The sequence below is a fragment of the Pelophylax lessonae genome (assembly GCF_965119305.1).
Source record: "Pelophylax lessonae genome assembly, chromosome: 5".
In the NCBI taxonomy this organism is placed as follows: domain Eukaryota; kingdom Metazoa; phylum Chordata; class Amphibia; order Anura; family Ranidae; genus Pelophylax; species Pelophylax lessonae.
In genome coordinates this window covers 152039265-152183443 of record NC_138772.1, presented here as the reverse complement: position 1 = coordinate 152183443, position 144179 = coordinate 152039265, and the positions used below count along the sequence as shown (strand labels likewise).

Here is a 144179-nt window from a genome sequence, read left to right as displayed (position 1 = left end):
CTAGTTAAGTTTAGTTGCAAAAACTAACAAACAACTAATGACACAACAATAAGATGAATGGAGGAATCCCTCTGTGGAACATTGTATTCTGACAGCAGCACATGTAGCTGTCAGAATGCATTGATTAGCAGCTGCAGCCACTGATTGAGAAAAGTTTTCCAATATACATACATACTTTTTAACAGAAATCGATTAAACAATTTACTTCTGTGGAGCAGGGTAGCCACACACTCAAAATTTAGCTGGTCCCTACTGAACTGGCCACATTTCAATCCATCTATGGCCAGCTTCACTTAGGCAGTTTTTTTACTTATTCACTGAAGGAACCACATCTAATGGTCTCTTAGTATCCTTGGCATTAAATATAACCTTATTCTATATGCTGACCTTAGATATCCTTATACATAAAAAATTATTAGATTAAAGTGTAGCTTTTTTGTTTTTAATAGAGTAGTGAGGTGTTGAAACATCTATCACATTGCTTTTTCTATTTGCTATTTGTTGTGTCTCTTATCTTTGAGAAAAAAATCTCCCCAATTAGAGGGGAATTCTTTTCTTCGACAGTGTTCACCAACTGTCTAGATTGTACCGTTTCCCCTTACCTCTTGCTCTGATGATAATTCTAATATCTTTTACAGAGACAGTGGTTCTAAAGACAAAGAAACGGGTGAACCTCCTTGATATATTAGTAGAAGGTCCCTAAGTGTTACCTCCCGCATACACATTTGTAAATTCTTACACAATCATAAGTTTATCAGTCATTTTTTTAGGCATTGTTTTGAGTTCAATCAACTACCATCTTCTGTTTAGTGAGACAATACAAATAGACTTAAGCCTAGTACACACGGCCGAATGTCAGGTGATAGGGGGACGGCCCCCTACCAGAACACTCCGGTCAGCATTCTCAGCAATTGACTGAGAGCACTAATTGGGAGCTGACGGGCTGCTGGTTTTCCAGCATGCTCATCTGGCAGGCTTCTGTCAGACCAGCTGCCATACACATGGCCAAATGTCAGCCCCGTCTTTTTTTTTAACCTGCCGATGTCGCCTGACATTCAGTCCGTGTGTACTAGGCTTAAGAGTACCTTAGGGGGAGTGTGATTATATTGCTCAGCATGCAGCTAAGCAAGATACATTATTCTTGCAGCAACTGGCAAAGAGTAAGAGTATCTGCATTCTGCATCCAGAGTCCAGCATTTAAAGCTGGATATAATATATAATATATATATAAAGAAACTGCACAAAATTATGAACTGTTTGGTGCTTGTAGTCTATATCATGTAAAAATCTAGAGCTGTTTATTGCAAGGGTAGTTAACCACTTAAGCCCCGGAGGATTTGCCTGCTCAAAGACCAGGGCCTATTTTGCGATTCGGCACTGCGTGATTTTTAACAGTCAATTGCGCAGTCCTGCAGCGCTGTACCCAAATGAAATTAAGGTCATTTTTTCCCCACCAACAGAGCTTTCTTTTGGTAGTATTTGATCACCTGTGCGATTTTTACTTTTTGCGCTATAAACAAAAAAAAGCGACAATTTTGAAAAAATAACAATATTTTTCACATTTTTTTATATGAAATTCCCCAAGAAAAAGTAAAAATCAAAAAAACCAATTTGTTTTCTGCTACATATTTCTGGTAAAAAAATCGCAATAAGCGTATTTTGATTGGTTTGCGCAAAAGTTATTGGGTCTACTTACTACGGGAAAGATTTATGTCATTTTTATTGTTTTTTTTTTTTACTAGTAATGGCGGCGATCTGCGATTTTTTTTGCGGGACTGCGACATTGCGGTGGACAGATCGGACCCTTGACTGACATTTTTGACACTTTTGGAGTACCAGTGACATTACTACAGTAATCAGTGCTATAATATGCACTGTTACTGTAAAAATGACACTGGCAGGGAAGGGGTTAATTTTATTGGTGATCAGTGGGTTAAATGTATTCCTAGGGGCGTGATTCTAACTGTGGGGGTGCGTTGCTTGTGATGTAACCACAGAGACATACGATCCTACATAGCAGGATCGTATGATCTCTGCAGTTACACCAGGGAGAATGACAGGAGGCTTTGTTTACATTAGCCGCCTGCCTTTCTCCCTCTCTAGCAGGAGATCGCGAGTGACCGGCGGACATTGGAGCTGCCGGTCACTCGCGCGGGGATGTTAGTGAACGAGCGGTGGCGCGCTCGCCCCCTAGAGGCCCGTGGGTGAGCGACGTAGCCCTACGTCATTTTGCCTGTAGGGGGCTGACTGCCGAAGTAAATAGTCGTGCGGCGGTCGGCAAGTGGTTAAGTTGCAAACAATCAGCTATGCTGTGGTAATTTCTTTGACTGATTCCCCAGACATTATTATATAGGGTGTTCATTTTATGGATAACCCATGCCTCATGTATCCTCAGGTTTGCATTTTTGATAATATAATTAAGGGGTTTTGTAAGAAAACCAAAAGGCTTCAAGTGGCTGTGGGGTACAGCCCACTGCTTTTTAACATTACTAATTTAGAGACCACAACTGTGACTTGTAAAATTCCTAATAATCAAGCCAAATTTTAGATTTTACCTAAATATGAAACAATCGCTAAAAGAAGAAAAAGTCCTGATGAAGGCCAAAACACAGTGACAGTAGGAGTGGTAAATGCCATTTTACAGCTTGGTGATGGAAAATTGCCACAAATCAGAAATATATCCAAAATATCTATCTGCTTTTAATCATATATTGAACGGCTAAAGCTGTCAGTGCATCAAAATCAGCGGTGTATGCAGAAATCCTACAAATCTTTATGTTATGGTTTACATAATCTAGCCATCTGGGGTTTTAAGAGGAAATTTTATAAAACCGTAAATGTGACATTGACCAACCATTCACTGCAGTTGAGTCAATCACAGTCATTTAAAATGTGCACCCGAAAGATACCGCAGTGAATGCTTGGTGAATGTCAGATTCCCTATTTGATAAAGATACCCTTAATTGATTGAATATTTAGGATATTATACTACCAAACTTAGGAGATGCCTGTAGTCATATAAATCATATATGGCCCCCAGACCTACTCATCACTGCACAAGAACAACACAATATTTTAATATACCCATTATGCCTTTATAGTAATTTGCCTTAAACAGTACACCAAAAAAAAAAAAATCTATACAAAGTAAATATTCAGGTAACTTAAGTCAAACACCATAGCGTAATGCTTACAAAACACTATATCAAACTTATATCTATAGCTAGAAGCCATTATTATAATATATTGACAATCCTATGGATTCTAGTTTGAGCAGAGCATGTTGATACTAAGATGCTATATAGTCGATCTATATTTTATGAACATTCATGAATAACTCAGCGATATAAACCTTTTTGCTAGCTATTTAACTTATGGTATTCAACAAGTTTTATATGACATTGTACTATTGAGTTTAAAATCATTTGTTCTCAATCGCGGGAGATCCTAGATTTAGTTGATAATGTAAAAATGGTGAAGTGTTATACTTGTTGGCAAGGAGAATTCCTAAGTAAACAAGGTACCTTGTATAAACGTTGTCTCTGCATTGTTTTTTACAAAATGCGGGAAAAAGACGGTTCGGCAAGCTGCTGTTGGGTTGCCACCAGATATGAAATTCTAACTTTGCCTCATGGAAGGTATGGCTCTTTTGGTCAAATGCAGTTTGTTCTCAGATCTGTTTAACAAGGGATGAAACAGCTACAATTTTCAAATGACAAATTACCTATGTTTTTATTTGAAAAAAGAAGACCTACTACCATCTGGCTGTATTGCAAGTATATCGAAAAATGGGGCTATCCAGTGGCTTGTTGTGAGAATAATGATCATTCTTACTCAAAATGCACACTAATACAGTAAAAAAAATTCAGGAGTTTATTGCCAATAAATGAATTAAATCTTGAGCATATAAATCATAGAGGTGTTACCCATGGCAAGCCTATGTTAACTTTTTAAAAGATGAGTTACATTTGGATTCTAGCTGGTGGCTATAGATAACACCTCTGCTATACCTTTGCTCAAGTTTTGATAAAGGAATCCTATGTCCGTTAAAATACTGCTATTGGTTAAACAGTGTTACGTTACCATATCACCTAACGATTTCTTTCTGTGATGTATCAAAGCAACGGTAATATTGCATGTATTTTGTAAGTATGCACAAGTATGACTGAGAGGTAATAGCTGTGTGTCATGACCCTTCCTCTGTGGATGTTGTGATCACTTCCAAGTGCAAATCGATCCTTTGTTATTTCTTATGCTACAAGACTCTGGATATGTACATGTATACTGATCTCTACCTGCATGCATCACGGTTTTGAATGAGCTGAAAAAAAAACGTTCATATTTGTAAAGGCTAAACCTTTTTCAAGAACTAAAGTGAATGCTGCAAGACAACATTATGTGAATATATCCATGTGACAATACAGGGGGAACATCAATGCATTTGCTACAAAACCACAAATCCCAACAGAGCTGGTGCTTTGCCTGTTCATGATGGAATGCACATACTTCATACAGTCTTGCAGAATGACTATTTTGCCATGGCCCTGTTTATATTTTTATGGTATGTGCTAACGAACTGAACTCACTGGTGAAGAAAGTGTCTGCACAGAAATATATTGCACAAACAAATGTATTAGATTTAGCAGCAGAACTAATTATACATTTTAGTGCTATGCAAAAAGATGTTCTATTTCTTTCATTTGTTTTGTCCTAATGTGTTTTTGTGTCTTTGGTAATTGAGACAGGCCCGTGTGATGTATTGCACAAAAAGGAGAATTCTGTTTACCACTGCAAATGTAAAAGGAAATATAATTTCAGTTGATCTGCCATGTTTTTCGTATTACTGTCTGCCAACGTGTCTGATAGAACATTCAGATTGGAGATTGGGATGCTCTTCTTCAAAGTCTTGGTTTGAGTCCAGTTTGTGTGTACACTGCTTCTAATTGTAGAGATGAATAATCTGTATGGCGAGTCCCAGTTCAGTGCATAGCACAGCGCTTATCTTGCTGTAAATGCATTTGCAACAGCACTTTGCTATGTTGTGAACCCATGGAGGCCTCAAGAATCCATAATCTCTACAGTGTACCTTAGTGGACAGCATGCAAATGCAACTATAGACTGGTAGAATCAAAACTGTATCCAAATTGCCAGTCTGTACTATAAAATGGCCATCTCATTCTTTTTATAGAGGTAAGCGCATCATGTGATTGACACATGTGTAGACATTAGATAATCACCTCACCTGCTCAAACTCAGTCAACGCAGGAACCTGTGTAAATGATTGGTGTCCTTTATTAAAGGGAAGGACAGCCATTTGTACCTGGTTTCAGCCTATACTGGTCGCTTTGTAACTGAAGATCCAATAACAGAGTCAGACACCCAGGAGTTAAAGCCAATGTTCCTCCTTGGGTGAATATGTCAGTAATAATTCTCGAATTAGAAAAGCCTGGCAACTCGGATGCTCATAAATAAAAGTACTTTATTTGTTACATGGTTACATACTTACAGGCTATACGTTGACGCGTTTCGGCTATGGAGCCTTCATCAAAGCACCTTTGATGAAGGTTCCATAGCCGAAACATGTCAGCATATAGCCTGTACCTTCGTACCCATGTAACAAATAAAGTACTTTTATTTAAGAGCATCTGAGTTGCCAGACTTCCTGATTCAAGAATTTTACCTATGGGACCTGAACGCTCTGGCTAGAGCACTGGATTACAGTTCATTGACATCCACATTAGCAGTAGAGCTGGGGTAACAATTTGTTTTCTCTTATGTCAGGAATAAGGTCTCTGTGGCTCAGAATAAAGGACCACTAATCCTAAAACACAAGTTGCCTCACATAAATTAGGTACATAATGCATTGTAGTAGCATTTGATAAAACGCCTATTGTTTTATTTCCTCAGTTATTGTTGATCAAGGTGAGCTTGAAACAAGTCTTTTAAAAGGTGCCCATACATACTTAATAAGATGGGTAGATGTGCATTGAAAAAGACAGGACACATCTGCCTATCCTGGGATATGGGTTTCCCTACGTGACTTGTTAGAAGTTGTGTTGAGGCACACACAGTTTACATGTGCTTTTCCTTTCACCATACAAGAGTGAAGGATCTGCACCCTCCTGAACATTTAACTAACACAGTACCTCTAGAAGCAAACAGACATGACAGCCAGTCCTAGATTCCCCAAAGCACCATACTGTGTATGTTGTAGCCTAAACCTAGTTTAGTAGGTACACATCATAGGCCAGACCAATTGCTGGCTGGTAATATGCTTGAACTTGCCTACAATCTGAATTATGTTTGCACAGCATGTGATTATGCCTTTGTTTTATGCCCCCAAATCCACACTCAGACTTCAACATTTGGATAACAGTTTCTGGATTTTCATAAACAAAATTCTCAAAAACATAGTGGATGGCCATGGGCAACAGACATAGTTCTTATTTAACACATGTTGATACTCAGGCAAGGATCTCTACAGTTTTGGAAAACATTAGTTTGTCTTTTTTTTTTTTTGTTTAATGATACATTAAAGGCTTAGTCAACTTTTTGAAAAAAAAATAAAAATAACTGCACCAAAAATGATAAATTAGAAAATTTGCATTTGATTTTTGCATTAAGGCCTGAGCATTTCAAATCAGTGTCACGGGTGTAATGCACGGTCTCTTACATTGCTTACCCCAAGTAACCCAAGCAGCAGTGCAGACCTTCTGTTGTTGGGTTGCAGGATATGCTGAATGGACTACAATTGTGGTGATGTCCCCACCCTGCTGTCAGCATGCTCTATTAACTCACCCTGCTGCAATGACAGATGGAACTTATAGTATCTGCCACTGAATGGATAATGCTGCTGTGCAGGCAGAGCCAGGCTATGCCAAACTCAATTAAAATATCATCAACCACCTCCAGTATAAAGCACCCTGTGATTCAGGTAAGGGGTGCAGTTTGAATTTAGGGGCATGATGTATGCTCTACATATGAGTGTAACATGAACCACAGTCTACAAAATGTACTATGCCTATAGGTTTATCTTTTTGAACTAACTTGTATTTTAGGATTGCTCCTTTAAGCTACCTTCAACATTGAATTTGCAGTGTTGACTTGAATTGTTCTTGATTATGTTATAACAAGGCCACTAATAACATTAAATATATGACACTACACCATGTTACTTTTCAAGGGTAACTCCACTTTTGTGGAAAAAACATATAGCAAGAAAAAATAAATAATATAGCCAAGTCTGTGAGCGTGATGTCATCAGCCCACCCCTCCCACTCAGTCAATCAGAGGAAGCTTTGTATTCATTCACAGAATACAAACTGCCTATGACTGGCTGAGCTGGGCTCAGCCAGACTCTTTTTTTTGTTCCGGGTGTGAGACCAGAAGTCCAAGTCTCATAGCCGGAACCCAGCACTGTGCCTACACTGTTTAGGAACCCTGCAGCACTTAGTGAAGCAAATAATTAGTTTGAACCAAGCTGGTCCAAATAAACTATTTAACGTGACATGAAACATGGACATCAGGTTTAGGCTGGGTTCACACTTGATTTGCATGCGGCTGATAAAAAAGGCCTGGATTCTTTCCTAGGTGTACATAATATGAATGGGTACTAAAAAATTTTTTTAGGTAAAGTTGATCCAGGGAATATCCGATTGCATCTCGGGGGATCAGGAAGGATTTTTTTCCCCTGCTGTAGCAAATTAGATCATGCTTTGCTGGGGTTTATTTTTGCCTTCCTCTGGATCAACAGCGGGTATAGGATTGTGTATATGGGATTGTATGGTTGGGTTTTCAATACTGTTTTTTTTTTTGTTTTTTTTTTTGGTTAAACCGGATGGACTTGTGTCGTTTTTCAACCTGACTAACTATGTAACTATGATAGCAGGGTGAGTCCCTGTTCTCGTATTTGCTTGACTGCGGACCTGAAACAGAGCCAAAGATGCACAGGACCCCTGTGCAACTCGCTCCCCAGCCATCCTGGAGATGTATGAACCAGCTCCATTGAGAGCCGATCACAGTCTCCTGTCATGCGAATTGGAGGCGGTGAAACCCGCTTCCAATTTGCATAAGTGTGAACCCAGCCTTAGGGGATAGAGACAGTGCAGCTTTTCTCATCAGAGCAATCCAAGTGCCCCAGCTGATTAAAATTAATTAGATACTCCCATTCAGAATCAGGCTCCTAAAAACTTGGAAGTGCATGCAGCGTTTTCTTCAAAGCAGAAAGGTAGGAATCTGTAACAAAATGTGTTAAAATGTCTTCTTTTGTACATTAATCACATAGAGTTAATTGTTTTTTTTTTTTTTTCTCAACAAAAGTGGAGTTAATCTTCAAGTGAAACTGGCTTCAGTCATTTTCAGATTTTATAGCATTCCTGAGCCAAATTCTCAACAGCATCATAAATTATTATAGCCATAACAGTAAAATAAAGACACCCCCAATGTAAGAGTTTAGGAAGATAGAAATGTATATTTAGATTTCATACAGATAAAGAATTTATTATATTATAAAAAGATATTTATTTTCAGCAGAGTATCCCAAAATCCAAAATATGTTTTACAATACAAATGACAATAGAGATGGAATAGGAAAAAGGTTTTGCCTAAACCCCATTTATACAGATTTTTCAGGAATGTCTGAGTTAAAATACATGTTTATATTGCATATGTGCATGCCTTATAGTGTTGATGGAGTATCTCAGGTTGCAAAGTGAAATTTTACTACAGCAAATTATTTACTGAAAAAAATACAGTGTACATTTCTTAACATTGAGAAACTTAAGGAAGTTGCCTGGTGTGTTACGATTATATAAATATAAAAGTATGCTAAATTTAGATATATACCAATGTCAAACCAGAAATATAGGCTCTGACTCATTATTTAGACTGCCAATGAGTGGAAAATCAATTATTATTTTCGATCAAATCAGGAAAAGTATTACTCAAATGCCCCAAGAATATATAATACAAAATTTCAGAAGATCCGAAGTTGAGACAGGGCTGTCTTTTTGTTTTGTTTTGTTTTTTTTAATAGGGAATTGTTATCTATGCACATTAGTCTCCTGTTTGTAAGAAAGCAATTTGGTAATAAACAATTGTTCATAAGAAAGATAGAAACCTCTCTTTAGACAGGAAGAACTTGTGCATGCATGTGTGTGTGTGTATATATATATATATATGCACACAGGTGCATCTCCTAAAATTAGTATATCATCAAAAAGTTAATTTATTTCAGTAATTAAATTCAAAAAGTGAAACTCATATATTTTATATAGATGCATTACACACAGAGTGATATATTTCAAGAATTTCTTTATTTTAATTTTGATGATTATGGCTTATACCTAGTGAAACCCCAAAATTCAGTATCTCAGAAAATTAGAATATTATATAGGACCAATTAAAAAAAGGAATTTTAACAGAGAAATGTTGGCTTACTGAAATGTATGTCTATATGCAGTACAGTATGCACTCAATACATATTCGGGGCTCCTTTTGCATGAAATACTGAATCAATGCAGTGTGGCATGGAGGCGATCAACCTGTGGCACTGCGGAGGTGTTATGGAAGCTCAGGTTTGATAGTGGCCTTCAGCTTGTCCCCATTGTTGGATCTAGTGTCTCCCATCTTCCTCTTGACAATACCCCACAGATTCTCTGTGGGGTTTGGATCAGGCAAGTTTTCTGGCCAATCAAGCACCGTGATACCATGACGCGTAAATCAGACTCTGGGATCTTGATTTCCAAATTAAATGCAAATTTTTCCACAGCCCATGATGATTTGGGGAGTCATGTCATTTATTAGTGTTCCACTGTGTTTTATCAAGTCCAGAGTCAGTAAAGCCCTCTACCAGGAAATTCTAAAGCACTTCATGCTTCCCTCTGCTGACCAGCTTCATGAAGATGCTGTTTTTATTTTCCAACAGGGTTTGGCACCTGCCCATGCTGCCAAAAGTACCAATACCTGGTTTAATAAACATGGTATCGCTGTGCTTAATTAGTCACCAAACTCAGCTAACCTAAGCTCAATAGAGAACATGTGGGATATTGTCAAGAGGAAGATGAGAGACACCAGACCCAACAATGCAGACGAGATGAAGGCCGCTATCAAATAAACCTGAGCTTCCATAACTCCTCAGCAGTGCCACAGGCTGATTTCCTCCATGCCACGCCGCAGTGATGCAGTAAGTTATGCAAAAGGAACCCCGAACAGGTATTAAGTGCATACTGTACTGTACATGGACATACAGTCAGGTCCATAAATATTGGGACATCAACACAATTATAATCTTTTTGGCTCTATACACCATCACAATAGATTTGAAATGAAACAAGATGTGCTTTAACTGCAGACTTTCAGCTTTAATTTGAGGGTATTTACATCCAAATCAGGTGAATGGTGTAGGAATTACAACAGTTTATATATTTGCCTCCCACTTTTTAAGGGACCAAAAGTAATGGGACAGATTAACAATCGTAAATCAAACTTTCACTTTTTAATACTTGGTTGCAAATCCTTTGCAGTCAATTAAAGCCTGAAGTCTGGAATGCATAGACATCACCAGATGCTGGGTTTCATCCCTGGTGATGCTCTGCTAGGCCTCTACTGTAACTGTCTTCAGTTTCTGCGTGTTCTTGGGGCATTTTCCCTTCAGTTTTGTCTTCAGCAAGTGAAATGCATGCTCAATTGGATTCAGGTAAGGTGATTGACTTGGCCATTGCATAACATTCCACTTCTTTCCCTTAAAAAACTCTTTGGTTGCTTTCGCAGTATGCTTCGGGTCATTTTTCATCTGTACTGTGAAGCGCCGTCCAATGAGTTCTGAAGCATTTGGCTGAATATGAGCAGATAATATTGCCCGAAACACTTCAGAATTCATCCTGCTGCTTTTGTCAGCAGTCACATCATCAATAAAAACAAGAGAACCAGTTCCATTGGCAGCCATACATGCCCACGCCATGACACTACCACCACCATGCTTCACTGATGAGGTGGTATGCTTTGGATCATGAGCAGTTCCTTTCCTTCTCCATACTCTTCTCTTCCCATCACTCTGGTACAAGTTGATCTTGGTCTCATCTGTCCATAGGATGTTGTTCCAGAACTGTGAAGGCTTTTTTAGATGTTGTTTGGCAAACTCTAATCTGGCCTTCCTTTTGGTTTACATCTTGTGGTGAACCCTCTGTATTCACTTTGGTGAAGTCTTCTCTTGATTGTTGACTTTGACACACATACACCTACCTCCTGGAGATCTGGCCAACTGTTGTGAAGGGTGTTTTCTTCACCAGGGAAAGAATTTTTTGGTCATCTACCACAGTTGTTTTCCTTGGTCTTCCGGGTCTTTTGGTGTTGCTGAGCTCACCGGTGCATTCTTTCTTTTTAGGATCTTCCAAACAGTTGACTTGGCCACACCTAATGTTTTTGCTATCTCTCTGGTTTGTTTTGTTTTTTCAGCCTAATGATGGCTTGCTTCACTGATAGTGACAGCTCTTTGGATCTCATATTGAGAATTGACAGCAACAGATTCCAAATGCAAATGGCACACTTGAAATGAACTCTGGACCTTTTATATGCTCCATGTAAATGGGATAATGAGGGAATAACACACACCTGGCCATGGAACAGCTGAGCAGCCAATTGTCCCATTACTTTTGGTCCCTTAAAAAGTGGGAGGCACATATACAAACTGTTGTAATCCCTACACCTTTCACCTGATTTGGATGTAAATACCCTCAAATTAAAGCTGAAAGTCTGCAGTTAAAGCACATCTTGTTTGTTTCATTTCAAATCCATTGTGGTGATGTATAGAGCCAAAAAGATTAGAATTGTGTTGATGTCCCAATATTTATGGACCTGACTGTACTTTTCAGTAAGCCAACATTTCTGTATTAAAAATCCTTTTTTTCATTGGTCTTATGTAATACGCTTTTCTGAAATACTGAATTTTGGGGTTTCACTAGCTGTAAGCCATAATCATCAAAATGAAAAGAAATAAATGCTTGAAATATATCACTCTGTGTGTAATAAATCTATAAAAAATATATGTTTCACTTTTTGAATTGAATTACTGAAAAAAATTAGCTTTTTGATGATGTTCAAATTTTATGAGATGCAACTTATGTATATACAGTGCCTTGCGAAAGTATTCGGCCCCCTTGAACTTTGCAACCTTTTGCCATATTTTAGGCTTCAAACATAAAGATATAAAAAGTGTAGTTTAAAGTTTGCCACAAGCCACCTGGGAGACACACCAAACATGTGGAAGAAGGTGCTCTGGTCAGATGAAACCAAAATCAAACTTTTTGGCAACAATGCAAAATGTTATGTTTGGCGTAAAAGCAACACAACTCATCACCCTGAACACACCATCCCCACTGTCAAACATGGTGGTGGCAGCATCATGGTTTGGGCCTGCTCTTCTTCAGCAGGGACAGGGAAGATGGTTAAAATTGATGGGAAGATGGATGGAGCCAAATACAGGACCGTTCTGGAAGAAAATCTGATGGAGTCTGCAAAAGACCTGAGACTGGGACGGAGATTTGTCTTCCAACAAGACAATGATCCAAAACATAAAGTAAAATCTACAATGGAATGGTTCACAAATAAACATATCCAGGTGTTAGAATGGCCAAGTCAAAGTCCAGACCTGAATCCAATCGAGAATCTGTGAAAAGAACTGAAAACTGCTGTTCACAAACGCTCTCCATCCAACCTCCCTGAGCTTGAGCTGTTTTCCAAGGAGGAATGGGCAAAAATTTTGGTTTCTCGATGTGCAAAACTGATAGAGACATACCCCAAGCGACTTACAGCTGTAATCGCAGCAAAAGGTGGCGCTACAAAGTATTAACTTAAGGGGGCTGAATAATTTTGTACGCCCAATTTTTCAGTTTTTTATTTGTTAAAAAAAGTTTGAAATATCCAATAAATTTCGTTCCACCTCATGATTGTTGCCCACTTGTTGTTGATTCTTCACAAAAAATTACAGTTTTATATTTTTATGTTTGAAGCCTGAAATGTGGCAAAAAGTTGACAAGTTCAAGGGGGCCGAATACTTACGCAAAGCACTGTAGATATATATATATATATATATATATATATATATATATATATAAAATGAACACATACACATGTTGCACATCCTTGATTGTTTGATATTTTGTTTGATTATTTAAAGAGCTACAAAGGCAAGAAGGGGCCAAGTCTATTTGTGCCTCCAGCTTGGATTATGCTTGTGTTTAGTACATAGTTCCAGCAAGTTTAAGCAGCTTGAATTCCTCCATTAATTTTGGAGACAGGTGACATCAATGTTACATGTAAATTGCATAATGTATCGACCTAGATGCAGGTTTAACCATTTAATTTCTGCAAAAGACAATCATAGTCTCAGTAATTGTTATGACTGTAAACATGACCAGTTCATCTAAATAATTGAAAAATACATTTTGGACTGAGGCTGAATATTTTACTCCCTTCAATGTTTACTTCAATAACTCATGTTATTTTGTCACGTTTACACAAATTCAATAATCAGTGATCTGCATTGTTTTGTCTCCCAGATTTAAGTCACCACTATCAAGATTCAGGCCTGCCAGTATACTGCCTTATACAATATATGCCAAATATCAAGCCATGGCCTACACTATACATCTACACTATGTATTAATTGCAATGCCTAAAAGAAGCTTGTACTGAGAGAAGTACAAAGTCTGCCATTGCTGACCACCTGCTAAAAATACTAGTTGCCTGGCTGTCTCTATTGTTTTCTGAGATACTGATCTGAAAAGTGACTGAAGTAAGAGCCTCTGATCTGGAAGCCTGTTATAGGTTTTGATACATAAAGTGAAAGTGGAAGTAAACCCATCAATTTAACTGTTTAAAAAAAATTCACATTCCCAGCATACCGGGAATGCTAACTGTCACATTGGTTGTGCTCTCAACCAAACTGTCAAACCATCCAATGGCTGGAGTCATAACTGATCACATGTGCAGCATCATGGCAGTTGAAGATTAAACAGAGGCCAAGATGGCAGCTTCTTTGGCTGAAAACGATAGGGTTTACTTCCACATGAAGAGTCTGGATCAACCTGACAATCAGGCAAATAGTTTTAAACAGAAGAGGTCAACAACAACTGTTACTCTCAGGATGGGTTTTCTGCAATAAAAATAGTTTAACGATTCCTATAAAAACACCAAAGGATTTATAGAAAGGAGGCAGAAGTGAAAGCAGTGATGACTGACCAAGTGCAATGACATTGGGAAAAAAATTCATAACTGGCCTTGTGTGGTAAATACAAAATTAACCTGTGTCCAGACAATGCACAATATAGTATTTACAAAATATGGACCAACATTAAAAGCACTGTTAGACAAGCCTACACTCACCTCTGTAGCTATATACATTGTGGAGAAATTCATATTCATAATTTACAACAGAGATGCTGAAATTGTAGCATTTTTTTTTCTATTACTTTAAATTGTGACAGAACATTGGCAGCCTGCTAGACCAGTGTTTCTCAACCTTTTTTTCAGTCAAGGCAGCCTTTGAAATTCTGCACAATTTCAAGGCACCCTATTTTAAAGTATAAAAAATGGAAATGAATAGTTTAACATAAGAAAGCAACATTGAGGTCGGGATCAGTAGTTCGATATCAGTTTTTGCAGATGACACAAAATTGGCCAGAGCAATAACTGCACAGCATGAAGCAGATATCCTACAGAATGACCTGGACAAAATTACAGAGTGGGCACAGACATGGCAAATGAGGTTTAACGCGGAGAAGTGTAAGGTTTTGCACTTGGGGACTAAAAACATAAAAGCACAATACACGTTAGGAGGGGAACCCTTGGGGGAATCCAAAATGGAGAAGGATCTGGGAGTCTTGGTTGATGATAGATTAGGCAACAGCATGCAATGTCAAGCGGCAGCTGCCAAAGCCAGCAGAATATTGGCATGCATAAAGAAAGGGATGTATTCCAGAGATAAGACTATAATCCTTCCACTTTATAAAACTCTGGTCCGACCGCATCTGGAGTATTCTGTCCAGTTCTGGTCGCCAGTCCTCAGGAGGGATGTGTTGGAGCTGGAGAAAGTCCAGAGAAGGGCAACTAAACTAATTAGGGGATTGGAGGACCTTGACTATGAAGAGCGTCTACAATCGCTCGATTTATTCTCCCTGGAGAAGAGACGTCTGAGGGGGGACATGATAGCAATTTATAAATATCTTAATGGGGATCCCAGCTTAGAAAAAAAGCTGTTCAGTAGAAGGGATTGCATGAGGACTCGAGGGCATACAATGCGATTAGAGGAGAAGCGTTTTAACCTCAGGCAACGTGGGGGGTTCTTTACTGTTAGGGCTACAAGATTGTGGAATTCTCTACCACAAGAGGTGGTTTCTGCGGGTAGTATGGTGGCTTTCAAAAGACTCTTAGACTTACATCTCAAGGATCAGAACATTCAGGGGTATGTGAGATGATTACAGCCACACACACCTACACAGGTTGAACTGGATGGACTATTGTCTTTATTCAACCTCACCTACTATGTAATATGTAACATCCACGCACATAGGACACCCAACAGTACAAATTATTTATTCTTCCAAAGCAAATACACCTTTGTACACTGGAACTGACTAGTAGTCCAATTTTTGTCTTTTCCCTAAGTTTTTCCCCCTCACTGACAGAGAGGTACAAAGACGTACCAAACACAGATGCTGTCTAGGTGCCTGACCTCCTCCTTATCAACCAATTACATCATTGGTTGTTAGGACTAGCAACTGAATGGTTGTAATAGTGCACAATGAAAACCGGTGGCTTTGTGCAACTGAATGGCAGGCTTCACCCACCTGCTGGCTTATATACAATTTTTGGGCAATTTTTAGGTATTTTGCCAAGGCACCCCTGAAGCAACTTGAAGGCACCCCAGGGTTCCTGGGCACCCTGGTTGAAAAAAAGCTGTGCTAGACCTCTAATGTAAACCCACATCAGATGTTAGACATCAATTGTTAGAAACTGACTTGAAACCCCAATTGTTGTGATCTTTGAGAAAAATTAGGTTAATATACAAGCAGCTAGAGAGGTCAGAGATGGCTTGTGTTAAAGCTGTTTTAATGCTTGATCAGAATATGCAAATCAATTATTGTCTACAGCAACTTTTTGCGGAAAACTGGATTTTTAAAATTCCTTCTGACAGAAACAATTGAATACTGTCTGTGATACTTTTTTTTTTTTTGCACTATCATACAATTTTTCAGGACAAGCTTTCAGGGTGTACCCCCTTCTTTAATGTCCAAGCAGTGCTCACCTTGAAGAAGGGGGTACACCCTGGAAGTTTGTTGTGAAAAATTGTAAGTTAGTGCAAATAAAAAAAAATCAAGGACAGTATTGTTTTTGGTCGCAAGTGCATAAATACAGCTACAATCCCCTCAAGCTTGAATTCCGTCTTAACTATTTGACAAGCAACTGCAGATAGGTTTTGCATGGGGTATAAAACATTATCGCATCACACATGCTAGTAAAATGGTCTATTAATCACCATATGATTCTATAAGAGTACCTTTAGCCACAGACAGACATTAGAGTCACTCCTAGAAACCTTGAGGAACCATACTCTGTAGCATAAAACATTATTGAGTAGGTATATTATCGGGCCACGCTAGAAGTCAGACCAGCCAGCAATTTCTGTAAAAAGACACAGTGGGGCGCAAACGCCTAGTGCATTATGCTTATATATATATATATATATATATGTGTGTGTGTGTGTGTGTGTGTGTGTGGGTGTGTGTTTTTATAAAAAAACAAAAAACATGAGAAGATACAAGCTTGTCAAATCACAACTCCAGCACAGGTGATTTCCTATTGAAACCAATGTGTTTCAGGGGACAAGCCCCTTCTTCAGGGCTGATGTCTATCTGTGATTTGACTAGCTTGTATCGTCTCATGTTTGTACATTTTTTGTTTTTTTTTAATAAACATGGTGTTGGTGATAATACACTAGGCGTTTGCGCCCTCCTGTGCCTTTTTTCAGTGTTTGTTACATTTTCCCGCTTGAGTAGAACAGCATCGCTCTGGGCAGTACGTGTGCACCATTGGTTGTGGAAGACAATGTGAGCGCTGAGGCTTTGCTGTTCTTTGGTGATACAGCCTACAGTTTCTGCCCAGTACAAAAGGCTTCAGACTTGCCAAAGTACTGAAGTGTAATAGCACTGTGTGTGATCATGCTCCAATTTAAGGTAGGATGGTAAGATTTATATCATATCTAGCCAATACTAGCCAATCAATTTTTTATTTAATTGAAGATAGTTAAAGATAAAATCAAATTTGTTTTCTCTTAGTTCCTCTGAAAAGTTCTGCAAACACCTGTTGAGCCTGCCAGTAAGGTCCACCTAATGCAGCTTCCTGCAATGGTGCGGCAACAATGGTGCGCTGATTCGGGGTTTAAAGCAGAGTTGCCACTCCCATGTGGGCTGTGCATGCTTATTACAAGGGGGTGCAAAAATGTTGCAGAGGGTGTGGCTATCAGAATTGTCACTGCTTATTTGCAAGCCTGTAACTTGTCAGTCACCACCTGTTACTGAATCCCTCCCACTTTGAGCTGCAGTGACTGGAAGCCAAAGCATGTGAGATACAAATGAAGGTGGATTTGAATCACATAGTAACTGTATTTGGTACTTGTTCAGACTGTCATACAGGAACCTTTAGCTGCACTTTAAGTAATAAACTAAATAAATAAACGAATACAATTTTAAAACATGTGGGGCAACATAACAGAAGCCACATGTCACCTAAAGTGTTACTAAACCCACAACAGTAAAATCAGTCTGTATATGCAGTGAACATGGTTGTTTTACTCACTGTAGAACCTAATGGTTTAATCATGTGGAACCTTCTTCCACAGTCTCCAAGTCATCTCCTGATAGCACAGTGCCTTGGGGGCAAGCTGCACATGCTCAGTTTGGTGTGTATTGCTAGAGAGTTTTTTTTTTTTTTCTTGGGAGGGTGCATGTGATCAGCACAGGGCCAATCAGCACTGTCAGGGGTCCTGCAGGCTCATAGGACAATCAGGGGAGAATGAAAAACCCTTACAAGTTTTAACCAGACACCGATAGAAGTCACAAGACTGCTCTCTACCTGCTGATGAGAAAAGGTATCTAGCAGTTTATATTTACTAAAACTATTGCATTTCCATGTTCGGTGTACTGTGGGAAACCAGATATAGTGAATGCAGGCTCCTGAGTTTAGTAACATTTAAAAAAAAGGCAAAGTTGTGCTTTTAAGATTAAAAATAGCAGTAACACAGAATAGCCGATTCTGTAGTAAGAGATACTGTAAATGTTGTATATATTTTGTACACCTTAGGTCAGCACCATATATAGCAGTGGTCTCCAAACTGTGGCCCTTTGCTTGCCTCTATCCGGCACACTACTACTAATGATGGGGTGCTATTCCTCCCATTGACACCAATGATGGGGTGCTATTCCTTCCACTAAACCCAATGATGGGGCATTTTCTACTCCCACTGTCTAGCCCCCCTAAAGTCTGAAGGACAGTAAACTGGCCATTTGTTTAGAAAGTTTGACTACTACTGATATACAGTATTTTTTAAGCTGATTCCAAACATTTATATAGCTGCTCTCTTTATTTAGTTCACTTCCTCTTTAACATATTTTGCATGAACGTGTGTTGAATGGAAGTATGTACAATGGAACACAAACACGCAGTACAGACAGTACAGGAATCCAAAATGCAGAAAAGGTAAACTGATCAACAGCAGAAAACACAGCTTAACCAGTTCTGGACCGGAAGGATTTGCCCCCTTAATGACCAGGCCATTTTTTGTGATTCGGCACTGCGTTACTTTAACAGAAAAATTGCGCGGTCGATCAACACTGTACTGAAATAAAATTTATGTCCTCTTTTTCCCACAAATAGAGCTTTCTTTTGGTGGTATTTGATCACCTCTGCTAATTTATTTTTTTTTTTTACGCTTTGCGCTATAAACAAAAAAATCCGACAATTCTGAGAAAGAAAACTTTTTTCACATTCTGCTATATAACATTCCCAAAAGAAAAAATGTAAAAATCTAAATTGTTCATCCTTTTAGGCCAATTTGTATTCTGCTATATACTTTTGGTAAAATATATCGCAATGAGCGTATTTTGATTGGTTTGCGCAAAAGTTATCGCCTCTATAAACTAGGGGAAAGATTTATGTCATTTTTATTTATTTATTTATTATTTACTAGTAATGGCGGGGATCTGCTATTTTTAGCAGGACTGATACATTGCGGTGGACAGACAGCTAACTGACATTGTTGACACTTTTGGGGGGACCAGTGACATTACTACAGTAATCAGTGCTTAAAATATGCACTGTTACTGTAATAATGACATTGGCAGGGAAGGGGTTAACCTAGGGGTGATCAAAGGGTTACGTGTGAGCCTAGGGCAGTGTTACTAACTGTATGGGGGATGGGCTTGTGAAATGACCACAGAGACCTGTGATCCTATATAGAAGGATCACAGGCGCTCTGTGATCATTTCAGAAAGAACAGAGGTCAGCTGTGTTTACAACATCAGACCATCGTTCTCTCTCAGCGGAGAACGATCGTGGGTGCACAGCGTCAATCGCGGGCGCCGGTCCCGTGGATCGGCACCCCCGCTGTCTAGCGGGGGTGCTCGCCCCCCAGCACCATGCGCGTGATCGACACAGGGCTACGTCGTTTTGCGCAGCCGAGCCAGCATGCCACAGTAAAACTGCAGCGGGCGGTCGGCAAGTGGTTAAAAGGAAACTTGTTAGAAGCACTGCCCCCTATGATAGTTGTTCAGGAACTACAATTCCCATCATGCCTAGTAATGTATCAGGAATGTGAGAGTTTTACAATGCCTCATGGGACATGTAGTTCGGCAACAGCTGGAGGTCCATAGTTTGGAGATCCCTGCTCTAGGTCAAACACATCATTAATGGTGATGCTGCAGATGTATGATCTAAGTTGGCACTAGCACATATAATATTATGTATCAGTATTGAGTGGGAAATTCAGCTGTAACAGATAACAGGTTCTGAGCTGTAACAGATAACAGGTTCTGCAAGGTTCCATTTGAATCTGTAAAGATTCTGCATATCCAGAAATATCCATGCTGTAGATTAGATACAGGTTAGGGAGCATTTTCGACATAACTCCTGTGGTTAAGTCAGTAACATGAAGGTACTTCTTTTTATTAGTCACTGCTACCAATGGACATGTGGCATCCATGGGGAAGTTATTCCTGCAAATTACATATAGCTTGTATAAATGTTTACTGACTCTTTTTGACTAGACCTTCTGTATCTTCTGTATGAGGTCAACATTACAATTGTTCTATACTATGTTGTGCTGCCACTTTGCAATCAAGGCAACACTTGATGACAAGAGTTAGGATAGTATTGTGTGTTGCTGGAGTCTGCTGAGAATTAAGGCTGCCATACATGACTCGAAAGTCCACCGATTCCTACTGAATCAGCTGATTTGACAATAGTGGATTGTTCAGTCAACTTTTGTCAAAGGAGCCTGGTTGAAATTGTTGGGCAAACAGACTCTGTATCCAATCAGATGCAATCACTATTCAGGTATTCGGAGAGCTGCGATTGCCAGCTGTTAGAATACAACAGCTGGTAGGAGAGTTTGGTCCATCCACACTGTTTAGCGTGGATAGAGGAATCCATTGGATTTCTTTTGTGTAGCTCATGCAGTCTATGAATGTATGGCCAGTTTAAGCTCCATTTTGTTCTGATCCTAGGGATGTTTTCAGAAAAGAATTATGTTCAGCTTCATCTTCTTCATTATCTTTATAATACCAGGCTTTAGCTTTTGGCGTCAAATCAGTCAGAAATTTGTCTACTCAAATTGGACACAAGGCTCAATTTCCAAAGCTTAAACACTTTGATAAAGATCTTTATTTTAGCCATGTGACTGTAATTTTTAGATCTCATTGGCTGAAAATAACTGTCACTTTTTTAGAAACTAAACTAACTCAAGTACATTAAATCTGTGAATAAAACCTATGCAGTGTTCAAACCTGAGATCTTTCGCAATATTATTTTCAAGTCCAGCTGGGCTTAAAAATAAATATGTTTTGTTCAAATTTCCTCCAATTTTGATTGTGGTTTCTCAAAGACTTTTTGGGTGCTCTGGTACCTATGCTCCGTGGATTTCTAAGTTCAGCATTAACATTGTTTTTAAGTCAATTTGTAGAACCTGCATATAGACTTTGAAGTATTTTAAGAACATGTAGATTCTGGGATCAGCCAGGGCAAGAGGATACACTTGTATTTGATTATGTTTTACGGAAAGCTTTTTACAGGAACAGAACAACTAGGCATAAAATGGCACTTACTCCCATCAGATTTTAGCAGCACACAATGTTGCAACTACAAAATTAGAGCCCTTGAGGTGATTGTAAACCCTCTTATATACCCAGTGAAGTGAATAGCCTCAGGTCATACACAGAGATGAAACAAATCCTCCTATATATGTTCTACCTGTTTATCTGCAGTCTTCTCTTCCCTACACCCCTTTAAAATGGCAGAATCGTGTTAAAATCCTTCTCTATCTGTTAGTATCATGGGGGCAGAGAGCTGCAGTTACAGTGTGTAAGACCTGATTGGAGGAAAGGCACCCACCCCCCTCCACACAGGATTCAGAGCTGGGTGCTGAGCTCCCTCCCCAGTCACGGATTTTTCTCATGTGTTGAGAAAACTTCTCAGAAGTGAGACATACTGTTAACAGAGGAATGAAGCACCAGAGAGAAACTACGCTTTTGTGAGAGACACTACAGATACACTACAGATATGTGTGCTTTGTTTAGATTTCATGACTGAGGTTTACAACCACTTTAAGCTGCCTGAAGCTTAAAGTGGACAATACACCTGCCACATTATTGCACCATACATTACATTACCTGCCACCATAGCTAAGCTGCGAGTGGCAATCTGTGATACCAACCGGCTACCTCCCAACCTCTAGCACTAACACCAGGATGACTGAACCTACAAATATTCACATCATTTTTGAGAATTCTTTTGATTTAGTATTGACTTATCTAGAAGTATATTCAAAGACATGATGATGAGCCTTTTCTGTACTATATACTGTATCTATCTGACCTGTATTTTCTTATTTGATTCGAAGTCTGTAAGACAAGTGACAAATATTTTTTCATGGTCGCACTATGGTCTTGAAATAAAAACAAATGGAAAAACAAAATATTTGTTATTTTCCCTGCTCAAGACACACTGTATAAATCACATGCAATCCTTTAGATTCCTTGCAAACAGTGTTAAGTTATATTGCTAAGGTTGTCATTTTTGTAGCATTAAAAAATAAATATAAATATATACAATTAGTTGACATTCTTGCTATATTTGCCTGTACTTCTGGGTCATTTTTCTCCTAAAGTTCTTGTAGTTTTCTGCACCACTTTGGAATTCTAGTTCATGCATCATGTAGTTGATTTCCTGGCAAAGGACCAAATATTACCAATAATATTTGTTTACTGTTCTAACTTTTAAAGAATTTGGACACCGTTGGCCAGCTTACATGTCAATTACTGCTTCCTGCTGATTGCACAGCGGTGATGATGCTGATTCAGTGTCCAATGAAGAGGCGGAGAGGGAACATAGGAAGCTCAATATTTTTTTAACTAGTAAGGCCTCATTCGCACGAGGCATACTATACTGTGGAGTGCTGTGCTTATTTACGCAGGGTTGCTCAGGCGTTCCATGTGTCCCCATGCAGGCAGTTCCATTGATGTCAATTGAGACACAACCGCTGCTCCCAATCTGACATCCGTGTGATGTGGGTGCTTGTCTCTGTACTCACACTGTCTGCATCCGAGCACCCGCACAGATATATTGGGAGCAGTGACTGTATCCCAATTGATTTCAGTGGGACATCCTGCACTGGAATGCAAAGAAAATCTGTATGGGTAAACACGCCACTGCAAGGACATACGGTATAGTATGCCCCGTGTGAACAAGGTCTAAAATGGATTGCCTAAAGGCCAAGTTCACTTTTTCCAGAAAATAGCCTATGTGGTCAAGTAGCTCCACTAGGCATGAAAAAAGTGCAGCTTTGTTACATGTTTAATTATTTTATTGTCAAACCTTTAGGTCATTTTGCCCCCCCCTGAAAGCCTGGCCAAAAAAACTTCCAGTTAGAAATCCCCATGTTCTGAGTTGTTGCTAGGATGTGAGAACCATTGGGTTTTGCTCTTGTAATGCTGGGAGGTAGCATCTAACGGTATAGAAAACTTTTCTCATAGCCGTTGAAATGATTTTGGGGCGTAATTACCTTATAGGTACTCAAATCGTAAAACAGGTGTAATAGAAGTCAACCCCTTTATCCTTAGTAATTCCTTTACCAATCTCCAAAATGTATCTAATAATACTGTACTGATGCTGCCTCCTGAAACTCTTTTGTGGTTCAGAAGGTAAACTCTGTGAAAAGTGTGACATAGCAGTGCCTACTCACAGGGCAAAGTGATAAGTTTTACATAATTCCAGGGAGTAAATGTGTGAGGATCTTCACAAACTAAGTTTACAAACTTCAAGATTAATCAGATTACTATGAGTAAGCTATTGTAGCAGTACCCCAGCACGAGCTGCTGATAGTATTAGATCCATTGTTCATACCTTGACTCTGCTGAGGACCTCAGCCCCTTTGACACCTCAGGTTGTACCCCCTTTAACCAACGTGGGTTTGCAGTTTTGTAGGATATAAGGTGACCCTGAAATCCAACTGGAGACTATAAAATGGATAACAGTGTATATTATCTCTTGAGAAGCGTGTGCCAAAATTGCAGCAGTACAGTATTTGACATTCCAGGCAATACACTGGCAATGTGCACAAATAGGAATAACTGTACTTTGATTCTAACAGCATATACTCTAGCTTTCTCCACAAGCATACAACAACAGGCAAAAGAATGGCTGATGTAGCAAGAGTTTACAGCTAAGTCACCTGGGTTTACCTATGGTGGGTAGGCTAAGCTTAGGCTCTTATTGAGAAATAGAAACCGTTTGCAACTACTAAACCAGATGAATAAACTATGTGTAGTCCTTAAAGTGGTTGTAAACCCCATTCATGAAAGTTTAACTAAGCACATACTGTATATCTGTAGTGTTTACTCATCTCTTTCCAAAGCTTTAAGTGTAGTTTCTCTCTGGTGCTCTGTCAGGGTCAATCCACGGTCAAAAGGCAGGCAGAGTACAAAGAATAGTCGATATCCAATCCAAGGTCGTCAACGAGGGAATCCATTCTAGCAGAGCAGAGCCGATAAACAGGGAGAACAAATGTCACAAACGCTATCACAAGCATGAGACTGCAGGCTGGGCTGGTTTAGATCAGGTTTGGTCTCCATGAGGAGACTGACTACATCAATCCCCTTGCAGGTGGACAGGAAGAGGGAATGTATCCAAATGTTACAAAAAGCGCAGCGCTAATACAGTACATGCATCAGTCCATTGAATATTATTGAAACTTCACAGCTGTTAATGACAAATGTTATACGAGGGAAAAGGAGTGTCAAAAGGAGCCGTCATCAACACCTATTTACACTGCCTCTTACCGCTTGGACCCCCAATCGTAGAAGGTTAGTCGAGCACTGTCATAATATTCCTGGAGTGATATCGCTGGGTCAGATAACCAACTACTCCCAAATGGAACAATGAGCGACTACCCACAGCATCCTCTCCTGTCTAATTTGATGCAAAGATACAAAAGGGGGGCATATCATAGTGTAGTATGTTTGCATAAAAATATTTATTGATAAAATATTGCACTCACTTGTAAACATATAAATTCCCACATCAAGCATGGAAACTGATTGTTTCCAACTAGAAAGATGGCCGCTACATCCGGATGGGCGATGACGTCACGTGTCACCACTCCTCCCTACGTGTTTTTCGTCAGCAATGATGTTGTCATTTTTATGTAGGTCTTAACCTAGCGCAGCTAGTTTTGTGTTATAGAGAGAATGTATCACAACCAAAACCAGGATGCTGGAATGAGACTAACAGCTGTCAAAGAACAGGAGTGTTTTTATGCTCCTGACAGGTACAGTGCAGGTCACCCTCATGTCTTCTCTGGCTGACACTATGTCGCTGAACTGGTACAGTGTATGATGTGCACTGTGTCACAGGATATAGTGCATCAGTTTTTCCTCTCTGGTGGTTGTTGGAAGGAGTGTATCATGTACCTGGTGGAGATCGAGCTGTAGAGGGGGCTTCTCTTGCACCTCCTGTCCAACACTCCTGGTAGAGATGACAGGCGGTGTAGGGCACAGAGTGGCACGAGGGCCGGTATATCAAGTGGTGCCTTGACAGGAGACTGATGGCTGTGGATCACTGGATGAGCACCTGGAACTGAAACTATGTGATGCTGGATGAGAAGGCAGGAGTCGTCAACAGCCGGGCAGCGCGGGTACAGGAACGTAAGATGGAAGCAGTGTCAGGATACAAGCCAAAGTCGGTACACAATCCGGCAGCGAGGTACAAAGGCATAAGACAGGAGCAAGGTCAATCACAGGCCGGGGTCACAGGTATGCAGGCAGGAATCCAAAGGAGAGTCAAGGGTAAGTCGGATCAGTACGGGTAATCCAGAAGCAGGTCGGGCACAGGTAAACAGGAACAAGCTGAAAGACCACTCAGCAATGTGCTCCTGTCACTGCTCAGCTTAAATTGGCGCCAAATGAGTGCGCGCGTTCGCGTATGCGCATTCGCGTACATGCATGCGGATACGCACATTTCTTCCTGTATACCCAGTAATTTGCCTGGGCATGCGCACCAACGCCTGTTTGGGTCCAGCTGAACGTCTCTTACAGAGCGGACAAACCCAGAACAATGATGTGGGGTACAGCCCGTTCCTAAAGGCTGAGCATTAGTGTGGAATTTGGCTGGACCTCTCTCCTTCTTCCTGCAGACGAGAGCCACCCTGCTTTTGGCTGTGCCTGGAGCCAAGAGAGCCCCACTATTTCCCAGGCTTTTTTCTTTTTATCTCCTTTTTCCTGTATGGGGCTTGTAGTTCCAGCCTCAACCAGTGCAGTGTGTCGAATGCAGCCCAGAAACTACAGTTCCCAGCTTTCTTTGTGCTCCATATTAACTCAGGAGGTCAGCATACTCATCATCCCCATCTTGCTGCTGAAAAGGGAACTGTTTAACTTAACTTTTACAGTCAGTGAATGTCCTGCAAAACTTCAGTAACAGAAGACCTGGTTACACTAGAAATATAATGTAGAAATTGATCATTTTTATTTAGACCATAGATTCACTTTGGGTGGATCCACATTTAATGAAATATACATTTTAGGATTGGTAGAGATTATCACCCCAAATATTTAAAAGAGGTAACTATCTTAATGGATGTGGCAGAGCCGGATAGAGGGGATTTCTATTCATCAATAGGTACAGGGCCATCTCTACCGCAGGGCAAAAGGGGCAGCTGCCCAGGGCCCTGTCAATCTTTAGGGGCCCAAAGCAGAGCTGCCCCTTAAGCCACAAATCGGCGCTGACCGCTGTAATATAAATCTACTTTTCCGAACTTCCGGTCCGCGGCGCTGCGTCTAGACAGTCTCAGACTGTCAGTGACTTACTTTCTGTGTGTCTACTTACTTCCTGGCATCGGCGCCGTGGCCGCGCACTGAGCATTGCTAACGGAGCGAGCAGAGAGGAGTGGGCGGGGCCTTGAGCTCAACTGACGCCGTAGCCCCGCCCCTTGGTGTGTCATGTGACGGAGGGCCTCGGGGACGTGGGTAGGAGACGGAGTAGACAGCAGGACTGCACAGTGGAGCCGACAGCAAAGTGCTCCTGTCCTGGCTGTCACGCAGGCCGCAGCTACAACAACTTACAGGTAGCCACTGATCAATGATCACAGCGGAGCTGGCCAGGACCAGACCAGGTAGGTCTTTCTCCTCTCTAGGCTCCCCATAGGTAGTAGTGATATCCCAATAGCCCAATATCAACTGTGGTCAGGGCATCAGTTGCAGTTGCACTTGCACAGATACAAAGTGGAGGGGGGGGTTAAACATGACAGTTGCAGTTGCACAGATACAAAGTGGATGGGGGGGGGGTTTAAACATGACAGCATTTAATACAGTCTGTATTAAATGCTGTCATGTTTAACCCCCCCCTCCACTTTGTATCTGTGCAAGTGCAACTGCAACTGATGCCCTGACCACCGTTGATACAGTTAGTTAGTAAATCCTGACCATTTCAGGCTGTGTCCAGAAGGATTTATTTAGAAGGCCCCTTTCACACAGGCAGACCATTCAGATCCGCCTGTCCGTTTTTTTGGCAGATCTGAACGGTCCCCCATGCATCTCTATGGGGCATTGGATGTCAGCGGAGACATGTCCGCTGACATCTGATCCGATTCGTCAAATCTGGACGGATGGAAACCCTATTTTCCATCCGTCCAGCGGATCGGACCAGATGGGATCGGATGGGAACGGACCGACGGTCCATTCCCATCCGATTCCCCCATAGAGATGTATGGGGATCTAAGAGCTGTGTCTCCACACACAGCGTGGAGAACAGCTGTCATCCTCCTGCTCAGTGGGGGATCCGCGGATCAATCCCCCGCTGAGATAAACGGAGTCCGTCCGACGGACTCCATGTGTGAAAGGGGCCTTAGAGAGCACGCTGCATGGCTCTGGGCCACCACCAGACCAGACACTGCTTGATGGGCCTACTTTAGGCCTGATTCACATGTATGCAGGTTGGGGGCCCACATTTTCAAAGATAATAATAAAAGTGAGCAGGATCGGCGCTAATTCATAAAAACTATGATGTGCAAATTAAATCAATGGTGGATGCAAAAAAAAGGGGTGATGTGTAATCACTACAATAGTGTCACACGGAAATATCACAAAGAAAATATCAAATAATATAATAAAATCGATCGTGCTTCTAACAAAATGAATGTCCAAATCAATCAAATAAGATGAATCACTGTGTGAAACAACATGCACTCCTATGTGCAAAAAAACCTTCACAAAAGAGTCTAAAATCAGGTGTGATGATTAAAGAAAGCGAAATCACAAACTTGATGCTCTACAGTGTGCAGTGGCCGCTTACCTCAAACACACAGGGAAAACGCATGTGTGTAATCCATTATATAGGTAGTGTATTCCAGAAACGCTAATAAGGCAGCCCTCCTCGGATGGATGGATGGCGGGATCTCTGTAGTCACTGATCGACGATGGATCCTCCGCTACAGCCTCCTATATCATAGGCACATAGGAGTGCATGTTGTTTCACACAGTGATTCATTTTATTTGATTGATTTGGACATTCGTTTTGCAGCACCATTGTATTTATGTAATTATGGTTTTATTTATATTGTCATTGTGATATTGGCACTGTCGGATTACATTGCACACCAGCACATTTTGATTCATCACTGTTAGAAGCACGATCGATTTTATTATATTATTTGATATTTTCTGAAATTGAATGGGCGGGGGGCCCCAAGAAAATGTTTGCCCAGGGTCCAATCCATATTAAAGACGGCCCTGAATAGGTAACAATACTGACTTCAATTTTATTAATAATCATGAAGTGGACTAAAATTAGAAATTACAGGCATAGTATCTTTTAAAGAGTTGCTTGTATCACCTTAAAATACCAAAACATGACATCCTCTATAAGACCCCATTTAAAGCCAATATTTTCTGAGGTATGTCTGATTATTGCTGCCAATGGTTAGCTATTGCAAATAACAATGGAGAAAAGAAGGCATAATCGGCGAGTGCTGGATTCATTTTAATTGAGGAGACAGTATGTATGTTTGTTTTGTTTTTTTTTTTATTCCCATGCTTCTGCTTTAAAGCTCATAAAATACAGTAGCTTCCATTGTGAAATAGACCTGACTGCCAAGTAAATCAGATTACACTTATTGCAGAATTATTTACCTAAAAGTAACACACCTCATCACAAACTGTCTGGATCAAAGAGCAGGTAAGTATACCATGTATATTATTTTAATAAAAACTATCCTTTACATCTGCTTTAAATGTAGTTCTCATACAAGGATCCTGATAAAGAATTTAAACTCATTTTATACATTTTGGGCCAAAATTACATTTTTTTTCATCACTGCCCACAAGTAAAGCTGTTCAATACTATCAAAGGCATTTGTTGCTTCTAGAGATAATATCACTCTAGTTCCCATATTTTTCAAAGATATTTGTACATTTAAAGCAGTTGCAAAGGATAGTTTTTATTTAAATAAAAAAAACATGGTATAGTTACCTGCTCTGTATTGCAGAAAGTGTGTGATAAGGTATGTCCCTTTAAAGTAAGTAATTCTGCAATATGTTTAATCTGATTTACCCGGCAGTCAGGTCTATTTCACAATAGAAGTTTTTGTATAAACCTTAAAAAAGGAGCATGGGAATAAAAAAAAAAAAACAAGTATTCACCCTTATGCTGAAGCATTGGTGCGATACTGCAGCTATCCCATGTTGGCTCTAAGACCGTGAAATGAGTGACCACATGACCACTGATCGCTCAGCTCTTGGTCTTCTCAGAGTGGAGAGCAATAACTGTCAGTCACCACTCTTCACCTTGCCCCTCCAGTGCTCACTGGAGTGCAGCTCTATGACGTCAGCGGAGAGCGGACAATATCCCGCTATAAGTTGACTGTGGGTCACAGGAGCAAAAAAATGAATGCACTCTTGAAGAGAAGTATTACCAAAAAAGCTTTGGCTATACTTCTCTTTTAAGAAAGTATACTTTTTATATTTATATATATTCTATAAATAAAAAACTATCAGAAATACTATATATTTTGCTAGGTTAAATACTAGGTTAGATGACCCCTTTCCTCCTAGGCTATTTTTTCCACAACATATATAGGTGTGAGTTTCAGAAACATCAGACTTCTACCTGTGGAGTTCAGCTGTGTTCTTTTAAGGGCATTATCTAAAAGCATGTTAAATCCCAATTTCAGCTTCAGATCTTTCTTTCCTTACATGCCTTAAGCCATGCTAAGAATAGAATACCAACTTTCATTGCCCCGTTTACCCTCTCCTCCCTGCTGTGTTGCACAGAAATTCTATTCTAATGTTTAGCAACTGCAACCCTTATGGGTTCAATGATGCTCAGAGTCATCCAACCCTTTCCTCCCTGCGTTGGCAGTCATTTTTGAAAAAAAAAAAAAGTGTATGTATGTCATGCTGACCTCAATGGCTTCAAATATTTGTGTTACTGACCTTGAGAAGAGTGGCAGGATTTCAAATCTATTTTTGGATGTCCTGATATACAGCCGTGGCCAAAAGAGAATGGCATAAATATAAATTTGCACAAAGTCTGCTGCTTCAGTGTTTTTAGATTTTTTTGTCAGATGTTACTTCGTATGCTGAAGTATAATAACAAGCATTTTATAAGTGTCAAAGGCTTTTTATTGACAATTATATTAAACAGCCAATACTTGCAGTGTTGACCCTTCTTTATCAAGACCTCTGCAATTTGCCCTGGCATGGTGTCAATAAACTTCTGGGCCACATCTTGACTGATTGCAGCCAATTCTTGCATGCTTGGAGTTTGTCAAAATTTGTGGAGTTTTTTTTGTTCACCAGCCTCTTGAGGATTGACCACAAGTTCTCAATGGGATTAAGGTTTAGGGAATTTCCTGGCCATGGACCCAAAGCCACTTAGTTATCACGTTTGCCTTATGGCAAGGTGCTCCATCATGCTGGAAAAGGCATTGTTTGCCCCCAAACTGTTCTTGGATGACTGAGAGAAGTTACTCTCGGAGGATGTTTTTGTACCATTCTTTATTAATGGCTGTGTTCTTAGGCAAAATTGTGAGTGAGCCCACTCCCTTCGGCTAAGATGCAACCCCACACATGAATGGTCTCAAGATGCCTTACTGTTGGCATGACACAGGACTGATGGTAGCACTCACCTTTTCTTTTCTTGGCAAGCATTTTCCCGGATGCCCCAAACAATCGAAAAGGGAAGTCATCATAGAAAATGACTTTACCCCAGTCTCCAGCAGTCCAATTCCTGTACCTTTTGCAGAATATCAGTCTGTCCCTTATGTTTTTCCTGGAGAGAAGTGGCTTCTTTGCTGCCCTTCTTGACACCAGGCTATCCTCCAAAAGGCTTTACCTCACTATGGGTGCAGATATATCCACACCTGTCTGCTGCCATTCCTGAACAAGCTGTGCACTGGTGGTGCCCCGATCCCGCAGCTGAATCAACTGTAGGAGACGGTCCAAACGCTTGCTGGACTTTCTAGGGCTCCCCAAAGCCTTCTTCTCAAATGCAGTGGAAATGTTTTTATGGGATTAGGTTCATTGTCATAGTAGAGAGGGACTTTGCAATTATTGCAATTCATCTGATCATTCTTCATAACATTCTAAGGTCAGTAAAGCACATGAGGGGTATGAAGCAAAGCCACTTCAACAGGTCTACTTGGCAAAGCAAACAGAAGGAGTCATGCAGTTGCTATGGGCAACCAAAAACGAGTGCAAGGTACATGGCAACTAGTCCTAAAGCTTGGTACCTGGTGTGACGGACATGGGTATCAGATCCTTGTCCTTCTCACTAACTCATGACAAAGGACCAGCCAATCTCACACCCGGCTGTCACTTACGTAACAATGCCGCTCTCAGCTGCAACCTGCACAAAGATTTTCCAGTTCACTGGACCACAATATAGGTGCCAGCAGGCTGGGAGCGAATGTCACTGGGCTAATTAAGCAATTAACCCTTTCAATGCCATCACCTCAGTTTTGTCCGAGTGGGAGGAAGCTTGTAATTCTAGCAATATCCATTATGGTTTTAGAATAATCGTCTGTAACTATATACAGTAGCACACTAGAAGGTGCTACACATGCATGTTCCCCCCCCCCCCTGGAGTTATGTGATCCTGGGATTGACAATTATGTTTGTACTAGTTATAAGAGTCATATTTATTTGTTTGTTAGCCATGATTAAGGCCTGACAGCCGAAACACATTTTTCTTTTTATGATTGTATTACACAACTTTAATAAAGAGCATTGAATTATAGCCGTTGCACTGGAGCGCCAGCTTTCTCTATATACTGTTTGAAGATTGGAGGTTACAAGAGACCTTTCTAGCTGGAAGCCGGTGCTTGCAAGCTGTGGAAAATTAACGAGGTAGCAACTCATTTTCACCTGTTTAGGATTGTCACCTGCTGTATCTTAGCTCTGCCTGTGTCCCCCTCATGGAGAAGTTTCATGTCATCTGTCGGAATCTCTTACTCATTCCATAGGCACTATGTAAGTCATCCTCACAATGCTTAAAAAAACAATCCCTCACCTGTTGCAAGATAACTAAATTACTGATCAAGGCCTCAGTTTACATAGAGTGAGAAAAAAAATGGATGAATATCTGTGGTGTGGTGTACATTAGTCTTGACCACCCCACTCACTATGTTGTACTTTGTGTACGTCCAAACACCCACTCTATTAGCCGTGTTGTTCTTTACAAATGAGTGAATGCCCCATTCTGTACACCGTGTTTTGAACATCCTACTCTATTAGCTCTGTTGTTCTTCATATATTCTGAATGCCTAAGCAAAGCCTTTTTAGTGACATGAAGATACTGTGAGTTCTCTCAAATATTTCTGTTAAGCCATTTACATGGAAAAAAAAAGACATCATTTATTGAAATTATCCACACCTCTTTTGCCACAATATGCTATATGTGGCACTACTCTGTCACCCTGGCAAATTTATATAGCCTATATTCAGTTATTTAGAGCATTCATTTAAAGCACAGGAGTGTATCTAGAATTCAAAAAGCCCATAGGAAAATTTTTATGCCTCTCTACATACTCCACTCTGCACCATCCTTCCCAGTGGAATGTCAGCATTCTATCACATTTTGCAACAGGCCATTGACCCATACAATCTAATTTGAGTTCCATATGTTGGAAAAGAGTTCAATTGTCCAATTAGCATTGGGGCACATTCTGTGACACAGTTATTTCTCTAACACTTGTCGCTTGGGTTTATCACAATTTTGTGCAGTTTCACAGTTATCCTAGCCCTTTACGGTTCCGAACATTCAAAGCCGACATGCATTTTATGGGTGGGAAGGGGTTACCTGCTTGAGTGCATGTGGCACACTTTATTGATTACATTTTTACCATTTTGACTATGAAATATAAAAAAATATATATGTGTATGTATAATTACCAGCAAGTCATGTATCTGCTTTAATAACCGCTTGGTTGTCTGGGGGCAGACTCTTCGTTTCTTAGTATAACTGATTTTTATTTACATTGACCAATATTGCCTCCTATTTATACATTGTACTTACTAGTTCTCTGTGGTGGACAATGTAACCCTTCTTTTGTACCCCTTTAACATTGATTGTTAGCAAATAAAAGAATCATTACTACCACCAGGATTCAGGTTCAGCTGACAGCAGCTTAGACACTCTTCAGGCATGACTGGGTTAATCAACTTCAAGGTAGTCATACTGCAGAAGCCCTAAAGCCAGTAGGTTAATTTCCTTTTGGTGGGGCATTTTAATAACCTCCATAACTGGCACTCAATAACTGATATGAAATAGAGTCCAATATACTCCCCTCTGGTTTTCTGGAGAATTCTCCCATTACACCATTTCTGGTCTATGTTGCCTTCACTGAGGACTTGTACAGTTTTGAAATACTATTAACTGGAAAAGGTCTCATCAGACACACTATATCTTCATGACATGCTTATAGAGGGGGGGGGGGGGCTTGAATCAACCACTATTATATATTCAAAAATGGGCAGAAGATAACTTTCACACAAGACCAGGAAAATCATAAATTTATGTTACATATGCCACCTCTCTTAGTATTTGTCAGTAACACACTGGCCATAGCGCAGCCAAGCACGGGAGTACGGGCATAGGGATATGCGCACGTTCACGCCTATGTACAAGCTTTCACCGTTAATACTGGCGCCAAATGGCCTATATACAGTAAGCGCAGCAGCTTTACTAGTTCATTGCCGTCTGATCTTTAGCTGTACCCATGTTCCTGTATCTGATTCTGCTAACTCCTGTGATTCACCCAGCTTTCTCCTGACCTTGCTTGAACGCTACCTACCCCGATCTTGGCTTGTCTCTGGACTTTGCTCTGCCTTCTGCTTATCTGCTTGATCTTGTGTTGCCGACCTCTGCCTGTATCCTGACGATTCTCTGCCTGCTGTCTATGTCTGTACCTGACCGTCTGTTGGTGACCTGGCTTGTCTAACCTTGCATCCAGTTGTTCATCTGGCTGGCTTTCACCCTGCATAGTTCCCGCCGATGCTTCTTCTGCTGTGGGACACCAGCCTTCCTGCACCTGCAATCAGCCGCTGTCTACTGCGGTCTACTGCTGCCTTCTGCCATCTGCTGTTTCAGCAATCCAGGCCAATGCTAATGATGCACCTGCTGTGCACCACTGCAACCAGCGGAAGACTACACAGCCACTGTCTCAACATCAGTGGTTCCTGAGCCAGCCCAGGGCTGTACGAGAGGCCTTCCTCTGAATGACAGGCTCAGCAGCAAGGTATGTGATAGTATTTCTTATCAAGAAACAAACTACAAATTATTGACAAGGTGGTACAGAGTTTACAAAACCCTATATTGCATTTCTCTATCCATACCATCGGTCTACTGATATTGTGGAGCAGGTGAGGGAACATCCCTAGATATTTTATGACTGTGCCCAAAGCAGATAGGGGCGATAATAATTGCTCAAAAATGTATGGATTGTATTATCCCTCATGATCCCTTTTATGATCTTTTTGCATCATAATGACATACCAAAACAAACATTTAAACACTCCCTGAGCAAATTGGTGAACACAGCTAAAGCTTATATCCCTTGTGGCCTTGGCCAGAACCCCCAACACTGTCTCAGTGGTTTTCTCAGATCCTAGACATCCTAATTAAAGGAAAGGAGGAAACATTTTGCAGCAAGGGCTTTTAGTGAAAAACCTTTAGTTACTGTCACGAAGCTTAACTTTGGTGGAGTCTGTAACGCAGAGATGTACGCTCACCCTTGCAGATATCCACAGTCCAAGGTGACCAGGTAAGAAAGCCACCTGGCCTGTGAATTTGTGCACGGGGGCTTGGCAGGGACGGTGCTCCAATAGGCAGGACCGGCAGGAATACAATGGGAAGGGAAGTCCAGGAATAACAGAAGTCACTGGATGACACGAGTCCGGATAAGGATCACAGGAACAACAAGGTAAGGATGGAAGCCGGAGTCTGTCTGGAACACACGCTTGGGAAACAGGAACATAGGAACAATGTCTGTCAACAGGAACAAGGTCTGGAACATAGATCAGCAACACAGGAACAAGGAAGGATCAGCAATGAACTGACAATGCTCTAAGTGAGAGACAGTGTTTTATAGCTTGCTTAATTGAGCAATTAGCTTCAGGTGGACATTGATAGACAAGAGCACACTCAGGTGAAGTCCAGCCCCCTAGTGCTGCAGGCAATACTAGATTAACAAGCCTGGATACATATGAGCTGAAGTGTGGCTCAGAGGTAGGATAACAGGACAGAATGTCAAAGCACACAGGTTCAAATCCCACGTCAGGCACTTAACAGCGACCACGCCTGGCTGTCTGTAAGCCATGGCGAGAACCGTGACAGTTACTCTAACTATATTTCCATTCTTGTTATTTCCTGAGTCTTGTCCAGCTTGCATATAGATTGAATGGGCTGCTGACATTTTAAGGAGTCATAGTTCCCTCCCCCCACCTTTCTTTAATATATTCCATCCTCCCCTCCTACCCATTTCCTTGCAAGCTGTCCCTGCTCTACGGTTTTCTTTCGCATCTATTCCCACCTTCCTGTTTGAATCAGGACATAGCCTACCCCGCTTTGGCAGGAACCAAATTTGTTAGCTTATATGTTTGGAGGGGAGGGGTTTTGTTATGATTAGCTGTGATTGGTCGCAGCTAACCACATGGAACAAATAGGCTGTGATTGGCTCTGTCTGTACCATGTCTTCAAACTGACCAATCACAGCTAGCAATACAATTGTACACATTGGATGGCATTAGAGAAAGACATCCATTGTGTCCAACTGTCATGTGACCTGCTGTGATTCGTCACAGCAGTCATGTGGTACTGGCAGCGAGCCAGTACTCTGATAAGTCATCGGCTGTGTCCCCTGGATATGGCTGGTGACAGATCGATTTGCTGTGTGGCCTGGTGGCCACGTGATTGCCGTTTCTTGGGAGGACATCATATGACGTCTACTCGACTTAATTGTGAACATTGGCTGTGTTCATCTACTATTATTATTAGAAGAAAAGATTCATATAGAAAAACAAACACAATAAAATATGAAGATAAAAAAAGCAAATGTGAAAATGCAAGCTAAAGAAAAATAGCTGAAAACACAATAAGAGATATCACCTTAAAGTAGAAAATGTTAGAAATGGGTGAACAGGCAGGAATTTTAATGCAGAAGAGACATGCTTTGTCTCTTCTGCATTAAAGTTATTTACCTGAATGTCTGCCGTCATACAGTGTACCCAGAATGTAAAGCTCACTGTACAAATTCAGCAATGCCAAAAAATGCCCAAAGATGTCAGTGGCCAGGCGGGGGGGGGGGGCTCAGGGAGCCACATCACTGGAGACGTGGTGACTATAATACCGCTTTAAGCACAAAGATATAAACGTAATGTGTTGCACTACATATACAAGTTAGTAAAAAGAAATATACAAACAAAAAAAGTGAGTAAAACCATAAATATGTGAAACAAAGAAACATGTTGTGTAGAATACCTCCTAAAAGGTAAAAAAAAATGTCTCCAACAAAGTGAGAGCAGCAGTCCATAAATGTGACTAAAGGAACTACTCCTTCTCCAAAAAAGGGGGTGCCAGAATGGATCCACAACCTTCACTTCATGTGATAGGATGTAAAAAAGAAGTCATGTAAAGCACTAGCTGAAATGAGTGGGTATCACTGATGCACTTTTTCTTTCCACTGCAAGGCTGCCCCCCACTAATATCCGAGTCACTACCTCCAGTCAGCTGCGGCAAGAGGCTCAATTTAAAAGGGGATAACCCATGCCCACATACTGTAGTAAATAATATTAAAACCCTTTATTAAAAAAGTACTTCCTGGAAGACGTCAAACAGCCATGACGTCAGTGATTGGTTCCTCTCAATGCATCGTCTCATCAGGCGTCTTTCCAGGGCAAGACGCCATACTGTGTCACTGGGTTCATATACAAAGCCTCACTTTGAATACGAACCAAGCCTCAATTTGAAACCCGTGACTGGAAAAACTCTCTGTTAGCCAAGTTTCTTTCTGATCAGCAAGCAACAAAACCTCAATACAAAGCCCAGTGTGCAGAAATTTGAAATCGTAACACAAAATAAAATTAAATATATGTTGCGCAACACATTGAGTTTATAGGATTTATATGGTGCCAATAGTTTGTGCAGTACTTTACAACATGAGGGCAGACAATACAGATACCTTACAATAAATGAGGAATCAAAGGGCCCTGCTCGTAAGAGCTTACTATCTAACAGGGAGGGTCAAGTGATACAAATGTAATAACTTTGGGGGGATGAGCTGATGGAGAAAATAAAAGTACAGTTGTTGGGTGGGGCAAGTTAGGTTTTTCTGAAGAGAAGGGTTTTCTGGCATTGTCTAAAAGTAGACAGAGTAGGAGATAGATGGACAGATTGGGGTAGGGAGTTCCATAAGGTGGGAGATGCTCTAGGAAAGTCCTGGAGGTGAGCATGGTCTTGGAAGGAACAAAGAGAACGATTTGGTAGGTATTTTGAGACTAGGTTAGTGATATATCTGGGGGCCAAATTATGGATGGCTTTGTAAGTTGTTCTTAATATTCTGAATTTGGTTGGGATTGGCAGAGAGAAGTAGCAGACACTGAATGGTCGGTTGGTAAGGTGGATGAGCCTGGCAGCAGCATTCATGATGGGCTAGCCTATGTAAAGGTAGGCCAATAAGGAGATGACCAGGGAGTAAATTAGAAGCTTTGTGGTGTCATTGGTTAGGAACAAATCTGTTCACAAGACAGTGTCGTGATATGTGATGTATCGCTGGGTTTATGCTGATACCTATTTAAATGTATAGACTGAAATACTGCTTTTATACATATTCTGTAATAAAAACCAAATGCAATCAGTGCAACCTATACCAATAGTAAGTGTACAAAATGTAAAATAAATGTAACAATTAATAGTAATAGATTAGATTTAATTATATTAAAATACTGTATGTCAAATATCATGTAAAACAAAAAACAAACAAAAAAAAAAAAATTCAGTACTAAGGAAGCCCAATCATGGGGCGTAACGCGTATAGGGGAGGAGCCAAGCCTGTGACGTCATCTTCGCGGCTGTCAGTGTATGCGATGTGGGGAGCCGTGTGAGTTACATACAACTGTAAGCCTTGCTGTTTTTATATTTTGTAAGTGTGTATTTTCTGTTGGGGCGCAAATAGAGAGCACTAAAAAATGAAAAAAGGAGAGCATTAGGGTTCAGCTTTTTCTTTTATGGCATCCTTATGGTATGATGCTTAAGTACATTGAAAGGAAGTGGTTTATATATTTGGTTTGATAAGTGAATCTTGACCCACTGAGAGGTCTTAGAAGGGGGTGAGCAGGTGTTTCAACCCTTTGATGGAGACACAGGAGGAAGATTGAAGATTTATGTGTGTCATTAATTGCACTGTGGTTTTTAAATATCCCAGTTACCAAGGACTGAATGGAGAATTTTTGTGTTTTGTTCTTCATGAAATTTGATGCACAGTATTTTAATTGTTGCGCTACACTAATTGAGATATTTAACATATGCTGTAATACCCTGTTTCATTTCATAAAAATAAATAAAATATATTTAAAAAATTTATTTTGGTGGGAAAGGACAGGGCAGTTAAGAAGTGATGGCTGCAGACCTGTACAATACTGACTGACAGTTTTTAGGACAGAATATTTAGAACATGCCCTTGCCACACCCTTATTACATAGACCATGACAACTCAATAATCATCAATTAAACCCACTGAGACTTTTTTGACTGCTACATTTTCTACATATTTTAGAATTTAAAAATAACAAATGCAATAATACAAAGTATGTATTCAAAGTATCATGTAATTAAAACTGTTCCCATCCAGCCTATAGTCAAATGAAGGCAGAAGCTTTCCTTTCCCAGGTGGACATAATATGACATCTTCCCAGTAGCATGCCTCCTGCGACGCACTTTAGCTTAATCTGTCACTATCTATATCCACTGGACACAGCAGATCATTGTACCGGGCCAACCTCAGTACCATGTGATTTCTGTGACCAATCACAGTGATCACGTCAGTTGCACACAATAAATGGCTTTCTTTCATAGGCATTCATTGTGTAGTGCTATGATGATACGTGATTGGTCACAGTGATCACATGGTACAGACAGGGCCAATCACAGTGCATCTGTACCATGTGATAGCTGAGGTCAGTCACAGCTATCACAATAGTACTCACTGGCAAAAATAATTGCTTATAACAGTGATCAGTGGGAAAAAAAGTCCTAATCAGCCCCACCCCCGACTAGTATACTGTCACTGTGGTAACACTGCACTGCTCTGGGCACAGTATGTGAAAAAAATATTTTAACAAAAGAAAATAAATTGTAAAAAAGGGAAAAAATGCTAACAAAATATACAATATATATTTACAGTTACATAATGCTCTGGTGACAGTAAGTAAAAATAAATTGCGAAAAAATCCCCAAAAGTGTTATTTCATTTCTTTCAAAGTGTGACAGCTCTGAAAAATAAAAAATGGACTGGGGGGAAGAAGGGGGTGAAAGTGTCCAGTACTGAACTGGTTAAAAAGTGAAAGTTAACTGAAAGTTTATTAGTGCATGTTTTATGCAGGTTTCTGCACTTGAACTAAGAAAGGGACATTTAAGGAGGAATTAGGAGCTACAGAAAAAAATGTCTCTTCCAGCTGAACTCCACAGGGCTCATAGTAACTGCTTGGGCAGCTATAGTGGTAATAACGTATTTGTGCATTTAGTGTTGTCTTCTACCACTGAGATTTGCTTGATTTTGAGCCGGACTCTCCCGTCAAAGATTATTACCAACCCATACTAAACTACTTGTGTACTATAGCCATAAAGTCACAAGTTGTATTTGTGCACCTTTGCAATATTGACATCAAGTACTGTAAGAGTGACATCTAGTGGTCATTGAGAAGTAATGCAGTGAAATTTTAAATAAACCCAAAACAAAAACAACATATTGCAGCTTTTCATTCCTGTAATGTGGAGGCTGAATCATTTTTTTTTTTTTTTACAATCTTTTTTTCTTTATTTTCATCTGGTGATATGGACAGTAAGTCTGTTATTTTTTAACTTCCTTCAACAGACCAAGCTGTCCAACAAAAGTGGCTGTTAGAGAGTTGAGACATACCGTTTTACTGTGTGAGGGGAAGCCAAGATATAATGACACACAGTACATTTTCCTCAGGCTTCAGATGGGGGTTTCGGTATGCTCAAAAAAACTATATTATTATACGCAAGACATGTGTAGCACGTCTATTCTCTCTGCCCTGCTGACTTACTGTCTATATCACCAGATGAAAATAAAGAAAAAAAGATTGTAAAAAAAAAAAAGAAAAATGATTCAGCCTCCACATTACAGGAATGAAAAGCTGCAATATGTTGTTTTTGGGTTTATTTAAAACTTCACTGCATTACTTCTCAATGACCACTAGATGTCACTCTTACAGTACACAGTACACAGCATATCTGAATATTCAAACCTGGGATTGCTGTGTACACCGAGCAGCTCCCTGCAGCTGTCAAAAAAGCAGTCTGACTCACTGTTTATCAATAACACTGCTCAGATGCTATATAGAAAGATACAAAGTAACATATTGTATTTGTATTATTCTCTTTATTCATCTGCAGAGCAAAATAAATAACTTTAATCATAACATATATAACATGACATAATCTGCAGACCTAACAAGTACATTTTTTTTTTTTAAATAAAATGTTCCCCTGTTTATTCCCTTATTATAGAATACGCAAACCCAACATTTCGATTCCTATTTGTATATTTCAGATTTTTGATACCATCCTGCTGTACCATGTACTTATATGAAAAAGTCTCCTGTTCTCTTTGTATTGCTTCCTTTGTGCGAAATCCCCTGCTTTCCTATTAAAAACTGACCAAACTAGGCATGAGAGCAGTGTGGTCAGTTCTTTAGCTGCCCTGTTAACTCAGCCTGCTCTCTTCCAATGATCAGCCTTGTCCTGATACTGACAAAGAAAAGCCGCTCAGGTGAGGCAAAGCATTCCGGTGCGAGTCGGATCAGTCATCAAGATACCGCACAGCCAAAGGAAAGTTGACCGCACTCAGTGTGGTTATGAGTAAGCGATCGTTTGTATCGTGAAACGCGTCAACCTGTCGCATGTTCCTGTGATGCACTGTTTGTATTTATCGTTTATGAGGAATTAAAACACTTCTACTTAATTAATTCCTGAGTGCGGTCAACTTTCCTTTGGCTATCAGCCTTGTCCTGACATGCCTGCTCTGCTCTTTATTTATTTTGTTGATTTGCCAATTAAAGGCATGATGTGGTAGTATGCATCGCATTCTAGCACATTATGTAAAACGTACCTGCAAATAGGGATGGGCCGAACACCCCCCTGTTCAGTTTGCAGCGGAACTCCCAAACAGGGGAAATGTTCTAACCCGAACAGGAAAAATCAAAAGTACCCAATTTGAAAGAGTATATGCAAGTAATTGGCCATAAAGTGGTATGGGGGTCTGGGTACTGCCCTGGGGGATATGGGTATTAATAAAAAAAAATAGAAAAAATTATTGTTTTTTCAGGAGCAGTGATTTTAATTAGGCTTAAAGTTCAACAATGAAAATTAAAAATTCCTTTAACCACTTGCCGACCGCCGCCCGACTATATACGGCGGCGGTCAGCCCCTCCCAGGCAAAGTGACGTACCGGTACATCACTAGCCTGGGAGCGAATAGGGGGCAAGCGCACGCCGCCGGAGGCACGCTCTCGCCCCCGCTCGTACCCGACGAAGCCGTCGCGTGTGACCGGCGGACCCGATGTCCGCCGGTCACTCGCGATCATCGGGTGGAGAGGGAGAAAGGCAGGCGGCTAATGTAAACAAAGCCGCCTGTCACTCTCCCCTGTGTAAAAGCACTGATCACTCGGTCCTGCTATGTAGGACCGTTGATCTGTGCTGTTACACACACAGTCACATCCAATCACGGTAAGAAACACGCCCCTAGGGACACACTTAACCCCTCCCTCTCCAATAAAGTTAACCCCTTCCATCCCAGTGTCATTTTTACAGTAACAGTGCATATGTATAGCACTGATTACTGTAGTAATGTCACTGTTACCCCCAAAAGCGTCAAAAATGTCAGTCAAGGGTCCGATCTGTCCGCCGCAATGTCGCAGTCTCACAAAAAAATCGCAGATCGCCGCCATTACTCGTTAAAAAAAACAATAAAAATGACAAAAATCTTTCCCTTAGTTAGTAAACGCAATAACTTTTGCGCAAACCAATCAAAATACGCTTTTTGCGATTTTTTTTTTTACCAAACATATATAGCAGAAAACAAATCGGCCTAAAATGTTAAAAAATTTTGATTTTTAAGTTAAGTTGTTTATAGAGCATGATCAAAAAATCGCACAGGTGATCAAATACCACCAAAAGAAAGCTCTCTTTGTGGGAAAAAAAGGACGTCAATTTAATTTGGGTAAAGCGTCGCATGACCGTGCAATTGTTCGTTAAAGTCACGCAGTGCCGAATCGCAAAATAGGCCCTGGTCAGGAAGGGGGTAAAATCTTCCAGGGCTTAAGTGGTTAAATATAGTGCCTGGGGGTCCCCTTAATGTGCCTATAATGTGGCACAGCCATTCACTGGGAAGATGCAGCTGAGAACAGAGCATATGTGATCACATTACAAAAAGGTATTTATAATGTTTTTGTTATATGTTTAGTTACAAATGTTTTGCCTATAATTTCTATTTTAAACTGAATTGGTTGTTTTACTAGGTGAGAGTTTACATATACTTTAACACTTAGTTTACTCTAATCAGCCCCAACTAATTAGTTACCCTCCTTCTCCATTCAACTAATATTTTCCAGTTGATTTTTTTTGTTTGTTTCTAATTCATTAACCCTTAACATTTAAACTTTTTTGTTTGATTGGTAATATTTTTTATACATGTATTCACTTGCCTCTCTGCCACAGTGTATTTGCTGTGATGGGGTGGCACGGGCAGGCTCAATAACGTATATATATATATATATATATACAAGAGTGTGCCTCTCGTGGGTTAGGACACATAACCCATGTTACCCATACCCAGTAACCAGGTATCATGTGATCACTAAGATTGGTCATAGCGATTACATGATAACAATGTAAACAACCTGTCATGAATGGCAGGGGGCAGGGAGTGTTGATAACATGGCTCATCTGCGGGGTTTTACCCTCCCCCACAAAAAAAACAGCAAATGTAAATGAGCCCTTACTAACCTGAGCCCCCTAGAAAGCTTCTTTCACACTCAGGAACCTGTGGGTTAGCTGTGCTTTTCCTTAAACTTCTAATCTATCCTGTGGGTTTGGTGCGCTTTCTGAAATCGCACAACTCCATTCAAACCATCAAAACCGCAGAATATAATAAAAATCTATGGCTAAGCACAGCTAACCTGCAAGAAAACTGCGGGTACACTGCCCTGCACCTGCACCAGTATGAAAGCAGGCTTATAGGTGTTTTTTTGCCCATACAGATGCTATTGTGCCCTAATATGCCCACTGACACTAACCTGAAGCTAAATGAATCAAATGGTGAATACCCCTGCACTTGTGAATTGTAAAAAATATATCTAACATGTAGACTATATATAAATATGTGAAAACATATACATAAATGTAACATCAGTTATCAAACTCTGTCCCCTCCTGACTCGGTCCCTCCCCCATGTTAGAAGGATTGGCTTGATTAGTTGGGATTGCCATCATTATCAGAGGAGCAGCTGGCCAGTTTGAACGCCCCCTGTACCAAACTGGAGGTTTCTACAATTATTAAGTCCCTCCAGTCTTCAAAAGCCCCAGGCCCTGATGGGTTTATCCCACTATACTACAAAAACTTCAGCAATATTCTAGCCCCTAAATTGCCACGCCTGTTTAATTATATCTTACAGGGCAACACATTTCCAGAGGAAATGCTCCAAGCTTACATGTCCCTCATTCCCAAACCAAATAAGGACCATTCCCTCACTCAAAACATTCGCCCCATTTCACTTCTCAATAATGATCTTAAAGTGGAGTTCCACCCTAAAATTTAACTTTGATCAATCTTTTTGCTCCGGGTCATCTGAAAAACAAATGGATAATCGCAATTTTTTTTTTTTATATACTTACCTTGTTTTAGAAGATAATATACTTACCTTACTTCCTCTTCCTCCCTCGGCGGCCACGGTGAGTCATAACTTCCTGGCTTGCAATGATTCCTGGGAGCTGAACGTCATCGCTCCCAGGAATCAATGCGCCTGCACCGGCCCCGACGTCAGTTCCGGTGCAGGCGCCGTCATACCTTGCTAAACAGCTTCTGGGCATGCCCAGAAGCTGTGCAGGCATGACGCTGCGGCACCGGAAGTGACGGCGGGGCCGGTGCATTGCATCGTGGGACGGAAGAGGACGCAGAAGAGGATCGCACTGGCTTCAGCTGCCCACACCTGAGATGGCAGCGCTGGACAATACATTTTCAAGGTAAGTATTTCTTCTAAAAGGTAAGTGCCACCCGGGACAGTTCAGAGGCTATCCATTGTGGAATGCACTAGCCCTGACTGTCCCGGGGGAATTTTTATGTATTTTTTTTTGTTTTAGGTGGAACTTCGCTTTAACATTTTTGGAAGATTATTGGCAGACCGTTTAGCCACCATAATTTCCTCCCTAATTGCCCCAGACCAGACTGGTTTTATCCCCACGAGACAGATTACTGATAATATCAGATTAGCCACCAACGTGATCCAAGACACTAAATTATTTAACCGTAAAGTCCTGATACTGGGATTGGATATCCACAAGGCTTTTGATAGTGTCCTTTGGTCCTATCTTGATGTTGTCCTCGCAGGGTTTGGGGGTGGCTTTATTAATGGATTTAAAACGTTATATCATGATCCCCATACGAGAATCAGGTTGCCTGACTGCTCCTCCGACTACTTCCAGATTGGTAGGGGCACAAGACAAGGGTGTCCCCTTAATTTTCGCTCTAGCTATAGAGCCCCTGGCCAGGGTGATCCAAACCAATCCTAACATTAGAGGTTACCAGAAGGGAGACGCTGAGTTTAAATTGATGATGATGATGTCCTCCTGTTTCTGCCAGACCCAGTGGTCTTTCTTCCTAACCTGATATCCTTGCTAAACTGTTTCCAAGAATTCTCTGGACTGGGGGTGAATATCTCTAAGTGCTCTGCTTTGCTGATAAACCTTCCCCAGGCCATGATTAACACACTTAGAAACTCATTTGGTTTTTCTATCTCAGACAACTATTTACAATACCTAGGGGTTCGTTTGGCCCCTTCCTTGACAGCGATCTACAACTCAAATTACCCACAGGCCTTCCAAGGTACAGCAATGGCTATGTCTGTGGTCCTCGCTTCATATATCGTTCCTAGGTAGGGTGGTTGCAATTAAGATGGTTATCCTACCAAAGCTGTTGTATTTCTTTAGGGCCCTGCCTGTTTATGTCTCCCGTCGAGCCATCGATCAGATACGAGCCATCTCACAATTTATATGCGGGGGCAAGACACCTAGATATGGTAGACACACTTCCCACAGACCCCTCTCCCAACGGGGCCTGGGGGTCCCAGACTTATGGCTTTATAATCTAGCCGCTAGAATGTCTCAGACTGCCCAATGGCACACCTCATACACACAAATCCCTTAGCTACATTTTGAAAAACTTCAATCTACCTGGCCTTTTGTGGGCATCGCACCTGAAACCTAGCGACCTGACACCTTTGAATAGTATTGTTGGGCATACGATCTGTCTTTGGACTCTATACCGACATAAATATGGTTTATACACACCTAGACCACCTCTCTTCTCATTTTTAGGAGACAATAGATTCCTCCTAACCTTTAATTCACCTACCGATTTCAGCTGGTGGGAAATAAATAGGTTGACTACCCTGGAAGCTCTGTCTCAAGGTTCATCCTTCACGTCCTCATCCCTATCAGACAGACATCATATCCCTCGGACGGAATTTTTTAGATTCCTTCAGATCAGACATTTTGTTGAATCTCTATATACCCTACAGGTGGGTGTTAGACTCACAACATTTGAACAGATCTGTAGAAACTCATCTAGAGATAGGGGATTGATCTCTAGACTGTACTGTTTCCTTAACACTTCCTCACTCCCAGACAAGTCCTCGGCGATGGCTTGGTGGGAGGCTGACATTGGCGAGGAGTTCTCTGCTGAAGAGTGGACGGACATGCTGTCTAATATGCATAAATATACTAGCTCCATGGCTTCTCAAGGAAACGGTGGTCAAACTTCACACAGGGTGGTACCTAACCCCTGATAGGGTCCATAGATTTTCCCCCAAGATCACTGACAGATGCTTCAGGGGCTGCCCCAAAATAGGTACTTTATACCACACTTTCTGGAGTTGTGTGTTTATTAAACCGATATGGGGCCATGCTGAGACAATGATCGCCCGGTGGACAGGCACCCCAGTAATACTATCCCCGGCCATGGGCCTACTTTTTGCCTCTCTACCAGGGGTGTCAGCTCCCACACAAAAATTGTCTCACACTCTATTTTTCTCCATCCACTGGGCAATTGCCTTGAATTGGCGCTCCCCTTCAGTGCCATGGGCCCAGGTAACCCAGAGAATGGAGACCATCAATCTAATGGAACAAATCCATCACACTATCTATGACATCATGCCCATTTTCCACAATAAATGGATGAGTTGGGTGTAGGCGAGGTCCACCGACCACATGACAACACTATTGGAGATACAGAGGGTCGTCCTCAGGGGCATGCAAAGAGAGGAGGTGTCCCATCCCCTTTACAAACTGCTGATTTTATTGAATCTGTTATACCCATTTAAGATTTGTTTACCAGGTTGTTGTTGTAATTCTTTCTCTCATTCTTTTCTTTTTTCTCTGCCACTATTCTTTACTTCCTTACCAGCACTTACCAGTAATGTGTACAATTATACTGTAATTCCTGGCCATCTGTAAGGGCCACAGCAACATTCACAAACTAAGATGGTTATATGTACCCTGATCATGGACTTTCTTCACTCGGGTACAAAATAGTTTTCTGATTATGCAATGGAGCAATATGCCTCATCTGTCCACCTGCGTCATAGAGGGTAATATGTCTGCAACGGAGTCTTCAATGTATGCAAGTCCTTCTATGTTTACCTATATGTGGAATGTTGTACATTTTCTCTCTGTTTTATCTTTCCATAAACGTTTGTATTAAATAAATGTAACATCAGGTGTATTGGTTGCTGCAACCCATGTTGTGTTCCCACAATATATATAGTGAAAGAATTGGTTACGCAGCCTCACAATATTAAACCAAAATAAGCGTTCAGTTGCTCAAATAAAAACAATATATTAAATAGTGCGAAAAAAAAATCATAAACTTCACATAAAAATTCATAAACTTCCCAATCGAGTATGGAAAAATTATAATGAATCCAGTGAGTTCCTAAAGGTTCCAATCTTCAAGTTCCAATCTCCAAGTGTGATAAAATGCCAACCACCTTCTATATAGAAAAGCCCTTGTGTGTTCCTAAATAATCAATGCAGTGCACTCCCACCTCCACCAACACTCCGTGCTCCCAGAACTCTCATTCTGATTCCTACACAGGGTATTATGGTACTGGTTGCTTTATGAAACCAATGGTCCCTTTAAGATGCCAATGCATCCACTCAGCAACATGTTAGGATAAAGCATAACATGCCTCCCATAGTGTAATGTTGTAAGCAACAACACTTCCATTAAAAAGACGTTTACATTTGACAAATAGAAACAGCGCATAAAAACATCTGTATACTCAGCATGAGATGGTATCTAGCATCACTTCCAGCCACAGGGGGCCCTTTACGTGTTGCGTCACGTCACGTGACTTCATCAGGGAACTGATGGAGTCTTTTTAATGGAAAAAAAAGTGTTGTTGTTTACAATATTACACTATGTGAGGTATGTTATGCTTTATCCTAACATGTTGCTGAGCAGATGCATTGGTGGCTTAAAGGGACCATTGGCATTGTAAAGGGACCAGTACCATATTACCCTGTGTATCAATCTGCTTGAAGTGGAGATAATTGGTGTGACCTGGAAGTCCATTAAACTTAATTAAAAGGCCTATATGAGTTTTAAATGAGGTGAGATTACTGGGAGCACGGAGTGTTTGCACAGAGGTGGAAGTGCACTGCATTGACTATTGCCCCAAAGCACCGCACCTCCCCCATGTTGAGGGCATGCCGCCTAGTATGGTTCAGGAGGGGGTTGCTCACTTGTCCCCTCCCTTTCCTGACCTTCTGGACTGTATGCTCAGATAAGGGTCTGTTGTGGATTGGGAAGGGAACCTCACGCCATTTTTAAAAAACATTTTGGTGTGGGTGGTGTCCCCTCTAAATCCATACTAGACTTGAAGGGCCTGGTATGGACCTGAGGGAGGACCCCACGCTGTTTTTTTTTCACAAATTTATTTTTGCCAGCAATTCTTTTTTTTACATTCAGCTGACAGCGGGGAACCCCACTGACAGCTGATGACTCATCGGTTGCTAAGTAAGTGGTGGCTGGCTTCCCGGCACGCTTCTTAGCAACCTGATATATACAGCGAATGTAAAAGAAAAGAAAAAACAACGCAAATCGCAGCAAAATGCAGTTAAGAAAACGCAGAAAGCACATCAAAAAGCACTGCTGAAATGCTCAACATGCATTGATGTGAATCAAGCCTTAAAGTAGTGCAGTGCTGTATAGCAAAAAATGCCCTGGTCATGAAGGGGGTAAAACCCTCCAGAGCTTAAGTGTTTACCATACATTTATACATTTCCCATTTTAAAAAGTGCATACAGAAAAAAAAACCCTATTTGTAAATAACTTTGCAATGCTTTGCACCAGAATTATAATTTTAGTGTAACGTTAAGCAGAAAACAATTACAGAATAAAATGCACACTTTTTATCTGCAGTAACACCATTTATAAACTAACATTGATCAAAAAAATAGAAAAAGTGTGTTTTGTTTAGTTTTGTTGTGTTTTATTATAAGGATTGCGAGAAAAAAAAAAAGAGTCATTGTTGCAAGACAAGATCATGAAAATAAAGCATTGTTTGTCTTTAAAAACATTATATGTGTTACCGTGTTATCTTAAAGTACTAAATGCAAAAAAAATTTTTTTTTTTAACCACTTAAGCCCCGGAAGATTTTACCCCCTTCCTGACCAGGGGGTATTTTGCGATTCGGCACTGCGTGATTTTAACGGACAATTGCGCGGTCGTGCGATGCTGTATCTAAACGAATTTGGCGTCCTTTTTTTCTCCACAAACAGAGCTTTCTTTTGGTGGTATTTGATCACCTGTGCGATTTTTTAATCATGCGCTATAAACAAAAAAAGAGCGTAAATTTTGCAAAAATAGCAATATTTTTCACATTTTTTATATGAAATTCCCCCCAAAAAATGTAAAAATCAAAATTTTTTAACATTTTCGGCCAATTTGTTTTATGCTACCTATGTTTGGTAAAAAAAAAAACGCAAAAAGCGTATTTTGATTGGTTTGCGCAAAAGTTATTGCGTTTACTAACTAAGGGAAAGATTTTTGTCATTTTTTTTTAACGCGTAATGGCGGCGATCTGCGATTTTTTTTGCGGGACTGCGACATTGCGGCGGACAGATCCGACCCTTGACTGACATTTTTGACACTTTTGGGGTTACCAGTTACATTTCTACAGTAATCAGTGCTATACATATGCACTGTTACTGTAAAAACACACTGGCAGTGAAGGGGTTAACTTTTTTTGAAAGGGAGGGGCTATGTGTGTCCCTAGGGGCGTGCTTTCTACTGTGATTGGCTGTGGCTTCAGATGTATGAACAGTGATCAACGGTTCTACATATTAGAACCGTATGATCATCCTTCATACACCGGGGAGAATGACAGGCAGCTTGTTTACACAAGCCGCCTGACTTTCTCCCTCTCCCCCGCCGATCGCCGAGTGACCGGCGGACATCGGGGTGCGTGACCGCGCGGGAGCGGTAGCACGCCTCTGGCGGCACGCGCTCGCTCCCTAGACCCTCACAAGCTAGCGACGTAGACCTACGTCGCTTTGCCTGTGAGGGGCTGACTGCCGACGTAGATCTGCGTTAGGCAGTCGGCAAGTGGTTAATTTGGACAGGCGATGGATTAGAACACTTGTCAGTTTTTTTGCAGCCTGTGCCCCGATTAGGGGAGATTCACCCTTTCTTTTTGTCCTGTTTACCATTATCATGGAAAGTTAAGGTAAAATAAAATCCCACATTTTGTGTTGTCCCCAGAAAAGTAAGAGGGGAAATGTTCCAATAGGGACACTAATTCTGATGACATGGGGGTCCCCAAGGGATTTCCTCTCATTTCCTGTTTGGCTATGGGACAGGAAGTGAGAAATCTCTGCAATGGAACACAGATGGCAATAAACTGGCAGGGGTTATGAGCCTTCCCTACGCTATCCAAACTGAAAAAACAAGTTCTGCCTATAGTTCTACTTTGTAATTGCAAAGTTATTGCCAAGTAATAGGTCCATAGAAGAAATGTAAAAATTGCTCTGGTCCATAGGGGGCGAAGAGGTGTGAGAATTGGTTAAATTGTACGTTACACCAAAAATGAAATATCCTTATACAGTGCATCCGGAAAGTATTCACAGTGATTCACTTTTTCCACATGTTGTTATGTTGCAGCCTTATTCCAAAATGGATTAAATTCATTATTTTTTTTTTTAATTCTACAAACAATACCCCATAAAGACAACTTGAAAGAAGTTTGCCTGAAATCTTTGCAAATTTAAAAAAAAAAAAAAAAATCACATGTACATAAGTATTCACAGCCTTTGCCATGACACTCAAAATTGAGCTCATGTGCATCCTGTTTCCACTGATCATCCTTGAGATGTTTCTACAACTTGATTGGAGTCCACCAGTATTAAATTCAGTTGATTGAACATGATTTGGAAAGGCACACACCTGTCTATATAAAGGTCCTACCGTTAACAATGCATGTCAGAGCACAAACCAGGCAATGAAGTCCAAGGAATTGTCTGTAGACCTCTGAGACGGAATTGTATTGAGGCACAGCTCTGGGGAAGGGTGAAGAAAAATGTCTGCAGCATTGAAGGTCTCAATGAGCACAGTGGCCTCCATCAACCGTAAATGGAAGAAGTTTGGAACCACCAGGACTCTTCCTAGAGCGGGCCGCCCAGCCAAACAGCGATCGAGGGAGAAGGGCCTTAGTCAGGTAGGAGACCAAGAATCCAATGGTCACTCTGAAAGAGCCCCAGCATTTCTCTGTGGAGAGGGGATAATCTTCCAGAAGAATAACCATCTCTGCAGCACTCCACCAAGCAGGCCTATATGGTAGATTAGCCAGACGGAAGCCACTCCTCAGTAAAAGGCACGTGACAGCCCACCTGGAGTTTGCCAAAAGGCACCTGAAGGACTCTCAGACTATGAGAAACAAAATTCTCTGGTTTGATGAGACAAAGATTGAACTTTTTGGCCTGAATGGCAAGCGTCATGTCGGGAGGAAACCAAGCACCGCTCATTACCTGGCCAATACCATCCCTGCAATGAAGTATGGCGGTGCCAGTATTATGCTGTGGGGATGTTTTTTAGGGGCAGGAACTGGGAGATTAGTCAGGATCGAGGGAAAGATGAGTGCAGCAACATACAGTGACGTCCTTGATGCAAACCTGATCCAGAGCACTCTGGACCTCAGACTGGGGCGAAAGTTCATCTTCCAACAGGACAACGACCCTAAGCAGACATCCAAAATATCAAAGGAGTGGCTACGGAACAACTCTGTGAATGTCCTTGAGTGGCCCAGCCAGAGCCCAGACTTGAACCTGACCGAACATCTCTGGAGAGATCTGAAAATAGCTGTGTACCGAGGCTCCCCATCCAACATGATGGAGCTTGAAAGGTACTGAAAAGAAGAATGGGAGAAATTGCCCAAAAATAGGTGTGCCCAGATTGTAGCATCATACTCAAAAATATTTAAGGCTGTAATTGGTGCCAAAGGTGCTATAAAAAAGTATTGAGCAAAGGCTGTGAATACTTATGTACATGTGATTTTTTTTTCATTATTTATTTTTAATAAATTTGCAAAGATTTTAAACAAACTTCTTTCACATTGTCATTATGGGGTATTGGTTGTAGACTTTTGAGGAAAAATTTGATTTTTGTCTTACCGTAAAATCCTTTTCCCTAATGTTCATTGACGGACACAGCTACAGAATCTTCTTAACCAATGGGTTATGCTGCCCCCTACAGGAGTAGGACATTAGGAAGAAAAAGCTTTACCACGCCTATGGGGCAGTCCCAGGGGATATACTTCCACACTCTGCTTGCAACAAAACTGAATGCCAATAGCAATGTCAGAAGAAAAATAGCCCAACTCAAAAGAAGGGGTGCTGTGTCCGTCAATGAACATCAGAGAAAAGGATTTTACAGTAAGACAAAAATACAATTTTCTCTTTCGTTCATTGACGGATATCGCTCCAGAATCTTCTTAACCATTGGGACGTCCCCAAAGCAGTGTTAAACATGAGGGGTGGGAAAAAATACAGCAGAAAAAAATTCCCAAAAGGCTAAACTTAGCCAAACAGGTAACATGGAGCTCAACAAGGAACAACTGGAGCTCACCTGAAAAACAATACACCCTCAAAGAGAACCAGGTCCTCTCAAACAGCGGCCTGCAAAACCTTGCGCCCATGAGCAGCATCTGCAGATGCTAGTACATCCACTTTATAAAATTTAATAAAAGTGTGCACAGATGACCAGGTGGCCGCCCTGCAAACCTGTATCACTGACGCCTGATGGAGGAAAGCCCAAGAGGCATTAAGCGCCCTCGTAGGGAACAGTGGAACCTGACCCTTGATGGAATAGGCCTGCACCACCGTCTGTCTTGTCCATCTGGAAATGGCCGCAGCGGACATGACCAACCCCTGCAAGGTCTATCCGTAAAGGACAAACAGTAAGGCTTATTTTCTAAAATGACGACTCGGTTGTCGCAAGGTACACCCTGAGCGCCTGACCCACATCCACAGAGTGAAAGGCAATCCACTAGAATGTTTAGACTTAGGACACAGGGAAGGCAACACAATGTCTTCATTCAGATGGAAACCAGAAACAACCTCAGGAAGGAAAGACTGACAAGGGCGGAGCCCACATTATCTTGTTAAACTACCAGGTAAGTTGAATGACAAGACAATGCCCCCAGCTCCGACATCCTGCATGCAGAAGTAATAGCCCCTAAGAAGGCTACTTTCTGATACAATGTAAGCAGAGAAAGCTCACAAATATTTTTGAAAGCTGGTTACTGAAGAAATCGACAGCACCAAACTGAGATCCCACGGAGGCAACAGAGACCGAACTGGGGGAGCCAAGTGGCGATCACCCTGAATAAAGGAGTGAACCAAAGAATGCATAGCCAAAGGATGGTAAAAGAAGACCGCCAAGGCCGAAAACCTGGCCCTTGATGGTACCCAAGGCCAAGCGCTGTTCAACACCTCGTGCCAGCGAAGAGGAACGGGGATGACCCCAAAGAGACTCAGACCACGCAATGTACGTCTTCAAGGCGCGATGGTAAATCTTCCTAGAGGTAAATTTTCTAGCCTTTAACAGCATGGAATTCACTGATTCAGACAACCCCCTATCCTTCAGCACCTGGCTTTCAACAGCCAAGCCGTTAAAGCCAGCGACTGTAAAGCAAGATGGAAGATTGGCCCTTGGGCCAAAAGATCTTCTCTGAGAGGAAGTCTCCAAAGGGCATTGGCGCACCAAGACCGGCGACGCCAGTCTGTAGCCACTAAGAGGACTGTATCCCTTCTGCCTCGATCCTTCGAAGACGATTCGGCAGAAGTTTTAGCGGGGGAAAGGCGTATATCCGAGGATACTGGCCCCAAGGAGCCACCAGTGTGTCTGTGGCATCGGCCAGAGAATCCTGACACCTTGCCTTAATTCTATGTACCTTCCTGTTGAGACAAGAGGCCAACAGGTCCACCTCGAAAGTTCCCCACCAGAGACACAGCTGAACCTTAGAATGCCGGCTACCTCCTGAACTGCCAGGACACTTCTTGGGCCCCCTTGGTGATTGACATATGCCATGGCCATGGCATTGTCCCATTGAATATTACCGGGCACCCCTAAAGGCAATTTGTCCAATGAGCCAGACAAATCTTATCGCCCGAAGTTCCAGTATATTGATCGGTAGTCTTGACTCCTTCAGAGTCCAGATCCCTTGAGCACAACTGTGCCCAAAATGCCTCCCCACTGGAGACCACCGCCCAGTAGAAGGGAAAGAAGGATTTTCCCTGTCGAAACGCCAGAGAGTGAAGCCACCATATCAGGGACCCTCTCGTATCCCGGCTGAACAGGATCAGATTGTCTAGAGCCTGTGGATTCTGGTCCCACTTGGCAAGAATCTCTCTTAGCAGAGGTCTCAAGTGGAACTGTGCAAACAGATCCACCTCAAAAGGTAGACACCATCAGGCACAGCACCCGAATGCAAGTCCTGACCGACTGCTGGTTGACGAGCCAAATCGCATGCTGCAGCTTTTGGATTTTTTCCCCTGGAGGAAAAACCCTGGCTGAAGCTGAGTCCAGAGTCAGACCCAGATGATCCAACTTGGTGGACAGAACCAGAGCAGATTTTTGGAAGTGCAATTTCCAACCAAACTCCTGCAGAGTCCGTACAGTAATTACCAGGTTGTCCTTTAGAGCAATTGGAGACCCTGCTCGCAGAAGAGCATCCAGGTACACAGTACCACAATCCCCTGCTGCCGCTACAATGCCAACATCGGGGCCAACACTTTTGTGAATACCGGAGGAGCTGAGGCGAGACCAAAGGGTAATACCATGAATTGATAATGCTCTTCGCTTACGGCAAAACTGGGGAAATACTGGTGACCGACATATATTGGAATATGAAGGTAAGCAACCTGTGATGTGGGGATGCCACTACCGCACAAATGGACTCCATTCAGAACTTCTATACCCACACAAGGCGGTTCAAAGCCTTGAGGTCCAGGATTGGATGTGCCTTGCCTTCCTTCCTGGGAACTGTAAACAGGTTTCACTAGAAACGTTGAAAACGTTCAGATTTTGAAGCCTGGAACAGTCACCCCTTGTAGCAGAAAGTCTTGCACCGCTCCGAAGAGACCCAGCAGGCGGTCTGGGGACAAACGCAGGTTGGAAGGAAAGAACCTCACTGAAGGATAAGGCCGAAACTAGATCTTGTAGCTGAACCGAACCAGCTCATAGACCCCCCTGTCTTTAATCAGGGAGGTCCATGGGTCCGGAAAGAAGCAAAGATGTCCCCCCACCTCAGACATGGATGAGGATGCCCCTTCAGGCAGAAGAGGGCTTGTCTACAGGTCTGGAAGAACCCGCTCTCTGCTTACCAGACTAGGTCTGCTTGGAACCTCTGGAGGAGGTCCTGACAGACTTAGATCCTTTGTCTTGAGATCCTGAGAGACGAAAAGGCCACATATGAGCCAAGAAAAAAAAGGACCCACATCTCTGACGAGGCTCCTTGCCCCTGGCAGTCTGTGGAAGAAGAGTACTCTTCCACCCTGTAAAACCCTTAATGATATCATCCATATCATGCGCCAAAGGAACACTGCTGTCACAGACAGCCTAGAAACGAAGCGAGCCGCATCCAAAAAGGCATCACAAACTGCCATCCCTGGACCAACAGGTCCGCCAGCTCCGCAAGGGCAGGGGGAAGCTGTTCCCCCTCCAGATCCTGGCGCAAAAGCTTGCCCACTCCATTAAAGTCCGGGACACCAATGCTATGGTGAACACCGCCCTATGGACCAAACTGGCCACAGCAAACATGTGGCAAAAATCTTGGCTCTCCTTCAAAGGGGTCTTTAAAAGCCGGAGACTTATCCACCAACTTAGAGTGGATTTTTTCAGCCTGGAACCTGAGAATCCACCACAGGTGGGAATGTCTACTTTCTTAACAGGGACTCTTCAAATAGATGCAGTCTAGCGAAACGCTTAGGCATCGACCTATTGCGTTTTGGTCACTGACTCGCAACAATTTTGTTAAAATAGGCAGGAAAATGGAATACCTTTGCTGCTTTTGGGGGGCTGCAGGTACCAAAGAGAAAAGTCCCACAGTGACCGTTTAGAGGGGCTGGGGGGAAGGGAGGGGAACCCGGGGGTCCAACCATCAAAGGGAGGGGCCCATGTCCCTACCAAAAGACCACCAGGGGAGAGGGGGGGACACTACTTACCACACCATGGAACCTGGGTGGGCACCGCTCCATCGGAATGGGATGCTGCGGGCCAAGAGGCACGCTGCGACTCGGGCCGGGACCAGGTCATATGCGCCCTCGCAAGACGTTTAACTCACAGGCCAGCCCCCATCCAGTGGGGCTATGCCGCGGCCGACCTAACGCAGAGCTGAGGCCTGCGTGCACTCACTGGCCGGACTGGGGAGACCTTAAAGATCTAGAATATCCAGTCCAGTAGTTGATTGTAGTGCTCATAGGAACAGAAAATAATAAAAGAGGAAAAAATTAAATTTAAAAAGGAAAAAATGCTAGAACCAGAGATCCTAGCAAGGAACTAGGTCCTTATTCCTGACTAGGCAGAAAAAAACTGAATGCCTATAGCAGAGTGCGGGAGTATATCCCCTGGGACTGCCCCAAAGACGTGGTAAAGCTTTTTCCTGCCTAGTGCCCTACTCCTGTAGGGGGCAGCATAACCCAATGAATAAGAAGAATCTGGAGCTGTGTCGCCAATGAACTAAAGAGAAACAATTAATTTATTCTATTTTGGAAAAAGGCTGTAACATAACAAAATGCGGAAAAAGTGAAGCGCTGCGAGTACTTTCCGGATGTTCTTTTTGTATTGGCGTACAGTATCTCACAAAAGTGAGTACTCCCCTCACATTTTGTAAACATTTTATTATATCTTTTCCTGTGACAACACTGAAGAAATGACACTTTGCTACAATGTAAAGTAGTGAGTGTACAGCTTGTATAAGTGTGAATTTGATGCCCCTCAAAAAACTTAACACAGCCATTAACGTCTAAACCGCTGCCAACAAAAGTGAATATGTCCAAATTGGGACCAAAGTGTCAATATTTTGTGTGGCCACCATCGTTTTCCAGCACTGTCTTAATTCTCTTGGGCATGGAGTTCACCAGAGTTTCACAGGTTGCCACTGGAGTCCTCTTCCACTCCTCCATGACGACATCACAGAGCTGGTGGATGTTAGAGACCTTGCGCCCCACCACCTTTCATTTGAGGATGCTCCACTGATACTCAATAGGGTTTAGGTCTGGAGACATGCTTAGCCAGTCCATCACCTTTACCCTCTGCTTTAGCAAGGCAGTGGTCATCTTGGAGGGGTGTTTGGGGTGGTTATCATGTTGGAATACTGCCCTGCGGCTCAGTCTCCGAAGGGAGGGGATCATGCTCTGCTTCAGTATGTCCCAGTACATGTTGGCATTGGATGGTTCCCTCAATGAACTGTAGCTCCCCAGTGACGGCAGCACTCATGCAGCCCCTGACCATGACACCCCCACCACTATGCTTGACTGTACTCCTCACCTGGTAGCCGCCGCACATGCTTGACACCATCTGAACCAATAGGTTTATCTTGGTCTCATCAGACCACAGAACATGGTTCCAGTAATCCATGTCCTTTGTCTGGTTGTCTTCAGCAAACTGTTTGCAGGCTTTCTCGTGCACCATCTTTAGAAGAGGATTCCTTCTGGAAAGACAGCCATGCAGACCAGTTTGATGCAGTGTGCGATGTATGGTCTAAGCACTGACAGGCTGACCCCCCCCCACACACACACCTTTAACCTCTGCAGCAATGCTGGCAGCACTCATACGTCTATTTCCCAAAGACAACCTCTGGATGTGATGCTGAGCACATGCACTCAACTTCTTTGGTCGACCATGGCGAGGCCTGTTCCGAGTGGAACCTGTCCTGTAAACCGCTGTATGGTCTTGGCCACCATGCTGCAGCTCAGTTTCAAAGTCTTGCAATTGTCTTATGGCCTAGGCTATCTTTATGTAGAGCGACAATTCTTTTTTTAAGCTCCTCAGAGAGTTCATTACCATGAGGTGCCATGTTGAACTTTCAGTGACCAGTATGGGAGAGAGCGATAACACTAAATTTAACACACGCTCCCCATTCACACCCGAGACCTTGTAACACTAACGAGTAGTCCCATGACACCGGGAAGGGAAAATGGCTAATTGGGCCCAATTTGGACATTTTCACTTAGGGGTGTACTCTTTTGTTGCCAGTGGTTTAGACATTAATGGCTGTGTGTTATTTTGAAGGGACAGAACATTTACAGTTATTCAGGCAGTACACTCACTACTTTACATTGTAGCAGTGTCATTTCTTCAGTGTTGTCACATAAAAAGATATAAAATATTTACAAAAAATTGAGGGGTGTACTCACTTTTGTGAGATACTGTATGTGTAAAGTCAATACATAAATATAACCTTTAGTTTTATTTCATTGGTTCTTTCTAAAAGCCTGGTGATCTGGCCAGTTCCCTTGGGGTTTGTTTTCACACCAAGCACAGAAGCAGGGGAACTGGCATTGTCAGTATGCATCCCTTGGATCACTGTTGGGCAGGGCACAGACGGTGCAAATTTCTTTCCTGCAACCATAGGTTGCAGGAAAGAAATTATCATTTTATCATATTATCAAAATTATCATACAATTCCCCCATCAACACAGACACTGTTGACAAGGGAATCCCTCCTGCTGAGCAATTGCCTGGAGGGAGAAGAGAGTGATAATCACAAGCGAATACGGCAGGCTGGTTGTACCCAAGTTGATTGATCAACTTATTACAGTCAGCCTGTCCATTGATGGTTCAAATCACTTCTGCTGAACCAGCCACCATATTTTATTTTTTTGTCCACTTCTATTTCTTTTTTACAAAATCATGATGGAGAAAGGAATACATTTGGGACAACTGCATTTACACCAGGGACGAATTACTAAAACTGAAGAGTGCGGAATCTTGTGCAGCTCTGCATAGAAACCAATTAGCTTGCAGGTTTTTTTTTTTCTTTTATTATAGCTTAATTGAAAAAGCTGTACAGCTGCACCAGATTTTGCACTCTCCATTTTTAGCAAATCAACCCTCAAGCCTGGTGTTGGTTGAACTCAAATAATAATAATCAAAATGATACAATAAGCATTTTTAATGTTGGATTGTTTAATACCTATGCGTATTGACAAGTTTTGGCTAACAAAGTAAAACAAGGCCAACTCTTTTACTTTGTAAAGTTGTTTATTTGAAAAGTCTAGCAACATATACTGTGTACAGACATCTCTGTGCAGCAGGAAGTTACAGCTAGTTGGTCACAGGTCCAGGTCAAAACAATCACACTTTTTTTTTTCTTTTTTTTTTTTTGCCCCATCCATTCTTTCCACATTGATAGAAAAAGTGGTTAATTCAGACTGATATCATCTATTACTTAAACTATTTTATCATTATTTTAGGTGCAATTCATCAGTTTTCACAGACACATCAAAACCTTGTAGAAAAAGTCCTCTTAGCATGTCTTAAAATAGAACTACCTATATTACATTTTCAAATTCTAAAATGTATACATTCAGCAAAGTTTAAGCAGAAAGCTGAAAGTGAATTTTCTAGTTTCTAAAGAATCCTCGACAAGAATACAGGCTCCTATGGATATTAGGCTCACTTTACCCTACGATTTACTCTATAGAGAGAAGACATCTTCAGTTTCTGTATTTTTGCAGGCAAAAATTGGCCATCTTACTCTATAGTACATTGTTTTCAGAGTATTTTATTGAACTGAGTAGAAGAAACAGAAATCACATATTATAGAAAATACAAATGCACAAAAGGTTGTCCCCTCCTTGGCCAAAGGGCACAGGGAGCCTCTGGAATACCATTGTGTCTGACTGGACCCGCAGCAGTGGAGAAGTTCAGTCATGGCTAGACCTAGAGCCTGGCTGCCTATCTGGGGCACAGCTTGTCAAACTTTTTTTTTTCTTGGCCACTCAGCAATGAGTTGCAAATTGTGGCAAATACATAGCTAAAATACTTAAATCATCCCTAATGGATACTTAGGTATCCAACAAACATTGACAGGCTGAAGCACAAGAGAACGACTGCTACCCTTGCACTCCACAAATAAGATCTCTCTAGCTGAGCCCTTGTTCCCTCATTTTGTTAAAGTAATCAACCCCCTTCAAAGGTATTTGAGCCCTTGTCTTGTTGAAATAGCCAACCCCCATAAAAGTATTGATAAAATATACTAGTGAGTCTGTCTAAATCAAACTAGTTAGAAAATGTTAAACAGATGAGGTTAATGGCAAATTCAAAGCGTTCATATAACTGGAATACTGCAAATAAATATGTAATTGATTGGTGCTTCAACCCACCATTCTCCATGTATTGAGACTTAAGCTTTGAATACAGGTTTGCCCTATAGGTGGCCAATATAGTAAATCCATGGGTAAGCCTAGGCTATATGCAGTTGCTCATAGCATATGTATAGAAGTTATTCTCCCTGTTCCTATTCCTATTACACTATACACAATTACAGACAACAGCAACATGAAAAACATAATGTAGTAGAGTCGTATAATTGGTTAATGCCCAAAAAAGTGTTCAGTGTTTTACAAAAGCATCACAATTCACTGGTAGTTTTAGTCTCTCTAACATTCCCTAAACATTATTATTTTTAAAATAAGATGACAGCTGCTGCAGTGATAGTTGTATTCTATAGAAATAGAGGCATCAACCACAAAAATCAATTTGATTGATCCATTCAAACTTTTTCTTGAAATAGGTTAACAGGAATATGGTTGGCAGCTATGGGCATCGACAAGTCTGCTTCTTCACCTTTTTTAGAGAATAGCCCTGATTCCTCAAGCTGAAATACCACTTGCGGCACCTGAAACCTGTTAATTTTATATATAATTTTAGATTGCCTTAAGTGCCACAGTAGCCTAATAATTAAGGTTAATTCCTGTAAGGCAGGATAGATGGCAAGGGTAGACAACATTATTGCACCGATTAGGTTACATGATCCTTTTTGGAGTGTTTCAAACTAAAACTTGTGAGCAAAATATAGGTTTGATCATGAATCTTTAGATTGGTGCAATAATGTGAGCTACTGTATATACACTGTTAGCATTATGAAGGTGTTTCCCCAGCCTGCTATAGACTTCACTCATCAACTGGCAAGCTGTCTCTTGAAAAAAAAATATGAAGTCATCTCCTACTGACCCTTTCAATGTCCACTAAAAGCCTCGTCAATAACTATCATGTGTAATAAGCAACACAGATAGCAGGTCACAGAGAAGAACGAGAGGAGTCAACTGTATTTTACAAAATAGTTGTCAAGGTATAACTTGCACTTGCTTCAAGAAACAATTTAGCTAAAATTAAAATAAAAAAAGGAAAAAGAAAACTACAACCTTCTAGGAGGAACTGCTTATATATCAAAGGCTGAAAATATACTGTATTTTTAAAGCTGCATGTGTGTAGCTCTTATCAATAAAATAAATCAATACAAAAATATTGTAATAAAAATGTAAAACACAATCCAGTCTCCGGTTTAAAATGGTCTGATACTTAAAAATATAATGGTATACTCTTTTGGAGCCCTTGGTGTTTGGTTCAACAAATCACAACTTAACACACAAGTATCATAGCACAATGACTTAGCCCCCGTTCACACTGGGGCGACCTGTGAGGCGACCTGGTCGCCTCACAGGTCGCCGCAGGTCGCCTCCCATAGGGAAGCTGCGGACCCGTTCTGATAGGAGCGACACAAGTCGCTCCGACTCAGAAAAAGGGTCCGGAGCTTCTTTGGGGCGACCAGGAGGCGACCGCCATAGACTTCAATGTTACGAAGTCCGTGGCGGCCGCTCCGAGGTAGCGGCGCGCTGCTCGCCCCAGTGTGAATGGGGGCTTACGCGAACTGAGTGTCTTAAGGTCTTGTAAAAAAATAAATAAATAAAATTCACATAGTAGCTAAAAATGAAATATGCAGCATGGCTGTTTTGTCACACATTCACTAAAAGCTGAGGAAAACGGCGGAGTGAAGCATCCGCATTTTACTAATGCTTTTGGGAGACTAAGCAAAAAAATCTACCATCTCTGTTAAGTATATCATATTTACTTTTTGGGAGGAGGTGGAGGAGAAGAGAGAGCACAACACACCAGGGTCCACAGGAAAAAAAATTGTAATACAGAAGAACACTGAATTAGGTGAAAGAAATCAAAATAAAAAAGAAACAGGTAAAATAGAACCAAGACAGTAGTAGACATGTTTGGTCCTTTTCATGTGCCAAGTCAACCAGGGATAAAGGCTATAGTTAGGGAATGCAGCAAATGTGATTAGGTATAAAAAATAATGTGTAACAATGTAATGCTTAGCAGCACCCACTCAAGGCTGATCATCAAACCTCCATGTATATTTCCGGAGATGGATCTCTGAGCTAAATGCTAAATCATTGGGTTGTGCTAAATAGTATCATATTATGGCAACTTCTGAAATGTCCGACTTGTCCCTGTTCTGCCATACTTTCAGGCAACTTGGACAGCCTGGAAATGGATAAATCAAAGATAGGTATGGTATAAATTCAGAAGCAGCTGTAGACCTGAAGGTTGGCTGACTGGCGCATAGACCATTATTATCATCAGCAGCTCCATAACCTACATGGCTCTAAAAAAGAGCAAGTTTTCCTAAGTGAATAAAGAACTATACATCAAATGTTGTGGTTATTACAAAATACCTATATATCCCTACACATAAAAAGATGAGTAGCTGAATGCAATATATTGTTTTGGGTTGGCAGCCATTGTAGCTTATGGAAAAGAATACCTCTTGACCTGTTTGATTGCATGTGGCCAGCTTTACACAACATGGGAGGGGAGGAGTAGATGTAGACACTCCGCTGTCATTGCTCTTGTGCCAACACACCAGTTGCACTTTCAGGCCCCATTCACCTCTAGCGTAGTGGGAGTGCATATTTGTGGCGCCTTTTTCCCATGATGCCATTTTCCCTATGAGCTGCTGTACGCAACGTAGTTCATGGGGCAATTTGGTGTGTTGAGGTTTGTACATTTAGGTGTGTTGCGGATTGCACATTTTTTTTTTTTTTTTTACTGTGCGTTTTGCTAAGTTTGTTGCTCATTTTTGTGTGTGTTTGTTTAATGTTTGGGGTGCCATTAAATAATGGTACCGAAAGCATGACCTTTAGGTGTATAAAGGTGGCCATACACTATACAATTTGATTGTACTATCTCCTATAAATGTATTAAAATTATACAATAGGAGGACACACTTATCTATCCTATCCACTAAGGTAGGCCCTTGCACTACATAGTTGATGGTAGATCTAAGGGAGATTGAACAATCCTATTTTATAGTGTAGAGTGAGCTTTATAGACTTTCAGGGAAACACTTCTCCTATTTTAAATACTACAGCTCTGCTCCACATAGGCGGTTATGTGATCGCTCAGCTCCTGCACACTCTGCCAAATGAACTATTTATGCAAGAAAAAGGTAAGGTAAGCATCCATCAGCTGAGGAAGACACTGGTCGTGTATTCAGGGAAAGCAGTACTCATTGACAATGACTACATGTAACTACAGAGGTGGCTGTGAGCGACTCCTGGAGGGGGAGGGCAAGTACAGAGTGTGTGTCAGCTGCTAAAGTACTTTCTTCTTATGGTTTTCATGTCCCAAAGACCAGGACGAATACCAGGAAGTCAAGGAGGAGTTTTCCATCAGAGACACTGGAGGCTGGGGTAATGCCTGCTCTAGTATATAGAGAAAGCATTTTCTTTTCTGCAACAAAAGGTAAATTAATGGTATATTGGGAAGCTGGAACAGACCATCCGTGTGAAAGGACCCTTACAAAGGAATGTTCTCTTAACTTATTGAATGCAGTAAAAATTCACTTTGTGAAAAACACCCAGTCAATTGCAAGTAAAAAAAAAAAAAAAAAAAATTTATATACACACACACACACACACACACACACACACACACACACACACACACACACACACACACACACACACACACACACACACACACACACACACACACACACACACACACACACACACACACACACACACACACACACACACACACACACACACACACACACACACGCGCGCAGTATTTAACAAAAGTGAGTACACCCCCTCACATTTTTGTAAATATTTTAATATATCTTTTTATGTGACAACACTGAAGAAATTACACTTTGCTACAATGTAAAGTAGCGAGTGTACAGCTTGTATAACAGTAAATTTGCTGTCCCCTCAAAAGAACTCAACACACAGCCATTAATGTCTAAACTGCTGGAAACAAAAGTGAGTACATCCTTAAGTGAAAATGTCCAAATTGGGCCCAAATTGTCAATATTTTGTGTGGCCACCATTATTTTCCAGTACTGCCTTAACCCTCTTGGGCATGGAGTTCACTGGAGTCCTCTTCCACTCCTTGATGATGACATCACAGAGCTGGTGAATGTTAAAGACCTTGCGCTCCTTCACCTTTCGTTTGAGAATGCACCGTAGATGCTCAATAGGGTTTAGGTCAGGAGACATGCTTGGCCAGGCCATCACCTTTACACTCAGCTTCTTTAGCAAGGCAGTGGATGTCTTGGAGGTGTGTTTGGGATTGTTATGTTGGAATACTGCCCTGCGGCCCAGTCACTGAAGGGAGGGGATCATGCTCTGCTTCAGTAGGTCACAGTACATGTTGGCATTCATGCTTCTTTCAATGAACTGTAGCTCCCCAGTGCCGGCAGCACTCATGCAGCCCCAGACTATGACACTCCCACCACCATGCTTGACTGTAGGCAAGATACACTTGCCTTTGTACTTCTAACCTGGTTGCCACCACACACTCCTGACACCATCTGAACTAAATAAGTTTATCTTGGTCTCATCAGACCACAAGACATGATTCCAGTAACCCATGTCCTTAGCATGCTTGACATCAGCAAACTGTTTGCAGGCTTTCTTGTGCATCATCTTAGGAAGAGGCTTCCTTCTGGGACGACAGCAATGCAGACCAATTTGATGCAGTGTGCGGCGCATGGTCTGAGCACTGACAGGCTGACCCCCCACCCCTTATACCTCTGAAGCAATGCTGGCAGCACTCAAATGTCTGTTTCCCAAAGACAACCTCTGGAAAGCATGCTGAGCACGTGCACTCAACTTCTTTGGTCGACCATGGTGAGGCCTGTTCTGAGTGGAACCTGTCCTGTTAAACTGCTTTATGGTCTTGGCCACCATGCTGCAGCTTAGTTTCAGGGTCTTGGCAATCTTCTTATAGCCTAGGCCATCTTTATCTAGAGCAACAATTTATTTAGATCCTTAGAGAGTTATTTAACATGAGGTGCCATGTTGAAATTCCAGTGATCAGTATGAGAGAGTGAGAGCGATACCACTAAATTTAACACACCTGCTCCCCATTCACACCTGAGACCTTGTAACATTAACGAGTCACATGACACAGGGGAAGCAAAATGGCAAATTGAGCCCAATGTGGACATTTTCACTTAGGGATTTGTTGCCAGCGGTTTAGACACTAATGGCTGTGTGTATTTTGAGGGGACAGCAAATTTACACTCATACAAGCTGTACACTCACTACTTTACATTGTAGCAAAGTGTTAGTTTTTCAGTGTTGTCACAGGAAAAGATATAATAAAATATTTACAAAAATGTGAGGGGTGTACTCACTTTTGTGAGATTGTGTGTGTGTTGTGTGTGTGTGTGTAATTTTTTTTCTTTTTAATTGCAAGTTTGCAAGTGACGGTGTTTTTCACAAGTAAATTTTCACCGCATTCAATAAGTTAAGGGAACATTCCTCTGTAAGGGTCCTTTCACACGAGCGGACTCAGCTTTGCTCAGTGGGAGATCCAGCGGATGGCAGGTCCGTCTCCGTCACTGTCCTACTCTTTTTCGAGCTGATCCTCAAAACGGATGGAAAATAGCGTCACCATCTGTCTGGATTTGGAGGACAGGATCGGATCCGATACCGACGGGGGTCCGCAGACCTGTCACTGCTGACATCAGCCGCTCCATGGGGGTGATTAGATGGTCCGATCAGGTCCGCCTGAAAAACTGACAGGCGGACCTGATTGGACTGCCCATGTGAAAGGACTCAAAAGTGATCACTTTAAACAGCTTTTTAATTCAACCTCTGTGATGTTTTTTGGCAGGACTTTTCTTTTAAAACTGGAGCAAAGGTTAGTTAATACAGTAGAATATAGTTAAATCACTTTGTTGTAAAACTATAGGAGCTTGGCTCTTAATCAGCATTCGGATATGAATGTTTTGCTAAGAAATTAGTTGCCAACCAGACAACTCTACACAAGTTGTGGTAATGTAAAAGGTTCTGTAAAGAATTGAAGATGCATGCCTTAAAAATTGTCTAACATTATATATAAGCAGAGGCTACATGCTGTGCTGTACGAGATTTAGGAGCAATTGAACAAGCATTTAAACTGAGAAATCGGGGCAGGGATTTCATTTATAAGGAACAATTCTGTCCCTTGCGGGTAAAAATAAATTTAAGAGAAGTGTATAACATCAATGTAAATAGAGCCACAAATATCAGTTCTACTAAAGCATAAAAAGGAAGTAATTGTTCTCCTCTAGGAGAAAAACCTATTTTTTTTTTAAGGTATCAGGGACAGGAAGAAAATAGATTATGTTGAATGAGACCTGGGTAAAGCAAATCATTTCAACAATTACTTCAACCAGGGTGGTGTTGTGGACATAGCCTATCTCCATTTCAGCAAAGCATTTGATATGGTTCCACAAAATGAGTGAGGAGTGTAGCCAGATAGTAAGAAAAGCAAACAGAATTCTAGGGTTCATCACTCGAAATATAACCAACAGTAGGAAGGAAGGAAGGCCTTCCTCCGGATAGATCTTTAGTAAGCCCTCATAAAAAAACAATAATTCAGAATGAGTCCAAAGATGAACAAAAAAAAAATGGTGAAAGGTCTGAGGGATAAAACATACCAGGGGAAACTGCAGACCTAATTTGTTAAGGAAAGTATGGAAAGGGAGGACATGATGGAAACCTTTAAAGTGCGTATAATAAGGTTCAGAGGGCAGTATTTTCAATATGAAGTGAAGATCAAAAACACAGGGACATGACCTAAAACTAGCAGGAGGAAAGTTCAAATTAACCTTAGACATTTTTTTTACTGAAAGCATAGTTGATGCTTGAAACAGACTTAAAATTACCTGGTCAACAGTAAGTGAATTTCAATATGCTCTGGACAAACATAGATCTATAAAAACTTAGCCAAAAAGGTTAAAAGAATATTGAATAAAGGGCAGATTTAATAGACTGCTTAGTCATTGTCTGCCTTTCTACATTTCTATACTGCAATTCTTAAACATTTGAGTGAGAACTTCTTAAATAACTCAAAAAAACTACTGGGGCTTAACCTTTTTGAAGATTTATCAGGATTTGTCAAAAGCAAGCTGTCAAATAACGACAAAGTGAAAATAAAAAAAATCACAAAGCTGTTGCTCGCTCTCTAACCATTGCACCCTGCAACAGTGGACTACTAATTTTCTTAAAATGAGCAGATGTAACTCTTGCCGTTTTCCTCTTAAAAAAAAAAACGAATAAAAAAAGAAAAAGATCACAGAGGGAATAAGCATGTTTATAGTTGCAAGTTGTCTGAGGGATGTCTGTTTCTGTGTAAAATATCAGAGGAATTCTGATTAACTTTGGCTCAACATGAAAAACGGCCACCTCTACCCTACAATTACTTTTTCATTTCATTTAGCTCTTTAAGTATGGTGCAGTAGATTTCTCCTTGACCTAAGTGTGCCATTTTATTCAAATATACATGGTTTTTAAAGCATTGAAAGTGTTTTTAATAAAAAAAGAATAGCTGAATTTGTATGGCACATGAATGAAGCAAGATAAAACCAATGTAATACAATAAATAAGAAAATATGAATAAGAAACAGCTTGCTCCCAAACAAAGAATTATTGATCATTCAAATATTACACAATGTTTAATGAAATGCAATGTTCAAAATCTATTTTTAAAAAATAAAAAATTATATGATTTTTATTTTTTTGGTGCACAAGGTCAGTGTAATGAAGAGATTTTTTTTATTTATATTGTATATAGGTTATAGACCAACAAGAGAGATCAATTCACTTTTAAAATGAAGCCTACAAATAGTTTGCACCAGTCTGATTTTACACTATTGTTTTGCAGTAAGGGTATCAGTGTTTGTTTTTTTTTTTTTTTTTTTTTTTAAACACAACATTAAATGCAGCCACTTAGCAGAAAATGCCTGAAAATGGCTTGGTAAAATACATCACCAAGACAGGATAGCCCTCTAAAATGGGTAGTCTGGTAACCCAATGGATGAAAAGGGCTGCAATAAGATGACTTTTACAAGCCCTATACATCGCAGCAAAATACCTTAAGATTTACATAAATAGCTGAACTAACTTTTTAGTCACACTGGGCTTTGTGCACAAAAAAAATCTAAAAAGAAGTGTTTGTATTGTTCATAACAACCAGATTCCAACTGTGTTTTTTCCAAAGCAGATCTGAAAATACAAGGAATGATTAATTGCTATTAGAAACACAAACACTTACCTTTCAGATAGTTTTCATACGCAAGACCTAAAGCTAGAGATACACTGGTGATATTTAGTTGTTCGGCCATTATAATAAAATTGCTAGTAATTAATCACTACACAGATGGAACAATGGTTGGTTGTGGTATAAGCCACACGCTTACCATGTATTCGTGATTAACCTCTCCCTAGTTTTGGTTGAATTAACATTACTTCAGGATACTTGTGTAACTTGTAGCATTGGGAACCATTTTTGTTCCATCCGTTTAGCTACTACTCACTAGTGATATAAATAGCAAAACTAAGTTTCTAAAAGTCATGCATGTAGCTCTAGCCTAATTGTTACTTCTTGGTTGCATAAACCTCATGTCTTCCTAATATTGCATGATGTTATTTTTGCTTGTTCTTCTTTAGCAGCTAAGCAATAAAATACATATGCAAGGGTTAGACCTTAAAAAACAAAAAAGCCAACCCCACTTCAAGGTAAGCACAGCGATTTTAATATTTTTCCCATTTTTGGATTTACAGCGCATACCTTATCTACTCCAATTGAAAACCTGACACACTGGGTGCCTCATGTATAAAAACCTGGAAATGAAGCATGTGGCCCATAGCAACAGGATTTTTAAGGTGTATTTAAACCTAAAACAATATATTGCAGCTTACCAGTCCCTTGATGTAGTGACAGTGTTAGTTTTCTTTTTCATGCATTTGTTTACTTTATTTTCATCTAGTAATGCTGCAAAAAACACAATTTCTGTCCCAGGGTGGCTACATTGACTCCTCCACTGTATCTATGGAGGAAACCATGGTGGTCGCCCAGGATGGACTTCAAGTATGTTTTCCTTTCTTCATCTCTATGTTGTTTGCGGAGATTTGTTGTTTACAGAGAGAAGATACCATTTAATCTCACCGGAAGTAATAAGGACAATGCATTTCCAGCGACATCGACTGGGCATTTTCTCTACGTGCTGGAAATATTCCTAGTCTGAAAAAAGAAAACTACCGTAGTCACCACATCTAAAAAATGGTAAACTGCAATAGATATAGATATCATTTAATGGTTATCTGTAGCTTGCACTAGATAAGCAGCAAAATAATTGCTATGAAAAACACCTTCATTTTCTCTTTCTTTAGATTTCATACATGTAGTTCTTTTGTAAAAAAAAAAGAAAACTTTAACGTTAAAGTTCTGCACATATCTGAAAGTAGTACTAAGACAGGGAATGGCTGTTCTTTTCATCTGGACTTGCCATAGCTGTCACCTGCCCAACAGTTGTTTTTTTTTCAAAGTTTTAAAGTATATTTAAGTCACTGAGTTTGACTAGAAATGAGCCAGCCAGAAATGGTGGGAGGCTTCAATGCAATAAAATGTTTGCAGCATAAGGTTTTTTTTTTTTTTATATACTTTTCAAAAATATAATCCATTATTAGTACATTTACCAGTAACTCTGGGTATTTATACATATTATAAATCTTTTATACTATCCGTTTCAGCTCCCTTCACAGGTTAAAATATTGCGAGGAAGCTGATATATATATATTTTCTGTAATGCTCTAACTAGGAATATTTACAGTCTCTAAACACTTAATGTGTTAGTAAAACATGATATCATATACACAAATACAGAAACAAAAAGAGCACAATACACTCAACACGCACGCTAAGAATCTGTGTGACAGACAACAATTCAGATCTTGGCAGAGGCACATATCGATTCCATAAAGCATTAATAAATGATAATGAGATACGTGCTTCTTCTAAGTGACCAGTGTCTATAGATCTAATTCACACACACTTACATAGCACATACGGAGAATGCATTACATAGCTACATTATCAAAGCGTATGTTCATAGAAGTATTAAAGACTAGGGGCTCCTTTAGCTCATATAAGTATTAAAGACTAGGGGCTCCTATCTTTATATCTTTATTTTAGTCATGCAACTGCCATTTTCAAATCTCTATGGACTTTATGTGAATAACAGTTTAGATGGATAACTGCCACTTTTTTTTTTTTTTTTAAGTATCCTTATCCTTGTGTGTTAGCTTTGTTTTACGTCCAAATTTTTTTGCCGATGTAAAACCATTATACTACCCTGTATCTTACAAAATCTCCTAGCCATTTGATTTGTGCTCAACAACAACACTACTTTGCTGCACACCAAAGAAATGTGGAGCTTGAGGATTTTGTGCAAAATGCTACTTGGCTGCAGTACAGGGATTTTTTTTTTTTATAAACCCGAGGCAGTTTTTTTTTTTTGTGGAGGGTCAGTCAACCAAAATAAGAACATTCATGAAAAAATATTTTTTCTATGCAGAACTTTCAATTAGTGTTATTCATTACATCTGCAGGTCTTCAAACCTAATAAAACTAAACAATTCTAAAGTGCACACAACTGATATCACTGTATATAGTAGTTTGAATGAGGTACGGAAAGGATAGTTGTGATTTTTTTTTTCCTCAGGCAGCTGAATGTCTAAGTAAACCCCTGATTGCATTGCACCAGTTCCCTGAACACAACTCTCCATTTTGTGGACTAAGGCAACATTCATGACAATGAAGCCATCCAACTGTTTACATCATTCCTTCTGAAGTATTGAGGCTGCAGTTTCATGAATATAAGATAAACCCACAAAATGGAAGGCAGCAACGGTGCACATTAAAACAACTACTCATATTTAGCTTGTGCCACAAATACCAGTAAAAACGCCTCATCTGTCACGCAACATACAGTAGACATTACACACAATAGTTTTTATAGGCCTATGGGTGAATCTTGAAAGCCAGAAGCTCCTCGGAGTGCATGGTATTTAGAGAACGCAGGTCCGCTAACTTCAGGAGGAGTCTGGTAAAAGTGGAGGCCTCATTAGGATGGTTTTTCATGATTAAAGTCCTCAGGGCTCGGATCAGAGTCTCTTGCAAAGCTTCAACAGAGTTTACGTTTTCAATACCAGAGCGATCTGTAGAAAGATGACAAATGTCTCGATCCTTTTTAAATGAATTAAAAATAATCTATACAGATTTGAAAACATTCTAGATTGTAAGCTCTAACGAGCAGGGCCCTCTAAATCCTCCTGTATTGAATTGTCTTGTAACTGTATTGTCTTCCCTCATATTGTAAAGCGCTGCGTAAACTGTTGGCGCTATATAAATCCTATATAATATAACAATTAAACCAAATTAAATTATAATCCAGGATATGTGGAAGAAAATGCTTCACACACATGAAGTAATGCATAACATTATTGTCAAATGTTGTAATAACCCATGCAAACAACATGTATTGGCTTACTTACAGAGAGTGGATATTGCCATTTTCTGGATGCTGCAGTTTTTACTCCACACACACCACTTTAAGCTCCCGTTCCAACTGACTGCGGCTTTGAAATTATGCAGCTTAAGGTGCGAATTGGAAGACATCTGTGCAGCTTCATGCACAGATGTCTATGCAAGTCACACCCAAAGTTGCAAAAAGTAGTACAGAAACTACTTTTTCAAATCGGTGCGGCACGGCAAAGTCAGCACCTATATGAACAGAGCGATTGCTGGCAAAAGGCTGCAATTTGACCTGTCAAATCGCATCACAAGTAGCTCCAAATAAACAGGAGATTAGTCATACCATAAATTGCAAGCAATGGTGGGGACTGGGGAGCCTATTGTGTCTTACAGTGCCTTTGCGAAAGTATTCAGCCCCCTTGAACTTTTCGACCTTTTGCCACATATGATCTCCATACTAAATCCAACCTGAACTCTGTTTTATAACTTTCATGCAGGGTTCACGCCTGTACAGCCGGGGGTTCGTGCCTGGGATCTGGTGCGTGTCTGTTCACTAGTTCAAGTGCAATTCAGGTCCAATTCGTACCTGAACCCGACCCAAACACACACAGGACCTTTTTGCAATCAGCTCCGTGGCTGCCCGGGATCTGTGTGAACCGCCTCCATTGAGAGCCCGTAACATTCCCATGTAATGCGAATTGGATGCAGGGAAACCCATATCCAATTCGCACATATGTGAACCCAGCATTACATAACAAAAGGTGCTGTAAGAAATACAAGAAAACAAAAGGCTTTGTTAATTGCCAGTAACACCCCCCTCCCAGAGTGTCAGAAATCAACCCTGAGCTCAGGCAGGAGACAGCTGAGCCTCTATAAGGGGATGTACATAGATGGATATATCTCCTGCTATGACTATTGTATTTTTACAGCCAGCCCTGCCAGCTGCCAATATACCAAAACAGTGTCTGAATTGGATTGGTTGCAGATGCAGTGTGACCAGCAATTTTCAACCCAGCTCCAGATTTTTTATTCAAGAGATTTCGAGCAGGAGGTAGCTGACAGGGCAACCCACTGAGCGAAATTTGGTCTGTTGATCAGGAACTGGATGGAATCCAAACAGTCTATAGCCAGCTTTACAGTCTGACATTGGGGGGCTGATTTACTAAAACTGGAGGGTGCAAAATCTGATGCAGCTGTGCATTAGGGCTGTCACGACACGTCGACTACAAAAAATCGTCGACGTGCGGAAAATGCGTCGACGGGTGAAATTCCCCCGCCGGGCTCCGTCGGAGACGAGAGGTGAGTGCTGACCGTCTCCAGCACCCCTGTACTGCCACAACACACATTCGCATCCTCCCCCAGCTACTTAGACATGTCACATTTGCGGCGCTACACCGGCTTGTAATGGCCTGTACTAGGTGGGAGGGCTTACTGGGGGGTCTGCACTGGAAGGGGGGCTTACTAAGTGGTCTGTACAGTACAGACCACTTAGTAAGTCCCCCTCCCAGTACAGACCCCCCAGTAAGCCCTCCCACCTAGTACAGACCCCTTAGCAAGCCCCCCTTCCAGTACAGACCCCCCAGTAAGCCCTCCCACCTAGTACAGTCTGTACTAGGTGGGAGGGCTTACTGAGGGGTCTGCACTGGGAGGGGGGCTTACTAAGGGGTCTGTACTAGGTTGGAGGGCTTACTGAGGGGTCTGTACTAGTGTACTGGGAGGGGGGCTTACTAAGTGGTCTGTACAGTACAGACCACTTAGTAAGCCCCCCTTCCAGTACAGACCCCTCAGTAAGCCCTCCCACCTAGTACAGACCCCTTAGTAAGCCCCCCCCTCCCAGTGCAGACCCCTCAGTAAGCCCTCCCACCCAGTACATACTGTACTAGGTGGGAGGGCTTACTGAGGGGTCTGCACTGGGAGGGGGGCTTACTAAGTGGTCTGTACTGGGTGGGAGGGCTTACTGAGGGGTCTGTACTGGGAGGGGGGGTTTAGTAAGTGGTCTGTACTAGATGGGAGGGCTTACTGAGGGGTCTGTACTGGGAGGGGGGCTTACTAAGTGGTCTGTACTGGGTGGGAGGGCTTACTGTGGGGGGCTGTACTGGGAGGGGGGCTTACTGAGGGGTCTGTATTAATTACAGGATTAATTAGCTAATCAAAAAGACTAAATTAAGCAAAAAAACAAAAAATTTAAATAATCGTTAGATTAGTCGACTAATCGTAAAAATAATCGATAGATTAGTCGACAGACAAATTAATCGTTAGTTGCAGCCCTACTGTGCATGCCAATCAGCTTCTAACTTCAGCTTGTTCAATTATACTTTGACAAAAAAAAAGAAGAACTGGAAGCCTATTGGTTTCTATGTACAGCTGCACCAGATTTTGCATTCTCCAGTTTTAGTAAATCTCCCCAAGGGTGACAACTACAGAAGAAAGCACACGCAATATTACATGAGAATGAAGACTGGACCATTATAGCATTCATTTGGATTCCTAAAAATATCTGCTCCTCCTGGTTCAATTAAAGTGATATTAAAGGCTAATTTGCTTTTTAAATAGCAAACATGTCATACCTGCACTGAGCAGCCCTGATTCCCCCTCTTCTCAGGTCCTTCACCATCGTTCTTGGCCCCTCACCATTGCTCCTGGCCCCTCCCTCCTGCCCCAATAGCAAGCAGCTTGCTATGGGAGCACCCAAGCATTCAGACACAGAGCGCAGCTTGGCTTCCACTCCCTCCTCATTGGCTCGCTGGCTGTGATTGACAGTAGTCGGAGCCAATGGCTCCCGCTGCTGTCCCAGCCAATGAGGGGAGACAGACCCAGAGAGCTGAAGCTCATGTCGTACACATCGCTTGATTGAGATGGGGCTCAGGTAAGGAAAAGTGGGGCTATTGCATCCTGATTTATGTTAGATTTTGAATTTCACATGATCATTGATGGTCCGGACCATTAAACATTCTATTACTTTCCTGTGCACTACACTGGCTCTTCCACGTTCATGAAAATACATTTTTCACTACATTTACACGCCAGCCAAATCGTTATAACATATTATAGCGCTAGGGGTGTGCTCGAACAGGTATATTTACAATTTTTTTCTGAAACATTGTAAGGCCCTCTTGCAATGTGATAACCTGTCCACACCCCAGTTTCTTTCCCTGCATAGATTGGACTGGATGTAAATATGGCTAAAAATATGAGACACCATGTGACTGGGTGGTTCAGTTTGAGTTTTTCTTGCTTATCACTTTATTATCTTCACCTCTGACGAAGCTCTATTATACTTTTCCATTCCTTTTTTCTTAGAGGTCATATGATTTAATATCTTTTCCTCCTGAATCTTTTTTCCCTTTTTGCTGCCAGTGAAGACATTGTTTTTCTACACTGGTCCTGCTGATGGGTTAACAGCCTTCTACGGCCCTGTCCAGCTCTCCTAGAGTAACAGCCTGTCTCCTGGAATCTCCTTCATGCTCTTGAGACTGCTCTGGGAGACAAAGCAAATCTTCTGGCAATGGCACGTATTGATGTGCCATCCTGGAGGAGTTGGACTGCCTGTGCAAACTCTATTGGGTCCAGGTATTACCTCATGCTACCAGTAGTGACACTGACCCTAGCCAAAGACTAAACTAGTGAAAAACATTTAGAATAGAAGAGCAGGGGAAAAAAAAGTCAGTGGCTTACACCTGTAAAATCATTCCTGTTTTGGCAGTCATCTCATTGTTGCCCATCTAGTGCACCTGTTCATTTCATTAACACCAAAAGCTACTTAACTGACCAGATCAATATCCCAGGAGTTTAATTCACTTGATGCTATACTCTGATTCAAGTGTGTTCCTTGAATTTTTTGAGCAGTGTATATAGATTTATGTTACTTGGAGGTACATAAAACAAGTAGAATATATTTATTTTTACCTCACCGTGTAAGAATTTACATTTATGATTAGGAAACATACTTTTAGAATACTGACCTCTGGTGTGTTGGGATATGAAACCTCATCCAGGTTGAATCTATATTTGCTACATAGGATGACTATATAAGGCTTTTGTAAGTTTTGAACCTAAAATATTGGTGGGGGGTTCAAGGTCCTGCTGTTCACAAACAATGAATGACATAAGAAATAACCTCTCTCTCTTACCTGCAGAGACGAGCACAACTGCTGTAAACAAACTCATCTCCTCCTCACTAAGATGCAGTGCTTTAAGCTTCTCGCTGAATTCAAACACAGAGTTCAGCAGCTTGCCAGCTCCCATAGAGCGCAGCTCATCCACATTGTACTTCTTCCCACTTCGAAAGGTGACAGTACGCTCCTTCGCATCAAACAGTGATGCAAACCGAACCATCAAAACCTGGCAAAAGAAAAGACGAAATAGTAGCATCGTTGTATTATATAAGAAAGATGCCTCTAATTACTGTTACAGAAAAATACAGACGTGATTCGTCTCCTCCCTTATGCTGTTGTGCTTGATCTAATATAATACTTAAAATCAGTCTCTTTTTCCTTTTGGTGCTGCCTCAGCAATCTGGAGAGAATAATTCATAAAAATCTCAATATGCGGATGTCTGAGCATTTGCACAGCCATCATGAATAATTTCTGTATGTAATGTGTCTAATACGTTTATTTCCTATGATGGTCAGCTCCATCTAGTGGCTATAGTGCAATATTTTCTTGAATTGAGGTACTTCAGTAAAATATGGCATTTTAGCGACTAGCTGGAGCTGATGATCACAGGAAATAAAGATATTAAACACAATACAAGAATTATCTGTGCAGCCCTGAGAATGCACAGGCATAACAATTTTTTTTTTTTTTTTTTATAAAACAGACCCCATAGTGTTGACCGCCGGAAAAGTTCAGGGATTGTTAACACCTTCACTTGGAACTACAGCCGGCTAACACAAAATAGCTAAGCAGGTCGGATTTTTCTTTTTAAAGAAACCTGTAATAAAAATTTTTTTAAAAAATGTAGCTTGGTGTTGCAGACCTCTTGAAGTATTAGAATAGTGCATCCTTACCTCTCAGGGATTATTTGATTTTTTTGCTTTATTTTCTCCCTGTCAGATTCTATTCTGACGTTTTTTTCTCTTCTACGTTTGTTCTATTCTCATTCTCTATTACAACTGAACTGTTGCAGCTATGCTGTGAGATTGACAGAAAGATGACATATCTGTAGATACAATTACTCAAATATTTAAAGACAGACATTGCCTGAATATGAGAGAGTTCTCCAGGGACTCCACCAGCAGTTCTATAGGTAGAAGCGCGTATGGTTAGAATTTCTACAAGTAAAAATGTGTGTATATATATATATATGTACACACAGTGGGTACGGAAAGTATTCAGACCCCCTTAAATTTTTCACTCTTTGTTATATTGCAGCCATATGCTAAAATCATTTAAGTTCATTCTTCTTCCTCATGAATGTACACATAGCACCCCATACTGACAGAAAAACACAGAATTGTTAACATTGTTGCAGATTTATTAAAAAAGAAAAGCTGAAATATCACATGGTCCTAAGTATTCAATATATCATATATTTAACTCAGGTGCTTTCCATTTCTTCTGATCATCCTTGAGATGGTTCTACACCTTCATTTGAGTCCAGCTGTGTTTGATTATACTGATTGGACTTGATTAGGAAAGCCACACACCTGTCTATATAAGACCTTCCAGATCACAATGCATGTCAGAGCAAATGAGAATCATGAGGTCAAAAGGAACTGCCTGAAGAGCTCAGAGACAGAATTGTGGCAAGGCACAGATCTGGCCAAGGTTACAAAAAGATTTCTGCTGCACTTAAGGTTCCTAAGAGCACAGTGGCCTCCATAATCCTCAAATGGAAGACGTTTGGGACGACCAGAACCCTTCCTAGAGCTGGCCGTCCGGCAAAACTGAGCTATCGGGGGAGAAGAGCCTTGGTGAGAGAGGTAAAGAAGAACCCAAAGATCACTGTGGCTGAGCTTCAGAGATGCAGTCAGGAGATGGGAGAAAGTTGTAGAAAGTCAACCATCACTGCAGCCCTCCACCAGTCGGGGCTTTATGGCAGAGTGGCCCGACGGAAGCCTCTCCTCAGTGTAAGACACATGAAAGCCCGCATGGAGTTTGCTAAAAAACACCTGAAGGACTCCAAGATGGTGAGAAAAACTGAATTTTTGTAAAATCTTACCGTAAAATTCCTTTCTCTGAGTCCTCCGACAGTCGCCGCCACTTCATAATCTTCACTAATGGGGTAATTGACCTTTGCTCCGCAGGAGTAGCTAGGCAACAAGATTTGTTAATATCAAAGCTTTTAGCATATCACACCCTAGGGGGTGGTCCCCTCAGTCAATACCTCCCTGCTTCCAGCATTCTCAACTCAGTTTCAGAAGCATAGCAGTAGAGTACATAAACAAACCCCAAGAGGGGCGGGGGCGGCAACTGTCGGAGGACTCAGAGAAAGGAATTTTACGGTAAGATTTTACAAAAACTCCGTTTTCTCTTACGTCCTCCGACAGTCGCCGCCACTTCATAATGGGGACGTCCCAGAGCAGTGTAGACATGAGGGGTGGGAAAAAAACGCAGCCGCGCCTAAAGCAACGCAGGACCCACATCAGAGAAAGGAACCTTACCAAAGTAAGAGAACCAACCTGGTAACAGGAAAAACGTGCTCAACAGGAGCAACAACCCAGGAAGAACAAGTAACCCAGGGGTAAAAACACCCCAACAGCCAAGGGCCCAAACAAGGGACCCTAAGGCACTGTCGCACTAAGAACTTTACGGCCAAAGGAAGCATCTGCCGATGCCTGAACATCCACTTAGTAAAATTTGGAGAAGGTGTGAACGGACGACCAAGTCGCCGCCTTACACACCTGGGCCACAGAAGCCTGATGACGATAGGCCCAAGACGTACTCAGAGATCTGGTAGAGTGCGCCTTCACAGGGAAAGGAGGAACCTTCCCCCTCAAAGCATAGGCTTGCACAATCGTCTGTCTGATCCATTTGGCGATGGTAGCAGCCGACGCCGCCATGCCCTTCCGAGGTCCCTCTGGAAGGACGAATAGGGAATCCGACTTGCGAAAGGACTTAGTCGATGACAGGTAAACCCTGATCGCCCGAACAACATCCAAGGCATGCAAAGCCACCTCCTTCGGATGCTTAGGCTTCGCGCAAAGCGAAGGCAAGACAATGTCCTCATTCAGGTGAAATTCCGAGATCATCTTCGGAAGAAAGGAAGGGTTAGGTCGCAAGACCACCTTATCCAAGTGAATCACCAAGTAGGGAGAGCTGCAGGACAAAGCTGCCAGCTCCGACACCCTGCGAGCCGAAGTGATCGCCACCAAAAAGGCAACCTTTTTGGACAACAGAGACAACGAGATCTCCCTAAACTTTTCAAAGGGAGCCTGTTGTAACACGGACAGAACCAAGTTCAAGTCCCATGGAGGCAAAGGTTCCCTCCTAGGAGGGGCCAAATGTCGCACCCCCTGAACAAAAGGTGCTAATCAATGAATTAGACGCCACTGGGCGCTGAAAAAGAACAGCCAGCGCAGAAATCTGACCCTTAATTGTGGCCAGCGCCAAACGCTGGTCCACTCCAGTTTGGAGGAAAGCCAACACTCTCGACACCGAGTATGAGCGAGGGGAATACCCCTTGGACTCACACCAGGCAAAGTACGCCTTCCAAGTACGGTAGTAATTTTTTCCCGAGGAGGCTTTTCTAGCCTTGATCAAGGTGGAAATGACTTCAGGGGAGAGACCCCTATCCTTCAGGACCTGGCTTTCAACAGCCAGGCCGTTAAAGCCAGCGACTGTAAAGCAGGATGGAATATTGGCCCTTGAGAGAGAAGGTCGTCCCGAAGCGGCAGACGCCACGGAGCGTCGACTGCCAGATTTACCAGGTCTGCGTACCAAGACCGGCGAGGCCAGTCCGGTGCCACCAGAATCATCACGTGCGGTTCCGAGGCCAATCTGCGAAGCAGCCTGGACAGCAGCTGAATCTGTGGAAAGGCATACATCAGACGATACCGATGCCAGGGCACCACTAACGCGTCTGAGGCGACTGCCCGAGGATCGCGCGTCCTTGCCACGAACCTTCCCACCTTGTTGTTCAAACGAGACGCGAACAGGTCCACATCTGGAAGACCCCACTTCGCGCACAACATCTGGAAGACATCCGGGTGAAGGGACCATTCCCCCTGGTCCAGGGTCAGGCGACTCAGATAGTCCGCCTGCCAGTTCTCCACCCCCGGAATGTGTACAGCCGTTATGGCCGGGACGTGCGTCTCGGCCCATGACAGAATGCTGTTTACTTCCCGAGCAGCACGAGCACTCCTGGTGCCCCCTTGATGGTTGATGTAGGCCACTGCTGTGGCATTGTCCGTCTGAACCCGAACCGGACGGTCCTGAAGCCGTTCCGACCAATGCAGAAGGCAAAGTTTTATCGCTCGCAATTCCAGAATGTTGATCGGAAGGAAGGATTCCTCCTCCGACCAAGTTCCCTGGGCGGACAGAACGCCCAGAACACCACCCCAGCCCGACAGGCTGGCATCCGTGGTGATTACCGTCCACGAAAAGGGACGAAAGGACTTGCCCCCCCCGACACCGCCGGGGACTGGAGCCACCACAAAAGACCCCTTCGGGTGTGGCGGCTCAACGAAAGCTGCCGATCCAGAGATTGTGGACGCCCGTCCCACTTGGCTAAGATCTCCGCTTGAAGATCCCGCGTGTGAAACTGGGCGAAGGGAATCGCCTCGAAAGCCGAGACCATTAGACCCAGACATCTCATACATGTCCGGAGGGAAGAGTACTGAGTGTCCCTGAGGGACCTGACCTCGTCCTGAAGTGTCCGGAGCTTGTCTTCCGGCAGGAAGACCTTCGCTTGAGCAGAGTCCAGGATCATCCCCAGGTAGGGAAGACGAACCGTCGGACACAACGTTGATTTTGGAAAATTTATCGTCCAACCAAACTCCTGCAGAGTCTGCATCGTGGTGGACAGGTCGTTCACCAGGCCCTGACTGGTCGCAGACCGAAGCAAGATATCGTCCAGATATCCCAAGACAGACACCCTGGGCTCTCAATAAAGCCAGGACCGGCGCAAGCACCTTGGTGAAAACCCGCGGAGCTGAAGCGAGACCGAAGGGTAACGCCACGACTTGGTAATGATCCTCCGCAATGGCGAATCGAAGGTACTTCTGGTGACCCTCGAAAATGGGGATGTGAAGGTACGCATCCTTCAGATCGATGGAGGCCATGAATTCCCCCGGAACCAGGGCAGCCACCACTGAGCGCAGGGATTCCATGCGGAACTTGCGAACCCGCACAAAGCGGTTCAGAGCTTTCAAGTCCAGAATCGGACGCACTTTGCCCTCCTTTCTGGGCACAGTGAACAGATTGGAGTAGAACCCCCGAAATCTGTCCCGATGAGGCACCGGAACCACCACTCCCTGGGTCCGCAGATCCCGCACCGCCAGGTGCAGATCCTGCAAACGCCCCGGAGACAGCTGAAGATTTGAGGGAAAAAATCTGCTCGCCGGCCGAGAGAGAAACTCGATCTTGTATCCAGATCGAACGATTTCCTGAAGCCACCTGTCCCGAATGCGGGCCAGCCAGGGTTGAAGAAAACCGAGCAAACGTCCCCCCACCCCAGAACCGGGTGAGGGCGTCCCTTCAGGTCGAATTGGTATGGGCAGCGGGCCCGGACTGGCCGGACTTCTGCTTACCTGCCCACGGCTTCTTCTGGGAGCCTTGGCCCTTGCCCTTGTATTGCGACCGAAAGGCACGAAAGGACCCCTGAGAGGGCCTGAACGAGGTATTCTTCTTACCGCGAACAAACTTAGTCTTGTGAGTATGGGGCAAGAGAAAGCTCTTACCCCCGGAAATTCCCTTTATCAGAGAATCCAAAGACTCGCCAAAAAGGCGAGATCCCGCGTAGGGAAGATTAGCTAGAGTCTTGCGAGAAGATTGGTCAACCGACCAACATTTCAGCGATATCAGGCGACGGTTCAACACCGCGACACTGGAGAGGCGTGCAGCCAAAGGGACTAAATCCAAGTCCGCATCGCACAAATACATGACACCCTGATGAATTTGATCTACCATAGCCAACGTTGTCGGCGGAGCAGAGTCAGCCACCAGGGTGCGCCTGAGCACCTGCGTCCAATCCGCAATAGCTTGGGCTGCCATAATGGAAGCAAAAATAGGCTTCAGCATAGAACCAGCAACCGTATAATGACGGGCCAGAGACTCCAATCTCCTGTCCGTAGGGTCCCGGAACACCGGGGTATCCTCAGCAGGAATCGCAGTAGATTTATTCAAAACTGCCACCGCGTGATCCACCTGAGGCGGCACACACCAACGCTCATCAGTGGTGGGTGTAAATGGATAACGCAGCTTGAACTTACTTGGCACAGTAAAGGGCTTTTTTAAATTGCGCCATTGCTCATCAACAGCGCACTGAAATTCCGCAGGGCAGGGAAAAAACCTGCGCTGATTTGCGTTTCCTTTTCGTCCCATAAGAGGACATCAAAGCAGGAGGACATGGTTCATCCTGCAGATGCAGTGTTTCCTTGATAGAAGTAATCAACTTTTTGGCCTTAATTCTAAGCGGTATGTGTGGAGAAAACCAGGCACTGCTCATCACCTGTCCAATACAGTCCCAACAGTGAAGCATGGTGGTGGCAGCATCATGCTGTGGGGGTGTTTTTCAGCTGCAGGGACAGGACGACTGGTTGCAATCGAGGGAAAGATGAATGCGGCCAAGTACAGGGATATCCTGGACAAAAACCTTCTCCAGAGTGCTCTGGACCTCAGACTGGGCCGAAGGTTTACCTTCCAACAAGACAATGACCCTAAGCACACAGCTAAAATAACGAAGGAGTGGCTTCACAACAACTCCGTGACTGTTCTTGAATGGCCCAGCCAGAGCCCTGACTTAAACCCAATTGAGCATCTCTGGAGAGACCTAAAAATGGCTGTCCACCAACGTTTACCATCCAACCTGACAGAACTGGAGAGGATCTGCAAGGAGGAATGGCAGAGGATCCCCAAATCCAGGTGTGAAAGACTTGTTGCATCTTTCCCAAAAAGACTCCTGGCTGTATTAGATCAAAAGGGGGCTTCTACTAAATACTGAGCAAAGGGTCTGAATACTTAGGACCATGTGATATTTCAGTTTTTCTTTTTTAATAAATCTGCAACAATGTCAACAATTCTGTGTTTTTCTGTCAGTATGGGGTGCTATGTGTACATTCATGAGGAAGAAGAATGAACTTAAATGATTTTAGCAAATGGCTGCAATATAACAAAGAGTGAAAAATTTAAGGGGGTCTGAATACTTTCCGTACCCACTGTATATATTACGCACACGCACACACACACACACACACACACACACACACATTTTGACGGTCATCAATAGTACATACGACCTAGTAGAGTTTAAATCCCTGTTCTAAGAGGCATTATTTGCCTACATTAACCAGATTTCGACTGTCCCATAGCAGCTCTACTGCTACAGGATGCCCGCTCTGTGGAGAATCACGCATATTCAGGTCATACTGCTCTTCTGAGTGTAGGCGGCACATGCGCCACCGGCACGCCACTTCTGCTGTAATTAGTCACAGCAGAAGCCAATAAGCAGATGCCAGCACCCGCTGATCTGTGATGAGAGTCAGGAGCAGAGGTCACTCACTAATTATCCTGAAAGGTAACAGGGTCCTAGGTTTAGGAATAATTGTGTACATCCAAAGACCCACGGTTCCTCTGGAAAGCAGAAACTCCACTAGGAACCCTCAAAACCGGGGATCCTTACAACTAAACAGGGATCTAACACATCCTAGAGTTCTCCAAAACCCCAGGGAAAACAAAGTCTCACAAGGGCCCAGACCATCACTTTGGAATGGAACCAGTGGTTCTGATTGTGATCAGTGATTGTGATGCAATCATTGCGAGCCAGAGGTAAACTTCCAACCTGATTCTGACAGGTCACTGAGTTAAATCACAGCTCGGGTAAATCAAAGCTCTAATCTAATACAAAGGCTCCTTGCAGCCCAGGGCCCTAATAATTCATCTTTAGGGTCCAATCCAGTGGCCAACCAAGGGCCACAGAATTTGTAAATTGCCAGGTTGCCAAAGATAAGAGGGATACACTGAATGAAGAGAGATAGGTTCTAACATCATTTTATCCCTAGGTCTATATAGTAATGAGGAATGCGATATCCCTGGCAGGGAATACTGGTCGTTAGATACTAACTACTCTTCTATCTTTAAGTGTTTACCTCTTCCCTCTGACATATGCAGGTCATTCAGAGCAACCAAACTTCAAGAAAATTTCCACAGACGGTAATTCCAGTGGTAAATAGAAAAATGGCACTATAGGTTGCAAGAGGCCTAAAGGTTCCTGTATGTAAAAGATGAGTTATCAGCATGTGGTGGTTGATTGCCCTAAATAAGATGTAGAGATACCCACAGAGGGGGTCATATTTTCGTTCTTCACAGGTATTAAAATCTGATTGTTCATTTACCAACATTGAGACAGTAAAATAAGTCCAGTTAAAATATGAAACTGGTATGACCTAATTTCTTATTTCCCAGAATCAATGAATTTCAAACCCTAATGTTGACTAATGAAAGAAAAACACCCCTCGAGAGGGAACAGCCCCTCTTAAACAGCAGCCTGTAAAACTTTGCGGCCCAAAGAAGCATCTACAGATGCCAAAGTATCTACCTTATAGATTTTAGTGAAGGTATGCAACGACAGGCCAAGGTAAAAGCCACCAAGAATGTCACCTTCTGGGATAACGTAGGCAAGGGAATCCCCTGAATATTCTCAAATGGAGGTTTCTGGAGAACCGAAAGTACGAAATTTAAATCCCATGGCGGCAAGAGACCAGGTGGAGCCACATGTCGAACCCCCTGAATGAATGTACAAACTAAAGAGTGCGTGGCTAGGGGGTCACTGATGAAGACAGCCAGTGCAGACATCTGGCCCTTGAGGGTACTCAAGGCCAACTTCGGATCAATGCCCTGTTGAAGAAAGCTTAAGATCCGAGCCACAGAAAAGGATCCAGGATGACCGCCAGTCAACTTATACCAAGAAATGTACGCTTTCCATGTATGATGGTATATCTTGCTGGAAGACGACTCCCTCACCTTCACCATAGTAGGAATCACTGATCCAAACAGACCTCTATCCCTCAGTACCTGGCTTTTAATAGCTAAGCCATTAAAACCAGCGACTTTAAAGTAGGATGGTAGATCAGCCCTTGGGACAACTGGTCTTCTGAGAGGGAGCCCCCAAAGAACATTTATGGCCACCAGACTGATTGGTAGATCCTCGCCCTTGATTCCACGCAGGAATTACGGAAGAAGCCTGAGCCGAGGATGATGCTGGCCTTACCGTGGCCCTTGGACACCTTCCAGAGTGAGGTCTGAGGAAACCAACTTGGTTGGTGAAACGCGTCAGCGTCCAGCACTGTGCACTGAGCACCCATGCACTAGCTTCAACCGAGTCCCAAGCACAGGATCCAACACTTATCGCTCCCCAGGCTGTTCCCCGTGAAGGCGTCCGGCTAAAGGCTCTACAGGAAGTGACGAACGGGAGGATACCTCTGACCCGGAAGCCAACCTCCGCAGCCGCCGGTTTAGCCACATGGAGGGTTAGAACGCCGATGGGTTGAGTGACTACTAGAGGCTAATGGAACCTGGGGGACCGTGCCGCAAAATACCGTCATCCATCCTCCCCCTCTACATGATCAACACACCGGCACATAAAGAAGTGTATGTAAAGGTAAACCTATGATCTGTTGATTTCATCTACACGGACGGTTTATCTTCATCTGCATTAACTATTTACCTCACTTACATCGACTGTCCACTTGAGACCCACCTTAAATTTCATTAAGTGATCTCTGCGATTTTCATCTGTTCCCAATATCAAGGACTTTCCTTGTTTGATGATCCAACTGTGAATTCCTCGCAGACCATCAAGTTTACTTTTTTCAAACATCTTCTAATGTGTGTGGTCACCCACAGCAGGCAGCGAACTTACTTTGGATAATTATTCGGCAGTTAATTGCAGGTTGGAAGGTTGGAATTCCTCTATACCTATAACATTCCTTTAAGAAGTATATAATTTTTATATTGAGTCCATTATTTTGGTGAATTCCAGCCAGATCCGTTCTTTTTGATCGCAAGAGGGGTACTCCACAACATATGAGGTCCTCACACTGCACCTTGTGAATCATCCAGCCTACAAGGTATGCTGGTATTCGCAGGGTTCCAGTGTTAATGATTGAATGGTATGATATTATATTCATGGGTGCCTTATTGTCTTTGATTTTAATTTTTTGTTGTTTCTATAGCACCATGGTTCACAGCCCCATTGTCTGTTTCTGTCTTGAATTTACTATCTAAGGCATACGTGCCTAATAAATCTATATCTTTTAACCATAAACACGTCTGTGGTGCCCTTAGTTGGCGGTTGGGATAGTGAGTAACAGTTGTTATCTGTATTCTCACGGTCTCCCAACCTCCTGTCCTCTTTTGATATTTATGCTTATATGCCAACGGTCACCATTCAGACTAAGGTAACCCATTGAGGTCTGCAATTTATTATTGATGAGGTGTCCACTATAGTCCAGTGAACCCCCTTGAGCCCATTAGAACACTACCCTTTGTGTTTTTTCTCACCTTCCAGAGGAACCCGTGATCTCACCACGAACCTCGGTATCCTCCTGTGAAGCCAAACCTGCTAAAGGAGCTGCATGTAGGACTGTGCAAACAGAACTGTCTTGAAGGTGGATACCACCAGACTCAGAACCTGTATGCAAAATGGAAGAGAGAACTAACTGACAGAAGCCAGTGAATCACGGCCTGTGGTTCCTGATGTTTGTCCAGAGGAAAGACCACCCTGGTCAGAATTAGAATCAGACCTAGGTAAATCAATTCCCTTAAGAGGGATAGGGGGGACCTTAGGCAGTTCGGACAGCACATGAATCTTTTCAGGAATTAAATCCGCATAAGGAGACTCCGGACCTAAAAAAACCTGAAAAGGACAAGCTTTGTCCCCCTTTCTGGGTACCCCCAAAAGAATCACTTAGTGGATCCCCTTGACGCTCCTGAAGGAAGTCCACGAGGCTGGAAACCAACAAAGATGAGCCCCCACCTAAATAATGGGTGAGAACTGACCTTCATACCTTGTCTTCAGGTCCGGAGAAGCTAGCTCTAGGGATACCAGACCAAGGATACTTGGAACTTCCAGGGGAGGATTTGAAAGATCCATTTCCCTTATTCTCCATCCCAGAAGCACAAAATAATTTTCTATGTGCCAAAAAGGAGGGCCCCCATCTGCGGCGAAGCTCCTTCCCTTTCCTAGACTATGGCAGGAAGGTACACTGCCCTCCCCCCCCCCCCCCCCCCCGGTGATACCCTTAATGATGTCATCCAGGGAAGCCCCAAAACAGGCAATCGCCTTGAAAGGGCAGATCAATGGAAGCTTTTTTAGAGGCTTGTTCTGCAGACCAATTCTTAAGCCACAGCACGCGCCTAATCACCACCGCTGAAACAGAAAGTTTGGACAGCACAGGAGCTGTAACCAAAGGAAATTTAAATGGACGCCATTGAAACTCAATGGGGAAACCAAAAATATGGCCGCTGGACTACACCAACTTGGCCACCGAAGCCCGGAATACAGAATCCATGGCAAAATGGGGGCACATGTGGTGCTGCATGGGACCCTGGACCCCAGTGAAAATTTCACAGACCCCAGGAGGGGACCCCCCCACAGCATGCAAACACGGACACCCTCTACAGGGGGCTGAGAGCGGCATCTCCCACCGCTCCTCTGGCCCAGCACCATGCAGCCCCCCTATTCAAATTCACCCATGCCCCCAAAAAGGGATCGGGGGGAACAAGGGACAGATGAGGGCACCTACTCAGGGGGGGACCTCGTAAAGGAGAAGGGAGTAAACACAAGGGGGAGGAAGGACACAGGAGGGGCCTACCATCCCGGGGGGGGGGGGCGCGATCACCCAAGCAATTCTGCATGAAAGGTGGGGGGCACTACTCACCACACTAATATTTGGGTCACGCTTGAAGGCCAGACTGGGAAGACCGTAAGGAATTAGGATATCCAGTGCCTCGCCTAGTCTGGCTGTTGATTATATTTTCTGTTCCTGCGTGAACTACAAAGAAAAAAGTTAAAAATTCCATTTAAATAGGAAAAAAAAAAAAATCAGAGAACTGCAGATCCCAGCAGAGAGCCAGGTCCTTACTCCTGACTAGGCAAAAAAAAAAAAAAAAACTGGAGTCTTCTAGCAGGAAGTGATGGTATACCCTCTGGGACTGACACAGGGGCGTAACCGCCTAGTCCTACTCCTGAAGAAAGACAGCATTAAAACGCACTGGTCTGAAGAATTAAAGCTGTGTCTTTCAGAGAACGAAAGAGAAAAAGCATTTCCAGAGCAGGGATTATTTCAGCCAGCACAAGAAGCCATGGTATGATTTTTTTTTTTTATTTGAGGTGTTGCAGATGTAGTTTGTGAACAAGGTTTAATTACTGCTACTGCAAAGAGTATCAACAGCTGTTTTAAGCAAACGAATAATTGCCATTCAGGCCAGTAAATGTAGATTTACAGAAGTAAATAAAGTTTGATTCTTCACTGAATATCTCAGTGCTGATTCATGCAAGCTTCCTTACTTCACACAAATCATGCTTTTGAACTACCGGGAAACATGAAGTGTGCAACATGACAGGTGGTTGAACTCTTTGATGGAAAATAAGAACTGCTCTATGCCAGTGCAAAGATAAACCAATTAGCAACTCACAGATTGTTTCACTAAGAAGTTAATTTTATTAGGTGATGATCTCTGAAACATCATGGGAGAGAAAGCAGACAAAGTATTTTATCTATAAACATAGTGTCCAAACAAAGTAACTTCACAGTTGCAATAGGGGTAGGAAGTTCAGGGGTATAGCAAATACATTTTCCCTGTCTTTATTTATTATGTAACTCAGAGTCTATGCATCTCTGTTATAGTACGGTGTGGTAGGTTGGAACTCTACCAATCAATATGAAAACTAGACACTGAGGCAGCACATTTTAGAGCAGGGGTGTCAAACTCAATTTTATTGAGGCCCGCATTAGCAGTATAGTTGCTCTCAAAGGGCTGGTTGTATCTGGGGTGCGCTACATACGGAGTGCAGGGTTAAGGAGTGCGTAACATACAGAACACAGAGTTTAGGGGTGCACTATGTACAGAGTGCAGGGTTCAGGGGTGCGCTACATACAGGAGTGCAGGGTTCAGGGATGTGCAACTCCAATCCCCCTAAAGATTCCTTGCATATCTCTCTCTAATTGGCCCAGCTCTAGTCCCTACCTATGTAGGCAGGGCGTGCCTTGCAGGGAGATCATTCTCTCTGGCAATCTGCCCCCACCGTCTGTGCGTGTAAGGGATTTGTTACATCCAAGAGCCACTGAGCAAAGCTCTCCCTTGTAAACACAGAAGGCTTCTCTGTTTACAAAATGACAGTGGTGAGCGGAGAGTGAAAGCTGAAGTTGGCAGAATTGAGTTAGCAGTTAAGAATGTGCATCACTTCTGAAATGAAGTGGCAATGAGTCCTGGAAGTATGACTTTGTTATGCAGATGTTGGAATTTGTTTTGACACATAATGTGTCCAGGTACAGGGAGTCGCAATGGGGGCCCGTTGTGCCCCCTCATATGCGAATCTGTACCTGGGGGGATGGGAGTGCCATCTGTTTTCGGAAGATACCGATAGGGGATTACTGGGGGATTACTGAGCCATATAATAATATCATGGCATCGGTATATTGATGATATTCTCTTGATTTGGGCAGGATCAAAAATAGGTCTTGTTGCATTTTTGAATAGTTTGGAGTCCAATGATTACAATCTAAAATTTACGTTCAACTATTATCAGCAGAGAATAACATTTTTGGATGTGGAAATTTTTGTTGACGACAAGGGTCTTCTGCGCTTCACACTTCATAGAAAACCCTCTGCGGGAAATACAATTTTGCATGCCGCTAGCTCACACCCAGCCCAGTTAATAAAAAGTATTCCTTTCAGTCAGTTTCTCAGACTTAAACGCAATTGTACGTTAGATTCGGATTTTCGCAGGGAGGCAGGCACCCTGCAAAAACGACTTCTAAACAGAGGCTATATTAAAACCAGCCTTAAAAAGGCATTTAACAGGGCCAAAGACCAAACTAGATCCTCGCTTATTTACAAAAAACAACAATCAAAAGAAATCTGCAAGTACCAGAGTTATAACAAGATACAATAGACAGCATCAAAAAATATGTGCAATTTACAACAAATACTGGTACTTACTAACTTCAGATTCTAAAATTCATAAACACATCAAATCATATCCAGAAATTACTTATAAACGTTCTAAGTCGTTAAAAGATAGTCTAGTGAGAAGTCACTACTCTGTGACTGTTCCTAGTAAGAATATCACAAAAGGGAACTTTTGCCCGTGGAAAGTGTAATTACTGTTCTCAAATTTTAGCGGGTCAGAGTATATTATTACCTAACAACTCTATGTGGAGTGATAAGTACAGAGTTACATGTCAAACGGTAGGTGTTGTATACATCATGAAATGCAAATGTAATGCATTTTATATTGGGAAAACCTATGCCTATGCATTTTATATTGGGAAAAAAAAAATGCCCTATTTTATTAGAATTAGGGACCATATTGCCCTGATTAAAGCTAAAAAAAAATGGAGACACCTGTTAGTAGGCACATGGGCCTATACCATCAGTGATCTTAGCCATATGGGATTCTTTGCTTTGGATCATGTCCCAATGCATGAGAGAGGAGGAGATATTGACAAAAAAACTTCTCCAAATTGAAACCCAATGGATCTATTCTCTTCAAGCCACCCAGGTTTAAATGAAGGAGTTAGCTATAAACCATTTCTATAACTATATGCTTTTCCCTCTTTGCCTTCTTTTTGTTCTCTCATTGTTCTTGCCTCTTCTCTCTCTCCCCCTCTTCATTCACCCCCCCCCCCCCCCCAGTCTCTTTGCCGTTTATGTAAGCGTTACATATTATTCATGCTTATTTAGGTTGTTATTTAATATATTTCTCTTTGTGTATACATTTATTTGGACTATTCCGTTTAAATTATTTATTTTTTTTAAATATACAATATATTAAAGTATTCAATAATATTATTTGTGTGAGCAACTGTTCATTCACTCACTGTGTATATTCATTTTGTTTGTGTGTGTTTGTTTAATTTTTTCCTTATAATGATTGCAACTAACCAGATTCAGTGCAGAGGCTCATTCACTTTTCATTTGCGATTGTGTAATCAATACACAATCACTTCATCTATTTTGCAGATCTTTTCCCTTGTTTCTGGCACTTGTCCAGTGGCAGTGCTGGACACCCGCCACTTTGTTTGGGGTCCCCATACGGATGCCCGAGAAGTCCCAGGTTGCTCCTTTTCCTACTTTGGAGGACTCATCCTCCTCGATCGGACTGGATTACACCCCGGGTGCCGCCTCCTCTTGTGGGACCTTCATTTGTCTCTATGCTTCTTATAAATGCCTTCCCCACACAAACATCTGCCCCAGTATCCAATGGATGTGGAGCTTTGTGGGCCCCCTCCCTGTTGGGCGGTGTTTACAAACCGGGCGGAAGTATCAACATTGCGGCCGGCATCTTCGGAAACGCTGGTGTGCAGGTGCGGACCTTCCAGCTTGACGTCCGCATCCCGCTCTGACATTATCACGTCAGCGGGGTGGAGGGGGTATATATTGGAGCTCCAGTCATATCCTCTTCAATGTCTCCTTACACTCCCTGCGCGCCAGTGTATGTTCCCTGAGTCTTGAAGGTAAAAGATATCTCTTTGGACTTTTTGGATTACTGTCTTATCTATCTCTCCCCTTTTGTATTGTTACTAATTGGAAATGTTTTCTAATCTCCTTTTTCAGGCAGATATTCGCTTTACTTACCCTTATGCAAATTTTTGCTTTTTGTGTAGTTTCTATAAACATCCACACATATCTTTGCCTATATTACTCTGGCAATTCATTATCTTGCATTTTTTGATCAATTTGGGGATTTCTTTGATGAGATTTATGCTTTACTATCAGGGACACCTTTGGCACGTCAGGTATATGGGACTTTGTGATATATATATAATTTTGTCTTTAGAACATAGGTTTAGACACCTATAAATACCCACAAATACCCATATTTTGATAGGTTTTTAACTCCTTTGAGTTATCTTTTTTGGGGACTGGATATCCCCTCTGCGGGAGACCCATTCGGTGGGGCCCTCCTGCCGCTGGTATATGTGCCTTGGAATTGAACGCCAATCACATCTTCAGGCATGGCTATCCCTGCTTTTTTATTTTTCTGCATTGAATTGTCTTTGTGGTTTATGTACAAACAAATTACAGTATATTAAACTGCAATGTATAAAACATGAACTAGTATTACATGTATGTCTTTTTCTTCACTAGTTTTATAGTAATTGAAGTATAATAAATATTACTGTATATTCACAACTGGTGATGGATTTACACACCTCCTGCATGGTGCACTTTTAGGGTGTCTTAAGGAATAATACATATTGTTATGGTATTATGCTATGGCGGTTTCTTTTCTTCCATGACTCTAGGACTTCATTTCTTGGGAGTTCATCACATGTGTTTCTACAATCAAGTCCACTTCTCGTGATTTATTTCTGCAACCACTTATTGTTTGTTCGGTAAGCGCATCACCTATAAGTTTCTGGATTCCTAAAGTGTGGATCTTAGTAGTCACATCAATTTGAAGATTATCCATTGCCATTAGGATTTATCTTCACACTAGGACTTGATTTATTTTGGACATTGATTTGTTCACATCACTCAGCGCGACTTATGTTTATATAAAACATGAACTAGTATTACATGTATGTCTTTTTCTTCATTAGTTTTATACTAATTGAAGTATAATAAATATTACTGTATATTCACAGCCTCATAAGACAAAAAATATTTTTGATGAATCTCGTTTATGAATTTGTATGAAAATAAAGTACAATTCATTTAAAAAAAAAAAAGAAAAATATCGTCTGTATTGGCGATGTCTGTGAAAGTCTTTGAGTACCGTTAAAAGTCCCACATTCCACATATCTTCCCTATATATTTTTACAGGGATGTTGGTACTCTAACTTATTTTTCTTTGGTTCCATCCACCTTTCCTTACCAGTTTCTGAAGTGAAGTGTTAGAACAACAAAATCAAGCATGAGTGCCAAAGGAGACCACAACTCAGGTAGCACTAACCCATAGCAATGTTAATGCACTGTAGGGCAATCAGGCCTAGATTGGTAACTCTGACATTGGTTAGCAGAACTAGGAGGCACCTGAGTGTAGTCTTGGGCTCATATGATCTCCTATGGTCTGTTCAGGCTCAGTGACTCTACTTATAATTACATTGCTAATTCCCTGTATCTTATAAAAGTTCTCCTCTTGCCTTATATAGCACTGTCGACTTACACATCACTTTACTATATATATTTCATAAATACACATACCAGGGCCAATTAACCTACCAGCATGTCTTTTGAGCATGTGAGGAAGCTAGAGTCCCCGGAAGAAAACCCACGCAGGCACAAGAACAACATGCAATCTCGAGCCGGTAGTGCCGTGATTGGGATTCAACCCGCCGACCTCAGTGCTACCAGGCGGAAGTACTAACCACTTAACCCCTGTGCTGCCCTATTCTAAAGAGATGACTGTAGTGTCAGTATTAAGTTGCTGAATTGCCCTAAGCAAAGATTTAAACAGAAAAAAGCATAGGTGGTATGTCCTATGAGTTTCAAGCTACTTCCAAGCCTGAACTTGTCACCATAAAATCTCACCTCAAATGTTCCAGCTTTCAGCAAGTTGACTTGATCGTACTGTGAAAGGTCCTTAAATCCTGGAATGCGCTTAGCAAATTCCACAACTTCTTTTACAGCCGGGGTAAAACTCATGGAGAATTCTTCCCAGATTTGAGGTCCAGATTTATTTGGGTCCATGTAAGGAGACATGCTCATTGGACAAACCTGCAAAGTGTAAAACCTAGTAAGTATACAAGCACCAGCAACATAAACTCTATATTGTTGATGGCCCCCCCCAATACTGCATTTTAAAACAACCCCCATAACAAATTACACAGGTATAAAAAAAAAAAAACACATATGAAGACCAGTGTATTTAAATACAGTGTCACACGTTGACGGTACAAATTCAGTCAGGAGTGAAAATTAAGCCTTGAGATGCATACATGAATGCAGTACCCCGCTCAGGGCTTCAGTTTCCATGGGTTGCTGTAGTGTGAAAGCACACTCCACTCCCTTTTGGGAATATTCGGGTGATCTGGTAACCTCTTTCTTACCCGTATAATGCAGGAGAGAGATTTCCAGATACACCCACTGTAGACTATTTTGCGGTCTCTCCTACAGAAAACCTGATGTATTAAAGTCCCTATCACAAAAGTCTTAGTATTATTTTCCATGCAAGGCATTCTGTGACAGAAGAGCAGTCCTGTCATTTATTCTACACTCCTCCATTCAAAGAACGCCTTGTGATGATCGTCTATAAATTTTGCTCCATCATATATGGCAGTGGGAGGAACAGTAACCCATTAATTGTGTAAGTGGGAATAATAGTGCCCTATTGTTGGTGTCAGTTGGAAGAATAGTGCCCCATTGTTGGTATCAGTGGGAGGAATAGTGCCCCATTGTTGGTATCAGTGGGAGGAATAGTGCCCCATTGTTGGTGTCAGTGGGAGGAATAGTGCCCCATTGTTGGTGTCAGTGGGAGGAATAGTGCCCCATTGTTGGTGTCAGTGGGAGGAATAGTGCCCCATTGTTGGTGTCAGTGGGAGGAATAGTGCCCCATTGTTGGTGTCAGTGGGAGGAATAGTGCCCCATTGTTGGTATCAGTGGGAGGAATAGTGCCCCATTGTTGGTATCAGTGGGAGGAATAGTGCCCCATTGTTGGTATCAGTGGGAGGAATAGTGCCCCATTGTTGGTATCAGTGGGAGGAATAGTGCCCCATTGTTGGTATCAGTGGGAGGAATAGTGCCCCATTGTTGGTATCAGTGGGAGGAATAGTGCCCCATTGTTGGTATCAGTGGGAGGAATAGTGCCCCATTGTTGGTATCAGTGGGAGGAATAGTGCCCCATTGTTGGTATCAGTGGGAGGAATAGTGCCCCATTGTTGGTATCAGTGGGAGGAATAGTGCCCCATTGTTGGTATCAGTGGGAGGAATAGTGCCCCATTGTTGGTATCAGTGGGAGGAATAGTGCCCCATTGTTGGTATCAGTGGGAGGAATAGTGCCCCATTGTTGGTATCAGTGGGAGGAATAGTGCCCCATTGTTGGTATCAGTGGGAGGAATAGTGCCTCATCATTGGTGTCAGTGGGAAGAATAGTGCCCTATTGTTGGTGTCAGCTGCATGAATTATGCCACTACTGGTAGCGTCAGAGGGGGAAAAAGTGATCTATCGTTGGTCTCTGTAGGAGGACTAACACCCCAAGGGCCGGATAAAGGTAAGCAAAGGACCACATTCGGAGACCACTGCTGTATACTGTTGGTAGTTATGGCTACATACAGTTCATGCTGCGCACACAGAAGTCCCAATGAACTACTTAAATGAAAAACATGGAGATTAGCGTTGACACTTTAGATCTATTTGAGATTACAGTACCTTTAAAACAAGAGATGCAGAAACACATCAGAAATTAAAAGTACCCACAGACATTGGATAAATATTGTCAAGTAACAGGAATTCGATCATGCTGGATTCTAGAATTTGCCCAATTTCAATTTGTTCTCTGTATAAAAAGAAAAACAAGCCCAGAGTCAGCCAGGTTCACACCAAAAATGGTTCATATGTCAAGCACTAATGAGTATTTTTTTGAGTTGTTTGTACAATATTTTCACAGTGGAAACCCAAAGTGTCTGCGAGTACTTTCAAACAGAAGATAAACCAAAAAAAGTTTGTACCAAATACATTCTGCTTCCTCTATTGCTCGGATAGCCATTCATGCGCTCAGCCTGAGATACGTCAATCGTGGGTGTTTTACTAAACTCCTTGTGGGAATAGCTATTGGAAATGGTAATGTTCTGTTCATTGGAGTAGTAAACAGCATGGGCATAGGGACAACCCATGTTTTTGTTCCTATGTTGTCCATTCATGTAGTTCTGGCTTTCACCAACAGGACAGCGGGCAAAGTTATTGAACTGATTATTGTTACTGTATTTGACATTATTCATTCTTTCTACCCTGTGGTGGCTGGCTTTGCCTTTAAATTCAGAAGTCTCCTGATTGTACATGAAGGTCTCTCTGTGAGCTCTAGTTACTGTACCAATGACATCCTCTTTACTAATGTCTGAAGATGGAGGAGCTGGATAAAGTGAAGATGACTGTGGCGTGGGGCTTTTTTCAGGATATTGCTGAACCTTGCTGTCTATGTTTTCTTGAACAGGATGGGGCACAGGTGGCAAAACTGATGGTGAAGCTTGGTAATCTGGCAGTGCTTCTTGAGGTCCCGAGCTACCAAACTGACTGTTCATCATAGTGTTCATGGCAGACTGCATTTCCATCAGCATTCTTTGTTTTTCACGCTTTGGGATGCGACCAAAACGAACAGCTGACAAAGAAAGACAGTAAGAAGAGAAATTAAAGATAGATAATCATAATTCACTAACATCTCTGACAAATAACCAATTAAGGAACCGCCATGATTCGGTCTTTGAAAATGATGCATCAGAGAGGTATTCAGAGACAGCAAACTTGGGAGGGGGGAGGGGGGGCTATTTATGAACAAGTGAAGGAAAGCAATCAGGAAGTGGAAATGTTGCCCATAACAATTCCTTACTCAAATTTTCTCAGAACTTAACCACTTACCACCTGTAGGATATGCTGGACTTTCAGTGGTTGTACCAGGATGATTCCTGCAGTTACAGGCATCATCCTGGTATTTTATTTTTTTTTTTTCAGCCAGCGATTCCCTGTAACATAAAAGCCATCCTAGCGGCTAATTATCCACTGGATTGCCCCTCCCACCGGCGCCTCGCCAGGCTTTCTCATGTGATTGGGGAGCCCGGTACCCAACCTGGCGATGCCGCCTGATTATCATAGCGCTGGCCGTGGACCAGATGTTCTCTGCCCATCTCTATGGTCCTGGGAGACCAGAATTTTGGGGCAGAGGAGAGATCTGGGGTCTCTTACAGCCCAGGTGTCTCCATAAAGAGGACCTGTTATGCCTTATTTCTATCACAAGGGATGTTTAAATTTCTTGTGATAGGAATAAAAGTGATCAAAAAAAAAAAAGGGACAGTGAACGCATACTCAGGTTGTGCCCGCATAAGTAAACAGCATTTGCACCACACATATGAGTTATCGCTGCAAACGTTACAGCAATTGCAATAATTCTAAACTCTAAAAATCTATAAAAAGTTGCCTATGGAGATTTTATTTTTTTTTTTTTAAAGTACTGTAGTTTGGCGTCATGCCACAAGCATGCGCAATTTTAAACCGTGAAATACGTTAGGTATCCATTTACTTGACATAACATCATCTTTTATACATTACCAAAAAATTGTGCTATATAGGTTTTTTTTGCATTAAAATATGACAGGAGGGTTTACTTCCACTTTAAGGTTTATTTTAAAAAAAATGAATATATCAGGATAAAAATACTTAGTTTTTTTTTTAATTGATGGTATTTTTTAGTTGAGTTCAATGAAAATAATAATCACATGGTTGAAATAAAAATCCTTATCTCGGTTGAAATAAAAACCCTTATCTCGGTGTTAAACTTTTTTTTTTTTAATAGAGACCTTTTGGTTTTAAAAAATAAAACTTGTCACTTTGTCCATTTAAGTGACATGTCTAAGGGCGTGTGTTGACAGGCTTTTTCTTGCTACAAACGAGTCTTGCATATCTATACAAGCAAATGGGTATGCAAAACCAATCGAAGCAGATCAATTGCAGGTCAGAAGGAGGTCAAATACAGGTTAAAACACACCTGTCATTGAATTCTGATCGACCTCAGAAGTGTGTCAAACTAATGTCATCAGCACAAGCTGAGCTTCCCTACTACTCCGTTTACCTGTTGTAAGCCATGGAAACAGAACATCTGCATATAAGGGAGCATGTGACCTTCTTTTCTGACCAGGATGTAGTGATCTGTGGCCAATTGTCAGGTCTGAACATCATATAAAGCTGTAGAGGGAAGAAGGTAATTGACCCTCAAACACAGGTTGACATGAAGCTTATACAGGTATTAGACACCGGGCTCCAGCAGGTTAACAGAGAGATGGAGAGCGGCAATGTGAACTATCAAGAAAACCTGTAAATTTGACCTGAAGGGGCAAAGTGACAAGTTTTATTTAAAAGAAAACAAGAATATGAGATAATTTATTTACTGTTGAAATAAACTGCTTTTCAACCTGTAGCTGCTTTCATTGAGAATGTAAATGATAGAACACAGACACGGTTACCCCTTTGAGAATCTCACCCCAAAGGCCCATTGGCCAGTTCACTTCCAGCAATGATAAATGTGTAAGGCTTTTCACATACCATCCCTGGACATGCCGACAGACAAACATTTCTTGAAGCGGCATTGCTGGCAGCGATTTCGGTTCATCCTCATGATAGAACAGCTCTCATTCTTGAGGCACTTTTTGTACTGGATGTTTTGTTGTATGCTTCTTCTGAAAAAGCCCTACAAACACACAACAACCCCTTAACCAATAGATAAATATATAAATATACCCGAGTGCATGTGTGCATCATTTATTGTAAAGGAAGTCAGAATGCAGAATTATCTGGCAAAGAAAGATCTGAGAGATAACAGGATACATTAAAGAAAAATAATTCTCTTGATCCTCAATTAGATTAAATAATAAATCAAAATATAATTATTAGAATTCTGCACTGGAGTCATCGATACAAATGCCAATCATGTAGGTAATAACCCCCGATCATCTCCATATACAACTACCAGGTTCCTCACAAATTGCTTTTGCCATCAATGGGATCGACATTACTAGAGTTGGTAATGGCCTTTATCAAACACTTTACAGTTCCCAGAGGAACCCTTAAATAATTTTCAGGTCTCATGGAGCAATTCATTTGGGTCAGTATGAAAAATGCCCCCTTACAGTGGTGGTCAAAATGCCACACGTAAAGACAACTAAAAAGATCATTGGCACTGGCCCTGCAACTATAAAGACACCATCAAATGGGATGTAAACTAGTCACAGCTTAAGGAACACCAGCAACCTCTGGATAAACCACTGTTTCAGACTGACTGGTTTAAAGACATTGGGGTTGATTTACTAAAGGCAAATCCACTGTGCACTGCAAGTGCACTTGGAAGTGCAGTCGCTGTAGAGCTGCGGGGAAGATCTGAAAATGATGGGGGGGGGGGGGGATCTGAAAATGAGGGGGGAAAGATCTGAAAATTAGGGGGGGGGGATTTGAAAATGGGGGGGGGGGAGATCTGAAAATGAGGGGGGGAAAGATCTGAAAATGAGGGGGGGAAAGATCTGAAAATGAGGGGGGGAAAGATCTGAAAATGAGGGGGGGGAAAGATCTGAAAATGAGGGGGGGAAAGATCTGAAAATGAGGGGGGGAAAGATCTGAAAATGAGGGGGGGAAAGATCTGAAAATGAGGGGGGGAAAGATCTGAAAATGAGGGGGGAGAGATCTGAAAATGAGGGGGGAGAGATCTGAAAATGAGGGAGATGATCTGAAACGAGGGGGGTGGAAGATCTAAAATGAGGGGGGAAGAGCTGCTGATTTCGATCATCCAATCATGTGCAAGCAAAAAATGTGATTTTTGACTTATCGTAAAATCTATTTCTCTGATGTTCGTTGATGGACACAGCTCCTGATATTCTTGGGTTACACTGCCCGCTACAAGAGCAGGACCCTAGGCAGAAAAAAAAGTCTGACTAAGCCTATTGGCAGTCCTAGGGGGGGTATACTCCCTCTCTCTGCTATAGGTACTCAGTTTTGTTACAAGCAGTGTCAGAAGAATTACAACTCCACAGAGGGGTGGGTGCTGTGTCCGTAAATGAACATCAGAGAAATTAATTTTACGGTAAGTCAAAAATCCCATTTTCTCTTTCGTTCATTGACGGACACAGCTCCTGATCTTAACCATTGGGACGTCCCAAAGCAGAGTTAAACTTGAGGGGTGAGAACAGCGAAAAAGAAACTCCCAAGGCTAACTATAGCCAACCAGGTATACAGTAGCTCAACCAAAACTGGAGCTCACGTGAAAAAAAAAAAAAAAATACACCCTCAAAAAAGGACCAGGTCCTCTAAACAGCTGCCTGCAAAAACCTTGCGGCCAAAGGAAACATTCGCAGATGCCAAAACATCCACTTTATAGAACTTTGTGAAAAGTGTGCACCGATTACCAGGTGGCCACCTTGCAAACCTGCGTCACTGATGCCGGATGACGGAAGGCCCAGGAGGCGCTGAGCACCTGAGAAGAATGCATCTTGACAGAGAAAAGAGGACCCTGACCCTGTTTGGAATAGACCTGAACCACTCTCTGTCTGATCCATCTGGAAACGGTTGCAGAGGAAGCCGACAACCCTTTCAGAGGCCCATCCATGAGTCTGACTTCCTAAAAGACTCTCTAGCTACCAGGTACACCCCAAAACACATTCAAGGCATGCAAAGCAATTTCCTTTGGATGTTTCGGCCTGCCACACAGGGAAGGCAACACAATGTCTTCATTCAAATGAAAATCAGAGACAACCTGAGGAAGGAATGACTGAAAGAGGCGAAAAACCACCAAGTAAGGTGAACGACAGAATAACGCCGCCAATTTCGACACCCTGCAGGCAGAGGTGACAGCCACCAAAAAAGCCACCTTCTTGGACAGCGTAAGCAGGGGAATCTCCCGAAGATTCTCAAAAGCAGGCTTCTGAATGACAGAGTACCAAATTGAGGTCCCAAGGCGGCAACAGAGACCGCTCTGGAGGGATCAAGTGTCTAACTCCCTGAAGAAAAGTACGTACCAGGGAGTATATGGCCAAGGGCTGTTGAAAGAAGACCACTAAGGCCCACACCTGACCCTTGAAAGTACTCAAGGCCAGTTTCTGCTCAACCCCCCCCTTGAAGGAAGGTCAAGATTGGAGCCACCGAAAAAGAGCGAGGATGAACCCCAAGAGTTTCACACCACGCAATATGTACATCTTCCAAGTATGATGGTAGATCTTCTAGGTTTTAACAGCATAGGAATCACCATAATAAAGCAAACCTTAGTGCTGTGCTAAATAATATATAAAAGATTAAAATATTAATGAATAACAACAGCTGCTAAAACCTCAGTTGTTTGTAACAAGTGTGTGCTATACTATAGATAACATATGAATTATTAATACTTGAGATATAATCAGATGCTTCTTTAAAAACAGTCCACAACCATGCAAATTTTATGTGAATATATTGTGATGATCCTTCCTGCCACCGACATCCACGTTGTATAGGGTGCTCACTCTTCCTTCTCCTTTTGTGCAGTTCAATGAACACATCCATGTGCCACCACAATGAGTGCTTCCCCCCTTATAGTTGGGTTCTCACCTCAAATTGATGTGACCTCACAACTAAGCTTGATCTAATAATGCCATTTTGCCTCTCCCCGGCCTAGGGATGAGCATGCAGTTAGCCCCAATACGTACTGCTTGTCTTCTCACTCCACTCCTCCACAGCACCATTGCAATGCCACATACGAAGAAAGAATTCAATAGTGCTTATACCCTTAAAAGCATATCTTTATTAAAAACAATAGTATGGGTACTCACAGCGCACCAGTCTAAACATACAAAATATCCACCATCAGCAGTTTCATTCACGCCCACAAGCCCTCAGTCTACACTCCTGGGAGCAGGTTCTGCCTAGCCGCCGGGTGCCATCACTGTCCTTGCCCCTCCCCTATGCGTGTCAACACAGGGTCACATGTCTTCATCAGGGGGATATTCTATTGGGAATAGAATTATAACCTGCTCCCAGGAGTGTAGACTGACGGCTTGCAGGCACAAATGAAACTGCTGTTGGAGGATATATTGTATGTTTAGACTGGTGCGCTGGAAGCACCGGCAAAGTGTGAGTACCTATACCTATACTATTGTTTTTTAATAAAAATATGCTTTTAAGGGTATAAGCACTATTGAATTCTTTCTTCGTATGTGGCATTGCAACGGTGCTGTAGAGGAGTGGACTGAAAAGACAAGCAGTACGTATTGGGGCTAACTGGATGCTCTTCCACAGGTCGGGGAGAGGCAAAAAGGCGTTATTAGACCGAGCTTAGGTGCGAGGTCACATCATTTGAGGTGAGAACCAAAACTATAAGCGAAGAGCACACATTGTGGTGGTTAACTGCAAGAAAGGAGAAGGAAGAGTGAGCACCCTAATACAGCATGGATGTCGGTGGCAGGAAGGATCATCACAATATATTTACATAAAATTTGCATAGTTGTGAACTTTAAATGTTTTTAAAGAAGCATCTGATTATATCACAAGTATTAATAATTCATGTTATCTATAGTATAGCACACACTTGTCACAACTGAGGTTTTAGCAGTTGTTATTATCCATTATTTTTGATGGTTTTATATGATATTATTTAGCACAGTACTAAGGTTTGTTTTATTAGGGCACTATACACTATAGTATGAGATGGCGATCAGTGCTTGCATCTGGCTTGATTGAAATAGTATTGGTCGTAGTAGCTCACAGGATCCTTTGATATTAGCGTAGGAATCACCAATTCCGACAAACCTCTATCACCTGGATTTCAACAGCCAAGCAGTTAAAGCCAGTGACTGTAAAGCAGAATGGAAGATTGGTCCTTGGGACAGCAGATCTTCTCTGAGAGTAAGTTACCACGGAACGTCGGTGACCAGCCGTACCTGATCTGCATACCAAGACCGGCGAGGCCAGTCTGGAGCCACTAGAACGACCGGAATTCCTTCTGCTTAGATCCTGCACAGGAGTCATGGCAGAAGTTTGAGAGGAGGAAAGGTGTAAATCAGATGATACTGACTCCAAGGAGCCACTAGGACATCTGAGCCATCGGCTAGAGGATCCTGAGACCGTGCCGCAAACCTCTGTACCTTCCTGTTGGAACGAGAGTCTAACAGGTCCACCTCAGGAGTACCCCACTGAAGACACAACTGATGAAACAACTGAGTTGCTATAGCCGAGAGTGGGAATATACCCCCAGTTACTGCCCCATGGGCGTAGTCAAGTTCTTTTCCTGCCTAGTGTTCTACTCCTGTAGGGGCCAGCATAACCCAACGGTGAAGAAGATAAGGAGCTGTGTCCGTCAAAGAACGAAAGAGAAATTACTTTTTTACCAACGACAATTTTCAACCTAAACCTGCTGTGAGTATGTGAAACATTTAAAACAGTTCTGGATAAAGAGCTGACCACGGAAGAACAGTTAAACCGCTCCTCCTATTAAAACCTCCCATTTTGCTCTCCTTTTGTAAAATATTTGCAGATCTGGAGGATCTCGTCGAACAAATATGAAGTGGTTGGTATGTGAAAGAGAAAATCTTTACCTTACATCCCTCACAGGCGTGGACTCCATAGTGAAATCCAGAGGCTACATCTCCGCACACCTTACATAGAAGTATCATCCCATTGAATTCTAAAATATAAAGTTACATCGGAGTCAGCCATAGGTATACAAAAGAATAAGTAATATTAAGGCATAAAATAAATATATGTTTGTGGAATTAATCTAGTGCATACTATTTTACCTCATAGAAAATATCTTATATATGTATGTGTGAATGTCATGTACACTATATTAGCAAAAGTATTGGGACGCCTGCCTTTACATGCACACAAAACTTTATTGGCATCCCAGTCTTAATCTGCAGGGTTCAATATGGTGTTGGTCCACCCTTTGCAGCTATACCAGCTTCAACTCTTCTCGGAAAGCTGTCCACAAGGTTTAGGAGCGGGTCTATGGGAATGTAAAACCATACTTCCACCAGAAGCGCATTTGTGAGGTCAGGCAATGATGTAGACGAGAAGGCCTGGCTCGTATTCACTGCTCCAATTCATTCCAAAGGTGTTCTAGTGGGTTGAGGTCAGAACTCTGTGAAGGCCAGTCAAGTACCTCCACCCAAACTCACTCCCCCATGTCTTTATGGACCTTGCTTTGTGCACTGGGGCGCAGTCCTGTTGGAACAGGGAGGGTCAACCCAAAACTATCCCCACAATGTTAGGAGCATGAAATTGTCCAAAATATCTTGGTATGCCGATGTCTTATAAGTTCTCTTTACTGGAATAAGGGGCCAAGCCCAGCCCCTGAAAAACAACCCCACACCATAATCCCCCCTCCACCAAATCATTTGGTCCAGTGCACAAGTAAGCTCCATAAAGACATGGGTGAGCGAGTTTGGGGTGGAGGATTTTGACTGGCCTCAACTTGATAGAACACTTTTGGAATTAATTAGAGTGGAGACATCGAGCCAGGCCTTTATCGTCCACATCAGTGCCTAACCTCACAAATGTGCTTCTGGAAGAATGGTCAAACATTCCCAAAGACACACTCCTAAACCTTGTGGACAGCCTTCTCAGAAGGGTTGAAGATGTTGTATCCCTTTGGGATCACGACCGCACTTGCATGCATATGTTCCATTTTGGCCGTCCTCACTTTACTGGGACTTGTATGGCTGATAATGCCTCAGATTGTATGGGGGACTCCAGATTTCTGTACACAGGACTTGGGGGGGGCATTGGCGGGGGGGAATTTTGTTAGATTTGTAATTTTATTTCTGAGATTTGAATTTTTCTTTTTTGTTCAAAATAAAAAAAAATTATGGGTAAAAATAAAAATTACAATTGTACAATGTGTAAATAATGATTTCAGCTATGTATTTAGCTACTTGGCTGAAAGCAGCATTGAACCCAAGCAGAACATTATATTGCAACTTACTAATTCTTAGATGTGATGGTTGTATTGTTTTTTTTTTTTTTGTTTTTTTTTTTTTAGGCTCTTTCGTCTACATTCATTGGGTGATCTAGCCAGTAAGTCTGTTGTTTTTCAAAAGAACAAGGAAGCTCCCTTGCAGATGTATCAGTTGCAGGGATAATACAAGCCATTCAAACGCTGCCAGGAGGGTTTACAATGACCAGTTTTATTCATTGATGTAAAACCTTTATCCCAAAAGGAAAATGTTGCTATAACTGCTTAGAAAGTGTGAGCTGGAGTTCAGCTTCAATTTGTTAGTGTATTAAAATCTGCTAGTACATTTCACTCCCCTCCACCCAAACCGACAATGCTGCTGTCCAAATGTCCCTGTGCTTATTCACCCAGAGTGGAGGCACTCTAATACAAGAGCTGTGTTACCGGCCAGATCAACAGGTGAAAGAGAGGAAACGGGAGGAAAAAAGCATAAAAAAAAAAGAGAATAATGGCAGCCATATGGATTGGTAGGCTGCAATACAGGTCCCTCTCAAAAAATTAGCATATTGTGATAAAGTTCATTATTTTCTGTAATGTACTGATAAACATTAGACTTTCATATATTTTAGATTCATTACACACAACTGAAGTAGTGCAAGCCTTTTATTGTTTTAATATTGATGATTTTGGCAAAGGGTTTACTGACCATGGTATTACTGTGCTCAATTGGCCTGCCAACTCTCCTGACCTGAACCCCATAGAGAATCTGTGGGATGTAGTGAAGAGAAAGTTGATAGACGCAAGACCCAACACTCTGAATGAGCTCAAGGCTACTATCGAAGCATCCTGGGCCTCCATAACACCTCAGCAGTGCCACAGGCTGATTGCCTCCATGCCACACCGCATTGAAGCAGTCATTTCTGCAAAAGGATTCCCGATCAAGTATTGAGTGCATAACTGAACATAATTATTTGAAGGTTGACTTTTTTTGTATTAAAAACACTTTTTTTTTTTATTGGTCGGATGAAATATGCAAATTTTTTGAGATAGGAATTTTGGGTTTTCATGAGCTGTATGCCAAAATCATCAATATTAAAACAATAAAAGGCTTGCACTACTTCAGTTGTGTGTAATGAATCTAAAATATATGAAAGTCTAATGTTTATCAGTACATTACAGAAAATAATGAACTTTATCACAATATGCTAATTGTTTGAGAGGGACCTGTATATTAAATTTTTGGTTTTGTATTGCTTTTAGTTCAAGTTTATTGCCATCTATCATCAGGTTTATTAACTCACTCGAGGTGAGGCCTACATGGCCCTTGGTCAGGATTGCTGCACTTGTGTAGGTTGTAGTTATGCACAGCGTGTCCAGCTGTTGGTTCCTCTGAGATTCTTCCAGGTTGGAGAGGAGGTTTCCACTGGAAAGGTCACTTCTGTTGTTCCCATTGCCACTGCTGCCACCGCTACTCCCCTCAGAGGCAGAACTGCTGGGGGAAGATGGCAGAGAGGACGAAGACTGGAAACTGCTATTGGAGCTCTCGCTGCGGCAGGAGGAAGGGCTGGAGGCTGAGCTGGAGGAGCTGATGTATGCAATGACACCACCTAGACCAAACAGTGTAAAACCAATTAATGATTTAAGCAGTTACATTATGAAAGATAACACTCAGTTTAGATCAGGGATATGCGGTGAGGTCAGAGGTTGGCGAGTATCAGAGCCAGATACAAACCCCCAATTTATTTAGTGAATAAACCCCCACATCAACATTTAGTGAATAAACCCCCAAATAAACATTTAGTGACTAAACCCCCAAATAAACATTTAGTGAATAAACCCCCACAGCGTAACCAAGCCCTGTGAGATGAAGAATTTAATCTTCAGCCAATTAGCTTACGCCTAGAAAACCCACGCGCCAGGACGCAGGCAGTCAGATTCCCCCAGACAAAAAAAGTGTCTGGTGAAAGGAATCTATTGGACAGCAAATTTTTATTTTTTATTTCTGCATTCTGTAACAGCCCTGTAAATGCTGACATTTCACTGTTCAAGTACAGGGCTGTTACAGAATGCAGAAATAAAAATTTACACTGTGCTCTATATAGCTACCAACAGTCCTGATTTTATTAAAACAAGTTCTTATGTTAGGTAAATTAGTAAACTGTGAGAACTAATGAAAGTGCCATATTAATTAATTAATATATATATATATTACAAGAATAGAACCTGAACCATTCTATGATTACAGTATATTTAGCACCTTCGTTAGTTTACTAATTTAACCAGCATAAGGATTTATTTTACCATATGTAAACGGAGTTCAAACCACACGTGAGGTATCGCCACAAATGTTATTGTGAAAGCAATAATTCTAGCACTATACCTCCTCTATAACTCTAAATATGTAACATGTAAAACATTTTAAATCGTCGCTGAAGCTTGGGGCCATTCCACAAGTGTGCGCAATTTTAAAGTGACATGTTAGGTATCTATTTACTTGGCGTAACATCATCTTTCACATTATACAAAAATATCAGTGCAACCTTAGTGGGTTTTTTTTTTTTTTTAATGAAAGTTTTTTTTTTTTTAATAATGCGTTTGAAAAATTGCTGTGCAAATACCATAACATAAAAAGCTGCAACGACCGTCTGTTAAAAAAATATATATAAATGTTTGGGGGTTCTGAGTAACTTTCTGGGGAAAAAAAAAAAAGATTTTTACATGTAGGAGAGAAGTTTAAGAATTGGTGGCAAGTGGTTAATTACCATAAGTAAGTAATATACAAATTATTATATATTGTTAAGGTAATGTACTATATTTTAAAAAAACTGTACTCAAGCAGGTGGCTTAATGGACAAATTATTTAACCGCTTGCCTATTTACTGCGGCGGTCAGCCCCTCACAGGCAGAGTGACGTAGTACTACATCGCTAGCCTGTGAGACTCTAGCGAGTGTGCGCCGCTGAAGGCGAGCTTCCGCACGCTCACTGACCCCCCCCCCGCGCGTGTGAGCGGCGGACCCGATGTCCGCCGGTCACTCGCGATCGTCGGTTACACCGGGAGAAAGCTAGGCGGCTAATGTAAACAAAGCCACCTGTCTTTCTCCCCTGTGTAACAGCAGAGATCATACAGTCCTGCTATGTAGGACCGTAGATCTCTGCTGTTACATCACTAGCCACATCCAATCACAGTTAAAAGCACGCCCCTAGGGACACACTTAACCCCTCCTTCTCCAATAAAGTTAACCCCTTCCCTACCAGTGTCATTTTTACAGTAACAGTGCATATGTATAGCACAGATTACTGTAGTAATGTCACTGGTACCCCCAAAAGTGTAAAAAATGTCAGTCAAGGGTCCGATCTGTCCGCCGCAATGTCGCAATCCCGCAAAAAAAAAAAAAAAAAAAATCGCAGATCGCCATTACTCGTTAAAAAAAAAAAAAACAATAAAAATGACAAAAATCTTTCCCTTAGTTAGTAAACGTAATAACTTTTGCGCAAACCAATCAAAATAAGCTTTTTGCTATTTTTTTTTTACCAAACATATGTAGCAGAAAACAAATTGGCCTAAAATGTTAAAAAATTGATTTTTACATTTTTTTTTGGGGAATTTCATATAAAAAAAATGTGAAAAATATTATTTTTGCAAAATTGTCGCTATTTTTTTGTTTATAGTGCATGATCAAAAAAAAAAAAAAAAAAAATCGCACAGGTGATCAAATACCACCAAAAGAAAGCTCTGTTTGTGGGAAAAAAAGTTAATTTAATTTGGGTACAGTGTCGCACGACCGCGCAATTGTCTGTTAAAGTCACGCAGTGCCAAATCGCAAAATAGACCCTTGGTCAGGAAGGGGGTAAAATCTTCCGGGGCTTAAGTGGTTAAGTTTGAAGTTATAACTTCAAACCAGTAATTTCACAGTAAATAAATAATAAAGTATTATGTTATAACATATAGCATAACAATATATTAATTTTGCTTGATTAAAAAAAAAGTACCTTTTCAGCAGCAGCAGATTCTCCCGCTTAACGGTGTGAGAAAAACATGCGATTATGGGTAAAACTTATACCCATAAATCCATGTTATTTCCTTGTAGTTAAAAGGGCTGGGCTTTTAGACACATGCCCCCTTCTATGACACTGCAGTGGGAGGAGAGCCTCCACTGTAGCATTTTTATTGGACAGCTTGGACCAATGGTGCTTTTCCATTGGTCCAAGGCTCCAAGCTGTCCATTGAGCTCAGTGCTTCTCAAAGGAAAATCAGAGACACTGTGAGCTTATCCTCTCAGTCTGCTGCAAACAGATTCTGACAGGCTGCGCAAGGAGCCCCGTATCCCCAGAACCATAGGTGCTAGGAGCCCCAAATTTTGACCAGTGGTGAGAGAAGACTTTGGGTACCTGAGCTACGACCCTCAATTGTTTTTTTTTTTAATGTTCATGGCAGGTGAGGCTCTGCGTCCCCTGACTGCACGTCCCCGTTTTAGATAAGTAAAACCCACATGCTTATAAAGACTTTTGGTAGATCTGGAGATGTGGATCTCCAGCTAAATGACTGGGTCAGACATAAGTATAAAGAATGAGATTAATAATAACTGCAAACACTACTAAACATAGACAAATTATGAGTGTATTCATCACCCTGCCTCTTCAATATCCTGTCATGGATAAGTAGGGATCGTGTTTACCTCATATTGGGATGATCATAAATCTGTTGAAAATAGGCAGTAACTAATGTGCCTACTTCCTAGACAGATCTTTGCATGGATTGTATCTTAGTTGGGAATTAAGGCCAGGTTCATATCTATGTGTCCATTTTTTTGCTTTGTTTTGGGAGCTTTTTTTTTTTTTTTATATCCATTGTAGCCGTTTGACACATATACCACACACAGAAAGTGCTGAAAAAAATCCAAGGGGACATGCAACACAAAATCCTCCCTTTTTAAAATGTTTGGACGCAATATGGTTCTTTTCTCCTTTCCTAATCTTGGCAATGTGTTCCCTTAATCCAGGGGTCTCCAAACTTTCTAAACAAAGGACTAGTTTACTGCCCTCCAGACTTTAGGGGGACTTGGACTAGGGCCAGTGGGAATAGAAAATGTCCTGGCATCCAGTGGGAGTAAACAATGCCCTAAATGCCCTATCTTTGGTGTCAGTAGGGGAACTAGTGCCTCATCATTGATGTCAGAGGAAGGAATAGTGCACCATTGTTGGTGTTAGTTGGAGGAATAGTGCCCCAACGTTGGTGTCAATAGAAAGAATTCTGTACCATCGTTGGGTGTCAGTAGGAGGAACTGTGCCCTTTCGATGGTGTCAGTGGGAGTAATAGTAGCCAATCATTGGTATCTATGAAAGGCATTCTGCCCCATTGTTGGCGTCAGCGACAAGAATGTTGCCCATTGTTGGCGTCAGTGGATAGAATAATGCTCCAAGGGCAAGAAAAAAGGCAAGCAAAAGGCCGCATTCGGCCCCTGGGCCACAGGTTTGAGACTGCTTCCTTATTTGCACCTGGAGCTGCCAAGACATGCAGCCTACATACTGCAAGCCACATGGACACTCCAGCATATAGGCAACCCCTTCCGCTGTAGATGTGATAAATTCCTTCAATTTACAATTTCTTCCAGTAATATTTGCGGTATAATCCTTCCTCCTTTTAAGATTAACTTTTGATGTTTTGCAACGTTTAATTTACCAAAGGTGTAAAAACCATCTATTATGTTTTTTACGGAGAGTAGGTGCTTTTTTTTATATACAAATCTAGGTTAAATTTTTTTAACCCCCCCCCCCCCCACTAGAAATAAGCATAATAGAATATTTGTTACTTTGTTTTTTTACACCAGTGGTAAAGATGTAAAGCTTGCCTCCGGGCTCATTAAGGGTTTCCAGATACCAAAAAGTGGGGCGGGGTCTATGATCTCCGTGATTGGCTACTTGCAATTGGGAGCTTTTTACGTGCTGTCGGTGCCAAGAGGTTAAAAAAGGAGGAAGGCATTTCCAGCAAATGTTGCTTGAAGAAATAATACATTTAAAAAGAGGATCTGCAGTCTGCTCACCTAATTTGTAATAAAAACATATTTGCCATTTTGAATCTTCCCTGCAACCACTTTGCATATGTACTTGCCAGATATGCTGCATAAATCTCCTTCCACTAAGCCATTTTAACTGTATGCAGCTGAAGCTGCTGCCTGTTCACTTTCTCTTAGGAACCATCCTTCCTCCCTTGCTGGCAAACTCTCACAAGAGCGAGAGCTAGCTGTGCATGATGTCATTAGCCTAGGCAAATTACCAGACATGAACGAGGAAGTGGGCTGTATAAATGTATTTACTGGCAGAAAAAAATATTTTACTATCCAAAGTTTAAACAAGAGCAGAAGATTTAGTAGATGGAAAGATGAAAGAAAACAAAAATGACCGAAGGTCTGCTTTAAGGAATGTATCACATGCACAAGGGAAAGGGTTTTCTATATTCTGGAGTGTCCGTGCGGCCTGCAGTATGTAGGCCGCATGTTTTGACAGCTCCAGTTGAAATTAGGGGGGAAAAATACTGGAGAGGGGGGAATTTTAGAAGGCAGCTGGGTCAAAGAGAGTTGTATTTGATATACAAGATAAAAGTACTTTTTCCTGCTGGTGTAAATATTGATTTATTTAATTTTCTATTGCCTCATCAGTGACTTTTGAACACCTCTCCAGTGTTTCTCCTTGTTTAATATACTCCCCCTGTTCTGCTTTCCCCCTTTTTTGTTGTATTTTTTTATATTATGAGACTAATTAAAAAGGTATTTCTTTTAGGTTATTGTTTAATTTATTTGTCAATGATTTTTACATACGTTGGTTTCTTTTGGGTCCATAGCTTCGTTAACCACTTGCCGACCGCCGCACGACTATCTACGGCGGCGGTCAGCCCCTCACAGGCAAAGTGACGTAGGTCTACGTCGCTCGCCTGTGAGGGTTTAGGGAGCGAGCGCGCGCCGCCGGAGGCGCGCTCCCGCTCCCGCGTGGTCACGGACCCCCCCGCGCGTGTGCCCGGCGGACCCGATCGCCGCCGGCCACTCTGCGATCGGCGGGGGAGAGGGAGAAAGTCAGGCAGCTTGTGTATACAAGCTGCCTGTCATTCTCCTCTCTGTATGAGAGATGATCACATGGATCTACTATGTAGATCCATTGATCACTCTGCATACAGTTGAAGCCACAGCCAATCACAGTTAGAATCACGCCCCTAGGGACACACACAGCCCCTCCCTCTCAAATAAAGTTAACCCCTTCACTACCAGTGTATTTTTACAGTAACAATGCATATATATAGCACTGATTAATGTAGAAATGTCACTGGTAACCCCAAAAGTGTCAAAAATGTCAGTCAAGGGTCCGATCTGTCCGCCGCAATGTCGCAGTACCGCAAAAAAAATCGCAGATCGCCGCCATTACGCGTTAAAAAAAAAAACAACAAAAATGACAAAAATCTTTCCCTTTGTTAGTAAACGCAATAACTTTTGCGCAAACCAATCAAAATACGCTTTTTGCGATTTTTTTTACCAAACATAGGTAGCATAAAACAAATTGGCCGAAAATATTAAAAAATTTTGATTTTTACATTTTTTTTGGGGGGAATTTCATATAAAAAAAGGGAAAAATATTGCTATTTTTGCAAAATTTACGCTCTTTTTTTGTTTATAGCGCGTGATCAAAAAATCGCACAGGTAATCAAAAACCGCCAAAAGAAAGCTCTGTTTGTGGGAAAAAAAGGACGCCAAATTCGTTTAGGTACAGCGTCGCACGACCGCGCAATTGTCCGTTAAAGTCACGCAGTGCCGAATCGCAAAATACCCTCTGGTCGTTTAGCAGCCAAATCCTCCGGGGCTTAAGTGGTTAATAGCCAAAATTCTTTCCAGAATTATACAACTATATGAGAGTATATGCTCCCTTCATAAATGGATCGTATGTGGTATGTCAGCAAAATCCAGAAGTTTACCTAGAAGTGTACCTAATGTAGATGATTTGGTTTTTAAAAACGTGTTTGCATATTGAGCATCTAGGGGATTTTGTGTGGTATGTCCCCTTAATGGATGGGAGTTTTTTTTTTTTTTTTTTTAACAGCTTCTGTGGTCTGGTAAATGTATTAGTCTCTGGGAATGTCACTTCTGGTTCTTGTAGTGCAGATGTATACATGGTTTGAATGACGGTGGCACGGAGAGGCTTTTTAGAGGCTTAGGTTGCGAAGTCTCTGCCCACGGATGTAAGGTGTGTAGGGATCGAGTCATGTCAGTGACGTCATTGTGCGGCCATATTGAATGGGGATTGCTGTGTAGTAAGGCTGGCACATATATGTCCAAATGTTTTAACATTTTTTGTGGATATTCTACTATGCACGCGTATAGGGGTGTTTTTTTTTTTTTTATATAGGTTGTATTAAATAAATTGTAACGTGTGGGTTACATATTTGTGGTCTTTGGAAATAAGGCCGCATTCACCCCGATTTGTTGCTAGGTATTACAGCTTTTTTAGCTTTTCCATTTTATTTCTTTTTTACTGTTATTCATTTAGTATTTTTTTTTTTTTTTTTAGGGTAAGGGGTTAGAGTTAAGGTTAGGGATAGGAGTTGGGGTTATTTATTTTTTTATTTTAGGATTAGGGTATTAGTTATTATTAAATAATATCATTCTAGCAATAGTAATTTATTTTTTTGTTCGGGTGATTGGCTGCATTCACACTTGAGCGTAGCGTTTTTTACCACGATTTTCAGGCGTTTTTGGACGCAGGCATCGAGATCTATCAAAAACGCTGGTAATCAGCCCAAAAAGGAGCTCATGTACTTTTTTCAGCTACAGGCGTTTTGCAAAACGCTCAGATGTGAACAGGGGCCATTTAAATGAATGGGGTTTTACTTGTTGGGCGTTTTGGAACGTTTTTTCTGAGCGTTTTTGGAGCTGAAAAACACTCAAAAATGCCCAGGTGTGAATGGAGCCTTAAGGTTAGGGGTTAATATTTATGTATTATTACATGTTATTCGTTTTACTTACACTGAACAAAATTATAGAAAAAAAAAAAAAAAAACGCAACACTTGTTTTTGCCCCCCATTTTTCATCTTGATATGCCACACCTGTGAGGTGGATGGATTATCTTGGCAAAGGAGAAGTGCTCACTAACACAGATTTAGACAGATTTGTGAACAATATTTGAGATAAATAGGACTTTTGTGTAGATAGAAAAAGACTTAGATCTTTAAGTTCAGTTCATGAAAAATGGGTATAGAGTAATAGAGTTGTGTAGCTGTTTTAAATTCCTGTTTGATTTTTTCCTCTCAGGCTGTCAGAATTCCAGGCTCTCAGGCTGTGTGACTTTGTAGAATGACCAGACACGGGTCACGTAGTGACTAAATGTGATGAAGGTATGTAGAATTGGTCTCTGAAGGAGCATACCTACAATATTTCACCTAGGGCATAAATTGCTATTTGTAAGTAGAGTGAATATAACCTACTGCTATTTTTACATCATAGACTATTTCCTGTCAAGCAATATTGTATGAAATGGAACCAACTGTTGCTTCATTGTGTGGGATTTTTGGTTACTGTTTGCCATGAAAAAGTATTTAATACTAGTGGTATAGTACAGTATGTATAATATGCAGCTTTCAGAATTCTAACTGGTTTCATAGAAATGTGAAACTAGGACTATATTCTTATGTAAGCATTTCCTATGCCAGTAAGATGTGTCAAAATGACTTTTTATTGTAGTTAAAGAGAGAGCTGTCAGTGCCGCTTGTACTGGGCAAAGCTTTCTAATTCACAACGTTTTGTCAGGTCATTCGGGCTGATGCTATTGTAAGAAAACAGGAAGCATTTAGGGCTCATAGACATGGTCACAAAAAATGCAGCAACTTTATCAGAAGACTGTCTTTTGTTAAACAGATGTGAATACTGCTGTAAAGTTTTCTATGGGGCCATGCACACAGCTGTGTAAAGATCAATTAATATATGCGGTGTACAAATAAAATAATCTGCGCCTTCCGGTCAGTAATTTACGCACATTTGCATTACGTAAACATTTGCGAGAACCTTTACATACGTATAGGGATGCTAGGCGGCTCCAAATAACACTGATACATACATGTGTGTATCTAGTAAGTACACATGAGTATGTGAATGGCTGGAATCTGTAGTAGAATTCTAACATTTAGTGGCCAATAATGGTGCACATGGTTAAACGTCCAGTAATGTGACTGTGGTATATAAACCCAGCGCTGTCTACATCAATAAAAAAAACATGCAATTCTACTAGTTCTCACTGCAAAATATATGGAAATCTCTACCACAAATAAGAAAATTAATGAATATAATATAGTGATAAATTATAATTCTTAAAGCTGGCGAGGGCACATGAGGAGGGGAGCACAGCACTTTATGTTCATTATTGCCATAAGAAAATAGAAAAAAATATTGGCACTTTAACCAATTGCTGACTGCCTAACGTACATGTACTGCGGCAGATTGGCAGTTGCGCGAAATCACATACCTGTACGTCACTTCGTGCGACAGCCACTAGGGGACGCGATCACGTGCTGATTGGACAGAGGGGGGGGGGAGCCAGTTAGCAGGTCCAGCGCTTAGTCTAATTTAAACTGCCCTTATTTACAGACCAAATTTCATCCCTTTGATCTAACAGAATCAAATGATACAATGTTTCTTTTTATCTCAGCCCTGAGCAATGTTGTAATAAACTTTGCTGGCTGCCTTTTTTTTTTTTTTTTTTTTTTTTGACAGCTGTGAGCAGAGAATGGCTCTGCACTAAATCATGGAAATGCTGGTTAAGATCGTGAGGAGGGTTGCATTGATATTGCAGTTTTTTAACGATTAACTGTGCAGCTCTGGTAGGATTGTATAAAAGTTTTTTTTTTTAATTAGACAGTGCTGGGTTGATCACACTTTTAGAGGACATTGCACCTTATACTACAGCAGCAGTCAATTTTTTTAATATACTGGCACACACACATCACAGTGCAGGGACAACAACACTCAATAGTACCAAAGTCATGTGACTGTCTTGCCTTCCAATCATAGTTTCCTCTGCAGTGTTACACAGCTTGCATTTTATAAAAAGGCCATAAAATGCATGCCACGATTTAGAATAACTTTGCAGTGCACAGCTGTATCTTCGCTACATAAAAAAACACCCTACTTAGCGTTGAAGACTGGCCTGCTCTTTTCCTGCCCTCCTAGCTTTTGTAATGACCCATGAGGCTGCCCTTCATTGCAATTATACAATATGGAGGTTTGAAGGGCGGACTAACAGGAAGTAACCAAAGTAGCTGAGGGTCCAGGTCTTTTGCAGACTGCTGAAGGTATGTGCAGACACCTCTAGTTGTGCCCAGGTAACTTGTCACAGACATACTTCTCATCAGTTAAAATATACTATTAAAAGTGTTTGGGCATCCCTGTAGTAGACAAGTTGGAAAATGTCTGTGGATCCCATCAGAAATCTTGTTATTTAAGAACTTCCTTTGCTCCCTGCTGAAACCTTATCAGCTACATTGTTCTGAGCTATATCAAAGAACTACAGAACACCCCCTTCATGGTATATAAAAAAGGCAAAGTGCTTTTAGTCTTACTCTAGGGCAGCCATTGTCAACCAGAGTTGTGTGGAACCCCTAGGGTTCCTTGAGCTGTGGCTGACTCACCTCCTATTTGAAGGTGCCTATTTAGTTCCAGAACCAACATCACTTGACAAATCCACCAGCCAGACACCAAATAACCTTTGAGCTATCTGTGTGGGTGGCATTTTGACCACTCGGGTCAAGGTTGCATTCTTCCTTCTGACCACCAATGTAAGAGGCATTTTGCCACTGACCCCAATAATAGTAATGGTTTCCAAGACCTGAAAACTATTTTGCGGGTTCATGCAGGTTAAAAGGAATGAGGAAGGCAGTCATAGGGTGACAATGCTGGTTCTCTATAGAAACTGTACATTTGGGTGAGCACGTTGTCACCCCAGGACAGAAGGTGTGGTTTATGCATAGCTCACGGATTGCTTTCACGTGTTGCCTGGAATTGTCATTTAAGATTGTACAAATTTCTTATGAAGGAAAAAAAAAAAAGCACCTAAAACACATTTGGATGACCCAAGCCACGTGACTTGGTTAAACAGCCACAAAAACATGTCAGACAGTGTGACATACTTTGAATATTCTAACTTTACTTGAGGGCATCACGTACAGTATGTACTTGTGAAATTTTCAAGCTGTCAAGGCTGGGTGTGGGCAGAACATAGCTTCCTCGAGCCAGGATAATCTTAAAGCAAACCTGTGCTTTGCCCATTCAGGACAAAACAACAGGTTGTCTTTGGGCTAGGTTCACACTTTGCCACTGTGGTGCATGGCATTAACGCATGCGCATTGTGTGTTATTGCTCAATAATGTGCAATGTCTTGGGCAGCTCATTAAGAATGAATGGACTGGCAATGTACCTCAATATCCCAGAATATAGACCTGCACCTTTCTGGAAGGACACAGTATCTAACCAATGCAAGCAACATGAACTGCGGTAATTAGGCACATTCCCACAACACAACAGTGTGAACCAAGCCTTAATCCCCCCATCCCTAGACACATGTATTTATCTTTTCCTCCCTCCTTTGCCATTTATTTCAGTATTGGTATACTTCTAGGTATCAAAGAGCATGTGACAGCTCTGGCTATTCAGGGCTGTCACACCAGGGGTCCACAATCCCATGTAAACTCCAATGACACATAGCCCACGCATGGCTTTTCTTTTGCTCTCAGCAGCTGTACGGAGCAGTAGGGAAGCATAATGAAGGTAATTCAATTCCTCTGCTGAGGTCTGCATTAAAGAGAACCTGTTGCTTTGCCCAATGTACGTGTTCACTTTAAAGTAGGACATGCTCACCAAAGCAAATTGGCTGGCAATTGGTCTTTCAGAAAATTGAAATATTAGCCGCCCACCAGCAAAAATGAGAAAATTGTTGTCATGATTTTTAAAAATTGTAGAAAATTAAAATTGAGTTTTTAATGATAACATTTGAGGAGTGTTTTTTGCTTTTAGATAGTCTAGAAAATGATTAGCACTACATCTTGGTAATTCAGCAAACTTTAAAACCTCAAGAATATAAAGGCAATGCCAAACCTCCCAAAATGAATTGCTACATGCTTAGGACTGGTGCTCACGAGTCTCCCACCATGCACAATATATTGGTTTAAAGCAGAACTAAACCCATTAATTTACCAGTTTCAGAAAACAGTTACATTTCCGGCACATGCTGGGATTAGAATGGTCACATTGGTTGTGCTCTCAACCAAACTGGCAAACCAAATGGCTGCTGTCATAACTGATCATAAGTGCAGCATCATGGCAGCTGAAGATCAAACAGAGGCTAAGATGGCTTCCTCTTCTGAAAATCATAGGAGGGTTTAGTTCCGCTTTGAGCCACGTATACACTAGTGGAATTTCGTTAAAAGTTCTTATAACGAAAAAAGCAAAACGTAAAAAGCAAAACTAAAGTTACATGTTAAAAGTATGAACTCTTGAACTACTTTTAAGCGCCATTTAAATTTACTGAGAATTTTTATATGGATTTTCCTCACAATTTTTTTTAATTGTGCACACATTGTTTCCATTCACATAAAATCCTTCTAATGTACCAAATCTACCAATTAAGGCCTTATGCAATCTGGATGTTTAGCTCCAGTGCATAAGGCTCCGACATATACAGCAGATGCAGGAGAAAAAAGTACAGACACAAAATCCAGCCCCGCTGACACCTAATGTGTCCCTATATTGTATTATTCAGCAAGATATTCTAACAATTTTAAGCTGCCTATACACTATATAATACTTCTCCAATGAAAGAACTAGAAATATAAGAAATAATATATAATATATATATATATATATATATATATTTTTTTTTTTTATTATTATTATTATTATTGTATTTAAGCATGCTGTGCTGTAAAGCTGGATTTCTCAAATTGGACTGTAAAGGAGGAAATACACTTTATGTCCAAGTCTTAATAAGTATCTCATCTATAAGTGAAGTTCAGGTCATTTTTGTGTTTATTAAAAGTCAGTAACTACAAAGAAAAAAAAAGAAAAAAAAAGGAAGGAGTGTAGCTGCTGCCTTTTAATAAACCGCCACTCACCTGTCCCATGATCCAAGCACTGTACACACCCCAGCCGTTTTCTCTCGGTGTCCTATCTAATAATGCAGATTGTTGGATAAGGCCTCAGACAATATGCGAATGTGCATTACGTAACGTCACTCCAGCTGATATCTCGATCAGCTGGCATGGCGTCAACACTGCGCACGTGCAGATCATCGGAGGCATTATCTAACGATCAGCAAAGCGCCAAGGGCAATTGTAATCGTCAGATTCTGCCTGGCTCCAAATATGCCCTTCAACACAATCAGCAAAGCACTGAAGGAAAATGTAATCGGTAAATTCTGCCTGGCTCTCTGCTAATGCGTGATAATTGACCGATCACGTGACAGGCAGATTTTGGTGTGTTTGGGCTGCATTGAAGGGCAGATTTGGCTGCGTTAAAGGGCAGATTTGGCTGCGTTAAATGGCAGATTTGGCTGCGTTAAAGGGCAGATTTGGCTGCGTTAAAGGGCAGATTTTGGCTGCGTTAAAGGGCAGATTTTGGCTGCGTTAAAGGGCAGATTTTGGCTGCGTTAAAGGGCAGATTTTTGCTGCGTTAAAGGGCAGATTTTTGCTGCGTTAAAGGGCAGATTTTGGCTGCGTTAAAGGGCAGATTTTGGCTGCGTTAAAGGGCAGATTTTGGCTGCGTTAAAGGGCGGATTTTGGCTGCGTTAAAGGGCGGATTTTGGCTGCGTTAAAGGGCGGATTTTGGCTGCGTTAAAGGGCGGATTTTGGCTGCGTTAAAGGGCGGATTTTGGCTGCGTTAAAGGGCGGATTTTGGCTGCGTTAAAGGGCAGATTTTGGCTGCGTTAAAGGGCAGATTTTGGCTGCGTTAAAGGGCAGATTTGAAGCCAGGCAGAATCGGACAATTACATTCTCCCTCTGCGATTTGCTGATCATCGAATAATGCCTCCAATGATCTGCGCATGCAGTTTTGACGTCATGCCAGCTGATCGGGATATCAGCTGGAGTGACGTTACATACTGCGCATATCATCTGAAGCATTATCCCCCGAACTGCACTATTCGATAAAAACACCAGCATCTTCACTATGGGCACCCGGCTGTAACAGCTCGTGGCTTCAAAGCCGGGTGCCCATTGGGCATGCACGAGCAGCGCTGTGCCTTGTGAATGGTCCAGAAGTCTTCTGGGACCCGTTATGTGTCCCAGAAGACTTTGGGAAGGAGAACTTCCACTTCCAATAAAGCGACCACAACGGCTCCCCTCCAAAAGCTCAGTTCCACAAACAGCAGGTGGGGAGGAGGCCTTAAAGCAGAACTTCCCCTTTTGGGTGGAGCTCCGCTTTAAACCCTTGTAATTGTACTTCATGCCCAACCTCACAAAGTGCTTGAAGTGAGAAATCTGGGGGGGGGGGGGCTGTTGCCATAGTAAAAGGGAGTTAGATCATAGACTAAAATAGAAAGTTAATTTTGAATAGCATGAAATATCGTATTTTGTGCAGCACTTTTAACATAATTATCTGGTTAATGGGGATTTTTTTTTTTTTAAACCTGCCGATATACATGAGAACTATTCCCTGCTAGTACCAATGACCTTAAGACTTCAATTTAGCCTATAAAAAAATCTTGAACTCAACATGGACCCATCAAAGCTACTTCTTGAATACTGGGGGCAGATAAACCAATGAAATGAGACACAAAAGCGTTGATCTATTGTCAGGAGCGGCTTGGTAATTCAGCACACAGGTTCTGATGGCTCCTTAGGTCAGACTGGATGTTACATAATATCTTAGAAGCGGTCACATTCCCTCTCCATGCTAAAAACACATGTTGAGTTAAGAATGTCCTTGTGTCTCTTTCAGGCGAGATCAAAGCAGCTGAAACACGTGTTTGCTCCACGCTGAGCATCTCTAACAATGAAAAAGGCATCTGGTGAAACAAGACAAAACATCCAAGCTCGTCGTAATCAATACTACATTTGCTTAGGTTTAATGTATTGTTTCCCAATGACATCCTCTCAAAAAGGAGTCCATAAATAGAAAATGAGTAATAAAAGCAATAGTCTAACAACAATAATGCAAAAGATCAAGCCAGGACCTAGATTGCCCACTGAAGAATGAGAAATCTACATGTGCAGAGAATGCAACACGATTCATCCAATGCTTTTTACAACTATGACAAAAGATAAGCATTTGACTGCCAAAAACTAGCAATTGTTTGGTGAATATATCATTCAACACTATATAAAAATTTCCTAAAGGTTAAGATCAACTGTGAAGTTGACAAATAATTTGAATTCATCATTAAAGCCCTATTGCAGGTAAAAAATATGAAATAAAAAAAATACCATTACAATGCAACCTCAACCCCCAACAGGTCAAATGCTTGGCAAGTCTAGGGGTAAAAGAATAAGATCTAATACTGCCTAAGGTTGGCCATATATTATACAATTTTCCTTTAGATTTACCAAAACCATATAATATATGACGTCAAACCTGAACACTTTCAATTTATATGCAATCAGGCAGGCCCTTACACTACATAGTTGAAGGCATATCTAAAGGAAATTGAAAAAGAAAACTGTATAATGTCAAATAGCCATCTTTATTCATTGCTCCGGCAGACTCAACTGTGCAGCTGATCCTCCGGAGCCTCTTTTTGATGCAACGCTTTTGGCTGGCATCAAGTAAAATGAAGAACCGATAGTTCTGAGCATACGGATGCTGAGAGCCCACCGACAACCAGGAGCATCCGAGAGAAAAGTGCCAGTGGCCCAGAATTAAAGGGGAAGTCCACCCCAACACTAAAATCGCTACATCTGCGGGCACTCACGATATAAGAATAACCTATCTAGCCCTGTAAAGAAGAAATCGGTATACATACCTCTGAAGCCAATCTGGTTCAGTCCCATGCTGAGCTGTCATCGGCGGCTTCGCTGTGGAGGTGGGTGTATAGGAGGCAGTCGACAACGGAAGCCCCATAGTAACTCTATGGGTGATGCCACTTCCCATTCATTTCCCAGCCGTTGTCGGCTGTCTCCTCTGCAGAGCTTCTGCCACTGGAGACAAGACCGGAGCGGCTTAAAAAAAAAAAGGTATGTGTATTGATTACTTCTTTAGGTTAGTCTTAGATCGTGGATGCCTGTAGATGTAGCGATTTTAGCGTTAGGGTGGACTTCCCCTTTAAGTAGGTATTGCAGCCTTTTCTTCTACCTCTAGACTGCGCTGGCCATAGACTGATTGAAATTTGGCTAGTTCAGCAGGGACTGGCCAAATTTTGATCAGTGTGTTGCTGTTCCTTCTCAACAGGACTTGATTATTTGAACGACTTCTGTCGTAGAGACATGCTGGAAGACTTTGGTCGATCAGCAGCTGTTTAGAGTATTTTGACAGCAGGGAAAGCCTCTGGCAGAAGACTTTGTTATGGTGTGGGGGGGGGGGGGGATTCCTCCATCCACCTTGTTTATGTAGATAAGGGAATCTGTCAGATGTCTGAAAGAAAAAAAAAAAAAAAATACCCATCTATGGGCACCTTTAGAGAGCATTTGAATCTCGCTTTAAAGGGTTAGAGCAGTGGTCCTCAACCCTGGTCCTCAGGGCCCACTAACAGGCCAGGTTTGCAAGATAACTGAAATCCGTCCCAGGTGATATAATTTGCTGCTCAGTGATTGCAGTACTCTAGTCTGCATCTCCCCAAGGTAATACTTAAATTCTGGCCTGTTAGTGAGCCCTGAGGACCGGAGTTGAGGACCACTGGGTTAGAGTACTGTGAGACCAGAGTGCAAAATTCTGGATCCCCAGGGAGTGTCCATGACAGACTGGGCTCACAGGAAATGGGTTGAAAAGACACTGACCCTCATTCAACTCTGTTGGATTGGTGTGGGGAGGAGGAAATAGGGAATGACGGAGCATGGTGAGGGTGGGTAGAGCTTGGCCACATTATTTTTGTAATAGGAGTGAGTGGGCTTTATTGAAAACAGAAATCACCAGAGCAAGGAAGATCCCTAAAACTGGATACACACCTTACAATATTCTTTTGATTTTTTTCTTTTAGATTTACCAAAACCATATAATGAGGTTAGACCTAAATACTTTTAAATTTTTATGCAGTAAGGCAGGCCCTTGCACTACATAGTTGAAGGTAAAGCTAATGGAAATCAAACAAAAGTTGTATAGTGTGTATCCAGCTTAAAGCGGAGTTTCGGGCACAGAAAAAAAATTTCAGTGAACATACCCCCAGGACAGTCAGGGCTAGTACATTCCACAATGGCTAGCCTCTGATCTGTCCCGGTTCGCACTTACCTGCAAGAAGAAATACTTACTTATAAAATTTCTTCCACAGCGTTGCCATCTCTCTTGTGGACAGCTGAAGCCGGCGCGATCCTCTGCTGTGTCTTCTTCCGCGTCTTCTTCTCCCAGAATGCGCCTGCACCGGCCCCTCTCGTCACTTCCGGAAGTGACGAGCGGGGCTGGTGCCGTCGCATTGATTCCTGGGAGCGATGACGTTCAGCTCCCAGGAATCATTGCAAGCCAGGAAGTGACGGCGGAGCCGCGGCGCAGAGGAAGGAAGTGAAGAATATGTGAGTATATTCGATCTACAATTACAAGGGGAGTACAAAAAAAAAAAAACTAACTATCCAATTCTGTTTCAGGTGAAGGAGAACAAGCGGACGGGCACAAAAAAAAAAAAAAAAAAGATCAATTTTGTGCCAGGAACTCCGCTTTAAGCCCCCTTTCAGACAGGTGTTCCAATCAGGTCTGCCTGTCAGTTTTTCAGGACCTGATCGAAAGGTCCATTTACCACTGGATCATGGACAGGTGGGTGTAAATGTACTTGTGTCCATTTACACCTGCCTACCTCCGGGTCCAATCAGCCCCCTAAAAAAAAAAAAAGAAAAAAAAAAAAAGAAAACGGCTAGAGGACTAGTCTGTTTATGTATACCTGGGTACCTGTGATACACCTAGACAGCGGAGTTAGTTTACTTTCGGCCATCCATAGAGCAGAGCAGGCTCTGACCATGTTCTCTCTGCAGATACTGAGCAGACATGGATGTGTTATCCGCCTGCTCTGCTCCGATCAGCAGGGGGATCAGCTCCGATCAGCAGGGGATCAGCTCACAGATCCCCTGCTTATTGCAATGGAATCCGCCCTGTGTTAAAGGGGCCTTATAGAACAGAAAAGACATGCCAGGTAAGCAGTCATCACATGTCCATCCCATGTGAAATGTAACTGGTATGCAATGTGCAGAAGAAACCTGATTTTTTTTTTTTTTTTTAAGTTCTATATAGTGACAGTTTAATAAGGCTTATTAAATCACAAATGCATGCTGTCCAAATATACAAAGCCAGTCATACATGGATTAAAAATTGGCCGGTTCAGCAGTGATTTGCTGAATTTTGAGCCATGTGTGGCCACTGTGGTTAAAGAGGTCAATCTGCCAATCGACTTCTGTTCAAACACCATGTCAGAGCTTCTTTTTCACTCGATCAGCGCCGCAGGCTATAGACCTCCCCGTTGTCAGAATGTGTAGATGGGGGGGGGAAATCGATTTGTTTTCTTTTGCTTAACCCGCTGGTTTAAAGAAATAAAATAAATCATGTATGGCCTGCCTAAGAATTTCTTTAGAAAATTCTATGCATTTATAGACATCTTTGGTGCTGAACTGTTTGTTCAGAGGAGTGACTCACCCCCCCCCCCCCCCCTCTCCCACTGTTCTGTTCGGCACCATACACAGCTTCAATTACAGAGAGATGCTTTTAGCAGAGTATTACATAGACATTTGGGGTTTAAGTGATAACCTTTATTGGCAAGCTTAAAGTGGATGTATATACCCAGTGAAGTAAACAGGCTCAGGTGATACACAGAGATGAGAAATCTCCCTACATAAGTTTTACTTGTATATTTGTGGTCTTCAACTTTCTACACTGGAAAGTGAACATTGTGTTAGAATTTTTTCTTCATGTTCCAGCACTTACTGTGGATTCTTAGCATACACTGTGTGACAGCCGATTGGAGGAAAGGCATCCCCCCCCCCCCCTCCACATAGGCAGAGGAAGATAGAAACATGTACAGCTGTGCTGTGAATAAACCAGCTCTCTGCTAATCTCTATGAACCCACCCGACACAAATTTCCAGCTGCTTTTATCTCCTGTGTCAGAGAACTTGTCAGAAGTTATCATGCTAATAACATAATAACAGAGGAACGGAGCAGCAGAAAGACAAAGGACTTAAGGTTTGGGAGAGAGATAATGAAGCACTACAGATATATGTGCCCAGGTCAAATTTCATGAATGGGGCGGCTTACATCCACCTTAAATTATTAATGCTGCAAGTTTTCGGATGATTTGGATTCCGTCTTAATGTGTATATAAATATTAGAAAGTCTGTACCCCAAATTAAACATATAGCTTAGTTTTGGATAGAGTAGTGCATTGTATAAAGCCTGAAAAAGATGTAAAGGCAACGCTTCTGAACATTTTTTCAGGATCGTAGTCCCAACCCTCCATAGCAATCCCGCCAGGAACCCGTCACTGCGCGCCGCTAATCATAGGCAGTGAGGCATTTCTCAGTCTGCAGCTGCACAGACTGGGAAATGCCTCAATGCCTATGATTGGCGGTGTGCAGCCTTGGCTTCCTGGCAGGATTACTCAGGTGAAAAAAAATAAATAGCGAGGTGTATGGAGGAATACCTTCGCCAGCACATTCTATTCTGACAGTGGCACCGTGTCGCTAGCAGAGTACACTACAAGTCACTGCAGCCACTTAATTGCTGGAAAATTTTCAGACATAGTTCATTGACTTTTGTTGAACACAGGAGGCCCCGCACTTATTGAAATTTGGCCAGCTTGGTCAGTGTATGGCCAGTTTTAGGCTCTGTTTACATATTGGCACCTCGGATCGTGGGCAGAATCGCAGCGATTTTGCCTGCAATCCCAAATCGTTGCAAATTGCTGTGCTGGACGCTCATGCAAATCGATTCCCGTGATTTGCAATGGCACCCCAAACGTGCCATGATTTTCCTGTGATTGTCGCCCAACGAATTGCAGTAAAATAGAACAAACAGAATCGCATGACACCTGTCTTCCAATGATTCGGGATCGCTGGCAGAATCGCAGAGATTCTGCCTGTGATCCTAGATGCCAATATGTGAACGGAGCCTAAAGGCCCATTCACACCAGGTAGGGCGGGATTGTGTTGGGCGGCTATTCCGGTGCAAGTCCCAAACACTTTGTCTCCTATATGCCTGGTTCACAGGCCATCCTACGCCTTGCCACCCCATCCCTTTAAAACCGAACATAATTACAGGCTCGGGGGCTATTTAATGCAGATAAGGCACTAAGTGAATTTTATTATCACCTTTATTAGCCACAGAACCTGTGTAATTAATATGTGCTCAGTTTTAAAGGGATGAGGTGGCAACTAGGGCTGAAACAACTAATTGATTGTGAAAATAGTTTAACTATTTTCATAATCGATTAGTTGGTCAGCCGATTAGTTGTCCTGCATACAGAATGCATTATTTGTTTACATATCAGAAAATACAGTGCAATGCACATATAGCTCAGTAAACTGTCCATACATGTATGTTGATGGAAGGGAACTTTGTGAATGTGTGAGGAGCAATGCCTCATGGGAAATGTAGTCCTGGGTAAGAGAAGGAATCAAGTGATTCTAAAAGCAGAGTTTTTTTTTACCTTGCTATAGGGACACCCTATACAGTACTATACTTTGCTGCTTCCTATAAGGGCACTTTGAAGGCATGAGGAGCCAGAAGTGCCGCGGGGGGGATTTTTCAGAAGAGGTGAATTAGTGATGCTCTGTGCAAAACCATTACACAGAGCGGGTAAGTATGACAAATTTGTTGTAAAAAAAAAAAAATACAACGTTTACAAATAACTTTAAGAGTCGATCCACACTAGCCTGACAAGTCGCGCTCCCTCTCGATCCATTGACCGCTACAGGACCCGTTCTAATAGGAGCTCCGACTTAGAAAAAGGGTCCTGTACTACTTCGGGGCGACCTCGGAGCGACTTGCATAGACTTCCATTATGTGAAGTCCCTGCAAGTTGCTCCAAAGTCGTGGTGCATGGGAATGCACAAGTCGCCCCCGAAGTAGGACAGAGTCGTGCCGCCCCAGTGTGAACCGACTCTAAGGGCTCTGTGCATGGAAGATCAGCATCTGAACCCAGAGAAGCTGGAGGCCGATAGACTAGGAGGTGATATAAGGCATTACAATTACTTTGAAAGCAAAAGTTCATTTGCATTATACAGTATTTAAAATTATTATATCCATGAGAAAAAAAAAAAAGTCTCAGCTTCCAGTAGTAATTTAACATAAACATTTTATTCTACGCCCTTCATATAGCTTCATGTCTGACTCCAAGTTAAAATACCCTGCATATCTGACTTCTGGGCATATTTATTACACACACACGATACAAGATATAATTGCTTCACAGTAGAAATAATGATATTATAGTAGTGATTATCTGCTGTTTTTGTACTATAAAGGGCTATTTTTTATTTTTATTTTTTTAACCCCATCATGACAGGTGATAAAAAAAATAAAATAAAAAACACATGCTGCTGCTACTAAATGTCTTATGCTGCCTATACATGTATTGATTTTTAGACAGGAATATTTGTACAAAAATTATTTGTATATTCGTTGAATGGACAAGTGCTGTTTGAAAATTCCACTTGCTTTTAACATTCAAATTTTAAGTGCCGGTTCACACTAGTGCGACTGCGGCGAACGCATGTAATGTCGGAGTGCACTGCTCCTTCATTACATGCGATCGGCTGTGCGGTGCGAGTTTAGCCATACACTTTGTATGGCTAAATTCGCACCGCACCCGCAGCAAAGACACACAGGACCCTTTTTTGCAGCCGCATCAGGATCGGATCGCACAGTGGTTCACACTTGTGCGATCCGATCCTGTGCGAACTGTAATATCGCACTGCGATATGCGATCAAACTGGGGGTGTCGTTAAGATTTCATTGACACCCCCAGCGTATCGCATATGGCAGTGTGAACTGCCAGGGGTGCGATTGCGATGAGGGAACAGGCTGCGAATTCGCAGCCTTCCCGCATCGCATAAGTGTGAACTGGCACTTAAATGAACATATAGTAACTACCAGCAATATAGTATAGCAAAAACCACATACACTAGTTGAAGATTTGTTTGATCGAGAAGTTTTCTAGTCTGCTCCTTCGAATTTTCCTGTCACTGTGGTTGACAACAAACACCGAATGGACCCCAATAATGGTTAGAAAATCGGATAAATATTCTACAAACAAAAATTTTCTAAAGAAAAAATGAGTTTGTGTACGGCCAGCATAAGTGACAGCAGGTGAAGGGAGCTTGTATCAAGATACCTGCTTATTACAAGGGAGTCTGTCATGAATATTATACAACAACCTGGTCTGAAAATTTGCAAAACAGTTTTTAGGTCTTTTCAAATTTTAAAAATGTTGATCTCTGAGTCTGATATGTACCACATTTAAACCTCTAATTAAAAAAATATCTGTCTCAGAGTGGATTAAATATCCAACTATATAGCTGGATATGGATAATTACCGCTGCATATAGACATTTAGGAATATTACCTAAAATTATACACCAGCCTTTTTTTTTTTTTTAGGTTTTTATCAAATTAGTCAATCAAAACAATAATTGGCCAACTAATCGATAATGAAAATATTCATTAGTTGCAGCCCTAGTGGCAACTCTAGCTGGGGGTAGTGTGCACTTAAAGAAAAAAAAAAGGCCTGTCACTGTGTGACATTTCAATAAAGTTTGTTAAAGGAAGAGAATAGTGCAATGCACAGTGATCAGCACATCAACACTGCAGATGCCCCATCTCATTTCATTGCACATCTGCTGCTACATTGCAACACAGCGACTGATGTGAATAGACTTATGCCCTGTACACACTATCAGATTATCTGAAGACTTTTGTCTGCAGACTTACCAAAACCATATAATATGAGGTCAAACCTAAACACTTTCAATTTGTATGCAATCCAGCAGGCCCTTGCACTACATAGAAAAGGTAAATCTGAAGACAAAAGTCTTCAGATAATCTGATAGTGTGTACAGGGCATAAAGCTACCGACACCGAATCTGAGGCAGCTGTACATAGTAACCAATCAGCTTTTAACTTCAGCTTGTTCAAATAAGCTTTGACAATAAGCCCCCATTCACATGGACTCGATTTGATCTGTCAAATCGCAGCCTATTTCCAGCAATAGGAGCTTCCCAATGAGTGCAACGTTGACTTTGCGGCACCGCACTGATTTCCAAAAGTAGTTCCTGCACTTCAATAGACATCTGTACATGAACCCACACAGATGTCTTTCAAGTCATCCCTGAAGTCGGACTTAAATGCGGCTTTGAAATTGTGAGAGTTCAGCTGAAGTCGCACGATTTCAAAGCTGTGTCCAGTGTGAATGAGGGCTAAAACCTGGAAGCAGATTGGTTACTGTGCACAGCTGCACCAGATTCGGTGTCCACCAATTTAAGTAAATCTCTCCCTAAAGCCCCGTACAAACGATCTGAAAATGGGGACGACAGATAGTCCCCGTTTTTTTATTTTTGCATGCTAGTCGCATATCGAAAATCAGAGACAACCTTTGGAAGGAACGACGGACAGGGACAAAGAACCACCTTATCTCTGAGAACCACCAAGTAAGGTGCACGACAGGATAACGCCGCCAATTCCGAAACCCTGCGCGCAGAAGTGATAGCCACCAAGAAGGCTACCTTCTGGGACAGCGTAAGCAGGGGAATCTCCTAAAAATTCTCAAAAGGAGGCTTTTGAATGAATGTGCACCAAATTGAGGTCCAAAGGCGGCAACGGAGACCGCACTGGAGGGGCCAAGTGCCTAACTTCCTGAAGAGAAGTAAGCATAAGGGAGTGTGTGGCCAAGGCCTGTTAAAAGAAGACAGCTAAGGCAAACACCTGATCCTTGATAGTAGTCGAGGCCAGCTTCTGGTCAACCCCCAGTTGAAGGAAGGTCAAGATCAGAGCCACCGAGAAACAACAAGAATGAACCCCAAGAAATTCACACCACGCAATGTACGACTTCCACGTACGATGGTAGATCTTCCTAGAAGTGAATTTCCTACCTTTTAACAGCGTTGCAATCACTAAGACAAAACCTCTATCCATCAGCACCTGGCATTCAACAGACAATCCGTCAAAGCCAGCGACTGTAAAGCAGGATGGAAGATTGGTCCTTGGGACAGCAGATCCTTCCTGAGAGGAAGCTTCCAAGGAACGTCAGCGACCAGCCGTACCTGATGGGCGTACCAAGCCCGGCGGGGCCAGTCTGGAGCCACTAAGATGACCGGAATCCCTTCTGCCTCAATCCTGCGTACATGTTTGGGCAGAAGCTTGAGAGGGAGGGAAGGCGTAAATCAGACGAAGCATAAAAGAAGAAAATGGTCGCACACCACCATGGAATCCAATGAAGAAAAGTTCCGTTATTCACATAAATAGTACAAGGTACAGCACGGTAGGACAGTAGACGCGTTTCACACGACTGCTACGTGCTTGTTCACTAACTTGGCAGTGAACAAGCATGTAGCAGTCGTGTTAGACACGTCTACTGTCCTACCCTGCTGCACCTTGTACCACTTATTTGACTAAAGGAACTCTTCTTCATTGGATTCCATGGTGGCGTGCGACTATTTTCTTCTTTTATGCTTCTCCTGGTGGTGAGCCGAGGTTCAGCACCCACCTTGAATCGTGGACTTTGACTAGTCTGAGTGATGATATCTCTCTTCATTGTAAATCAGACGATACTGACCCCACGGGGTCACCAGTGCGTCTGTGGCGTCCGCCAGAGGATCCCATGAACGAGCCACAAACCTCTGCACCTGTTGAGCCAAGACACCAACAGATCCACCTCAGAGATGCCCCACTGGAGACCTAACTGATGAAACACCTCCAGGTCAAGGGACCACTCCCCATGGTCCAACCCCTGCCGACAGATAATCCGCCTGCCAGTTCCTCCCCCCCCCCCCTGCCCCGGGAATGTATACGGCAGAGAGGGCTGAAACAAACCGTTCCACGCACCTTAGAATGCCGGCTACCTCCAGAGCCGCCAGGACACTTCTTGTGCCCCCCTTGTTATTGACCTAAGCCATGACCGTGGCATTGTCCGATCAAATGCACACTGGACATCCCTGAAGTTGTTCTGTCCAGTGGTCCAGGCACAGTCGGATTGCTCTGAGTGCCAAGACATTGATCAGTAGCCTGAACTCTTTCAGGGCCCAGAGCCCCTGAGCAACATTTTTGCCGAGGACGCCTCCCCAGCCAGACAGGCTGGCATCCGTGATGACCACTTTCGAAAACAAGGGGAGGAAGAATTTGTCCAGCCAAAGCGCCGGAAAATGAAGCCACCACATCAGGGACTCCTTTGATCCCCGGCTCAGCCGCATCCGATTGTCCAGAGACTGCGGAGTCTTGTCCCATTCGGCCAGAATCTCCCTTTGCAGGGACCTCGTATGGAACTGTGCAAACGGAACTGTTTCGAAGGTAGACACCATTAGGCCCAGCACCCACATGCAAGTCTGGAGGGATGACCATCTGCTGGACAGCAGAAGACGAATTGCAGCCTGCAATTTCTGGAGATTGTCTAGAGGAAGAAGAATTCGGGCTAAGGCTGAGTCCAGAGTCAGACCCAGATAGTCCAACTTTGTGGACGGAAGCAGAGCAGATTTCTGAAAATTAGAATCCAGCCGGACTCCCTCAGAGTTTGTTTGGCGATTTCCAAGTTTTCCACCAGGGCAGTAGGAGACTCCGCTCGCAGAAGGTCGTCCAAGTACCCGATCGATCCCCTGTTGGCGTAACAATGCTAGCACCGAGGCTAACACTTTTGTGAAGACCCAAGGAGCAGAGGCAGGACCAAGGGGTAACGCCACAAACTGATAATGCTTCTCTACCACGGCAAAGCGGAGGAAGCGCTGGTGACCGGCACACATTGGAATGTGAATGTAAGCATCCTTGAGGTCGATAGAGGCAATAAAATCCCCCTGATGCAGGGATGCCACCACCGTGTGAATGCCTTGAGGTCCAGGATTGGACGCACCTTGCCTTCCTTACTGGGAACTGTAAACAGGTTTGAATAAAAACCCTGAAAATGTTCCGAAGTCTGAACCAGGACAATCACCCCTTGAAGTAACAACGGGTCTTGTACCACCTCAAACAGACCCTGTAAGCGGTCCCCGGACAGGCGCAAGTTGGAAGGAAAGAACCTTGCCGGGGGACAAGAGTGAAACTCGATCTTGTAGCCGGGCCAATTGACTTAGTGGACCCACTTGTCTTGTACCAGGGATGTCCATGGGTCCGGAAACCAGCGAAGACATCCCCCCACCCCCGATACGGGTGAGGGCGCACCTTCATGCTGAAGGAGCCTTGTCTGTAGGTCTGGAGAAGCCCGCTCTCCACTTGCCAGACCAGGTTAGTTTGGATCCTCCAGAGGAGGCCCTGAAAGGCTTCAAGCCCTTGTCAGTCAACCCTGAGGGATGAAAAAACGTATGAGCCAAGGAGGAGGGCCCACGTCTACGACGAGGGTCCTTGTCCTTAGTAGCCTGTGGAAGAAAGGTACTCTTCACCCCTGTGAGACCTTTAATGATGTCATCCAGGGTTGCTCCAAACAGACGATCTCCTTGAAAGGGAAGATCAGTCAAGGCCTTTATCGAAGTCTGGTCCGCAGACCAGCATTTGAGCCAAAAGACACGCCGAAGTACCTTTTTGCTAGTCTGTTGCCTGAAAGCCACCTCCACCCGGGACTCAAAGGACTCGATGGATGCTTGGGGCCCAGAGGGCCCCGCTGCCTCAAAGAGGGGAGATGTGCTCCAAAGACTCCATGAGTTACCAGGGGTACCCCACAAAGTGTAAAACACTGCAAAAGGACAACCCCCACTGCACTGGCAGCACCACCCATTCGCAAGGAACAAAGCACAGAGCTATCCTCAGCAGAGAGGGAGAGGACCCCACCAGACTCACCACCTAGCAGAAACAGGCACCTGCAGCCACCAGGATAATCTGCACTCCATGTGTGGTGATCAGGAAGTGAAAAAATCCAGGAGTCAGCACCAGGGGATGAGGAGCGGTACCCACCACCAAAATCACTGCCCGCAGGGCTTCCACAGTCATGGCCGCCTGCTAGGTACAACACCCCCCAGCACAGTCGATCACAAGTCATGTCGTAGTGCGTGTCACATCACATAAGTCACCTTGTGGTGCGTCTCTCTGACACACAAATCACTTTGTAATACAAGTCACGTTGTACTGCCTCTCTCTCTCACACACGTCACGTTGTACTGTGTCTCTATCTCTCACACACGTCACGTTGTACTGTGTCTCTCTCACACAAGTCACGTTGTACTGTGTGTCTCTCTCACACACACGTCATGTTGTACTGTGTCTCTCTCTCACAAGTCACGTTGTACTGTGTCTCTCTCTCTCTCACAAGTCACGTTGTACTGTGTCTCTCTCTTTCTCTCACACACACGTCACATTGTACTGTGTGTCTCTCTCTCTCACACACACACGTCACATTGTACTGTGTCTCTCTCACACAAGTCACGTTGTACTGTGTGTCTCTCTCACACACACGTCATGTTGTACTGTGTCTCTCTCACACACACGTCACGTTGTTCTGTGTCTCTCTTTCACACACAAGTCATGTTGTACTGTCTCTCTCTCTCAAGTCAGGTAGTGTCTCTCTGTCACAAGTCACGTTGTACTGTGTCTCTCTCACACACACATCACGTTGTACTGTGTCTCTCACACACACACACAAGTCACGTTGTACTGTGTCTCTCTCACACACACGTCACGTTGTACTGTGTCTCTCTCTCTCTCAAGTCAGGTAGTGTCTCTCTGTCACAAGTCATGTTGTAGTGTGTCTCTCCGTCACACAAGTCACGTTGTACTGTGTCTCTCTCACACAAGTCACGTTGCAGTCTCTCTCTCACACAAGTCACATTGTAGTGTCTCTCTCACAAGTCACATTGTAGTGTCTCTCTCACAAGTCACATTGTAGTGTCGCTGTCACACACAAGTCATGTTGCAGTGTGTCTCTCTGTCACACACAAGTCATGTTGCAGTGTGTCTCTCTGTCACACACAAGTCATGTTGCAGTGGGTCTCTCTGTCACACACAAGTCATGTTGCAGTGTGTCTCTCTCTCACAAGTCACGTTGCAAGGTCTCTCTGTCACACACAGGTCATGTTGCAGGGAGGGTGACTCTCCCAGCACACAGCTGTCTCCCTCTCTCATTACATACAACGTGCAGCCCATTTTGTTAAGCCCCCGGAACCCATGTCGCTCAGTGGCGCGCGCGCCCCCCAGTCACAGGGCATTACTCATGTGCGTCCCCCCCCCCCAGCAGACACATGTCGCTAGATTCTAGTGCTCGCAGCTTCAACTCTCCACCAATCAGCAGCCTCGAGCTCCCGTCCTTGTAAGAATAGGAAAAGAGGCGTGACTTTCAAGGCCGCCTCCCAGGCGCTGATTGGCTGGACGCATCCGAGTCTGGAATAACACGTGTAGCAGAAAGTAGGTCACAAAACTGCTTTCCCCTCCGGCTGCCTCACGTGGAGAGCCGTTCGGGCGCCTTCCCTCATTATGTAATCCTACGTCACGGCGCCGGGCCGCCAATGGGAAGCGCCGCTGCGCAAAACGTAAACAGTGGCCGCACATGGCTAGGGCGGCCAGTCCATGTGAGGGCGCGGGATGACAGGTTACCTGTGTCAGGCATAGACACACAGCCCCGCCTCCTTCTAACCCACTTTGGGACTGGCACAGGTGAGCGGGTCACCCCGAATCCGGCAATTACAGGGGCTGGGGAACTACAACACCCAGCAGTATACCCCTACACCATCTCCGTCCCTTCTAACGCACCCACAGAGGAGGACACTTACCTGCGCTGCTCTCCATGTCGGTGTGTGTGGGGTGAGCTGTGATCAGTCGGGGGAAGATGGTGATTCAGGTGGGGGCTCCTCTCCCGGCTTCCTCCTTCTCTCCCGCCTCTCCTCAGCTATTCATCTCTCCTGTACATGATCCGTGATGGGGGAGACGGGGTGCTGTGTCCGCTCTCCTCGGTGTCCATACAGTGTGACCGGAGACCTGTCCCCTCTCTCACTCCTGATACTACTTCTAGGATTGCTGTACTCGGTGACACCGTCTCCTTCCCGGGGGGAGGAGCTACCTGCCTGACATCTATTACACAGCATGGCTGGCCTCTGCCTGGGACTCCTCCTCCTCCTCCAGGGGGCGGAGCTACCACAGACTGCCATCTCATCCACTACAGATCGTCCGTTCCATCCATCATACTCCTAGAGGGGGGCTTCACACTCCAACACAGATCATAATGTCCCATCATACTCCTAGATGGGGGGCTTCACACTCCAACACAGATCATAATGTCCCATCATACTCCTAGAGGGGGGCTTCACACTCCAACACAGATCATAATGTCCCATCATACTCCTAGATGGGGGGCTTCAAATACACACAGATCATAATGTCCCATCATACTCCTAGATGGGGGCTTCACACACACAGATCATAATGTCCCATCATACTCCTAGATGGGGGGCTTCAAATACACACAGATCATAATGTCCCATCATACTCCTAGATGGGGGCTTCACACACACAGATCATAATATCCCATCATACTCCTAGAAGGGGGCTTCACACTCCAACACACACAGATCATAATGTCCCATTATACTCCTATAAGGGGGCTTCACACACACACAGATCATAATGTCCCATCATACTCCTAGAGGGGGGCTTAACCATAGTTGCCAACATTTAAAAAAAATTTCCAGGGACACTTTGCAGCACAGCTATCAATTACCACACCCACTTCCCTGAAGTTCCGCCCACTCTGCATAATTAATCTCGCCTATTTATCAGATTATAGGGTCTATTCAATATAGAGAGAATTACAGGAAATTAAAAAGGGAATTTCAAACTTAAGGCCACAGTAGCAGAGTTGGAATAATTCTCCCATTCAGCTGCACTAATTCTGCGAAACATTTTTGAGCAGCCCGATTAACAGGCGCTTCCAGGGACAATATAAATTACCTGGGACAGGCTCCTATTTGCAGGGACTGTCCCAGGAAAAAAGGGACAGTTGGCAAGTATGGCTTAACACTCCCACACACAGGTCATAATGTCCCATCATACTCCTAGATAGGGGCTTCACACTCCCACATACAGATCATAATGTCCTATCATACTCCTAGATAGGGGCTTCACACACAAATCATAATGTCCCATCATACTCCTAGATGGGGGCTTCACACTCCCACATACAGATCATAATGTCCCATCATACTCCTAGAGGGGGGCTTCAAACACACACAGATCATAATGTCCCATCATACTCCTAGAGGGGGGCTTCAAACACACACAGATCATAATATCCCATCATACTCCTAGAAGGGGGCTTCACACTCCCACACACAGATCATAATGTCCTATCATACTCCTAGATAGGGGCTTCAAACACACACACAGATCATAATGTCCCATCATACTCCTAGAGGGGGGCTTCAAACACACACAGATCATAATGTCCCATCATACTCCTAGATAGGGGCTTCACACTCCCACACACAGATCATAATGTCCCATCATACTCCTAGATGGGGGCTTCACACTCCCACATACAGATCATAATGTCCCATCATACTCCTAGATGGGGGCTTCACACTCCCACACACAGATCATAATGTCCTATCATACTCCTAGATGGGGGCTTCACACTCCCACACACAGATCATAATGTCCCATCATACTCCTAGAAGGGTGCTTCACACTCCAACACAGATCATAATGTCCCATCATACTCCTAGATGGGGGTTTCACAATCCCACACACAGATCATAATGTCCTATCATACTCCTAGATAGGGGCTTCAAACACACAGATCATAATGTCCCATCATACTCCTAGATGGGGGCTTCACACTTCCACACACAGATCATAATGTCCCATCATACTCCTAGAGGGGGGCTTCAAATACACACAGATCATAATGTCCCATCATACTCCTAGAAGGGGGGCTTCAAATACACACAGATCATCATGTCCCATCATACTCCTAGATGGGGGCTTCACACTCCCACACACAGATCATAATGTCCCATCATACTCCTAGATGGGGGCTTCAAACTTCCACACACATCATAATGTCCCATCATACTCCTAGATGGGGGCTTCACACTCCCACACACAGATCATAATGTCCCATCATACTCCTAGAGGGGGGCTTCAAATACACACAGATCATAATATCCCATCATACTCCTAGAAGGGGGGCTTCAAATACACACAGATCATAATGTCCCATCATACTCCTAGAAGGGGGGCTTCAAATACACACAGATCATCATGTCCCATCATACTCCTAGATGGGGGCTTCAAACACACACAGATCATAATGTCCCATCATACTCCTAGATAGGGGCTTCACACTCCCACACACAGATCATAATGTCCCATCATACTCCTAGATGGGGGCTTCACACTCCCACATACAGATCATAATGTCCCATCATACTCCTAGAGGGGGGCTTCAAATACACACAGATCATAATGTCCCATCATACTCCTAGATGGGGGCTTCACACTCCCACATACAGATCATAATGTCCCATCATACTCCTAGAGGGGGGCTTCAAATACACACAGATCATAATGTCCCATCATACTCCTAGAAGGGGGGCTTCAAATACACACAGATCATAATGTCCCATCATACTCCTAGATGGGGGCTTCAAACTTCCACACACATCATAATGTCCCATCATACTCCTAGATGGGGGCTTCACACTCCCACACACAGATCATAATGTCCCATCATACTCCTAGAGGGGGGCTTCAAATACACACAGATCATAATGTCCCATCATACTCCTAGAAGGGGGGCTTCAAATACACACAGATCATCATGTCCCATCATACTCCTAGATGGGGGCTTCAAACACACACAGATCATAATGTCCCATCATACTCCTAGATAGGGGCTTCACACTCCCACACACAGATCATAATGTCCTATCATACTCCTAGATGGGGGCTTCACACTCCCACACACAGATCATAATGTCCCATCATACTCCTAGAAGGGGGCTTCACACACACACAGATCATAATGTCCCATCATACTCCTAGATGGGGGCTTCAAACACACACAGATCATAATGTCCCATTATACTCCTAGATGGGGGCTTCAAACTCCAACACAGATCATAATATCCCATCATACTCCTAGATGGGGGTTTCACAATCCCACACACAGATCATAATGTCCTATCATACTCCTAGATAGGGGCTTCAAACACACACACAGATCATAATGTCCCATCATACTCCTAGATGGGGGCTTCACACTCCCACACACAGATCATCTGTCCCATCATACTCCTAGATGGGGGCTTCACACTTCCACACACATCATAATGTCCCATCATACTCCTAGATGGGGGCTTCACACTCCCACACACAGATCATAATGTCCCATCATACTCCTAGAGGGGGGCTTCAAATACACACAGATCATAACGTCCCATCATACTCCTAGATGGGGGCTTCACACTTCCACACAGATCATAATGTCCCATCATACTCCTAGATGGGGGCTTCACACTTCCACACACAGATCATCATGTCCCATCATACTCCTAGAAGGGGGGCTTCAAATACACACAGATCATAATGTCCCATCGTACTCCTAGAAGGGGGGCTTCAAATACACACAGATCATCATGTCCCATCATACTCCTAGATGGGGGCTTCACACTCCCACACACAGATCATAATGTCCCATCATACTCCTAGATGGGGGCTTCAAACTTCCACACACAGATCATCATGTCCCATCATACTCCTAGAGGGGGGCTTCAAATACACACAGATCATAACGTCCCATCATACTCCTAGATGGGGGCTTCACACTTCCACACACAGATCATAATGTCCCATCATACTCCTAGAAGGGGGGCTTCAAATACACACAGATCATAATGTCCCATCATACTCCTAGATGGGGGCTTCACACTCCCACACACAGATCATAATGTCCCATCATACTCCTAGATGGGGGCTTCACACTTCCACACACAGATCATCATGTCCCATCATACTCCTAGAAGGGGAGCTTCAAATACACACAGATCATAATGTCCCATCATACTCCTAGATGGAGGCTTCACACTCCCACACACAGATCATAATGTCCCATCATACTCCTAGAGGGGGGCCTCACACTCCCACACACAGATCATCTGTCCCATCATACTCCTAGATGGGGGCTTCACACACACAGATCATAATATCCCATCATACTCCTAGAAGGGGGCTTCACACTCCAACACAGATCATAATGTCCCATCATACTCCTAGAGGGGGGCTTCACACTCCAACACACAGATCATAATATCCCATCATGCTACTAGAAGGGGGCTTCACACTCCCACACACAGATCATAATGTCTCATCATACTCCTAGATGGGGGCTTCATACTCCCACACACAGATCATAATGTCCTATCATACTCCTAGAGGGGGTTTCAAACACACACAGATCATAATGTCCCATCATACTCCTAGAAGGGGGCTTCACACACACACAGATCATAATGTCCCATTATACTCCTAGAGGGGGGCTTAACCATAGTTGCCAACATTTAAAAAAAATTTCCAGGGACACTTTGCAGCACAGCTATCAATTACCACACCCACTTCCCTGAAGTTCCGCCCACTCTGCATAATTAATCTCGCCTATTTATCAGATTATAGGGTCTACTCAATATAGAGAGAATTACAGGAAATTAAAAAGGGAATTTCAAACTTAAGGCCACAGTAGCAGAGTTGGAATAATTCTCCCATTCAGCTGCACTAATTCTGCGAAACATTTTTGGGCAGCCCGATTAACAGGCGCTTCCAGGGACAATATAAATTACCTGGGACAGGCTCCTATTTGCAGGGACTGTCCCAGGAAAAAAGGGACAGTTGGCAAGTATGGCTTAACACTCCCACACACAGGTCATAATGTCCCATCATACTCCTAGATAGGGGCTTCACACTCCCACACACAAATCATAATGTCCCATCATACTCCTAGAAGGGGGCTTCACACACACACAGATCATAATGTCCCATCATACTCCTAGATGGGGGCTTCAAACACACACAGATCATAATGTCCCATCATACTCCTAGATGGGGGCTTCAAACACACAGATCATAATGTCCCATCATACTCCTAGATGGGGGTTTCACAATCCCGCACACAGATCATAATGTCCTATCATACTCCTAGATAGGGGCTTCAAACACACACACAGATCATAATGTCCCATCATACTCCTAGATGGAGGCTTCAAACACACACAGATCATAATGTCCCATCATACTCCTAGATGGGGGCTTCAAACACACAGATCATAATGTCCCATCATACTCCTAGAAGGGTGCTTCACACTCCAACACAGATCATAATGTCCCATCATACTCCTAGATGGGGGTTTCACAATCCCACACACAGATCATAATGTCCTATCATACTCCTAGATAGGGGCTTCAAACACACACACAGATCATAATGTCCCATCATACTCCTAGATGGAGGCTTCAAACACACAGATCATAATGTCCCATCATACTCCTAGATGGGGGTTTCACAATCCCACACACAGATCATCATGTCCTATCATACTCCTAGATAGGGCCTTCAAACACACACACAGATCATAATGTCCCATCATACTCCTAGATGGAGGCTTCAAACACACAGATCATAATGTCCCATCATACTCCTAGATGGGGGTTTCACAATCCCACACACAGATCATAATGTCCTATCATACTCCTAGATAGGGGCTTCAAACACACACACAGATCATAATGTCCCATCATACTCCTAGATGGAGGCTTCAAACACACAGATCATAATGTCCCATCATACTCCTAGATGGGGGTTTCACAATCCCACACACAGATCATCATGTCCTATCATACTCCTAGATAGGGGCTTCAAACACACACACACAGATCATCATGTCCCATTATACTCCTAGAAGGAGGCTTTAAACACATACAGATCATAATGTCCCATGATACTCCTAGATGGGGGCTTCAAACACACACAGATCATAATGTCCCATCATACTCCTAGATGGGGGCTTCACACTCCAACACACACAGATCATAATGTCCCATCATACTCCTAGATGGGGGCTTCACACTCCCACACACAGATCATAATGTCCCATCATACTCCTAGATTGGGGCTTCAAACACACACAGATCCTAATGTCCCATCATACTCCTAGATGGGGGTTTCACAATCCCACACACAAATCATCATGTCCTATCATACTCCTAGATAGGGCCTTCAAACACACACACACAGATCATCATGTCCCATCATACTCCTAGATGGGGGCTTCAAACACACAGATCATAATGTCCCATCATACTCCTAGATGGGGGCTTCAAACACACACAGATCATAATGTCCCATCATAACTCCTAGATGGGGGCTTCACACTCCTACACACAGAGATCATAAACGTAAGCCTAGGGGAGTGTTTATTTATAACTGTATGGGGGTTGGGCTTGTGAAATAATCACAGAGACCTGTGATCCTACATAGAAGGAACACAGGTGCTAGGTCCAGCGACGTAGACCTACGTTGGGCGCATTCACTTCTCGCAGGGCGCGCGGGAGCCGATCCTGGTCTGATTCGGCTGAGAACCGATCAGTCACCAGATGCAGACCAATGATTTTTGGTCTGGATCTGGTGATCGGTTCTGGCCAATGGCATCATGTCCCCTGCCTGTGTAATGTAAACACAGGCAGGGGAAGTGATGTAATTTTCCCTCCTGGAGCCCTTTCGGTTCCAGGAGAAGCATCTAAAATGTGAGTTCCACTGATACTACCTCACATAGCCACATTTAACCCCTTGATCACCCCCCCAAACCCCTCACAGTGAACACTATATACAGTGGGTACGAAAAGTATTCAGACCCCCTTAAATTTTTCACTCTTTGTTATATTGCAGCCATTTGCTAAAATCATTTAAGTTCATTCTTCTTCCTCATGAATGTACACACAGCTCCCCATATTGACGGAAAAACACAGAATTGTTGACATTGTTGCAGATTTATTAAAAAAGAAAAACTGAAATATCACATGGTCCTAAGTATTCAGACCCTTTGCTGTGACACTCATATATTTAACTCAGGTGCTTTCCATTTCTTCTGATCATCCTTGAGATGGTTCTACACCTTCATTTGAGTCCAGCTGTGTTTGATTATACTGATTGGACTTGATTAGGAAAGCCACACACCTGTCTATATAAGACCTTCCAGATCACAATGCATGTCAGAGCAAATGAGAATCATGAGGTCAAAGGAACTGCCTGAAGAGCTCAGAGACAGAATTGTGGCAAGGCACAGATCTGGCCAAGGTTACAAAAAGATTTCTGCTGCACTTAAGGTTCCTAAGAGCACAGTGGCCTCCATAATCCTCAAATGGAAGACGTTTGGGACGACCAGAACCCTTCCTAGAGCTGGCCGTCCGGCCAAACTGAGCTATCGGGGGAGAAGAGCCTTGGTGAGAGAGGTAAAGAAGAACCCAAAGATCACTGTGGCTGAGCTCCAGAGATGCAGTCAGGAGATGGGAGAAAGTTGTAGAAAGTCAACCATCACTGCAGCCCTCCACCAGTCGGGGCTTTATGGCAGAGTGGCCCGACGGAAGCCTCTCCTCAGTGTAAGACACATGAAAGCCCGCATGGAGTTTGCTAAAAAACACCTGAAGGACTCCAAGATGGTGAGAAATAAGATTCTCTGGTCTGATGAGACCAAAATATAACTTTTTGGCCTTAATTCTAAGCGGTATGTGTGGAGAAAACCAGGCACTGCTCATCACCTGTCCAATACAGTCCCAACAGTGAAGCATGGTGGTGGCAGCATCATGCTGTGGGGGTGTTTTTCAGCTGCAGGGACAGGACGACTGGTTGCAATCGAGGGAAAGATGAATGCGGCCAAGTACAGGGATATCCTGGACAAAAACCTTCTCCAGAGTGCTCTGGGCCGAAGGTTTACCTTCCAACAAGACAATGACCCTAAGCACAAAGCTAAAATAACGAAGGAGTGGCTTCACAACAACTCCGTGACTGTTCTGGAATGGCCCAGCCAGAACCCTGACTTAAACCCAATTGAGCATCTCTGGAGAGACCTAAAAATGGCTGTCCACCAACGTTTACCATCCAACCTGACAGAACTGTAGAGGATCTGCAAGGAGGAATGGCAGAGGATCCCCAAATCCAAGTGTGAAAGACTTGTTGCATCTTTCCCAAAAAGACTCCTGGCTGTATTAGATCAAAAGGGGGCTTCTACTAAATACTGAGCAAAGGGTCTGAATACTTAGGACCATGTGATATTTCAGTTTTTCTTTTTTAATAAATCTGCAACAATGTCAACAATTCTGTGTTTTTCCGTCAATATGGGGAGCTGTGTGTACATTCATGAGGAAGAAGAATGAACTTAAATGATTTTAGCAAATGGCTGCAATATAACAAAGAGTGAAAAATTTAAGGGGGTCTGAATACTTTTCGTACCCACTGTACAGTGGTATACAGATATTTTCCTGATCACTGTATTTAGTGTCACTTGTGACCCTAATTTGCGCTAGGCCCAAATAGGGTTAGGGCACCCGCCATCTATCCCCTAATAAAGTTTTAACCCCTTGATCACCCCCAGTTAACCCCTTCACTCCCTATCACACTGTGCACTATATAAAGTATATAGGTAAATACTGATCACTGTATTTAGTGTCACTTGTGACCCTAATTTGCGCTTGCGCTAGGCCCAAACAGGGCTA

At 42.5% G+C, this 144179-nt stretch overlaps 1 protein-coding gene across 1 annotated transcript; it reads right to left on the bottom strand.

The window, feature by feature from the left end:
* Window positions 1–71242: 71242 nt before the first annotated feature.
* On the bottom strand, window positions 71243–135389 carry NR1D2 (nuclear receptor subfamily 1 group D member 2). The gene is made up of 8 exons (XM_082259786.1): window positions 135197–135389; window positions 106457–106762; window positions 103798–103886; window positions 98792–98936; window positions 96211–96857; window positions 94076–94261; window positions 76345–76555; window positions 71243–71898 (listed from the first exon to the last, which is right to left on the bottom strand). Exons 1-8 carry the CDS (start codon window positions 135210–135212, stop codon window positions 71702–71704), a joined length of 1797 nt encoding a protein of 598 aa, XP_082115912.1. The 5' UTR covers window positions 135213–135389; the 3' UTR covers window positions 71243–71701.
* Between the last annotated feature and the right edge of the window lie 8790 nt (window positions 135390–144179).

Excerpts from the sequence above, each read along its gene's own strand:
- NR1D2 (XM_082259786.1), bottom strand. Across the intron at positions 103,887-106,456 it reads CCATGTAGGCCTCACCTCGA|AATTCAATGGGATGATACTT; the intron begins GTGAGTTAATAA and ends TTTATATTTTAG. Across the intron at positions 98,937-103,797 it reads ACGCCTGTGAGGGATGTAAG|GGCTTTTTCAGAAGAAGCAT; the intron begins GTAAAGATTTTC and ends GTGTGTTTGTAG.